Below are 144,179 nucleotides of genomic sequence, written 5' to 3' on the forward strand. Positions count from 1 at the left end.
TGGGCATCCCTGTCGTACACTTCTGTTGATACTAAATATTTTGGAAGTATTAAGGTTTAGTAGCACAGAACTATTTATATCTTTGTAAAACATGCAAATTACTTTAATAAAATGTTCACCAAATCCAAAAAGTTTAAGAGACCTAAAGAGAAATTCATGTTCAATTGTGTCAAAGGCTTTACAGAAGTCCAGAAATAGGACAACCGCATCTGAGTCAATTGCATCTGAATAATCTATAAGGTCCAAGACTAAACGAATGTTAGAGCTCGTGACGGCCCTTCATAAATCCTGTTTGAGTCTCATTTATAATGGTATCTATTCCCTTCTTTAAGCTTTTGGCATAAAGCAGAGCAATCAATTTGTAATCAGTATTTAATAAAGTAATTGGTCTCCAATTGTCAATGAGAGAAGGGTCTTTATCAGGCTTCGGAATCAGTGAAATAAGGCCCTGTTTCATAGTGGAGACCATTTCCCCTTTTTTAATGCAATCTTGAAACATATTGAAAATCGGGTCTTCTAGTAACTCCCAAAACTGTCTATAGAATTCAACTGACAACAGGCCATCAGGGCCAGGTGATTTCCCTTTTTTTCATTGAATTCAGAGCCTCTCTAATTTCTCCAATTGACACAGGTGAATCGCAAACTGAGTGGAAATCATCCTCAATTACAGGGACACAATTCTGAATGTGGCAAATGTAACTTTCACAACCATCTTCCTGAAATTGAGAGTTGTAAAGGTGTTCATAAAAGGAATTGACAAATGATATTGTAATGGGATCTTTGCATAAAACATTGTTAATTTTGAGTGCAGTTATAGATTTTCTTTTGTAGTTTCTCTTCTCAAGTGCAAAAAAGTAACTAGTGTTTTTTTCCCCCTCTTCAATCCATTTGGCTCTTGACTTTACAAAGGCGCCCTTTGCCAGATCAGTGTAAGTCTGTTCTAATTCTAGTTGTAAAGACCTGAACACAGACTCCTCTTCTTCAGATAGATTCTTTCTTTAGAAAACTGTCAAGCTTGCTCATCATCTCATTTTCTCTATTGTTCTTTAATTGCATCAGCTCTTTGGCGCGTTTAATGGCTACCACTCTGACTTTATGTTTGAAAAATTCCCATCGATTTCCATGACCCAAGTCTTTTCTAGCAAAAATATCTTTAGCTAATGATTATGTTTTCAATGAGATCAGTATCTTTAAGAAGTGTATTGTTTAATTTCCAATATCCTCGAGTACCTTTTGATTTCTTAGTAGCTTGTAAATTCAGGGAAATCAAGTGATGATCAGAAAAGGGAGCCAACTGATGATCTACATCTATAACAAATTGTAACAAAAAGGGGAAATTAGGAATAAATCTATTCTAGATTTACGTGATATAGTTTTGTTGGTCCAGGTATAACCCTTAGCATCCGGATTGAAATAACACCAGGCATCCTCAACACAGAGATCCTTGCATAATGTAATGATAATGTAACGGTTCTCTTGTGGTGAAGGAGAGTCGGACCAAAATGCAGCGTGTAGATTGCGATCCATGTTTAATAAACAAACGTAAACACGAATCAATACAAACACTACAAAAACAAAGAACGTAATGAAAACCGAAACAGCCTATACTAGTGTAAACTAACACAGCGACAGGAACAAGGACACTAAGGACAATCACCCACAAAACCCAACACAAAACAGGCTACCTAAATATGGTTCCCAATCAGAGACAATGACTAACACCTGCCTCTGATTGAGAACCATATCAGGCCAAACATAGAAATAGACAAACCAGACACACAACATAGAATGCCCACCCAGCTCACGTCCTGACCAACACTAAAACAAGGAAAACACATACGAACAATGGTCAGACCGTGACAGATAATGTTACTATTTTGATTGTTTTGACTCGTTCTAGGAGGAAAACGATCAGCAGATGCATCAGGTGTTTCATTAAAATCCCCTGAAATAATTAGAAAAGCCTCTGAGTATTTGTTGTTTAAATCCTGTACTTTCCTGGTAAATTGGGTAAAAAGGGTCGTATTAGGAGCATGTGAGTTATGTCCGTATACATTACAGATGATGAAAATAGCATTGTCAAGTTTAACAGTTACTATGACCCATCTGCCGTCTTGTGAAGATGTGGATTCTAGAATGTCACATTTAAACTTGTGAATAAGTGTCAAAACACCAGCAAAATGATTTGATCCATGACTGAAATAGGCCAAATAGGCCCTATCTTCCCAAAATTTCAAATCACTTTCACCCGAATGAGTTTCCTGAAGAAGGACAAAATCTGCATTACTGCGTTTACAGTATAAAAATAAAGCTTTCCTTTTTTGTAGGATTTCTCAAACCCCTAGCATTCAGACTAACGATATTGAGTGAATTGAAAACGAACTCCTGCATTAAAAAATAAAGAACACAAATTAGATAACAAGTATTAATGTGAACAATAAAACAAACAGTGAATAAAACAAACAGTGAAAACTACGCTCAGATGAGGTAGCGGTGGTTAACAGAATAACAAATCTATTTACTTCGTTTTCTTTGGCAAGTGTTCATCAGTTGTAGTTCGAACGGTACATGTATAATTGGCAGTACATTAACTGTACTCATGGCTTAATTAGCTTAATGTCAACAGAGTTACCCAGTAATCATTCTTCCTTCGATAAACGCGTGTGGACCCTTGAACCCCGCCTTCTTTCCTTCTTGTCGAGCCTTCTGTATAAGCAGACACAGTTTCTCTCTGGCAGCCTGATCCTGCTGTAGAGCTTTTTTGATGCAGAGTTTCTTCTAGTCCAGAAACTTGTTCCCCTTGGCCATTTTCCATATGATGTCCCTGTAATGGCGCATAGTTAAGCGCAAGATGATATTGCGAGGGGGTCCATCAGATCTTTGTTTCCCAAGTCGATGTACCACATCAATCACGTCTCTTAGCCTGTCTTTGATGCATGGTGCCACTTTTCCCAGGATATTAATGACTACTTCTCTAATATTCTCTCCCTCTACCTCTTTTACACCTTGGATTTTCAGATTCCACCTGTGAGGTTCAGCTACATTCTCACACAGCTCATTATTTTTGGATTGCATTTTCTTCAGCTCATTCTCTAGGAACGTTATCTTTTCTTTGTTCTCGCTCTCAATTTTGTGTAGTTGATTGACAGTTTCTGACAGATTATCGATCTTCTTTGATGTTTCTTCTGTAGCCGGTTCTATGATGGACACTTTGGAGAGCGTGGCGTCTTGTTTAGTAGACAGGGACTGGATTGCAGAGAAAAGTTCTGACATGTCTTCTTTTACCGGTGGATTTTACTTGGGGTCTGAGGTAAGAAGGTTGCAAGGATTTCATCCTGGTCAGTTTTGTTCTTTCTCTTGCTTGAGATCGCGGCTTCTGGTGTATCCATGCTGCTCTGGTCCTCGTTGTGGCTAGCTAGCATGTCAGCCGTCTTCTGTGAGACTTGGATATTTAGTCTACTTTTGTCTTTCTGTCGTGTTCTTCCCATTCAACTTGACAAAAACTAACTAAACTTATCCCATGTCCATAAAAAAGTTATAGTTAGTTTCTTTCAATATTAATAGCCAATATTTGACTGTTAACCACCTAACTCTCAATATTGCTTTGAAGAGCGGAAAACACTCCCTCTCACAGCGACGCCATCTTGGAGTCCTCCTTAACCAACCATGTTGTTCCACCTCCTACATATGCGATGACATCACCTGGTTTAAACATCTCTAGAGACTATATCTCTCTCTTCATTACTCAATGCCTAGGTTTACCTCCAATGTACTCACATCCTACCTTACCTTTGTCTGTACACTACGCCTTGAATCTATGCTATCGTGCCCAGAAACCTGCTCCTTTTACTCTCTGTTCTGAACGTGCTAGACGGCCAGTTCGTATAGTCTTTAGCCGTACCCTTATCCTACTTCTCCTCTGTTCCTCTGGTGATGTGGAGGTTAATCCAGGTCCTGCAGTGCCTCGCTCCACTCCCACCCCCCAGGTGCTCTCATTTGTTGACTTCTGTAAACGTAAAAGCCTTGGTTTCATGCATGTTAACATTAGAAGCCTACTGCCTAAATTTGTTTTACTCACTGCTTTAGCACACTCTGACAACCCAGATGTCTTAGCCGTGTCTGAATCCTGGCTTAGGAAAACCACCAAAAACCCTGAAATCTCCATTGCTTACTATAACGTTTTCCGCCAAGATAGAACTGCCAAAGGGGGCGGTGTTGCAACCTACTGCAAAGATCGCCTGCAGAGTTCTGTATTACTATCTTAGTCTGTACCCAAACAATTTGAGCTTCTACTTCTAAAAATTCACCTTTCCAGAAACAAGTCTCTCACTGTTGCCGCTTGCTATAGACCCCCCTCTGCCCCCAGCTGTGCCCTAGATACCATATGTGAATTGATTGCCCCCCATCTATCTTCTGAGCTCGTGCTACAAGGTGACCTAAACTGGGACATGCTTAACAAACTAAGCTTGATTCCCTCAATCTCACACAAATGATCAATTAACCTACCAGGTACAACCCCAAATCAGTAAACACGGGTACCCTCATAGATGTCATCCTAACTAATTCGCCCTCCAAATACACCTCTGCTGTTTTCAATCAAGATCTCAGCGATCACGGCCTCATTGCCTGTATCCGTAATGGGTCTGCGACCAAACGACCACCCCCCATCACTGTCAAATGCTCCCTGAAACGCTTCTGTGAGCAGGCCTTTCTAATCGACCTGGCCGGGGTATCCTGGAATGATATTGACCTCATCCCATCAGTAGATGATGCCTGGCTATTCTTTAAAAGTGCCTTCCTCACCATCTTAAATAAGCATGCCCCTCTCAAAAAATGTAGTACTAGGAATAGATATAGTCCTTGGTTCACTCCAGACCTGTCTGCCCTTGACCAGCACAAAAACATCCTGTGGCGTTCTGCATTAGCATCGAATAGCCCCTGTGATATGCAACTTTTCAGGGAAGTTAGGAACAAATATACACAGGCAGTTAGATAAGCTAAGGCAAGCTTTTTCAAACAGAAATTAGCCTCCTGTAGTACTAACTCAAAAAAGTTCTGGGACACCGTAAAATCCATGGAGAATAAGAGCACCTCCTCCCAGCTGCCCACTGCTCTGAGGCTAGAAAACACTGTCACCACCGATAAATCTACTATAATTGAGAATTTCAATAAGCATTTCTCTACGGCTGGCCATGCTACCCCTACCCCGGTCAACTGCCCGGCACCCTCCACAGCAACCCGCCAAAGCCCCCACCATTTCTCCTTTACCCAAATCCAGATAGCTGATGTTCTGAAAGAGCTGCAACATCTGGACCCCTACAAATCAGCCGGGCTAGACAATCTGGACCCTCTCTCTCTAAAATTATCTGCCGAAATTGTTGCAACCCCTATTACTAGCCTGTTCAACCTCTTTCGTATCGTCTGAGATTCCCAAAGATTGGAAAGCTGCCGCGGTCATCCCCCTCTTCAAAGGTGGTGACACTCTAGACCCAAACTGCTACAGACCTATATCTATCCTACTCTGTCTTTCTAAGGTCTTCGAAAGCCAAGTTAACAAACAGATTACTGACCATTTCGAATCCCACCATACCTTCTCCACAATGCAATCTGGTTTCAGAGCTGGTCATGGGTGCACCTCAGCCACGCTCAAGGTTCTAAACGACATCATAACCGCCATTGATAAGAGACATTACTGTGCAGCCGACCTGGCCAAGGCTTTCGACTCTGTCAATCACAACATTCTTATTGGCAGACTCGACAGCCTTGGTTTCTCAAATTATTGCCTCGCCTGGTTTACCAACTACTTCTCTGAGTTCAGTGTGTCAAATCGGAGGGCCTGTTGTCCGGACCTTTGACAGTCTCTATTGGTGTGCCACAGGGTTAAATTCTCGGGCCGACTCTCTTTTCTGTATACATCAATGATGTTGCTCTTGCTGCTGGTGATTCTCTGATCCACCTCTACGCAGACGACACCATTCGGTATACTTCTGGCCCCTCCTTGGACGCTGTGTTATCTAACCTCCAGACGAGCTTCAATGCCATACAACTCTCCTTCCGTGGCCTCCAACTGCTCTTAAACGCAAGTAAAACTAAATGCATGCTATTCAATCGATCACTGCCCGCACCTGCTCGCCCGCCCAACATCACTACTCTGGACGGCTCTGACTTAGAATACGTGGACAACTACAAATACCTGGGTGTCTGGTTAGACTGTAAACTCTCCTTCCAGACTCGCATTAAGCATCTCCAATCCAAAATGAAATCTAGAATTGGCTTCCTATATCGCAACAAAGCATCCTTCACTCATGCTGCCAAAACTCATAAAACTGACCATCCTCCCGATCCTCGACTTCGGTGATGTCATCTATAAAATAGCCTCCAACACTCTACTCAACAAACTTGATGCAGTCGATCACAATGCCATCCGTCTTGTCACCAAAGCCCTATAAACTACCCACCATTGCGACCTGTACGCTCTCGTTGGTTGACCCTCGCTTCATACTCGTCACCAAACCCACTGGCTACAGGTTATCTACAAGTCTCTACTAGGTAAAGCCCTGCCTTATCTCAGCTCACTGGTCACCATAGCAGCACCCACTCGTAGCACGTTATCTCACTGGTCACCCCCAAAGCCAATTCCTCCTTTGGTCGTCTTTCCTTCCAGTTCTCTGCTGCCCATGACTGGAACGAATTGCAAAAATCTCTGAAGCTGGAGACTCACATCTCCCTCACTAGCTTTAAGCACCAGCTGTCAGAGCAGCTTACAGATCTGCACCTGTACCTGTTCATAGCCCATCTGTAAACAGCCCATCTATCTACCTACCTCATCCCCATACTGGTATCTATTTATTTATTTTGCTCCTTTGCACCCCAGTATCTCTACCTGCACATGCATCTTCTGCCAATCTACCATTCCAGTGTTTAATTGCTATATTGTAATTACTTCGCCACCATGGCCTATTTATTTCCTTAACTTACCTCATTTGCACTCACTGTATATAGACTTTTTGTTTTCTTTTGTTCCACTGTATTATTAACTGTATGTTTTGTTTATTCCATGTGTAACTCTGTGTTATTGTATGTGTCGAATTGCTACGCTTTATCTTGGCCAGGTCACAGTTGCAAATGAGAACTTGTTCTCAACTAGCCTACCTAGTTAAATAAAAGTGAAATAAATCAAATAAAAAGTTGTCATTCTTTTTATTCTTTTTTTTAACCTTTATTTAACTAGGCAAGTCAGTTAAAAACAAATTCTTATTTACAATGACGGCCTACCAAAAGGCCTCCTGCAGGGACGGGTCCGGGATTAAAAATAGAAAGAGAATAAAAAATAATATAGGACAAAACGCACATCACGACAAGAGAGACAACACAACACTACATAAAGAGAGACCTAAAACAACAACATAGCATGGTAGCAACATGGCAGCAGCACAACATAGTAGCAGCGCAAAACACGGTACAAGCCTTATTGGGCACAGACAACAGCACGAAGGGAAAGAAGGCAGAGACAACAATACATAACGCAATGCAGCCTCAACTGTCAGTAAGACTGTCCATGATTGAGTTTTGAATAAAGAGATTGAGATAAAACTGTCCAGTTTGAGTGTTTGTTGCAGCTCATTCCAGTCGCTAGCTGCAGCGAACTGAAAAGACCAGCGACCCAGGGATGTGTGTGCTTTGGGGACCTTTAACAGATATGCTGAGGCAGTGAAGAAAATAGAGGAAGATGGGTCTAGGGGGAGGGCACCTGAGAGGAGTGGTGTGAGTAGTAGATCTTTACCAGTAGAGGGATTTTTTTGTATTTACCTTTATTTAACCAGGTAGGCCAATTGAGAACAAGTTCTCATTTACAACTGCGACCTGGCCAAGATAAAGCAAAGCAGTGCGACAAAAACAACACAGAGTTACACATAAACAAATGTACAGTCAATAACAGAATATAAAAAAATCTATGTACAGTGTGTGCAAATGTGAAGAGTAGGGAGGTAAGGCAATAAATAGGCCATAGAAGCGAAATAATTACAATTTAGCATTAACACTGGAGTGATAGGTATGCAGATGATGATGTGCAAATAGAGATACTGGGGTGCAAAAGAGCAATAAGATAAGTAGCAATATGGGGATGAGGCAGTTGGGTGTGTTATTTACAAATTGGCTGTGTACAGATACGGTGATCGGTAAGCTGCTCTGACAGCTGATGCTTAAAGTTAGAGAGGGAGATATAAGATTACAGCTAAGGTGATTTTTGCAATTCGTTCCAGTCATTGGCAGCAGAGAACTGGAAGGAAAGGCAGCCAAAGTAAGTGTTGGCTCTGGGGATGACCAGTGAAATATACCTGCTGGAGCGTGTGCTACGGGTGGGTGTTGCTATGGTGACCAGTGAGCTAAGGCGGGGCTTTACCTAGGAAAGACTTATAGATAACCTGGAGCCAGTGGGTTTGGCGTCTAATATGTAGTGAGGGCCAGCCAACAAGAGCATACAGGTCGCAGTGGTGGGTGGTATATGGGGCTTTGGTGACAAAACAGATGGCACTGTGACATCCAGTGTGCTGAGTAGAGTGTTGGAGGCTATTTTGTAAATGACATCACCGAAGTCAAGGATCGGTAGGATAGTCAGTTTTACGAGGGTATGTTTGGCAGCATGAGTGAAGGAGGCTTTGTTTGCGATATAGGAAGCCAAATCAAGATTTAATTTTGGATTGGAGATGCTTAATGTGAGTCTGGAAGGAGAGTTTACAGTCTAACCAGACACCTAAGTATTTGTAGTTGTCCACATATTCTAAGTCAGAACCGTCCAGAGTAGTGATGCTAGTCAGGCAGGCAGGTTGCGGGCAGCAATTGGTTGAAGAGCATGCGCTTAGTTTTACTGGCAAGTATAAGCAGTTGGAGGCCACGGAATGAGTATTGTATTGAAGCTTGTTTGAAGGTTTGTTAGCACAGTGTCCAAAAGAAGGGCCAGATGTATACAGAATGGTGTCGTCTGCGTAGAGGTGGATCAGAGAATCACCAGCAGCAAGGGCGACATCATTGATATACAGTGGGGCAAAAAAGTATTTAGTCAGCCACCAATTGTGCAAGTTCTCCCACTTAAAAAGATGAGAGGGCTCACATTTTTTATGAATTTATTTGCAAATTATGGTGGGAGAACTTGCACAATTGGTGGCTGACTAAATACTTTTTTGCCCCACTGTAGGTCTATAACAGTTTAGGTCTAGAGTGTCTCCCCCTTTGAAAAGGGGGATGACCATGGCAGCATTCCAATCTTTGGGGATCTCAGACGATGCGAAAGAGAGGTTGAATAGGCTAGTAATAGGAATTGCAACAATTTTGGCAGATCATTTTAGAAAGAGAGGGTCCAGATTGTCTAGTCCAGCTGATTTGTAGGGATCCAGATTTTGCAGCTCTTTCAGAACATCAGCTGTCTGGATATGGGTGAAGGAGAAGTGGGGAGGGGGGGCTTGGGCAAGTTGCTGCAGGGGGTGCAGAGATGTTGGCCAGGGTAGCCGGGTGGAAAGCATGGCCAGCCGTAGAAAAATGCTTATTGAAATCATCGATTGTCGTAGATTTATTGGTGGTGACAGTGTTTCCTACCCTCAGTGCAGTGGGCAGCTGGGAGGAGGTGCTCTTATTCTCCATGAACTTTTTGGAATTAGTGCTACAGAATGCACATTTCTGTTTGAAAAAGACAGCCTTAGCTTTCCTAACTGACTGAGTATATTGGTTCCTGACTTCCCTGAAAAGGTGCATATCGCGGGGGCTATTCGATGCTAATGCAGTACGCCACCGGATGTTTTTGTGCTGGTCAAGGGCAGTCAAGTCTGGGGTGAACCAAGGGCTATATCTGTTCTTAGTTCTATATTTTCTGAATGGGGCATGCTTACTTAAGATGGTGAGGAAAGCACTTTTAAAGAGCAACCAGGCATCCTCTACTGACGGGATGAGGTCAATATCCTTCCAGGATACTCAGACCAGGTCGATTAGAAAGGCCTGCCCGCTGAAGTGTTTTAGGGAGCGTTTGACAGTGTTGAGGGGTGGTCGTTTGACCACGGACCCATTACGCACGCAGGCAATGAGGCAGTGATCGCTGAGATCCTGGTTGAAGACAGCAGAGGTATATTTACAGGGCAAGTTGGTCAGGATGATATCTAAGAGGGTACCCATGGTTACGTATTTAGGGTTGTACCTGTTAGGTTCCTTGATAATTTCTGTGAGATTGAGAGTTTAGATTGTAGGACGGCCGGGGTGTTAAGCATGTTCCAGTTTAGGTCAACTAACAGTACAAACTCTGAAGATAGATGTGGGGCAATTAATTAACACATGGTGTCCGGGTCACAGCTGGGGGCTGAATGGGGTCTATAACAAGCGGCAACGGTGAGAGACTTGTTTCTGGAAAGGTGGATTTTTTTAAGTAGAAGCTCAAATGGTTTGGGCACAAACCTGGCTAGTATGACAGAACTCTGCAGGCACTCTCTGCAGTAGATTGCAACTACGCCCCATTTGGCAGTTCTATCTTGTCAGAAAATGTAATAGTTAGGGATGGACATTTTTTGGTGGCTTTCCTAAGCCAGGATTCAGGCACGGCTAGGACATTCGGGTTGGTAGAGTGTGCTAAAGTAGTGAATGCATGAAACCAAGGCTTTTATGGTTACAGAAGTCAACAAATGAGAGCGCCTGGGGAATAGGAGTAGTGCTTGGGGCTGCAGGGACTGAGCAGGGCTGGAGGCTCTACAGTGAAATAAGACAATAATCACTAACCAAAACAGCAATAGAGATGAGCCAACAAGTGATATATGTTTCAGTAAGATTGGATTTATAGCAATGGCATTTATAGCAATGGTTATCAACTGTACTAAAGGGATGGAACGTAAGTCATAGACAATGTAGGTTGTGGTGGCAGCTGCAGAGAGGTATTTGGGTGTGCGAGACTAGACATCAGAAGAGTGACAGGGTGTGTTAAGTGGTGGTGTCCCATCATTTCAGGTTGTTGGCCTGAGGTAGGACTAAATAGATTTAAATAGTGGAGTAGGGTGAGTGTAGTGTTAGATGGTATGGTATTTGTTAAAAGAATGTTTCAAGTAAAGTATAAGTGAGTTGTACTTCAGTCTACTAGGTAGCGGTAAGACAACATTTAAAGGATGCCAACCTCCGTTAAACCTCATCGAAGAAGCCTTCTAACCACAGCTTTCAGCCATTAGCTTTGCCCACGGCTGGCTCATGTGAACTACAATCCCGATACTGTGTTTTAACATTTAGAAGCATCAATGACTGCTTGCGATACGGCTTTCAAAAGATATGTCCCTCATTTTTCATTCGTTATGAAGAATCGTTCAAATTAAATATATACTTACTGTAGCAGTTTTTCATAGATCCACACAGCTATGGATGCCTCCATCCGATGGAACTACACTTCTGCTACACTTCCCGAGTTACACACACAGGTGTTCGGCGCATGCTAAATAGCACAGGTGGTCGCCTCTGATCTTCCGTCTGTTTCCATAAACAAGAGCTGTAATACGAAGAAATTACCTTGTGGGAAACCTAACCTTATCAAGTGGTGTATAAATGTAACCTTTTTTCTCACTGATATGAAAGAAGGTCAATTTGCTTCCAAAACTGTACCGCAAGCGATGCGTGTTAATGTAAAAATTGAAAGTAGGGGTTCTTAAGAAAACTCACCCATGGAGAAGACACCTTCGTCCTTATGTGTAATGTAATGTAATGTAACTGATCAAGGGCTAGTGAAAGGGCTGGAAAGATAGCTAGATGGTCAAGTTTAATGTTCTCCTTTGACAGCCAACACATACACTCATACAATGCAGTAACTTGCAATATTAGTTCATTCTAGTGAATAGGACACTCTAGCTCTGGCAGAAACGGAATATTACGTTGTCCATGTCATAAGCCGTGAGTCGTCTATTAACTACCCAACACTGGGTGCATGCCCACTTTATAACATTCCCAAACTAACTGGGCAATGAGAACCACACATTAATAACATGCGCGCAGAATCGCATTAGCGGAAACGAAGACTGTTCTCAGGGCAGACCTGGTTATAGCTAGATATGTTCGAGTCCCGTCAGGGACAATTTTGGCTAACTCTTTTCCTAACCTGTTACGAAAAGTCACTTCTGATAGTCAAAACTGGCAGACCTGTGCTAAGAGCAGTGTGAGTATCCACTAATGCAATAGCCAATCACTACAATACATAGATTTCAATGGTCTGATTTATTTGACAAAATACACTCAAATACACACTCCTAGCAAGAAATGCAGCACAATGTGTCACCGTGTTATAACATAGTTATAAGAACTGTGAATTTACAGTTAAATTAATCAAACAATCCAACTGTATTCGTGCAATGCTTAGCCAAAGCATGTCAAAATAGTGTGCATAGAGGCTGCTTTCAGTCAACCACTAGTCACATTGTAATGTGGGTGGTGCAGGACATAGGATTGAAAAAAAATGAAACAGTGATGATTGCAGTCTTTCTATATCGGTGTACCCTCAAAGCTCAGAGCTATGTCCAGCAGTTGGGAGCCCATGTTTTGCTGCTCTCCCCCAGACATGAACTCAGCAGACAGCTCCCTGTAGGTACTGCACACCCTGCGCTCATGGATGTCATGTCTATGGATGGCATGTTTCCATCTGTGACGTGCTTCGCTGTATACCACCACAAGGGATCTGCAGGGAAGGTGCACAGACACTCGGACCCCCCCCGGTCCTAGTTCTGTCAGGCCCTCTTCCAGGGACATTGTGAGAGTGGTGTCTGAGAGCAGGTTGACGGTGACCAGACGCTCCCCCCACAGCCAGCTGTCATCCAGGTGGGGATCAATAGCAGACCCACGCTGGGGGTGGTAATCCAGGTTGCACTGCTCCACTGGTTGAAACCCGGCTAGGACCGGCTCCTGGGACATCCGTAGCACCAGTTTACGGCTGATTGGAGGCAGGCCGCAGAAGCCACCAAGACGCACTTTGTGTTTTTTGAAGTTCACTTTAGGCCCAAAGTCCTGTAAAGACATTTTAAAAGGTGGGTTATTCTTTCTCGTTAGGAGTGAATGGTTGCTATCATGGGTACCTCCCATGATAGAAGAATGAACCACTGGCCATTGTCAGAGGTGATTCTGCAACTCATGCTGCCAGCCCCTATTCACTTGCCAAAATTGCGTCATCTTGCAGCAAAGGTTAGAAGATGACAACAAACCTGTTTCCGTCGACCAGACTGTGACTCTCTCCAGGCGTTGAGGTCCATATCGGTTATCATCTCATTCTCCTCCTCTTCTGATATGAAGTTATTCCATAAAAAGATTCCAGGGAAGGGAAAAGACAGCTGCTGCCCACCATAATTGCGCACAGCTCGTCTCAGCAATGGGTCGTACATAAAATCGTGTCGTATCTAAAGAAAGTCAACAAATCTGTTTAACTTAAAAAATCTCATGAAGTCAGTGCTGTAATAAGTGCTTTCCAGACACATCGTACAGCTAAACAGTAATACGTAATATTACTGTAGTTTAGCTATAATATGATGTATTTGTTGACAGTGCTCAGACAGGGGGGCTGGCTAACGGCGTTTGCTTCAGAGCGCTGTGTCTAGCAACCGAACAGGATCTTATTTATATGATCTATTTTTCAGTTAACACAGACTTACCGGTTGACCATTCTCCGATAATAGTCCATTTCCATTCACGCTCTCACACAATAAACAAGTTCGAATCCCCTTACAACCACAATTAGCATGGTGAATTTCCGTCGCCATGAGTAGATTACGTGTCCCACCATAACAGGACGTAGCAAAAACATCAAATGAATTAAGTTCCGCATTGAACAAGGCAAAATGCATCAAATACAGTAGAATCATTCAAAACCAACAGTAGAATAAATCAAATGTTTATTTGCTCTTTTCACATTAGTGTCTCATGTTGTAGTCACTGATGCTTGCAATAGAGGCTTTTTAAGAATGTAAAAGGTATGAAGAAATATTACAATAATTATTTATTTAAAAACAAAAACAAACCTTACAGTACATAACAAACCATTACTCTCAGACAATTTAGGGCCAAATATGGAGCATGTTGGGCATTGCAAAACTAAAACATTTAACAGCAATGAATATGATGCAAAATATTTCCATTAAATAAAGTTTTAAACCATGCTTGCCAACTTTCAGCTGGTTAGAACTACAGTACAGAATTGGATTCGAATGAGTTTAACAACATGTGCTTCTGTTTTGAATATACCAAACCACCGTATGAGCTCAGAATTTCAGTTTTAAATCACACGTTTCCTTATAATGTTTCTGTGTTAGAAAAATACAATTATTTGACCGATACAATTACATCCATTCCTGCATATATGTTATCATGGTCTAGAATGAAAACTCCATTCAGTACTTAGATAAAGGGACCATGCTGTACCTTGTCTAAAATACAGTCATTTTAAAGAATCCTAGTCAAATGAAAAGTGGAACAGTTCATGATATTGAGAACTCTTCAAAATGACATCCTCTTTCCCAACATTATGCACCAATCCTCATTCAATTCCTTCTTGCTTGTCCTTATCCTAAAACAACCTGAAACCTGAAACAAAGTTTAAAGAGATATCATGAATTTATTTGTTACACATTCAGCTAATCTATATGTGTCTATTGTCATATAGTCATTTAACTTGTGTTTTTATATTATATCTCTTGGTTAAAAAAATTGTATTGAAGATGAGTGTTTCAGGTATATTGCTAGTTATTGCAAGTGAAGATTGATGTAACGTAGATGGTGCTTACATACATTTTTGTCAAAAAATTATCATTTTCCACAACCCATTCTAGTATAGAGAACGATAAATATAATGTTATTAAACATTGACAGTCAGCTACACTAGAACTGTTCCACAAAATACACAGACAAACCCTTGTCAATCCAATATTGAGAGATATTATGAAATGTGTTGACGGTATCTCATGTCCTCACCCTAAATCTCTCCTCCAACAAGGACAGCTCACTGATGAGGTCAGTGATGGCATTAGTGAAAGCCTCCTGAGGACTGTAGTCTGAACACGGATCACAATCTTGTGCTCCAGAGGATGAGGGACCTTATAGCCAGCAAAGAGCACCTGGGGGTCCTTCAGAGGTTGTTTTCAAAAACAAGAAAATTAAGTTATGAAGAGTTTTACCATGATATTTTAATGCACTAAAAATCTAAATGAAATTAATTAGTTGAACTCACTATCTGTGTCACGCCCTGACCTTAGAGATCCTTTAAATTCTCTATTTGGTAGGTCAGATACTTGTTAAAATGTCCATTCTTTAATGCGTGTCCTGTACAGTGCGTTCAGAAAGTATGCATACACCTTGATTCCACATTTTGTGTTACAGCCTGAATTCGAAATTGATTAAATGTATATTTTTTCTGACCCATCTATACAATATCCCATAATGAGAGTTAAAAAATATTTTGCGAATTTGTAGCAGATTTATTGAAAATGAAATACAGATATTGCCATGCATGGAGGCAAAAAGGACAATGTCATAAGAGAAAAGCTAAGAAATGGAGAGTTTAAAATAAAGAGAAGGGAGGGCCAGAAAAGTACATTTTGGGAAGGATTTGGTGAAGTGGTAAAATACTATGATAGCAATGCCAGCTATGTTGTCAAATCAAATGTATTTATTAAGCCCTTCTTACATCAGCTGATGTCACAAAGTGCTGTACAGAAACCCAGCCTAAAACCACAAACAGCAAGCAATGCAGGTGTAGAAGCATGTTGTGTGATGATTGTGAGGGCTATACAAATTTCACAGTCACAAGAGGGTACTTCAAATAATCACTGTAGCCTACTGTTCAGATGGGTTAAATGGAAACTGAAATCTGAACACTGACTGTAGGTCTATAAACTCACACAAAGCCTTGATATGAATTACTGCAGAATTAAGCATTTCTTGCAGTAAAAGGATTTGCAATTGTCTGAGTGGACTAATCCATTGTGGAGGCCATGGGGATGGCACAGTCCATCACTCTAAAACATGTGCTACTTAAATAGTGTATGGTTACATTACATAAAAACAATGGTGCAACACTAATAAAAAATACAACACCGGCTCCGACACTCATCGGATGTGGCAGGGCTTGCAAACTATTACAGACTACAAAGGGAAGCACAGCCGCGAGCTGCCCAGTGACACGAGCCTACCAGATGCGCTAAATCACTGCTATGCTCGCTTCGAGGCAAGCAACACTGAGGCATGCATGAGAGCATCAGCTGTTCCGGACGACTGTGTGATCACGCTCTACGTAGCCGACGTGAGTAAGACCTTTAAACAGGTCAACATTCACAAGGCTGCGGGGCCAGATGGATTAGGACGTGTGCTCCGAGCATGTGCTGACCAACTGGCAGGTGTCTTCACTGACATTTTCAACATGTCCCTGATTGAGTCTGTAATACCAACATGCTTCAAGCGACCACCATAGTCCCTGTGCCCAAGAACACAAAGGCAACCTACCTAATTGACTACCGACCCGTGGCACTCAAGTCCGTAGCCATGAAGTGCTTTGAAAGGCTGGTAATGGCTCACATTAACACCATTATCCCAGAAACCCTAGACCCACTCCAATTTGCATACCGCACCAACAGATCCACAGATGATGCAATCTCTATTGCACTCCACACTGCCCTTTCCCACCTGGACAAAAGGAACACCTATGTGAGAATGCTATTCATTGACTACAGCTCAGGGTTCAACATCATAGTACCCTCAAAGCTCATCACTAAGCTAAGGAACCTGGGACTAAACACCTCCCTCTGCAACTGGATCCTGGACTTCCTGACGTGCCGCCCCCAGGTGGTGAGGGTAGGTAGCAACACATCTGTCACGCTGATCCTCAACACTGGAGCTCCCCAGGGGTGTGTGCTCAGTCCCCTCCTGCACTCCCTGGTCATCCACGACTGCATGGCCAGGCACGACTCCAACACCATCATTAAGTTTGCTGATGACACAACAGTGTCTGATCACGACAATGACGAGACAGCCTATAGGGAGTTCAGAGACCTGGCCGGGTGTTGCCAGAATAACAACCTATCCCTCAACGTAACCAAGACTAAGGAGATGATTGTGGACGACAGGAAAAGGAGCACCGAGCACGTCCCCATTCTCATCGGCTGTAGTGGAGCAGTTTGAGAGCTTCAAATTCCTTGGTGTCCACATCAACAACAAACTAGAATGGTCCAAACACACCAAGACAGTCATAAAGAGGGCACGACAAAGCCTATTCCCCCTCAGGAATCTAAAAAGATTTGGCATGGGTCCTGAGATCCTCAAAAGGTTCGACAGCTGCAACGTCGAGAGCATCCTGACCGGTTGCATCACTGCCTGGTACGGCAATTTCTCGGCCTCTGACCGCAAGGCACTTCAGAGGGTAGTGCGTACGGCCCAGTACATCACTGGGGCAAAGCTGCCTGCCATCCAGGACCTCTATACCAGGCGGTTTCGAGAAAGGCCCTGAAATTTGTCAAAGACCCCAGCCACCCCAGTCATAGACTGTTCTCTCTACTACCACATGGCAATCGGTACCGGAGTGCCAAGTCTAGGACAAAAAGGCTTCTCAACAGTTTTTACCCCCAAGCCATAAGACTCCTGAATAGGTAACCAAATGGTTAAATGTGTGCCTCCCCCCCAACCCCTCTTTTACGCTGCTGCCACTCTCTGTTTATCTTATATGCATAGTCACTTTAACTATACATTCATGTACATACTAGCTCAATTGGCCCGCACATTGGCTAACCGGGCTATCTGCATTGTGTCCCACCACCCGCCAACCCCTCTTTTTACGCTACTGCTACTCTCTGTTTATCATATATGCATAGTCACTTTAACCATATCCACATGTACATACTACCTCAATAAGCCTGACTAACCGGTGTCTGTATATAGCCTTGCTACTTTTATTTTCAAATGTCTTTTTACTGTTGTTTCATTTCTTTACTTACCTACACACACACACTTTTTTTTCCCGCCGCACTATTGGTTAGAGCCTGTAAGTAAGCATTTCACCTGTTGTATTTGGCGCACATGACAAATAAACTTTGATTTGATTTGAAGATATAATAGTTGTGATGACTGGTTGAGTAGTTATAAATATCACTGAAAACCCCTTTAGTAATAGTGGCTTTCATTTGCATGGTGGTATTGTGAAAGTGGGGTGTAATTTAACTTCATCACCCAATGAGGCACTACTCTTAATATGTATTCTTCAAGGAAGCAGATGTTTTTCTAAGGGACACCTCTAGAGGCAACAAGGTGGTGCAAACTCCAAACATTTTAAAGGCACTGTTTCCTTCCCCAGTGTAGTTGGGAGGGACGGGGAAGACCGCATTACAACCCTTAAACTATGGTTGTATGATGGCCTGGATAAAGAAGACAATATTCTCCTCATGGAACCATTCAGAGAGATAGAGAGATTAGGAGACGTGGAGGTAGTTGATGACAAGAAAATAACTGTCTTTGCCTCTTTTGAGGAGCAGGAATGAAGCCATGTTTGAGTGGTCAAACCTAGTTTTTTTTCAGCTTTGTCAATTGTTAAATGTGTTATGTTTTTTAGTAAAGATGATGTAGTAGTCACCCGAGTCTTTGATCTCTTTGCCGGCGCTGGTATGACTTAATGTACAAAGCACATTCAGCTTGTCAGTATGTCTATATGGAATAGTCTGTCTCCATTCTCATTAGAAAAGTAAATAGCATTATTAATCAGGATGGGTAGTAACTGTGTGTATATATGCTCAATTAAATAATATAATTAAACACTTATCAACACAATTTTAACAGGACCCAAGTCTGCTCACTGCGACAATATTAGTAGCTTATCTCCAATATAGCATGAAGCTAAAAGTGTTACAACACATCTGCAGGTACCACATTATATAATATTTCTTACGATCTTCAAAAATGCCTTTGTATTCAATGTGTGCCTTGCGCACACGTGTTTGTTGTATTCAGTGTGTGACTGTCAAACCTCAAATGGACAACGGGTGGGCGGGGTCAAACGTGTGACTCCGCCCACATTGAGCCCGGCCCCGATTTGCACGCTGCAGTCAGGGGTACTTGGAGAGAGGGGCTAAATAGCTGGTGGGACCAACTTCCTGTAGTGTTTTTTTAATGAATGGATTTCAAAATAAAGGGATTTTTCAAGATCTGAGTCTTAAGTGAAATCGTAGAAACGAAAGAATTATCAAATGTGTTTATCGGTTTATATACGCCGAATATAGTGCTCACTCGGGAGTTTAAGATTTGTAAATGAGGAACTGCACTGGGATTAAATTATAACTAGAAACTATTTTGCCTAATTGCTTTACTGGCTTGTGCCTGAAGAGTCCAGTTGGATTGACAAGGAGTGGTTTATTTCATATGCATGTCCCGTGGGCTATCAACATATCTAGTGTTCACTATCACAACCTTCAACGGTCTACGATACGACCATTACTCAGTAGACCTATGCACGGCATTGTTTCGTTGTTATTCAAATATGTTAGGTGCTTGAACCAACTACAAATCGGGTTCCATGAGCCTTTCTTGGTAGTTGAGACGTATTATGTGCGCAGCCAAACTGACGTATGATGTAACATGCAAGTATTAGTTTACTAGATAAACTGCTTTGATAAAAATCGGTACATATGCTTTCTTTACTCAGGTTGTTTCGGGTCAAGTTTATGGTGCATAGCCTACCCTACCTGACGCGGTGCAGAGACTATTGGAAAAGGTTGGATAGATGTTTGAGCACTGTGCAAGGTGAGTTGGTGTTTTAGAATGTAGCCTGGTAGGCTATTACGTTATTTGTGTGTCACTGGTGGCACATTAAATGGTGAGGACAGGCTCATGGTAATGGCTGGAACAGAATACATGGAACGGTATTAAACACTTCAAACATATGGTTTCCATTAGAGGTCGACCGATTATGACTTTTCAACGCCATACCGATTATTGGAGGACCAAAAAAAGCCAATACCGATTAATCGGACGATTTTTATATATATATATATATATATATATATATATATATATATATATAATAATGACAATTACAACAATACTGAATCAACAATGAACACTTATTTTAACTTAATATAATACATCAATACAATCAATTTAGTCTCAAATTTGGTTTAAATAATGCAAAAACAATGTGCTGGAGAAGAAAGTCAAAGTGCAATATGTGACCATGTATAAAAAAGCTAATATTTAAGTTCCTTGCTCAGAACATGAGGACATATGAAAGCTGGTGGTTCCTTTTAACACGAGTCTTCAATATTCCCAGGTAAGAAGTTTTAGGTTGTAGTTATTATAGGACTATTTCTCTCTATACCATTTGTATTTCATATACCTTTGACTATTGGATGTTCTAATAGGTACTTTAGTATTGCCAGCCTAATCTCGGGTGTTGATAGGCTTGAAGTCATAAACAGCGCAATGCTTGAAGAGCGGCTGGCAAACGCAGTAAAGTGCTGTTTGAATGAATGCTTACGAACCTGCTGCTGCCTACCACCACTCGGTCAGACTGCTCTATCAAATCATAGACTTAATTATAATATAATAACACACATAAATACGAGCCATAGTTCATTAATATGGTCAAATCTGGAAACTATCATTTCGAAAACAAAACGTTTATTCTTTCAGTGAAATACGGAACCGTTCCGTATTTTATCTAATGGGTGGCATCCATAAGTCTAAATATTGCTGTTACATTGCACAACCTTCAATGTTATGTCATAATTACATACAAATTCTGTCAAATTAGTTCGCAACGAGCCAGGCGGCCCAAACTGTTGAATATATATCCTGACTCTGCATGCAATGAAAAATGACATAATTTCCCTAGTTTAATATTGCCTGCTAACATTAATTTATTTTAGCTTAATATGCAGGTTTAAAAATATATACTTCTGTGTATTGATTTTAAGAAAGGCATTGATGTTTATGGTTAGGTACATTCGTTCAAAGATTGTGCTTTTTTCGCAAATGCGCTTTTTGAAATCATCCCCCGTTTGGCGAAGTTGGCTGTCTTTGTTAGGAAGAAATAGTCTTCACACAGTTCGCAACGAGCCAGGCGGCCCAAACTGCTGCATATACCCTGACTCTGTTGCACAGAACGCAAGAGAAGTGGCATAATTTCCCTAGTTAAAAGAAATTCATGTTAGCAGACAATATTAACTAAATATGCAGGTTTAAAAATATATACTTGTGTATTGATTTTAAGAAAGGTGTTGATGTTTATGGTTAGGTACATATTGGTGCAGCGACAGTGTTTCTTTTGCGAATGCGCTTGTTAAATCACCCGTTTGGCGAAGTAGGCTGCGATTCAATGATAAATTAACAGGCACCGCATCGATTATATGCAACGCAGGACAAGCTAGATAAACTAGTAATATCATCAACCATGTGTAGTTAACTAGTGATTATGTTAAGATTTATTGTTTTTTATAAGATACGTTTAATGCTAGCTAGCACCTTACCTTGGCTCCTTGCTGCACTCTCAAAACAGGTAGTCAGCCTGCCACGCAGTCTCCTCGTGGAGTGCAATGTAATCGGACATGATCGGTGTCCAAAAATACAGATTTTTATGAAAACTTAAAACTTCCCACAATAAGTTTGATCCAAGTTAAACAATTTAAAGGCAAAGCTACCAAATACTTATTGAGTGTATGTAAACTTCTGACCCACTGGGAATGTGATGAAAGAAATAAAAGCTGAAATAAATATATCTCTCTACTATTATTCTGACATTTCACATTCTTAAAGTAAAGTGGTGATCCCAACTGACCTGAGACAGGGAATTGTTACTTGTATTAAATGTTAGGAATTGTGAAAAACAGAGTTGAAATGTATTTGGCTGAGGTGTATGTAAACTTCCGACTTCAACTGTATTTGTATTATTGCTCTTTATGTTTTCCCCGATACTGTATTGCTTCAATTTATATGTGGGGAGGTTGATCCTATAGTGGAAGTTTCTCTTCATTGGGTTTGTCACAGCGGTAGCTCATACATTGCAAACCCCTTGTCCCCATGCCGTTTGCTGTCTCTGACATGGTTTTTCACTGGATGGAGATGTGGTGCTCGTTCCTCTTAGGGCTTGTATGTTAGTGAACATCAGATATCCCATTTTGGGCTATTGCCCCTTGTGCCCAAATTGGAGATAGGCTGAGGGTAATTTTCCCTCTCTATGTCCACCAGGTTATACTGTGGATTTGAAATGGTCTTCCGGCAGGTCATGTCGTCCTCAGCACTTAAGTGGATCCACTGCATGCTCCAGTAGTGCAGGAGTGCACCACTTGAGGGTACTGTCTATTTGAACACACTGCCTCGACTGATAGGCGAGTACTGGTCATGTGCAAGTTGCCAATTGTTAACACCTGCAGGAGGAATTGTCCAATATGTTGGTCTTCTAGCAGGTCATTGTCTCCTCAACATAAACGCATCCACTACATACTTGTTAAGGTTGTTACCGAGTGTAGCACTCCAGCTGGCTTTTGGCCCTCCCAGATGAGAGCTTCCCAGAAGCCTCAGCAGGACCCTTCCCTGTTAACCTCACTAATGGAGGACGAGTCGTCCTGGGTGGTCCAGGTACTACTGGGCATGTGCAAGAAAATCGCCGCACCCTCAGCATGTGACTGATAACCTTTGACCCAGACTTCCTTGGCAGCTACAAGAGCACTGAGTGACTGCCCAAGAGGGTAGACTTTTGATGCCCACAGGTGAGATGCGATAAGCTCCAGTACAGTAATGGAGGAGTGTACCTTGAGGGTTCCCGGCTCTTTGAACGCACTGTCTCGTCTGGTAGGCTTTTTGTGCATATCCATTTTTAGTTCTTCACCAATGTGTTGGTGTGCCGCTCCTTGTTCAATGGAATGTAAGTTATTGTAATGGCGGCCTAGTCAAAATGCTGGATGAGAACATTACTTTGGAGGGCAGCTGTACCTCCTCCATCTGTACACTACGAACCTTACTGGTCAGCAAAAGATGAGACCTCTTTCTTTAGCCAGGCTGAGAGCAGGACATACTCTCTCTGAGGGTAGATGTGGACTAGAGCCAGCACACACTGCTGGCTTGACTGTCAGAGCCTGTTGTCAACTTGTTTTGCTCTTGAATGCTTTATGCAGAACACCGTCCTCTACAGTTCCTACATACATTGTAACACATATGTCTATGAGCCTATGGGAGTCACTCTTGGCTTTGAGGCAGAATAGAATAATATATTGCACTGCAGCACTTGGAATCCTAAAAAGTAGGTTAGGTGACCCAACAGCTGCCAACACAGACATAGTGCTGTCGTAGTCCTCCTTTGTTAGTGATTTTGTAACATGTAAAATATGTGGAACATACATCTTCTTCCTTTTTTACAAGGCACATAACTACAGCACATCCAAACCAACAATTATGACTGACAACATATCTTTGTTGAATTACTGAACTCAGTATATATAAAAATTTATTTCTCATTATAAACTGGGTGGTTTGAGGCCTGAATGCTGATTGGCTGACAGCCGTGGTATATCAGACTGTATACCATGGGTGTGATGAAACATTTATTTGTACTGCATCAATTATGTTGGTAACCAGTTTATAATCGCAATAAGGCACCTCGGGGGTTTGTGGTATATGGCCAATATACCATGGCTAAGGGCTGTATCCAGGCACTCCATGTTGTGCGGAGCCCTTAGCCATGGTATATTGGCCATATACCACACCACCTAGGACCTTATTGCTTAAATAAAGCATGAAGAATGTGCCTACGTTTTTGTCATTTGGTATTTGTTACATTTTTTTCTTGTTTTGATTGCATTGTAATGTTTGTATTCATTAAAAACGTAATTGTCAGAAGTGCATTATTTCATGGGTTTCAAAATGACTTTTATTTTGACATTTGAAGATCATTCCAAGCCGGAAGTTAGCCAATTCACTCTACAGGCAAAACAAAAAGCTGAAACATAGGAAGAAAACAGACAAAATAGTAGTTACTTTCCTATTTAGCTGAATGTCTGAAGATGTACGCCTTTGTATTTACCTGTCTCCAAAGATAACAGACGGGTCAGAAATAAAATAAAAAACAGGCAGGAGGTTGAGTTATGCAAACCCCTGTCTTTTTCTGCGAAATGAGAAGGCGGATGAGGACTTTAAATTAGCTAGTTAGCAAGCTCACGATTTTCTTCGTCTAGCAAGGTTTGTGTGATTATTACTCTTTTTATCAGATAACAATAGAGACAGTAATCACGGCAGTTGTCTGTAAATACGTGCCCAGAATTGTCATTCATTGACCGCCTCGGGGTTCTCCCCCGGCCGGCGACAGAAGCATGGCAGGAAATCCGAGGAGGGGCGCAGGTCTCATCGGCTTGATGAAGGACGCATTTCAGCCCCATCACCAGCTTCTCCAGCCTCACCAACCTGCAGTGGTAGACAAGAAAATGGTGGAGAAATGCTGGAAACTTATGGATAAGGTAGGTAACAAGCCATCTAATTTCATCTCTGGTCTTATGGGAAGTGCATTTAAATTGCAAGAATACTTAACATATGAAATGCCAGGTTTACTGTAATGTCCATAGTGTAGCAATAGCAAAACAATAGGTCACAGAATATAGGAGAGATACAGTTTGACAGTCTTTTTTCTAAATGAGGGGAACAATTACCCCGACTAATCATGTAAATACTATTTATTCTGCAAAATGAAGCAAATGTTTTCAGACATTAGTTATTTTTCTTCATAAAATGGTATCCAATACGTTGTTCCCCCAAATGGCCCGAATTTCACAAATTATGCTAATTGAGCAATGTTTAGTATTTTGATTTCAACAGTGTACAAGTTGTCTTTGGCAGGAAGACACTTGGCTATTGAGTTTCACAACTAAGTCTATTTTCAAATGTGTGATTGAACTATCACGTGTTTTTTTTTCAATATTTATTTTTTTGCTCACTGACTCAGCTTGAATTAACACAATTGTACCTGATCCCTGTGTCAAATGGCCTATTCAACCAGAACAACAATACCAAATTATTTTGTCATGTTTTATATATTTGTCATACAATCGTGTAGGCCTATCATTTGAGGTTGTATGTTCCCTTTCCTACTACTGGTGTGGTAAAAATATCAACACTTACATTTTTTGAATTGTATTTTCTTAAAAACAAAGATGAGGACTACTTGGTGTACTGTCATTAGACAATTGAGACCATAACAAGGGACTGGCTAGGCCTGGTTGAATGAACCAGTTGAATTACAAACATCATCCAGACTGTAAATAATTGGTTTAACCACAAGCAGGAGCCACAATGTAAATGTTGAATTCTCCACTTGAATGTAAATATCCAGGTCACTCATACCCCAAATTTACTCTCACACTGTGTATCATGATATGTTTATTCTGTCTCTACATTCAAATATCCATCTTCCCCATTCATGCAGTTGGCCCACACAAGCAATAGAACATATCATAAATCATAAAGGCAGAACAAAACAAGTGCATCTGTATCCTGTGTCGTTGTTTTAATTCCATCCCAGTGTACGCATTATATTACTAGTGACACTTTCAGTTCTTGTAATTTCTAGGGCCAGACTTGCTCTCCTAACCACTTACCTTGAGCAATTATTATGACCCAAGACAGTTTGTTTTTGTCTTGACAAAGATCAAGTGTTGACACAGCCCATGCATAGACAGATGTAGAGCAGAGAATGTAAGCTTTTAAAAAAGCAATAAAGGGGTGGGGAAAAATAAACATCTGAGAACCCATTGTTATATGACCAGTCATTCTGGTATGCGGGACTGCTTTCTCCAGGTTCCTCCGACCTCGTCTCACCCTCCCTTTCCCACACAGGTGGTGCGTCTGTGCCAGAACCCTAAGGTGGCCCTGAAGAACAGCCCCCCATACATCCTGGACCTACTGCCAGACACCTACCAGCACCTCCGCACCATACTGTCACGCTACGAGGGCAAGATAGAGACGCTTGGGGAGAATGAGTACTTCCGGGTGGTGATGGAGAACCTGACCAATAAGATCAAGCAGACCATGAGCTTGTTCAAGGAGGCCAAGGAGCGCATGTATGAGGAGAACTCTCAACCCAGGTAAAATGGAGGGGTATATTGCGCCTGCTGGTAGCCAGTCTGTTTCTGCTATAGCCAACATGTTGTTGCTTCAAGGCAATAGTTTATAAACCAAACAAAAATATAAATGCAACATTTAAAGTATTGGTCCCATGTTTCATGAGCTGAAATAAAAGATCCCAGAAATGTTCCATATACACAAAAAGGTTATTTCTCTCAAATTGTGCACAAATTTGTTTACATCCCTGTTAGTGAGAATTTCTCCTTTGCCAAGATAATCTATCCACCTGACAGGTGTGGCATATCAAGAAGCTGATTAAAACAGCATGAACATTACACAGGTGCACCTTGTGCTAGGAACAATAAAAGTGCAGTTTTGTCACACAACACAATGCCACAAATGTCTCAAGTTTGAGGGAGCGTGCAATTGGAATGCTGACTGCTAGAATGTCCACCACAGCTGTTGCCAGAGAATCTAATGTTCTTCTATCTACCATAAGCTTCCTCCGTCATTTTTGAGAATTTGGCTGTACGTCCAACCGGCCTCACAACCACAGTCGATGTGTATGGTGTTGGGTGGGTGAGTGGTTTGCTCATGTGAACAGAGTGCCCCATGGTGGCGATAGGGTTATGGTATGGGCAGGCATAAACTATGCACAACGAACACAATTGCATTTTATTGATGGTAATTTGAATGCACAGAGACACCGTGGCGATATCCTGAGGCCCAGTGACGTGCCATTCATCCGCCGCCATCACATTTTTCAGCATGAACGGCCCCATGTCGCAATGATCTGTACACAATTCCTGAAAATGTCCCAGTTCTTCCATGGCCTGCATACTCACCAGACATGTCACACATTGAGCATGTTTGTGATGCTCTGGATCAACATTTACGACAGCGTGTCCCAGTTCCTGCCAATATCTAGCAACTTTGTACAGCCATTGAAGAGTGGGACAACATTCCACATGCCACAATTAACACCCTGATGAACTGTATGCGAAGGAGATGTGTCACGCTGCATGAGGCAAATGGTGGTCACACCAGATACTGACTAGTTTTCTGATCCACGCCCCTACCTTTTTAAGGTATCTGTGACCAGCAGATATATATATTCCCAGTTGTGAAATCCACAGATTAGGCCCAAATTAATTTATTTCAATTGACTGATTTTCTTACAGTGCATTCGGAAACTATTCAGACCCTTCACTTTTCCCACATTTTATTACATTAGCCTTAATCTAAAATGGATTAAATATATTTTTTCTACATATAATACCCCATAATGACAAAACGAAAACAAGTTTTTAGAAAGCTAGAAAAAGCATACCTGATTTACATAAGTATTCAGACCCTTTTGCTATGAGACTTGAAACTGAGCTCGGGTACATCCTGATTCCATTGATCGTCCTTGAGATGTTTCTACAACTTTGAGTCCACCTGTGGTAAATTCAGTAGACTGGACATGATTTGCAAAGGCACACACCTGTCTATACAAGGTCCCACAGTTGACAGTGCATAGCACAGTAAAAACCAAGCCATGATGTCGAAGGAATTGTCCGTAGAGCTCCAAGACAGGATTGTGTTGGCACAGATCTGGTGAAGGGTACCAAATAATTTCTGCACCATTGAAGGTCTCAAAGAACACAGTGGCCTCCATTATTTTTAAATTGAAGAAGTTTGGAACCACCAAGACTCTTCCTAGAGTTAACTGAGCAATCGAGGGATAAGGGCCTTGGTCAGGGAGGTGACCAAGAACCCGATGGTCACTGACAGAGTTCCTCTGTGGAAATGGGAGAACCTTCCAGAAGGACAACTGTCTCTGCAGCACTCTACCAATCAGGCGTTTATGGTAGAGTGGCCAGACGGAAGCCATTCCTCAGTAAAAGGCACATGACAGCCCGCTTGGAGTTTGCCAAAAGGCACCTAAAGGACTCTCAGATCATGATAAACAAGATTCTCTGTTCTGATGAAACCAAGATTGAACTCTTTGGCCTGAATGCCAAGCGTCACATCTGGAAGAAATCTGGCACCATTCCTCCGGTAAAGCATGGTGGTGGCAGCATCATGCTGTGGGGATGCTTTTCAGCGGCAGGGACTGGAAGACTAGTCAGGCTCGAGGGAAAGATGAACACCGCAAAGTACAGAGAGATCCTTGATGAAAACCGGCAAGGGACCTCAGACTGGGATGAAGGTTCACCTTCCAACGGGACAACGACCCTAAGCACACAGCAAAGACAACGCAAGAGTGGCTTCGGGACAAGTCTCTGAATGTCCTTGATTGGCCCGGACTTGAACCCGATCGAACATCTCAGCAATGCTCCCCATCCAACCTGACAGAACTTGAGGATCTGCAGAGAAGAATGGGAGAAACTCTCCAAATACAGGTGTGCCAAGCTTGTAGCGTTATACCCAAGAAGAGTCAAGGCTGTAATCGCTGCCAAAGGTGCTTCAACAAAGTACTGAGTAAAGGGTCAGAATACTTATGTAAATGTAATATCTTATATATATATATATATTTCTAGAAACCTGTTTTTGCTCTGTCATTATGGGTTATTTTGTGTAGATTGAGGAGCAAAAAATAATTAATGCTAATGTAACAATGTGGAAAAAGTGAAGGGGTGTGAATACTTTCCGAATGTACTGTATATGAACTAACTCAGTAAAATCTTTTAAATTGTGACGTTTCATTTTTGTTCAGTATAGTTGTTGATTGTATAACCAGGTGAGGTTAAAATTAGCGCAACGGCTAGAACCCAACTTGAAAAGTAGGCCTAGGTGATCCTATCAAATGTTTCCTTTCTTGTTGTCAAGATTACTGGTATGTCTTATTTTCGGTGGGGTTTCTCATATGATGTCTTGTTTTTTTTAGTTAATGTGGGTCGCTAAAAATTTCTACCACTTGCGGGGAAGTGTAAGCGCAGTTAAGCTTCAAAACAGGAACCCCCCCCCCCATGACCCTGGTGGGAGATGCTTTGTTATCAGTGTTTTGAATCTCCATGGTGGTTTGTGACAGGCAGAGTGCTGCATGCTGACTACGATTTCCAAGAAACTACCTCACACCTCAAACCAATGTTCCATTAATTAGGCACGTGTTATTTGAAAATATTTTTTGCCATTTTAGCCACAACAAAAAATACTAGAAAACAGGAATTGGCCATTTATTATTTAGTTGCAGGTCATGTTGCATAAAGGAAAGTGGGGATGTAAGAACCGCCTTAAGCTAAACAAACAGCTCTTTTTAGGGTATATTTCCTCTACTCAGAAATACATTGCTAAAACCCATCCTGTTTACTTTAGTTTCAGTTTAGCAATCATAAATATCTCATTCTAGTTCTGTGGAAGCAATGATGCTATCAGGGATTCTTCTAACTCACAAGTAGCACAAATGCATGTGCCATTATAAGAAACTGACATGCTAGTACTCATATACCACATGCAATAGTTTGGTCATAAATAAGGTTAACATACACTGATTAGTAGTTTGGTGTTGTGTGCCTTTGCAATGGGTTCTCAGGAGATGACACTTCTAAGAAGCTCATCACACATTCTTACAACTGGATGATTGTATACCAACCCCAACTCAAAGCCATCCAGTCCTGAAAAACTAGGCTTATACTACCTAGCCTTAAATGTTTGACCTGGGGGTACCAAAGTCAAGAAAATACATTACCATTGGTCAACTTCAGGGATGAGGTTTGTCTGAGGACGCTAAGATGACATATACCTTTTCTTCATAGGCGGAACTTGACCAAGCTGTCGCTGATATTCAGCCACATGCTGGCTGAGCTAAAAGCCATATTTCCCAATGGCCTATTCCAAGGAGACAACTTCCGCATCACCAAAGCAGACGCCGCCGAGTTCTGGAGGAGGTCTTTTGGTGACAAGTGAGTTTTTTTGGGGGGGGCTCCGTTATCTTATAAAATTTCCTTAGTTGGGATGCCATATTAAAAAGGGGTTAAAATGAAACAAACGCTCAACTAAAAACATGCCTGGGGATAATTACTACTTTTGTATCACTAAACCCTCTCCTCTCTGTAGGACCATTGTTCCATGGAGGATGTTCCGCCAGGCTCTTCATGAGTTCCACCCCATCAGCTCAGGCCTGGAGGCCATGGCTCTGAAGTCCACCATCGACCTCACATGCAACGACTACATCTCCGTCTTCGAGTTTGACATCTTCACCAGGCTCTTCCAGGTAATGTTTTCTCAAACGCAAATAATGATGGATGGGTTTTAATTACTTTTCCAGGTGCCAAAAGCACTTTAGATTGAATGGTGGAAACTCAACTCCTCCACTACCAAAATAGTTGTACACCCCTTCCACCACCAATATGTAGGGAATCTGCTTTCACTGCTCCCAATTCCCATTGCTGACCCACTCACTATCATAATACTTTGGATAAGAGCATCTCCTAAATTAATACAAAGTGACTTACATTAAGTCAATTCAGGACCACTTACTCTAGCAGTTATCGTATTCATAAGTAATGAACTACCTTTCATGCAGTCAAAGTTCTCTGAGGAGCCAAATGTTTAGAGAGCTCAACTGCTGTGTAGATAGTTAATTGTAGAAGCTAACAAAACATGGGTACCTTTTATTCCATCAGAGGCAATAAAGACGTTTGAGTACAAAGCTAGAGATAGCTGCTCTATCATCATTTAGGGTGGGGTGGTTAAAGTACAGTCAGTACGTCCTCTATTGGATGTCTCTCAACTGGGGGGGGCCTTTACAGTAGTTCCTTCGACTTTGTGTGCACAGAGGCTACAAGTGTTGGCACAGTCTGTCTGGGCAGACACAAACCAAAATGACTTCCTGAAATTAGCCTTGAGAATTGAGCTGGAGCAGAGTTGCCTGTATGTTTAGTTTGTAGTGCAGCAGTGGTTACCGGCCAGTGGACAAAAGGAACACCTATGTGAGAAATGCTATTCATTGACTACAACTCAGCGTTCAACACCGTAGGGCCCTCAAAGCTCATCAATAAGTTAAGGAACCTGGGACTAAACACCTCCCTCTGTAACTGGATCCTGGACTTCCTGACAGGTGGTGAGGGTAGGTAACAACACATCCGCCACGCAGATCAACAACACTGGAGCCCCTCAGGGGTGCGTGCTCAGTCCCCTCCTGTACTCCCTGTTCACCCATGACTGCGTGGCCAGGCACGACTCAAGCACCATCATTAAGTTTGCAGACGACACAACAGTGGTAGACCTGATCATGGGCAACGATGAGACAGCCTATAGAGAGGTCAGTGACCTGGCCTGGTGGTGCCAAAATAACAACCTTATCCCTCAACGTAATCAAGACAGAGGAGATGATTGTGGACTACAGGAAAAAAAGGCCCGAGCACGCCCCCATTCTAATTGACGGGGCTGTAGTGGAGCAGGTTGAGAGCTTCAAGTTCCTTGGTGTCCACATCACCAACAAACTATCATGGTCCAAACACACCAAAACAGTCGTGAAGAGTGCACGACAAAGCCTTTCCCCCTCAGGAAACTAAAAAGATTTGGCATGGGTCCTGAGATCCTCAAAAGGTTCTACAGCTGCAACATCGAGAGCATGGTATGGCAACTGCTCAGCCTCCGACCACAAAGCACTACAGAGGGTAGTGCGTATGGCCCAGTACGTCACCGGGGTCAAGCTACTTGCCATCTAGGACCTCTATACTAGGCGGTGTCAGAGGAAGGCCCTGAAAATTGTCAAAGACCCCAGCCACCCCAGTCATAGACTGTTCTCTCTATTGCCGCATGGCAAGCGGAACCGGAGCGCCAAGTCTAGGACCAAAAGGCTTCTCAATAACTTCTACCCCCAAACCATAAGACTCCTGAACCGCTTATCAAATGGCTACCCGGACTATTTGCATTGTGTGTGTGTGTCCCCAACCCCTATTTTACGCTGCTGCTACTCTCTGTTTATCTTATATGCATAGTCATTAACTATACACACATGTAAACTACCGTTCAAAAGTTAGGGTTCACTTAGGAATGTCCTTGTTTTTCTTTCAAAAACATTTCTTTGTCCATTTTAAACTAAATTTTATGTTATCAGAAATACAGTGTAGACATTGTTAATGTTGTAAATGACTATTGTAGCTGGAAATGGTAGATTTTTTATTTTTTTGGGGGGGGCATACAGAGGCTCATTACATGGGCGTACAGAGGCTCATTACATGGGCGTACAGAGGCTCATTACATGGGCGTACAGAGGCTCATTACATGGGCGTACAGAGGCTCATTACATGGGCGTACAGAGGCTCATTACATGGGCGTACAGAGGCTCATTACATGGGCGTACAGAGGCTCATTACATGGGCGTACAGAGGCTCATTACATGGGCGTACAGAGGCTCATTACATGGGCGTACAGAGGCTCATTACATGGGCGTACAGAGGCTCATTACATGGGCGTACAGAGGCTCATTACATGGGCGTACAGAGGCTCATTACATGGGCGTACAGAGGCTCATTACATGGGCGTACAGAGGCTCATTACATGGGCGTACAGAGGCTCATTACATGGGCGTACAGAGGCCCATTATCAGCAACCATCACTCCTGTGTTCCAATGGCACGTTGTGTTAGCTAATACAAATTTAGCATTTTAAATGCTAATGGTCATTAGAAAACCCTTTTGCAATTATGTTAGCACAGCTGAAAACTGTTGTCCTGATTTAAAGAAGCAATAAAACCGGCCTTCTTTAGACTATTTGAGTATCTGGAGCATCAGTATTTGTGGGTTCGATTACAGTCTCAAAATGGCCAGAAACAAATAACTTTCTTCTGAAACTCGTCAGTTTATTTGTGTTCTGAGAAAACAACGCTGTGCACTACCAGAATGGAAAGAGTGGGAGGCCCCGGTGCACAACTGAGCAAGAGGACAAGTACAGTCGTGGCCAACATTTTTGAGAATGACACAAATATTAATTTCCACAAAGTTTGCTGCTTCAGTGTCTTTAGATATTTTTGTCAGATGTTACTATGAAATCCTGAATTATAATTAGAAGCATTTCACAAGTGTCAAAGGCTTTTATTGACAATTACATGAAGTTGATACAAAGAGTCAATATTTGCAGTGTTGACCCTTCTTTTTCAAGACCTCTGCAATCCACCCTGGCATATTGTCAATTAACTTCTGGGCAACATCCTGACTGATGGCAGCCCATTCTTGCATAATCAATGTTTGGAGTTTGTCAGAATTTGTGGGGTTTTGTTTGTCTACCTGCCTCTTGAGGATTGACCACAAATTCAATGGAATTAAGGTCTGTGGAGTTTCCTGGCCATGGACCCAAAATGTCGATGTTTTGTTCCACAAGCCACTTAGTTATCACTTTTTCCTTATGGCAAGGTGCTTCATCATGCTGGAAAAAGGCATTGTTCGTCACCAAACTGTTCCTAGATGGTTGGTAGAAGTTGCTCTCGGAGGATGTGTTGGTACCATTCTTTATTCATGGCTGTGTTCTTAGGCAAAATTGTGAATGAGCCCACTCCCTTGGCTGAGAAGTCACCCCACACATGAATGGTCTCAGGATGCTTTACTGTTGGCATGACACAGGACTCACCTTGTCTTCTCCGGACAAGCTTTTTCCCGGATGCCACAAACAATCAAAGGGGAAAATGACTTTACCCCAGTCCTCAGCAGTCCAATCCTTGTACCCTTTTCAGAATATCAGTCTGTCCCCGATGTTTTTCCTGGAGAGAAGTGGCATCTTTGCTGCCCTTCTTGACACCAGGTCACCCTCAAAGTCTTTGCCTCACTGTGCATGCAGACGCACTCACACCTGCCTGCTGCCATTCCTGAGCAAGCTCTGTACTGGTGGTGCCCAGATCCCGCAGCTGAATCAACTTTAGGAGATGGTCTTGGCGCTTGCTGCGCTTTCTTGGGTGCCCTGAAGCCTTCTTCACAACAATTGAACCGCTCTCCTTGAAGTTCTTGATGATCCGATAAATGGTTGATTTAGGTGCAATCTTACTGGCAGCAATATCCTTGCCCGTGAAGCCCTTTTTGTGCAAAGCAATGTTGACGGCATGTGTTTCCTTGCAGGTAACCATGTTTGACAGAGGAAGAACAGTAATTCCAAGCACCACCCTCCTTTTGAAGCTTCCAGTCTGTTATTCAAACTCAATCAGCATGACAGAGTGATCTCCAGCCTTGTCCTCGTCAACACTCACACCTGTGTTGAGAGAATCACTGACATGTCAGCTGGTCCTTTTGTGGTAGGGCTGAAATGCAGTGGAAATGTTTTTGGGGGATTCAGTTCATTTGCATGGCAAAGAGGCAATTAATTATTGGCCAGTCTGAGATGGCTTTTTATTTGCAACTCTGCCTAGAAGGCCAGCATTCCCGAGTTGCCTTTTCACCATTGACGTTGAGACTGGTGTTTTGCAGGTACAATTTAATGAAGCTGCACAGCTTTTTGTGCATGTGGAAAATGCCTGTGATCTTTTTTTCAGCTCATGAGACATGGGACCAACACATTGCATGTTGCATTTATATTTTTGTTCAGTGTTATAACCAGATGCAATCATTTTCTGTTAGTGAGAAGAGCAAAAACCTAATTTGATCTATTTCCTGTTTTTTTTTTTTCAACGATCATTGCAGAATAAGTTCTTCAACTCTTCTGATGGTTTCATACTCGCAAAATAGCCAATAGGCCTACAACAATTTAAGATGGGCTACCATTCGTCCCATCTCTCATTTAATTGAACCCACTTCACATTAGGAAATAAATCATCTATTTTAAAGTATTTTGGTCTATGCTGTCCAATCCAAAGCGCAGTAGAACAGACTGTTTTTTTTCTACGTAGAGAATGTTTCAGAATTTGTGGGCAGTGCAGCTTATTTAGGTTCTGGAAAAAGTAAATGCAAAACATAATTGAATTTGAATGATCTGTTTACAGGTGCACAACAATTTAATTGTTTTTGTCTTTCAGAAACTGTCATGCTACAGCAAATGTAACTGCAAAAGAAAACATTCTGCCAACACCTCCAAAGGCATTTAATCAAGTTTGCCATTGCTATTCCCTTTAGATACTACCAAAGTATACAAAAAATAAGGACCTTCTTGTCAACATAAAAACTGAAGGGTGTTTTTCAGGCAGAGTTGTTATGCTTGTTCACGGATACAGTTTGACGACAGGTCTGATTTTATAAACAGAAAACATGCATGTTCATGGCATGTGCCAAATGTATAAATCTCAATATTTAGTGTAAAATGTACACAACGGTTCTAAATGAGACCGGGTGTGAAGGCGTTTTGTTCTCAACCATCACTAATAGAGGTCTACCGACTAATCGGAATGGCCGATTAATTAGGGCCGATTTCAAGTTTTCATAACAATAGGAAATCGGTGTTTTTGGGCGCCGATTTCCGATTATATATATATATATATTTTTTATACCCTTTATTTAACTAGGCAGTTAAGAACACATTCTTATTTTCAATGACTGCCTAGGAACTGTGGGTTAACTGACTTGTTCAGGGGCAGAACGACAGATTGTCAGCTCAGAGGTTCCAATCTTGCAACCGCACAGTTAACTAGTCCAACACTCTAACCAGTGCACTCCACGAGTTACGCGAATGTAGTAGAAGCCAAGGTAAATTGCTAGCTAGCATTAAACTTATCTTATAAAAAACAATCACTCATAATCTCTAGTTATAACTACTAATCCAGTTTAGCAGGCAATATTAACCAGGTGGAATTGTGTCATTTCTCTTGCGTTCACTGCATGTAGAGTCAGGGTATATGCAACAGTTTGGGCTGCCTGGCTCATTGCGAACTATTTTGCCAGAATTTTATGTAATTATGACATACATTGAAGGTTGTGCAATGTAACAAGAATATTTAGACTTAGGGATGCCACCCGTTAGATAAAATACCGAACAGTTCCGTTATTTCACTGAAATAATAAACATTTTTTTTCTCGAAATGATAGTTTCCGGATTCGATCATATTAATGACCAAAGTCTCGTATTTTTGTGTGTTATTATGTTATAATTAAGTCTGATTTGATAGAGCAGTCTGACTGAGCAGCAGCAGGCCCGTAATCATTCATTCAAACAGCACTTTTGTGCGTTTTGCCAGCAGCTCTTCACAAGCACAGCACTGTTTATGACTTCAAGCCTATCAGCCTAATGGCTGGTGTAACTAATGTGAAATGGCTAGCTAGTTAGCTGGGTGTGCGCTAATACTGTTTCAAACGTCACTCACTTTTAGATTTGGAGTAGTTATTCCCCTTGCGCTGCAAGGGCCGCGGCTTTTGTGGAGTGATGGGTAACGATGCTTCGAGTGTGGCTGTTGTCTGTGTTCCTGGTTCGAGCCCGGGTAGGGGCAAGGAGGGGGACGGAAGCTATACTGTTACACTGGCAATACTCAAGTGCCTATAAGAACATCCAATAGTCAAAGGTATATGAAATACAAATGGTATAGAGAGAAATAGTCCTATAAATACTGTATTAACTACAACCTAAAACCTCTTACCTTGGAATATTGAAGTCTCATGTTAAAAGGAAAAAAAAAAAAAAAGGAACCACCAACTTTAATATGTTCTGAGCAAGGAACTTAAACGTTAGCTTTTTTACATGGCACATATTACTTTCTTCTCCAACACTTTGTTTTTGCATTATTTAAACCAAATTGAACATGTTTCATTATTTATTTGAGGCTAAATTGATTTTATTGATGTTTTATATTAAGTTAAAATAAGTGTTAATTCAGTATTGTTGTAATTGTCATTATTACAAATAAAAAAAAATGTCCGATTTTAATCGGTATCGCTTTTTTGGTCCTCCAATAATCGGTATCGGCGTTGAAAAACATAATCGGTTAGCCTCTAATCACTACACATCAGCTTCAACTAGAAATCAATTGATCATTAAGGCATTGAGGAGATTTTAGTGCTGTGCTGAAACAAAATTATGCACACCCTGTAGTTCTCCAGAACATCATTGGTGACCACTGTTGCCGTGAATATCAGGTGAAGAACACAAGTTATTCTTTGTTAACTAGGATAAAGATTTGTTGTCAATACAAAGACCAGCTGTTCTTGCTTAAGGGTTCTGACTGTGGTGTGTGTGTATTGTGCAGCCGTGGTCATCTCTCCTGAGGAATTGGAACAGCCTGGCTGTCACACACCCGGGGTATATGGCCTTCCTCACCTACGACGAGGTTAAGGCCCGACTGCAAAGGTTCATCCACAAGCCTGGCAGGTGAGACACACACACACACACACAATGACACATACACTTGATGCTGAAGTAAATATTTTGACATGTACACTTGCATTCAAAAAAACATCACAGACCATCCAAGTACATCAACATGTACACAACTTCTCTCACACCACACATCTTTGGTCTGCCTCCTCTGTCAGTTATATCTTCAGACTGAGTTGCACTCGGCTGGGCCAGTGGGCCATTGGCTACGTCACTGCAGATGGGAACATTCTGCAGACCATCCCCCACAACAAGCCCCTCTTTCAGGCCCTCATTGATGGATTCAGGGAGGGATTGTGAGTATGACATATGTAACGGATGTGAAACGCTAGCTTAGTTAGCGGTGGTGCGCGCTAAATAGCGTTTCAATCGGTGATGTCACTTGCTCTGAGACCATGAAGTAGTGGTTCCCCTTGCTCTGCAAGGGCCGCGGCTTTTGTGGAGCGATGGGTAACGATGCTTCGTGGGTGACTGTTGTTCATGTGTGCAGAGGGTCCCTGGTTCGCGCCCGGGTATGGGAAAGGGGATGGTATAAAGTTATACTGTTACACATAGTTAAGATGAAAGAATGACCAAATACTAGCTTTTCTGGTTCAGTCAAGGCATTTGTAAAATCTGTTGTGTGACATTTCCTTTGTAGTTTGTAGTCAAACCGATTTCAACCTCTTTCAATCATCACATAATTGCTCATTTAATTAGCTTCTGGCTTCAACTGGCCATTGAAATGTTTAGACTTTTTGCTCGCTCTCCAGCTACCTGTTCCCAGACGGCCGGGCCCAGAACCCAGACCTCACAGGGCTGTGTGAGCCCTCCCCACAGGACCACATTAAAGTCACACAGGTCAGACACATTCTCACATCCATTAAGTTCATAACATTCACTACAGGTTGTAATTCAGACTTCAGATGCACTTGTGACTCAAACTTTTGCCTAATGTAATTTTCAATTGCTTACAATGCCCTAAACATACATTTGTATACTTGTCAGAATACTGTCTGTTTAGATGGATGTTTCCTAAAATCAGAATTGGGCCAGAAAAATATTTGTCCTATTGAAGTATCTCATACATCAGAATTGTCATCTCAGTGTATCATTTACTTGTGTGATACTCATCCTTTCTCTTCTCTGTGCTACAGGAGCAGTATGAGCTCTACTGTGAGATGGGCTCCACATTCCAGCTATGTAAGATCTGTGCCGAGAATGACAAGGATGTGAAGATAGAGCCCTGCAGCCACCTCATGTGCACCTCCTGTCTCACTGCCTGGCAGGTATTTCCCAGAATTATGTCATCTTGCAAGAGTGTCTATTGTTTCACATTCATTTTGTACATTTTATTGGTCGTAAGTGCTGAGAATAGACATTTTGCTCCTACTCTGGGTAAAATGAGAAAAAGAAACCCGCACTCTGCTCTTTAATAAGCTTTATGTATCGGTTCCATGGCCTTCGTCAGAGCTTTTGAGTTTTTTAAAATTGGCACCCTCATGTAGACCTAGCCCCACCCACATCCGTTCCACCCATAAAATTGGGTTTGAGTTGAGGGAAAACAAATAAGTGCTACCAAATATAACAAAATGCATTTCATAAATATTTCAATAAAGTGTGTACATAAAACGTATTAAAGACGTCTGTAAAACCACAATGAGGACATCGACCTACCAAGCAAGTTTTCATGAATCGCTGCGTAACAGCGCAAGAAAAACATCAGAGTAATCTGAAATAGGGGAATAATTAATGTTCACATTTACAACATAACATACATAGGCATTTCATAATTAAGTCCTTCAGGAAATAATGTCTGGAGAGTGAAAATCCCAAAACATTCTCCTTTACATTATTTTGATCACCTCCCCTGCCTCATATCTTAACTTTGTCTATGCCACAAAATCTAAAGGTAGAAATGTAATGTTTTAGGTCATTAAAATGTACTGCGACTGGATAATCCCTGTCGTTTCTCCTGATTGAACTTATGTTCACAGATTCTCTATGAGAGAACGAGAGGTTATACCTACATAGCACATCCTACTCTTATGGGTAAAACTAAAAGCAATGCATGAAGCTTCTTTAGTCATAGGCTCAAAAAAATAAAGAGAACACTTAAACAACACAATGTAACTCCAAGTCAATCACACTTCTGTGAAATCAAACTGTCCACTTAGGAAGCAACACTGATTGACAATAAATTTCACATGCTGTTGTGCAAATGCAATAGACAACAGGTGGAAATTATAGGCAATTAGCAAGACACCCCCAATAAAGGAGTGGTTCTGCAGGTGGTGACCACAGACCACTTCTCAGTTCCTATGCTTCCTGGCTGATGTTTTGGTCACTTTTGAATGCTGGTGGTGCTTTCACTCTAGTGGTAGCATGAGACGGAGTCTACAACCCACACAAGTGGCTCAGGTAGTGCAGCTCATCCAGGATGGCACATCAATGCGAGCTGTGGCAAGAAGGTTTGCTGTGTCTGTCAGCGTAGTGTCCAGAGCATGGAGGCGCTACCAGGAGACAGGCCAGTACATCAGGAGACGTGGAGGAGGCCGTAGGAGGGCAACAACCCAGCAGCAGGACTGCTATCTCTGTGCAAGTAGGAGCACTGCCAATAGCCCTGCAAAATGACCTCCATCAGGCCACAAATGTGCATGTGTCTGCTCAAACGGTCAGAAACAGACTCCATGAGGGTGGTATGAGGGCCCGACGTCCACAGGTGGGGGTTGTGCTTACAGCCCAACACCGTGCAGGGTGTTTGGCATTTGCCAGAGAACACCAAGATTGGAAAATTCACCACTGGCGCCCTGTGCTCTTCACAGATGAAAGCACTGAGCATATGTGACAGACGTGACAGAGTCTGGAGACGCCGTGGAGAACGTTCTGCTGCCTGCAACATCCTCCAGCATGACCAGTTTGGCGGTGGGTCAGTCATGGTGTGGGGTGGCACAGCCCTCCATGTGCTCGCCAGAGGTAGCCTGACTGCCATTAGGTACCGAGATTAGATCCTCAAACCCCTTGTGAGACCATATGCTGGTGCGGTTGGCCCTGGGTTCCTCCTACTCCAAGACAATGCTAGACCTCATGTGGCTGGAGTGTGTCAGCAGTTCCTGCAAGAGGAAGGCATTGATGCTATGGACTGGCCCGCCCGTTCCCCAGACCTGAATCCAATTGAGCACATCTGGGACATCATGTCTCGCTCCATCCATCAACGCCACGTTGCACCACAGACTGTCCAGGAGTTGGTGGATGCTTTAGTCCAGGTCTGGGAGGAGATCCCTCAGGAGACCATCCGCCACCTCATCAGGAGCATGCCCAGGCGTTGTAGGGAGGTCATACAGACACGTGGAGGCCACACACACTACTGAGCCTCATTTTGACTTGTTTTAAGGACATTACATCAAAGTTGGATCAGCCTGTAGTGTGGTTTTTCACTTTAATTTTGAGTGTGACTCCAAATCCAGACTTCCATGGGTTGATAAATTTGATTTCAATTGATCATTTTTGTGTGATTTTGTTGTCAGCACATTCAACTAGGTAAAGAAAAAAGTATTTAATAAGAATATTTCATTCATTCAGATCTAGGATGTGTTATTAAAGTGTTCCCTTTATTTTTTTGAGCAGGTTATTTAGGATGCATCATAAGCTGCCCTGACCAGTTAAGAGTTCAACAGGTGTCTTGATAATAGAAAGATTCAGTGAGTCAGTGTTTCCTGTGTCACATGCAATTGCTTTTGAGTTGTTCATAATGTTTTGATATTTCATCAATCCATAAATAATCTAGACCTACATGTAAAAGTATCGCTTGCACTTTTGACAATTTCACAAGACATGTTTTATATGATGTGCCTAAATACTTAACCACTTGATTATTTAATTACCTACATGTTATTTAAAATTATCCGTTTGGAACGCAACATGTTGTAAAAAAAAATCTCTAAATTGGGCATGCCTAAAGGTAGTGCTTGTGTTAACTTTGATAGTGTTGTATGCAACATTATCGCCAAGTGACTTGATGCCTACTGTGCCAAAGTGATTTAGAATTGTTCAATGGGAGTGACAATGAGTGTGTTGATAACAATAACATTGTGAAAATTCCACTTTTAACCATATTAATTTGATCAAAATAAATGTTGTGCATGTTAACATTAGGCGATAATTAAGAGTAGGCAAAGTGATTGTCAGGCAAAAATGATAAAACATTTTACCATTACATTTGATGTACAGTCACATTCACTGTGGTCTGAAGCTATATAGAATTCATGCTGGCGATGCCGCATGTCTAAGCAGTGTCTTAACATCATCCTAAAACTTACTCTTGAGCTGGGAGGTTTTTTCCTTCTTAAAACAGGTTCACAGGATTCCTTGGACCTTTTCTGAGATGCTTTGTGGATATCAGCCCTTTGCCCGATTTTATTTTAAACTGCAGTATTGCTCTCTCCCAGGAATCGGAGGGGCAGGGCTGTCCGTTCTGCCGCTGTGAGATTAAAGGCACAGAGCCCATCGTGGTAGACCCCTTCCACCCCAAGAACAGCAGCAGCGGGGCCTCCTTTGCCAGCTTCCAGGGGCCCTACGGGGTGGAAGGAGGGGGCTCCCTGTCAGTCTCCCCCAGCAACGACGAGGACGATGACGAGCGCCTGGAGGATCCCCACCTCATTATGAGCAGGCTGGCCTGCACGAAGGCAAGACCACCAGCCACCATCTATGAGCAGCTAGGCTTTGTCATGTTCTCTCTATTTCTCCTACACACACCATCTCCCATCATCATTGTGTCCTTGTGGTAAAAGTGAAAAGACGATCTATAAAAGACTTGGTAGTTTTCAGAATTCGCCAATTAGATACACCACCCAGTAAATCAACAACTAAAAACCATCTCCCTCCATCTACATGTTGTGGAAACAAGCTCACGTATTACTTGTTTTGATGTCTCCCCTGTGTTTTCAGGTGGAGCGCCCGCCCTCCCCTGTGACGCCCCTGCCCCCCGTGCCCCCCAGGCTGGACCTGCTGCAGCAGAGGCCCCCCAGCTCCCCAGGGGCCCCGGGCCAAGGAGCAACAACCAAGGCAAGTGGAAGACCTAATCAAATTCAAGCTTTCTTTATGTATATAATGGTGTGCCCATGCATGTCATGTGATTTTTACATTTGACTATTTTAGCAGACACTCTAATCCAGAGAGATAGTATTGCATACAGTCATTAATATCTGCTCTCCCCAGATTGCAGCCCTCCACAGAGACAAACCTTTGCCCCTCCCTCCTGCTCTGCGAGAGTTACCCCCACCTCCCCCACCCGAACGCCCTTCTCCCCTTGGACCCCCAGAGGGCCGGCTTCAAAGGAGACCTCTGCCAAGCACCCCTCCAGAGCCCAACTGGGCCTCCAACTACATGGTTCCCCGGCACGTAGCCAAGGCCCCCCCACAGACCAACGGACCCAGTGACAGTGACTGCATCCACAGAGCAAAGCCGCTAGCAGCGACCAACGCTATCTACTCCCTGGCAGTCGGGTATGGTATTTGTATAGAAATTGATAAAATGTGGTATGGATGTAATGTCGATGTTCAATAGAGAGAAGTCACTCTTGCCCTGAAGAGTTATGGGAAATGCTGATTTTTATTCTAGTCCAGCACTTAAACAATAGATTTAAAAAAAATATAAAAAGTATTTGACCTTTTTATTTAACTAAGCAAGTCAGTTAAGAACAAATTCTTATTTTCAATGATGGCCTAGGAACAGTGGGTTAACCGCCCTGTTCAGGGGCAGAACGACAGATTTTTACCTTGTTAGCTCGGGGATTCGATCTTGCAACCTTCCGGTTACTTGTCCAACGCGCTAACCACTAGGTTTCCTGCCACCCCAAACGTAATGGTGGACTTCCATTCCTGACCTGATTGGTTTAATCAGAGGCTCTCTGGGACTTAGATTGTCTATATACCCTGTAGTAACTCATAGAGTGACTGATTGGTAATTCAATGTGTTGTATGTATTACCTGGCTCAGTGTGTCTTTTTCTCTGTTGTTAGACCTCAACAGGAGTCTACTGGTGAGAAGTCATCTGGGAGTGATGAGGAGAATGAGTACATGAGCCCCACCTCTCTCCCTGCAGCAGGACCCTCCTGGGCCATGGCAGGTGCTGTCGTGCCCTCACCACCACCGGTCCAACCCACTAACCGCGACTCACGGTGAGTGCTCAACACTGTCACTATGAGGTAACCAGGTTGATTATGATCAGTACAGGGTCCTGACTAAGGTTTTTCTGATGACCCTCCCTCTGCCCTTTATCTTCCTCCATCCCTACCTCTCTCTCCCCTCCCCCTTCTCTCCTAGGACTGTGGACTGTGAGGACCCTCAGGTGTATGAGTCCATGTGTAACATCCAGGCTAGTGCTATGGAGCCCCTCCCTCTGCCCTCCCTGCCCCAGCAGCCACCAGAGTCAGGTGCATAGAGATGGATGAAGGATCTCTATTCTCACTTTTCTGATTGCACATGAAGTTACATAAGTCATCCCCTTTGTACAATCAGAAAACCATCATGAAACATGAATCACACTGGCATCTTTTGCATGTTTACACCTGCCTAGAAACATACTATCTCAATGAATGTGGCCACAATCCGATTACAGTTATGTATCTCAGCAAGTGGAAAATGCACACTACTGTTCAAAAGTTTGGGGTCACTTAGAAATGTCCTTGGAAGAAAATCACATTTTTTTGGGCCATCATAATAACATCAAATTGATCAAAAATACAGTGTAGACATAGTTGTAAATGACTATTGTAGATGGAAACAGCTGATTTTTAATGGGATATTTACATGAGGGGGTACAGAGGCACATTATCAGCAACCATCACTCATATGTTCCAAAGGCACGATGTGTTAGCTAATCCAAGGTTATCATTTTAAAAGGCTAATTGAGCATTAGAAAACACTTTTGCAATTATATTAGCACAGCTGAAAACTTGTTCTGATTAAATAAGCAATAAAATGGGCCTTCTTTAGACTAGTTGCGTGTCTGGTGCATCAACATTTGTGGGTTCGATTACAGTCTCAAAATGGCCAGAAACAAAGAACTTTCTTCTGAAACTCGTCAGTTTATTCTTGTTCTGAGAAATCAAAGCTATTCCATGCAAGAAATTGCCAAGAAACTGAAGATCTTGTACAACGCTATGTACTACTCTCTTCACAGAAGAGCGCAAACTGGCACTAACCAGAATAGAAAGAGGAGTGGGAGGCCCCGGTGCACAACTGAGCAAGATGACAAGTCCTCAACTGGCAGCTTCATTAAATAGTACCCGCAAAACACCAGTCTCAACGTCAACAGTGAAGAGGCGACCCCGGGATGCTGGCCTTCTAGGCAGTTGCAAAGAAAAAGCCCTCTCTGACTGGCCAATGAAAAGGTAAAGATGGGCAAAAGAACACAGACACGGGACAGAGGAAGATTGAAAAAAAGTGTTATGGACAAGTTTCTAAGTTTGAGGTGTTCGGATCACAAAGAAGAACATTTGTGAGACGCAGAAAAAATGAAGATGCTGGAGGAGTGCTTGACACCATCGGTCAGGCATGGTGGAGGCAATGTGATGGTCTGGGGTTACTTTGGCGGTGGTAAAGTGGGAGATTTGTACAGGGTAAAAGGGATCTTAAAGAAGGAAGGCTATCACTCAATTTTGCAACACCATGCCATACCCTGTGGATGGCTCTTAATTGGAGCCAATTTCCTCCTACAACAGGACAATGACCCAAAGCACACCTCCAAACTATGCAAGAACTATTTAGGGAAGAAGCAGTCAGCTGGTATTCTAACGGAGTGGCCAGCACAGTCACCGTATCTCAACCCTATTGAGCTGTTGTGGGAGCAGCTTGACCGTATGGTATGTAAGAAGTGCCCATCAAGCCGATCCAAGCATGGGGTGAAATCTCTTCAGATTACCTCAGCAAATTGACAACAAGAATGCCAAAGGGCTGTAATTGCTGCAAATGGAGGATTCTTTGACAAAAGCTAAGTTTGAAGGACACTTATTATTACAATGGAAAATCATTATTTATAACCTTGTCAACGTCTTGACTATATTTCCTATTCATTTTGCAACTCATTTCATGTATGTTTTCATGGAAAACAAGGACATTTCTAAGTGACCCAAAACTTTTGAACGGTAGTGTATATCCTGTGTTCAGGGTATTCAAATCACTCTTTATCCCTTTAATCCTCTTGTTCACCCTCCAGACTACCTCATCCCTCCCCCTGCGGTTCCCCTGCACCATATGGTAGAGGAGATGGAGGATGAGTATGACTACCCCCGACCCCAGGCTCCCCCAGCACCCGCCAGGCGCACCCTCTCTGACGTCACCGGCACCTTGGCCGCCTTCAGCTGCCTATCAATGGACAGCCCTACCATAGATGCCTGTATGTAACTCAGCATTAGAGTTTTCAGTCCTTTTCCTCTCTTGCTTTGTCATGTTAAGAGTTATATTTATCAAACACCATGAACATGTTCTTTCCTCTCTCCCAGCTACGTTTTCATCAGGTCAGGACCCCGAGTGCCCCCCTAAGCCCCTCCCACGCCGGGTCAACTCAGACCACCGGCCCCGCCCCCTTACCCCAGAAGCCCTGCTCCCTGCCGCCAGTCCATCAGCTGGCTACCGAGGGGGGCCCGTTCCCGGTGTGGCGCTATCCATCAACGGGGAGATAGAGCATCTGATGAGCCAGGGCTACTCGTTCCAGGACATTCAGAAGGCCCTGATGATCGCCCAGAACAACCTGGAGACGGCTAAGAACATCCTGCGCGAGTTTGTGTCCATCCCCTCCACGGCCCACATCCTCACGTAGCAGCCTCAACACCACACCCTATATCCTTTACCCACTGTGCCATAATGGATAGCATTTCTACTGTGCTGGTTGTGACCGGTCTGGAAGCACTGTAAATTGTAAGGGGAAGAGGACTCGGTCCCATGCACAGGCATCTAAGTGAGAGAATCTAAGGGGAGAGGAAGGATGCTTGACGTGGCCTCTGTATGGCCAAGCCTTTGACCCTTGTATGGTCGTTTGTGCTTGCCTCCAGTATTATTGTGTGGCTCTAAGCATTTCCTTGTTTCTGAGTGCAAGGTAGAGTAAGCCGAAATTCACACGGTGTGCTTAGGCTACAGTAAGGAATAGTTATGGACTTATTGTGCAGCAGCAGTAACTATTGTTGGGGCATACCTGACTCATGATTCCCACTCCCTCTTCACCCTAATGGTGACCATGTTAGTTTTGATTGTGTCATAGTCGTACATACAGTTTGTAGCTAGACACGCCAGGTGGAGACTAAACCATTTGATTCTGTGGTTTGTGCTAAAGCCAATGAATGTGAATATTTGAGTTGGATTGCAGTATTACAGGGCTCCATGTCATGCATTATACTGTAATTGCAGTAGGTGAAGTAACTATTTTTTTAAAAGTAAGCATAACTCCAAATTGCTTTAGTTCCTGGTTTACTTATAATATATAAGCCTGAATGACGTGTACGTAATCTCAGAATGTATTCAGTGTAGTGCTAACATTGACTGGTGAACTAATGTAACATTTCTGATGTCATCATTCACTGTTAGGCCTTATTGTTAATTCTGTGAATAGCTTATATTTTAAAGTGAGTGTCCTTTTTTTAATGTCATACTTAAAAATAAAGGGAGTATATCTGCTCTATCTGAATTTTGCTCTCTGCTAATCAGTGTGCAATTGGACTTCTGCTTGTAAGGGTTGTTTTTTCGGATCCATACTATTCATTTTCCAGACAATAATATATTGATTGGGCAGAGAAGACAAAGTGATCCAAGTCATGTATATACCATGATATTTAGTGAAATGAAGTACTTAATTGGCACTACCTCAGACTTGCTTTGCTGCCTCCTCTGGGAAAGAACACTTTGTACAACGTTCTTGTTTATACGTTACAAACAGAATATGGCCCTATCTTAAGGTGGCTCAGTATGCGTTTTGAACTAATGTATTTTCTTTACCTACCTTGATTTAGGATTGTTTTTTTTCTCACAATGATGTGGCTTCGACACATTTGAGAAATCTGTTAATATATGAATCATTTAAATTTAAATGAATTTGAAACCCCGTTGAACATGGAGTTTTTGTCATTGTCCTCTGGACTCGGGTACAACAGACTGAACAATGTGCAGTAATATGCCAAGGTTATTTGGGGACTCACACCAGAAATGTTAGGTGTTTGATTCAAAGCCAAAAGTATTTAAATACAGGTTTAAATCACATTATTAGTTGTACATACTTCTAGTTGTAAAGAATGGCCATGATATTTCTGCATCTGTTTGTTTCGCTTGAGTTCAATACTGTTTTAACTTTCAAATTGTGATGTACTTTGACTGCAATTCCTTGATCATCAACTTAAGTGCCACTCCTTGTAAAATCATTTGAGAATTGACTTCAGGCCTCTGCTTTCCACTGTGTCGCTCATATGTGGACTCACCACAAGAGGACACTCTGTCATAAGAGATTGCTGTGGTCTCATACGCCACACTAGTAATTGCTCAATAGTTGCAGAATTTACTGGTGTACGGAAGCACAGTTGGTGCTTTGTCGTTCGATCGAAGATAAATGTGAAATTGTATGTTAGAATTCATTGTGCGCCTCACCTGTACATACAGAGAGGACTAACAAAAACTTTTTTCATTGCCTTGTTGCATGTGTAGTTAAAGTTTTATTTATTCATTTTAATGTACTCAGCATTCATTATGTTGCCATGTCTTCATTCCTCAGCCATTAAAGATGTTCAAATAAACAATATTTTCTTTAACATTTGATTGGTATATTTTATAGAAAATGTTATAATACTGGAAGATATGGTCCATGTAGCTCTTGTTACAAACCTAATAACTAGCCTACTATTGTTTTGTACTTTGTCTAGGGGTCCCAGGCCTAGTTACATGGTCTGTCACCTGAATGAATGTGCACATTTGTGATTAATCAGCAATTTGAGGACCGTGTTGGTCCTCGCTGCCCCCCCCCCTCCCCCCCAATGTGCCCAGGAGACAGCGACTTACTGAGTTCAGGGCCAGCTCTGTCTTCTTGTTTTGCCTGTAAAAGCAGATTATTATTAGTTCAGATGGTGACAAAACATATGTACAAAAAGGAAAAATTTGAAAGGCATGGCCAAACGAAACCAACAACCTCACGGCTTGCAGGCTGGGACAGACTGACGATCACCTTAATTGCCAGTACCTGATGTGCTTATCAACCAGGCTCAGCACTAGGACAAGGTTGCTGCTGCCTCCTGGGGGAATGTAGTGTGGAAGTGTATCCCTCTATGTCCTAACACTAACCTCTCACCCAATATCATAATACTAGAAGAGCACAGTTTCCAGTCTGGTAACTGGAAGAGCATGCTGTTCCAACATGTCTAGACTATTGTGTTGAACATCCTCTTCTTCCCACCAAGCCTGCACTCTGGAAATCTGAAGCTACTCACTCCAGGAGACAGCATAACAGTGGTTAGATGGGAGAACTCACCCCTTTCCCCTGTCGATCACATTCTGAGTCTCTGTTATAGACCATAGTGAGGTATAGTGTGTGTAATGATCCATTTTGGCTGTTGTGATTTAAATCTATCAGTGGAAATATGTATTTTCAGTTGTGCCTTAGCCATTGAAATGCACTTGTAAGTTTTCATTTCTCTGCTATGAACTTTAAATATTTAGTGTAAAGATAATGAAAAATATCAAATGTTGCTTTTTTATTTGGCATTTTCTTGCAAAAAATAATTATAAAAAGGCAAGCATCAAATCACAAGAACTGTACTTAATTTACACAAGTTTGCAAGATCAGACCATTATAAACCAATAATGAACTGTGCAGGTCCAAACATTCCTGTTCAACGGTAGCTGTTTCATATAGTCAACAAAAACACATCACTCAAAGAAAGCGGTTGGGGTGGGAGGAAGCCGGTTTAACTGTCCCCTCAAGAAAAGTTTCTGTTTTCTGAGCCAACTGCACAACAAGCTGTTTTTACTGTTGGTGGTGGCCAACAGTGAACCTTTTTCACATCATGATGGCCAGTCATCCACATACAGGCATCAAAAAGCGTTTCCCGTGTTGGGATCTGTCTTTGGGCAACATGAATGTAATTCAAACAGTGTTATTAAATCCAGACCTCTTCCTTCCATAAGCATCAGAACACTACAACACAACTAAACCAGACTGAACATAAAAGACACACAGTTGAGAGCAGTGTCTTTACTGGAGTCATACTACCAAAAGTCCACTATCTGCAGTCCTATGGCCGGATGTAAGCAGGCTGAACAAAATGGGTCATTTCAACTAAACACAATGACCACTAAAATATTACCTTAAAGGCAATATTTGGATCACAACATACAGTATTTGTACCAATTGAACTCTCCCCTTTGTGTACAATATCAAAAATCATAATACCTTTAACATATCATTCTGTAAATGATGCACGTCAGGCAGTCTTTGCGCTAGCAACAGCTTCTTCCATGCACATAACTTACAGTAAGCATCCAAAATGTATCACACACAAAATGAGCTTCAGGTCTCCTTGGCCCTCACCCAAATATAAAGAAATAAACAGCAAATCATAAAATAAGGAAACATTTCAGTGTATCTTACATCAAAGTGAGACAAATTTCCACAGGCACTGCAGATAACACAATAGGCCATTTCAAAAAAGACAATCGAAGGCCACAGCTACAAACGGTTCTTATGCCACGATTATTTACAAACAGTACAAGAGCTTGACAGTAATTCACAAGAGAATTACTCTGAAATTATGAGTTTTGCTGAGAAAATGTTGACGTGGCGTTTCTCCACGAACATATTGGTGGTCATTTATGGCCAGATTACCTCCATAAAATTATGTAGAATCGCCAAATCAAGGACCATGGATGAATAGCTAAAGTAAGTGACACCATAAACAGATAATACCATACCAAGTCTGAATTTGTAAGGTCTGTGTCAAAATATCTTAAATAATGAAATATATATATAATATATACAGTTTATAAAGTTTATAACGCACAGTTAATGAACGTCATCATCGTACACTTGAAACCGGCAAACGAGAGAGTAAAAAGGCTTTGGGGAAACAGTGTAAAATTACAACGGGTAAAATGGAGCAATCAAAACATCCTCCAAACACCTTAAAATCCGTTGTGTGTGTTCCTGTGTGGTTTTGGCCAGATATGGTGAATACTGCTGAACACAAATGTGGAGAAAATGATTGATTGGTTGACTCCTAATTAGAGTCCTAACTAATTTTCCCCAAGGCTTCCAGTAGTCTAGCCTTGGCTTGTGGGTGGATTTGGTGGGGTGGCGAAGAGCTTCGGCTGGCTACGTCAGAGCTCAGCCCTCTGCATATATCACTTCCTCAGGTCCATGTACTTTACTCCAGGGAAAAGCACACAGGGAAAGAGGAAAGGGAGAAAAAACACCAACAAATGTCAATACAGTGGGCAATGCAAGATTCAAGAAAGACAGACAGTAAGCTACTTCTGTTTAGCGTATAGCTTTCATATTCATAGTTACCTGGTCGTTGGGGCCATTCTTGTCACCGTTAACGCCCTTCAGAAGAACAGCCTCCTCGGCCTTGGTGTCAGTCTTCATCTCTACCACAATGCCATCTTTGTTAGGGTTCTCCTTAGTGCTGTGGATAGAGAGCACAAACTCAGTTTCCTCTCAATACTCCTCTCCAGTGAGGACAGTATCACATTCTTGGAGGCAGAAAGACTCAATTATGGATGTACATATGGAATACATTTACATAACACTTGCTCAGAGTGCTTTACATTGTAATTTACCCTAATCCACTACCTATGTGTAGCACCTACCTTATAGAACTAGACACAAAACCTGGTCCTAGACCAGTTGTTGAAGTTGAAAACTCACATTTCCTGCTTGCCAGAGCGGCCACAGGGGATCTTGCCCTTCTTGTGGAGGAAGTAGAGCACACTGCCCAGGACGGCCAGCAGGAGGACACAGATGATGACGACCACGATGATCACACCATTTCCTTCAGCTATACACAGACAGACAGACAGGGAGAGAGGAGGGAAAACTCAGGTTAATGCTTATACCTGATCATGGAGAATCATCCGGACATGATATGTGTAAACATTTCCTGGTTACCTGTGCTGCCTATACATGTGTGACCAGTGACCCATAACCCCATGTGAGAGTGCCCCTAGCATACAAAACAAGTGAAAACATCCCTTGACAGACAAAATAAGGCCAAAATGACTTGTCAAAGCAGTTGTGACAACTTTTTACATCAGCAATTGTCAAAGTATTTGCAGTAAATAACCCGGCCAAGACCCCAAAGAGCTAGTAGAAGCAAAATCAGAAGCATAGAGGCCAGGAAAAAAAACTAGAAGGAAGAAACACAGAGAGGAACCCAGCTCAGATGGGAAGCCCATCCTCTTCTAGTAGTACTACAAAACATAGGAAGATGTGGAGGATAACCACTAGCCAGGACAGTCCACTCAGTAACATATTACATTTTTTCCAGGGAGTCCTGGGATCCAGGTTGTAGAACAGTGTTAGAGTATGATGATATTGGTCATGATTTATGGGTCAAGTCATAAGAAGCAGATGGGAAACAGATCAAGGGCTCTATTCAAGCCACATCGCGGAACTTCAGCTTTACAGGGTGATTGAAATTTAAAGACAATGTTCCTGCTTTAGCAGTGTCTGCATTCACGGTAAACGCTGCATATGTCAGCACAATCGGAAATGACCTTTACATTTATATGCAGAATCAAAAATATTAGTTAAATGTTGATATTTGGTTGGGTTGTCAACAAAACAATTCAATATAACTTTTGTATTACAGTAAATAGCATAAAGTTAAGGCTATCTTACAAACGAATGTAACGTTCAACCTTAAAATGTGTAACACATCCATGGCCACATTTTTAAGTTACTATAACTATACATTTCTTATTAAGTAATCAGTAAAGTGTGCATGTTCGAGACAGCATACATCGCAGGGTTGTAGAGATCGTCACAATTACTGTAATAATCTGCACAGAATCTTGAACTTGCACCATGTACATTTAATGTAATCTCAACGATATCACAATCTGTTGTATAAATAAACAAATGATCTGACATTGTATTCCCATTTGAACTTTCCTGTGCTTTTAAAATGGTTGAAAGCGCAGTGATAGACATTTGGGTGACAATTAAACCAAAAATGAGACCTTGTTTTTCCATTGGAATTTGGTTGTGCTTTTAGATTGTTGTATTTCCAATGTTCAACTAACTTTTGGCTATATTTTTGAGTGGGTGAATATAGGTTGTAATCTCATAATGTCTCAACCCAATATTACCCAATAATCTATGTTGAAATGCGCCCAGTGAGCAGCTTCAACTCTCATGCTTGTGAGTGAGTGCTCCAGACACAGGGCAGAGAGCGATGTGAAACAACCCTGGCCTGCCCCTCTGACAGAGCCATCAACACTTCAGTGCAATCCCCCCAGGAGGAAATTAGTTAGTGCTCCTCCCTACCAGAACTACTAACTCCCCTCTTTAAACATGGAGTAAGCCCTTGTTAAAAGGAACAATATGGGTTTATGAGAACTTCTATTGCAGCAGCTCAATAAAAGCAGTGAGACAGCGCATTAACTTCCCCAAAATTGAACTCAATATATGTGCTTTTGGCACTCAACCACTTCAAAACATTTCTCGAAATGCTAGACAAACGGTAAAAAACATTAGGTGTTGGACATCCTTATATTTTCCTAAGTGTTGTCCTTTTTTCCTATTTTTCTGTCACACATCATTTTCAATGTACCCACAGGCGATGAGCAGAGCCAATTCTCCCGCCTTTTCCTGCAAACACTATGGCCGTATGAAAATCATGAATTATTTAGTTGCCTTGTTGGCTAATCCTTCATGGTCTGGATTGGTGTGGATTCAGAAAGAATTTTTAAAAAGTTGAGAAAAAGTAAAGAAACAATCTAAAAGCGCTTCTCAACTGGATCAGAGTGATTCAAAGGTCAAGAAGAAGAGAAACAGTGCTGGAGCGTTATCCATAGTGGCATGGGTACGAATCCCACCACACAAGTTCATGCTGTTTCCTTTCTATGCTCTGTACTCCGTCTAACTTCCAACTGTCTAGGGTTAGGGTTAGGGTTATCCTCCTTTCGTGATCAAACACGCTCCTGTTCTAATCAGCAAGAATACAATAATAGCAAGATCTCTGTCTTACCAGGTGAGTAGGGTGCAGTTGCAGTGACCATGGGAACTGTGGACAAGCAAAACAACACTTAAAATGTAAGAGGTTCCCATCATCAAATATATTTCCACATAATATGCCCATATACAGTATTCCATACATTCTAAATACAAAACATTAGGAACACCTGCTCTCTCCATGACATCAGGTGAATCCAGGGGAAAGCTATGATCCCTTATTGATGTCACTTGTTAAATCCACTTCAATCAGTGTAGATGAAGAGGAGGAGACATGTTAAATAATGGGTTTTAAGCCTTGAGACAACTGAGACATGGATTGTGTATGTGTGCCATTCAGAGGGTGAATGGGCAACACAAAATATATAAATGCCTTTGAATGGGGTATGGTAGTAGGTGCCAGGTACACCGGTTTGAGTGTGTCAAGAAGTGCAACGCTGCTGGATTTTTCACACTCAACAGTTTCCTGTGTGTATCAAGAACGGTCCACCACCCAAAGGACATCCAGCCAATTTGACACAACTGTGGGAAGCAATGGAGTCAACATGGGCCAGCAACCCTGTGGAATGCTTTCGACACCTTGTAGAGTCCATGAGGCTGTTCTGAGGGCAAAAGGGGGTGTAACTCAATATTAGGTGTTCCTTATGTTTTGTACACTCAGTGTGTATGCCTATATATTCCTATGTAGTGTACAGTATATGGCAGGGTGGCTTACTGGCACTGATGCTGAAAGTCTTTGCCTCTGTGCCCATCTCGTTGGTGGCGTTGCAGAAGGCTGTGATGTCAGAGGTCACTTTGATGGACACCAGGCTGATTGTGCTGTGCTCCGTGGCGCTGGTCAGCACCTCGCGCCAGCTCTGTCAACACACAAGCATACACACCAATGTCATGTCACCAGTCACACCAATATGCATTGGAACAGACACACCAAGAAAATTAGATGTTAATGTTTTAAAATCATACATTCATGCCATGTACAGTTGAAGTCAGAAGTTTACATAAACTTTAGTCAAATACATTTAAATTCAGTTTTTCACAATTCCTGACATTTAATCCTAGTAAAAGTGCCCTGTCTTAGGTCAGTTAGGATCACCACTTTATTTTAAGAACGTGAAATGTCAGAATAATAATAGGGAGAATTATTTATTTCAGCTTTTATTTCTTTCATTACATTCACAGTGGGTCAGAAGTTTACATCCACTCAATTATTATTTGGTAGCATTGCCTTTATATTGTTTAACTTGGGTCAAACGTTACGGGTAGCCTTTCACAAGCTTCACACAAACAGTTCTATTTTTGTTTCATCAGACCAGAGGACCTTTCTCCAAAAAGTACGATCTTTGTCCCCATGTGCAGTTGCAAACCGTAGTCTGGATTTTTTATGGCGGTTTTGGAGCAGTGGCTTCTTCCTTGCTGAGCGGCCTTTAAGGGTTATGTTGATATAGGACTCGTTTTACTGTGGATATAGATACTTTTGTACCTGTTTCCTCCAGCATCTTTACAAGGTCCTTTGCTGTTGTTCTGGGATTGAGTTGCACTTTTCGCACCAAAGTACGTTCATCTCTAGGAGACAGAACGCGTCTCCTTCCTGAGTGGTATGACGGCAGCGTGGTCCCATGGTGTTCATACTTGCATACTATCGTTTGTACAGATGAACGTGGTACCTTCAGGTGTTTGGAAATTGCTCCCAAGGATGAACCAGACTTGTGGAGGTCTACAATTTTTTCCCGGATGTCTTGGCTGATTTTCCCATGATGTCAAGCAAAAAGGCACTGAGTTTGATGGTAGGCCTTGAAATCCATCCACAGGTACACCTCCAATTGACTCAAATGATGTCAATGAGCCTATCAGAAGCTTCTAAAGCCATTACATAATTTTCTGGAATTTTCCAAGCTGTTTAAAGGCACAGTCAACTTAGTGTATGTAAACTTCTGACCCACTGGAATTGTGATACAGTGAATTATATGTGAAATAATCTGTCTTTAAACAATTGTTGGAAAAATGACTTATGTAATGCACAAATTATATGTCCTAACCGACTTGCCTAAAACTATAGTTTGTTAACAAGAAATCTGTGGAGTGGTTGAAAAATTAGTTTTAATGACTCCAACCTAAGTGTATGTAAACTTCAGACTTCAACTGTAAATATGCCCACATAATCTATTAAATACAAAAGTATGTGGACACCACTTCAAATAGTGGATTTAACTATTTCAGTCACACCTGTTGGTGACAGGGGTATAAAATAGACAAAAATTGGCAGTATAATGGCCTTAATGAACAGCTCAGTGACATTCAACGTGGCACCGTCATAGAATGCAACCTTTCCAACAAGTACATTTCTGTCCTGCTAGAGCAGGTCAACTGTAACTGCTGTTATTGTGAAGTGGAAACATCTAGGAGCAAGAACACTTCAGCCCCGAAGTAGTCAGCCACACAAGCTCACAGAACTGGACCGCTGAAGTGTGTACACATCGTCTGTCATCGGTTGCAACACTCACCACCAAGTTCCCAACTTCCTCTGGAAACAATGTCAGCATAAGAACTGCTCGTCGGGAGCTTCATGAAATGGCTTTCCATGGCCAAGCAGCGGCACACAAGTCTAAGATCACCATGCTCAATGCCAAGCTTTGGCTGGCAAACTTATTGTTATTTTATTGTGTTACTTTTTATTACTTTTTCCTTATTATTTCGTAAATATTTTCTTAACTCTTTCTTGAACTGCACAGTTGGTTAAGGGCTTTTAAGTAAGCATTTAACGGTAACCTGTTGTATTCGACACATGTGACAAATAAAGTTTGATTTGATTTGAACACCATCGAACACCTTTGGGATGAATTGGAACGCCGACATCGAGCCAGGCCTAATCGCCCAACATCAGTGCACGACCTCACTAATGCTCTTGTGACTGAATGGAAGCAAGTCCCCGCAGCAATGTTCAAACATCCAGTGGAAAGCCTTCCTAAAAGAGTGGAGGCTGTTATAGCAGCAAAGGGGAACCAACTCCATATTAATGCCCATGATTTTGAAATGAGATGTTCGATAAGCAGGTGTCCACATACATTTGGTCATGTAGTGTATGTTAACTGCCCAGTGCTCTGCCAAGCCCTGTTTTACCTGGCTGCCAGTGACAGTCCAAGAGATGGTGGGCAGGGGGTGTGCATGTGCCTCACAGCTCAGGTTCATCCACTTCCCAGCTCCCTCCTCCATCTCCACCTCCCTGTCAGCATCCTTCATCTGGGGAGCACCTGGGGGACATATTATAGACCCTGCTAAAGACCGCTTGTTAGGTATGAAAACATCTGATCTGACAAACTCAGTGTTTCTCAATCTATTCCTGGTGGGAACCCCAGGGTGGAAGCACATTTTTGTTGTATGCCTTTACTAATCACACCTGATACAACTAATCACCAAGGAGTGATAGTGTTGGGCTAAAGCAAAGATGTGTACAAAGAAGCGAATTCCTCAGAAATGATGGTTTGGTGACTAACCCTGGACGATGATGTGGACAGAACCAGAGGTGTGCAGTCCAGGCAGAGAAGGAACAGTCACCTCACACACGTACTCTCCTGCTGTGTCATAGGTGGCATCCTGCAGAAACAGCATGTGGCCTGTGCCAACCTGCAGCCCATTCTTCACACAGGAAGAAAAATAGACTAAGTCCACAACTGAATAACAACACATGATTAGCTACATTTGGCAAGCGACATGTCAATGTCGGTCTTATAATTGTGTTGCATTTAAAGCACTAAGTTGGTGCTTATTACAGGGTGCATTGTACCTTGAACCAGACAGTGAAGGTTTCCAGAGAAGACAGAGCGTTGCAGGTAGCAGTCAGACTCTCTCCTTTGAACATGATCTCTGAGTCTTTGGGCACCACCAGGGCTGGGTCCAGATCTGGAGAGAGAAACATGATGTGAAAAAGAAACATAGCTAAGTGACATGCTGGTGTGTGGTCCATGCAACCTTATTTCAATCAAATGTTTTCTTGATTTGAGTTACACCACTGCAAATCATAATATTTATCGACTGTGAAAATGTTGACATCAATTAAATTATCATAGCCCTTTCTTGCAATCAAATTACCTAGTGCACTCTTGGGTGGAATGTTATTCATATTTTTCATAATTAATAAACATTTGTATTTTTTTTACGCTGAAAATCCGGTGTTTCTATGTCCAACAGTTTTGTTATATTTCTGTGTTCAGTGATGTACAGTGCCAGTCAAAAGTTTGGACACACCCACTCATTCAAGAGTTTTTTTAATTTAAATTTTTACTATTTTATACATTGTAAAATAATAGTGAAGACATTAAAACTATGAAATGACACATGGAATCATGAAGTAATCCAAAAAAAAGTGTTAAACAAATCAAAATATATTTTAGATTCTTTAAAGTAGCCACCCTTTGACTTGATGACAGCTTTGAGCACGCTTGGCATTCTCTCAACCAGCTTCACCTGGAATGCTTTTCCAACAGTCTTGAAGGAGTTCCCACATATGCTGAGCAATTGTTGGCTGCTTTTCCTTCACTTTGCGGTACAACTCATCCCAAACCATCTCAACTGGGTTGAGGTCGGGTGATTGTGGAGGCCAGGTCATCTGATGCAGCACTCCATCACTCTCCTTCTTGGTAAAATACCCCTTACACAGGCTGGAGGTGTGTTGGGTCATTGTCCTGTTGAAAAACAAATCATAGTCCCACTAAGCCCAAACCAGAAGGGATGGCGTACCGCTGAAGAATGCTGTGGTAGCCATGCTGGTTAAGTGTGCCTTGAATTCTATATAAATCATTGACAGTGTCACCAGCAAAGCACCCCCACACCATCACACCTCCTCCTCCATGCTTCACGGTGGGAACCACACATGCGGAGATCATCCGTTCACTTAGAACCAAAAATCTCAAATTTGGACTCATCAGACCAAAGGACAGATTTCCACCAGTCTAATGTCCATTGCTTGTCTTTCTTAGCCCAAGCAAGTCTCTTCTTCTTATTGGTGTCCTTTATTAGTGGTTTATTTGCAGCAATTGAACCATGAAGGCCTGATGTGTCTGTTACTTGAACTCTGGGAAGCATTTATTTGGGCTGCAATTTCTGAGGCTGGTAACTGTAATTAACTATTCCTCTGCAGCAGAGGTAACTCTGGGTCTTCCTTTCCTGTGGCGGTCCTCATGAGAGCCAGTTTCATCATAGCGCTTAATGAATTTTTACTTCTGCGCTTGAAGAAACTTTCAAAGTTCTTGAAATGTTCCGTATTGACTGACTTTCATGTCTTAAAGTAATGATGGACTGTTGTTTCTCTTTGCTCTGTTCTTGCCATAATATGGACTTGGTATTTTACCAAATAGGGCTATCTTCTTAATACCACCCCTACCGTGTCACAACACAACTGATTGGCTCAAACGCATAAAGGATTAAAGAAATTCCACAAATTAACTTTTAACAAGGCACAACTGTTAATTCAAATCAAATTTTTCAAATCAAATCAAATTGTATTTGTCACATACACATGGTTAGCAGATGTTAATGCGAGTGTAGCGAAATGCTTGTGCTTCTAGTTCCGACAATGCAGTAATAACGAACAAGTAATCTAACTAACAATTCCAAAAAACTACTGTCTTATACACAGTGTAAGGGGATAAAGAATATGTACATAAGGATATATGAATGAGTGATGGTACAGAGCAGCATAGGCAAGATACAGTAGATGATATCGAGTACAGTATAACATATGAGATGAGTATGTAAACAAAGTGGCATAGTTAAAGTGGCTAGTGATACATGTATTACATAAGGATGCAGTCGATGATATAGAGTACAGTATATACGTATGCATATGAGATGAATAATGTAGGGTAAGTAACATTATATAAGATAGCATTGTTTAAAGTGGCTAGTGATATATTTACATCATTTCCCATCAATTCCCATTATTAAAGTGGCTGGAGTTGAGTCAGTGTCATTGACAGTGTGTTGGCAGCAGCCACTCAATGTTAGTGGTGGCTGTTTAACAGTCCGATGGCCTTGAGATAGAAGCTGTTTTTCAGTCTCTCGGTCCCAGCTTTGATGCACCTGTATTGACCTCGCCTTCTGGATGACAGCGGGGTGAACAGGCAGTGGCTCGGGTGGTTGATGTCCTTGATGATCTTTATGGCCTTCCTGTAGCATCGGGTGGTGTAGGTGTCCTGGAGGGCAGGTAGTTTGCCCCCGGTGATGCGTTGTGCAGACCTCACTACCCTCTGGAGAGCCTTACGGTTGAGGGCGGTGCAGTTGCCATACCAGGCGGTGATACAGCCCGCCAGGATGCTCTCGATTGTGCATCTGTAGAAGTTTGTGAGTGCTTTTGGTGACAAGCCGAATTTCTTCAGCCTCCTGAGGTTGAAGAGGCGCTGCTGCGCCTTCTTCACGATGCTGTCTGTGTGAGTGGACCAATTCAGTTTGTCTGTGATGTGTATGCCGAGGAACTTAAAACTTGCTACCCTCTCCACTACTGTTCCATCGATGTGGATAGGGGGGTGTTCCCTCTGCTGTTTCCTGAAGTCCACAATCATCTCCTTAGTTTTGTTGACGTTGAGTGTGAGGTTATTTTCCTGACACCACACTCCGAGGGCCCTCACCTCCTCCCTGTAGGCCGTCTCGTCGTTGTTGGTAATCAAGCCTACCACTGTTGTGTCGTCCGCAAACTTGATGATTGAGTTGGAGGCGTGCGTGGCCACGCAGTCGTGGGTGAACAGGGAGTACAGGAGAGGGCTCAGAAAGCACCCTTGTGGGGCCCCAGTGTTGAGGATCAGCGGGGAGGAGATGTTGTTGCCTACCCTCACCACCTGGGGGCGGCCCGTCAGGAAGTCCAGTACCCAGTTGCACAGGGCGGGGTCGAGACCCAGGGTCTCGAGCTTGATGACGAGCTTGGAGGGTACTATGGTGTTGAATGCCGAGCTGTAGTCGATGAACAGCATTCTCACATAGGTATTCCTCTTGTCCAGATGGGTTAGGGCAGTGTGCAGTGTGGTTGAGATTGCATCGTCTGTGGACCTATTTGGGCGGTAAGCAAATTGGAGTGGGTCTAGGGTGTCAGGTAGGGTGGAGGTGATATGGTCCTTGACTAGTCTCTCAAAGCACTTCATGATGACGGATGTGAGTGCTACGGGGCGGTAGTCGTTTAGCTCAGTTACCTTAGCTTTCTTGGGAACAGGAACAATGGTGGCCCTCTTGAAGCATGTGGGAACAGCAGACTGGTATAGGGATTGATTGAATATGTCCGTAAACACACCGGCCAGCTGGTCTGCGCATGCTCTGAGGGCGCGGCTGGGGATGCCGTCTGGGCCTGCAGCCTTGCGAGGGTTAACACGTTTAAATGTCTTACTCACCTCGGCTGCAGTGAAGGAGAGACCGCATGTTTTCGTTGCAGGCCGTGTCAGTGGCACTGTATTGTCCTCAAAGCGGGCAAAAAAAGTTATTTAGTCTGCCTGGGAGCAAGACATCCTGGTCCGTGACTGGGCTGGATTTCTTCCTGTAGTCCGTGATTGACTGTAGACCCTGCCACATACCTCTTGTGTCTGAGCCGTTGAATTGAGATTCTACTTTGTCTCTGTACTGGCGCTTAGCTTGTTTGATAGCCTTGCGGAGGGAATAGCTGCACTGTTTGTATTCGGTCATGTTACCAGACACCTTGCCCTGATTAAAAGCAGTGGTTCGCGCTTTCAGTTTCACACGAATGCTGCCATCAATCCACGGTTTCTGGTTAGGGAATGTTTTAATCGTTGCTATGGGAACGACATCTTCAATGCACGTTCTAATGAACTCGCACACCGAATCAGTGTATTCGTCAATGTTGTTATCTGACGCAATACGAAACATCTCCCAGTCCACGTGATGGAAGCAGTCTTGGAGTGTGGAGTCAGCTTGGTCGGACCAGCGTTGGACAGACCTCAGCGTGGGAGCCTCTTGTTTTAGTTTCTGTCTGTAGGCAGGGATCAACAAAATGGAGTCATGGTCAGCTTTTCCGAAAGGGGGGCGGGGCAGGGCCTTATATGCGTCGCGGAAGTTAGAGTAACAATGATCCAAGGTCTTTCCACCCCTGGTTGCGCAATCGATATGCTGATAAAATTTAGGGAGTCTTGTTTTCAGATTAGCCTTGTTAAAATCCCCAGCTACAATGAATGCAGCCTCCGGATAAATCGTTTCCAGTTTGCAGAGAGTTAAATAAAGTTAGTTCAGAGCCATCGATGTGTCTGCTTGGGGGGGGATATATACGGCTGTGATTATAATCGAAGAGAATTCTCTTGGTAGATAATGCGGTCTACATTTGATTGTGAGGAATTCTAAATCAGGTGAACAGAAGGATTTGAGTTCCTGTATGTTTCTTTCATCACACCATGTCACGTTGGCCATAAGGCATACGCCCCCGCCCCTCTTCTTACCAGAAAGATGTTTGTTTCTGTCCGTGCGATGCGTGGAGAAACCCGTTGGCTGCACCGCTTCGGATAGCGTCTCTCCGGTGAGCCATGTTTCCGTGAAGCAGAGAACGTTACAGTCTCTGATGTCCCTCTGGAATGCTACCCTTGCTCGGATTTCATCAACCTTGTTGTCAAGAGACTGGACATTGGCAAGAAGAATGCTAGGGAGTGGTGCACGGTGTGCCCATCTCCGGTGTGCCCATCTCCGGAGTCTGACCAGAAGACTCCGCCTCGTTTTTTTGGGTCACTGCATGGAATGCACTCCGTTGTCCTGTTTGTAAGGCAGAACACAGGATCCGCGTCGCGAAAAACATATTCTTGGTCGTACTGATGGTGAGTTGACGCTGATCTTATATTCAGTAGTTCTTCTCGACTGTATGTAATGAAACCTAAGATGACCTGGGGTACTAATGTAAGAAATAACACGTAAAAAAAAAAAAACTGCATGGTTTCCTAGGAACGCGAAGCGAGGCGGCCATCTCTGTCGGCGCCGGAAGTATGAAATGATTGAATTGCATTCCAGGTGACTACCTCATGAAGCTGGCTGAGAGCTGGCTGAGAGAATGCCAAGAGTGTGCAAAGCTGTCATCAAGGTAAAGGGTGGCTACTTTAAAGAATATCAAATGTATAATATATTTTGATTTGTTTAACACTTTTTTTGGTTACTACATGATTCCATGTGTTATTTCATATTTTTGATGTCTTCACTATTATTCTACAATGCAGAAAATACTAAAAAGAAAGAAAAACCTTTGAATGAGTAGGTGTGTCTAAACTTTTGACTGGTACTGTATATAAAGTGTAATATTGGGACGCACACTCTAAATTAAATACATTTCAGCTCTATAGCTGACATGGTACAGTTGTCTTCTTTTTTTGTAAGCCCCTAAGGTGTATACTTTTGTTTCAAAGTAGATTTGTTTAAAACTACCAAGAAACACTCTGTCACCCTGATTTATCCCACTGCAATAAAAGGTTAATGAGTAGTTAAGTGATGCAGTGACAGTGAGTGAGTGAAAGACAACAGCAGAGCTGTCTATCTTGGTAATCAAATTATCGATGGTGTGAAACTCAGTCAAGCAGCTGACGGACATTAATACTCTTAGTATCAATCTCAGAGAAATTCAACCACTTCCAGTTCAAACCAAAAGAGCATAAATAAATGTGTGTGCATGCACATGTTTCAGTGTGTGCGTGTGTTAGCTAACTCACAGTGGACAATGAGCTGCACGTCTCCCATGACCTCCTCGTAAGTGTCCAGATCCAGTGAGCGGCATTGGTAGACCCCACTGTCCCCACGCGTCACCTCCCTCAGCACCAATGTGTCATCGCTGGCCTCCAACGCTGTCTCCTGCTCCTGAGAGGGGACGACATCAGGTTTACACTATCATATTACAGGATCTACATTTAGGCTAATAAATCTTTGATTTTGGGATGAACTATCCCTTTAAGTCACACCCAAACAACAGCTGAATTAGTCTGGTTACTGTGAGCTACATAAACCTTTTAACATGTTCCTGTGACCCTCTAAATGATCAAACCATGCCTCTATCCACATCCCAGTCTTGAGACCCAACAGGGGAACCCCCCAAATGTGTTGTTGTGGTCAAGTGAACACACAGGAATGAGAAATGTTGATCTCCAGTCAGTCACAGACCTTGAAAGGGTCTAAAGATGTATCCCAGAGCCACATGGTCAGACATGATGAGCTCCTGTTCACAAGGCCTACCCTTCTACTCCAAGGCTTGAGTCTGCATATAAAAAAACATTCACAGAAAGGAGGGCCCTTTTACTTGTTGTCGGTTGAACGTGAAGGGCGGTGGGGGGTTGCCATCGCCTTGGCAACGGATCTCCACAGTGTCCCCCTCTTTGACCAGGCCCTGGGGGGATTCCTTCCACAGCTCGACAACAGTTGTGGGGTCTGCGGGACAAAACCCATAAATCAACGTGGCTATGCAATGCCTGGTAGTCACTAGGCTAATCAGCTTTACAAGCCAGTCATTTACTCAGCATTGACAACAGCAGAGTTTGTGTTTTGTCTTTGCTGTCATGGTATGCAAAATTGGTTCAAACAACACTAGATATATTGAGAAAATATTGTGGGCTAAAATTGAAGAGCGCCAAAGATGGGTGGGTTTGGGTTACATTAGTTGGCCTACTACTTTGACAGCCCAGAAGCTGTTGACTTGTTTGAGGTAGGCTGATATCATTTCATAGGCTTTAACTTGGGTGTTGTAGAGAGAAACATCAGTGACCATCCTACTAGTTTCATGGTAGGGACAGTCATAAAAACAATTGGAGAGCACCATTAACACACTGAAGTAGTATTAGCTCTAGTTAGCATTACAGTCAATTGATTATTTTTTATTGAACCTTTATTTAACTAGGCAAGTCAGTTAAGAACAAATTCTTATTTACAATGATGGCCTAGGAACAGTGCCTTGTTCAGGGGCAGAACGACAGATGTTTTACCTTGTCAGCTCGGGGATTTAATCGAGCAACCTTTCGGTTACTGGCCCAACGCTCTAACCACTTGGTTACCTGCTGCCCGAAAGCATGCTGAGTCAGCATAAGTTGTGTGGTTAGAAATAGCATGTCTGGGGCATAAGATATGGAGTTAGTTGGGTCCTTACAGTGCACAGTGATGTTGATGCCCTTGGACTCAGCCGTCCTCACAGCTCCTGGGACGTAGTAGCTGACCTCACAGGAGAACAGGACATCCTTGTCCTCTTTGGCAACTTTATATTGCAGCTCACTCTGGACCGTGTAGAAGCCACTGGACTCACGGGTCACCAGAATTACCACGTTGATCTCTGGGAGGGGTGAGAAAACACTGATTTAGCTACCATTACAGGCTGGTAGATAGATGATATCCGGAAACAATTCTTCATGTAACGACAACATGTAGTATTTCAGTGACAGTTGTGAGTATCACCACATGGAGTCAAAACAAGATAATTGCTTGACTAGTTTTTCTCCAATTGTCCATTAGTGAGAGTGGCAGTGAAGATGTTAAAACTGCTCTAAGATCGGTTCTTTTGTATTGGTATTCCTGCTACTCACGGCCATGCGTGGGGGTCAGTGGGCTGATGCCACGGTACCAGGTGATGTTGGGTCTGGGGAAGCCATTCCTTGCCTCACACGATGCAATCTGTACACACACAGAGAATAAGATTGCTTGTTCAATGGTGCTTTCATGGACTGAGAGCTAAATTGAGATGTACTCAAGTGGACTGCCTAATGCCTACCCTTGATGGCAGTTCGTTGGTCACAGAGATTCCAGCATGGACACCTTCAATTACTGGGGCCATTGGAGGATCTGGAATAAAATATAAAATGGCATTATCAATGCAAACAAGCATTCTATCAATAACCACTGAAACACATGGTAATGGGCAGAGCATGTACTCATACTGTATGTGCTGTAACCAAATCCTCTATCATTGGGATAACAAGAAATGAACACACAGAGATGAGTTGGGGCTCCTGTGTGGCTTTCAACGCCAGGGTTGAGGGTTAAATTCCCAAAGGGGACAAGTAGGAGAAAGAAGTATGAAAATGTATACACTCACTACTGTAAGTCTCTCTGGATAAGAGCTTATGCTAAATGACTCAAATGTCAAATGGTCAGTAGAGAGATGAATTGGATCAAGCACAAACAGATCTGGACCCCCCCCCCCAGGCTTGGAAGAGATTGATGCTCCAATGTCTTACCGAACACCCTGAGGTGGGTCTTGCCTTCTCCGTTGCCTGCAGCCATGCCGTTGACCTGGCAGAAGAACTCCCTCTCGTCAGTCAGCTGGACATCCTGGATGGTTAGCAGCACACCCTCCTTGTCCCCGATGTTGGACACCGTGATGCGGCCTGTGAAGTCTGTACCATCGTCCACTATCTGCTGTGCATTGTCACCGTAGTAGATCCGCTCCCGGCTACTGCTACTGGGATTCCTCTGTAGGGAAGGAGATAAAAAATATTTTTTATAATAATAATAATTTGGGCGGTGCTGATATTTGTTCTGTTATAAACTTGTACAAGCGAAAGGGCCACCAGGCATAGGTTGAGTTCATTTAATTCAATTTAGAAGATGAAACTAGGTTGAATGGCAAAAACACCTTGCACCGTACATTGAAACAAATTGGTGTGTGTGATAATGGTCCAGAAGTACTCACCACAAACCACTGGATCATGAACGCTCTGGGCTGCTCACTGAAGACGTACTGGCAGGGGATGCCTGCTGAGTCACCCAGGTACACCTCCACACTCTCCTCCATGGTCATGTCCACCTTGGCCCAGGCTGCAAAGAGCAAACACAACACCCCAGTCAGTATCTTGTCTCATCAAGGACCACAACATGTCTGGCAGGCAAAAAGCAGGCTTTGAAAATTCATGTTTTGGCATTCAGTTCAATGTTTTATCTCCAAAAAAGTGATTTCAAAATACTATTATTTATTGCCACTTTTGTGCCATACTATAATGACACACAGGCAGTGTGGGAGCCAGAATGTTTACTCTATTGCAAACTGATGGATCATCTATGGATCAGTGGGACCAGTGTTTTAACCGCTCTAACCGTGTGAGAACTAGACTATGTGGCTGGCTAGCAGAGGGGAGAGATGTTACAATGTGTGGAATGTGTGAAGCAGGGTCCACCCTGGTCCCTCCAGCAGCACTGGGCAGTGTCCAGCACTTAAGCGAGTCAGCCGCCAGCACATAGAAAAGGCTTGATTTACACAGAGATTGAAGAATTACTGCAATGTTCCATGTTAACCTGCAACAGAGCCAACAAACTAGCATAAAACTGTCCCATCAGAATCGTCATGGGAACCACCAGACACAAGACAGAGTTTGACCTATAACAATGTTATAAAGACAACTGTTTTTATAGGATATGGAATCTAGCACTATTCTTACCAGATCTGGGAAGTTGTGTAGGGTCACAGAGCTACCCAAAGAAAAGTTCTATGGGTTGCTATTGCAGGGTTTTGTCATTTGAAGTAACAATGAAATACACAATAGTAATTGAATTGTGTTATAATCATGTTTCACACTCATGTCTGGTTTGAAGGTCACTTAAACAATTTGCTGGTAATGTTGCTCTCAAGCTTCTTCCCACGACATTGGAGATGAGCCACACAAACACTCTCTGAGACAGGATTAAAATACGTGTTGTTTTTGTTTACCACATTGTTATTGTGTTCTCCAGTAGGTAGCCTCCTCCACCCAGATCTCTATCTACAGTGATACCCTGTCTGAGCCAGACAGATGGAGACATGCCCCAAATGAAGCCTCCCATTCATGGTGGAGAGATATCCTTGGTGCAACAGCAATCCAACAGACTGACTTGTCAGATATGACCACTACTCTGTCCTCTCCCTCTCTACCCCTTACATCCCCCTCTTTCTGGCTCAAAGACATATATCTAGCCTGATCCTAGTCCACTGGGGCCCCCATGCCCCTCTACACCCCCTCTTCTTCTAATTCTTCTCTCTCTCCATCTCAACCCCCCTCTCTTTCTCCCTCTCTCCATCTCAACCCTACCTCCCCTCCCCCAACCCTCTCTTGCCTTCATCTTCACTTCAGCATGGAGAGAGGTGTAGAGACTTGAGAGAGGCTTCCTGTTAATTGGTAACGTGGGAGATGGGGGCTGGTGATGGCGGGGTGCCGTGAAGAGCAGACATTGGCAGGGGTTAGGGGGTGAAGTTGGTACAGTGAATAGTCTAAGAGTAGGAATGCCAATGTCAAAGACTAGGGGGGCCATGGGGGTCCTGGGTGAGCAAGAGGGAATGGAATTGGAATCGGCCCTGTTCATTGTTTGTATGGTGTGTGGGCAGGGGGTGTGTTGCGGGGGCGTATGTGTCTGAGTATGTCTGTCTGTGTCCAGGCCCATAAGCCACAGAATGTTGAAGATTTGCACTTTCTGGAAGTATTTTCAAACTTGTTTTGTATATTCAGATCTGTCATTATAGATCACGCAAACACACACGCGCGCAAGCGCACACAGACGCGCAAGTTCACACGCACACACCCCTTATTAAACTCACAGTCACATACCGGTGATCCTATTGAGCTCTCCCACCAGCATTGTCAGCCTGCTTTTCCCTGACTACCCCTTCTTTATCCCATCCACAGCGCAATGCAACCAGTCTGCTCTTTGTGGCCCTGCTTGGTGGGGCTTTGCACTGTGTCCATTCTCTGTCTCTCCTCTGGTCTCTCTCTCTCTCTCTGTCCTTTGCTATGAGCTGTGAGGCTCAAGGCTGTGTTCAGCCAGCCGTGACCCTAAGACGCACATGCCATTGTGCTCTTCAGAATGCATTTTTCCATCTCAGAGGTTAGAGGGAGTTTGTCATGTACGGCAGCAGGGTAGCCTAGTGGTTAGAGCGTTGGACTAGTAACCGAAAGGTTGCAAGTTCGAATCCTTGAGCTGACAAGGTACAAATCTGTCACTCTGCCCCTGAACAAGGCAGTTAACCCACTGTTCCTAGGCCGTCATTGAAAATAAGAATTTGTTCTTAACTGACTTGCCTAGTTAAATAAAGGGAGAAAAAAAATGTACCACCAAGGTTGTTTGCTGTTTATCTTCTGAACTGTGGTGGTTTAGCTCATGATGGAACAGGAGAGGAGGTGAAGTTGATGTAAAAGATTGTGTCTCTTGGGACTAATCCGGTTAACATGGGGACAGAATATCTACTCATCTGGAGATTTGACTCCAAAGCCAACACGAGCTGCCTTATCTACAGACACACCAGCAGAATACCTGACCTATAGACATGGGGCATCACAGCTCCCCAGCCAGAGTGTTATCCCTGTTAACACAGAGTCTGCTGGCTGACGAACACTCCACCAGTCTGGAAACAGCCACAGGATATTCGGACGTGTTGACAGGGCCCGTAATGAAGGCCAAAACTGCTAGGCTGTCACAGAGGCGGAGGGGGTGTTTGTGTGCATGTGTGTGTATCGAGGAGAATTACAGTTTGTCCTGTTCTTAGAGAATGTTGCCCATTGAGTCCAACCTGCATTGTTAACGGATGGGGCCTTGAAGACTTTAGCACTGAGACAATGGGAAGTGCTGCCTGGATTGTTTGAGGGGAGTCTTGCATACAGTCGGTCATTATGCAGACAATAGCATCAGACGCTAATCACAGTAGTCACAACATTAGCTTATGTGCACCGCCCCTCTCTCGCTGACAAAGCAGATCAGCTTGGGTTGAAGGCCCAGCTGAGCTCCACTAAAGCTCCAGCTGTTCCTTGTCATCCTCTTTATCCACGGCAACAGACCAACCCTGCCTCTGCCAACCGCTGACAACAACACACATAATCATCTGTAACAAGAGAAATTAAAGTTATTTAAATGGGAGATATAGCATAATCCCTACATGTCTAGGCAGGCATGAAATGGTGCCATATGTATGTTGTGGCTGATAAACAGTGCCCTATGTATGTTGTGGCTGATAAACAGTGCCATATTATGTTGTGGCTGATAAACAGTGCCATATTATGTGGAATCTTGCTAACATGGGGAAAGGAATGTATGTGGGGGTAGGCCTATAACGTTTATGTGCCTAGGGTCTCATGTTGGTTTTCCTTGGACCTGACTCCCTGAGCCTGTTTCTGCTTAGAGGCCTTGCCTGCATCAACTCCTCATATAGATCATGGACACACCTTCCAAAGAGGAGTTGTTGTGCTCAGGCTTTCTATTGATTCCTATTGACCTAGTGATCCACTTAATTCCAAAACATTGTTCTAACACTCACATCTTTAGAGTCACCAAGCTTATCCAGGCAATGGTGATTCCTTCTGTCGTTCTTCAAACACCAGGTGTTCTCTGTGGTGTGGTTTGAAAATGGCAGCCCTGGTAGTTCTAAACCATCTCAGGGAGTCAAAGGGGTCAGTCGGTGGGGTTGGTATGTAACCTGGGCTGACAGTTAGGCAGTGCTAACCCTCTCAGAACTATGAACAGCACCCCCTGGTTCCTCTGAAACACCTGGGGGAGTCCACATAGTACCCACCTGAGATCAAAGAGAGCCTGAGCTCTGCTCTGCAATCTGAGTGCTGTGTGATGCACACACACATTGTGAAAGCACATATCCCTAGACTGGAGTAATAAGACCCCTTGACCTACTGAGCTCCCCTGGCTTTGTGAACTACACTCTGGCACAAATCTCCCCAGGAGGGGCATTCATTCAGATGGCAGCAAAGAGAGGGTTAACATCAACTCTTTCCAAGAGAAAATACTGGAAGTGGTGGTCTACATCAAACATGTAAATCCCTCAAAGCGGGCAGGCCGCCGTGTGTGCACATGAACTTGACACACAGAATCCCCTTGCACAGACAGGCAAGCACATTTGCAGCCCCCATGCCAGAGCCAAGCGAACACACACTCCAACACAGCACAAACATACACTCTCTGTCACACACACCAAACATCCTTCTCAGTCACACCCCTTACAGAAAAACCACATGATTTTACATAGAAAATCACATTTTCACATTACATTTTCACGTGATATCATGTGAAAATCTGTTTTTGGAACATTCACATGTGTAGTTTCATGTTATCACGTTGCTTAACACATTAACGTCACATAAGATCATGTGATCACATGAAAATGTGTTTTTGGAACACTTCACATGTGTTTATGCAAGGGACACCACAAACAGACTCTTTTTCACAACTTAAATGTAAACATCAACCTCGACGTGCACATAAGCCCTTGTCACGAACCTGGGTGTCAGTAAAGGGTTTATGCAATGACGGTTGAACCGTGGAATACCATGCAATGATGGTTCAACAGTGGAATACCATGCAATGATGGTTCAACAGTGGAATACCATGCAATGACGGTTGAACCGTAGAATACCATGCAATGATGGTTCAACAGTGGAATACCATGCAATGACGGTTGAACCGTGGAATACCATGCAATGACGGTTGAACCGTGGAATACCATGCAATGACGGTTGAACAGTGGAATACCATGCAATGATGGTTGAACCATAGAATACCATGCAATGACGGTTGAACCGTGGAATACCATGCAATGACGGTTGAACCGTAGAATACCATGCAATGACGGTTGAACCGTAGAATACCATGCAATGACGGTTGAACCGTAGAATACCATGCAATGACGGTTGAACCGTAGAATACCATACAATGACAGTTGAACTGTAGAATACCATGCAATGACGGTTGAACCGTAGAATACCATGCAATGACGGTTGAACCGTGAATACCAAAACACAATGGCGTGCCAATGCGTTTTGCTACTTGTTACGCATATTCAAATGTGTTCCTGCCTTCAACAAATATTGCGGATCCTAATTATTCCCGGTGGGTTAGTAACGTCTTAAGCCTCAACATTGCTTCTTGCCCGTGGCGAAGCCCTCCTCCTTGAAGGAGTAAAATAATGTTTTATTTACACTTCTAACTAACATGCTCCACTGTGAACGATGGGTTCCAGGCCTCATCAATATCAAACCCCCAGTGTTTCTGAAGTCAGACATGCATGTTGGTTAACTATCAGCAGGTGCTTATAATTAGAGGTCATGGATGTCCATAATATGTTTGAGTAAAATTTTTAAGGTTGTTTAAGTGTAAATTGGTTGACATCTTTGATAGTCTTACATCATTCATCTTTAAACCTTGACTCTGAATGGACTTTCTTCTCCAGCTTCTTGGTCCTTTTGGCTTTTCTCAACATTTTGCAAAGCATAGTCTCCCCAGAGATCATAAATATAGCCACAGGTCATATGATCCAAAAAGGGGCTGGAAAATGTACGGCAGTCAAGAGTGACATTCACATGCGTTTCCAGGTAGACGACCCGAAGCTGATTAAGGTGATTCTGATTCTATCTTGAATTAAAATCACAAGGAATGACAGACAAGCTTGACTGACATTAAAGCAGAAAGGTCAGGTGTCCCATTGCAAAGATACAACATATCAGACGTTGGCTTGTGATGTTATTACAACCCTAAAAATAGAATCCCTGCTTCACGTCAGCTCTCTTGACAGCAGCCTCACAGAAACCTGACAAAAGAGATCCTTGTGTCTGCCCTCAGGCCAGTGGTTAGCAACATAATAGCTACTCTCAGAGAGGTCCAGGAGGAGAAAGTAAAGGGTGGTCCAGAAGGAGAAAGCAAAGGGTAGAGGTGGGGAATAAATCCCACTGGCCTTAGGTGGCTTTATCTTTACTTTGGAATAAGTATTCTATGTATTTTTGGCAGGAAATACACTGAAAACCATCAAATGGACCAGATATAAAGAGCACAATGATTTTCAATACAACCTTGCCAATAATCTGACTCCAACCCCTCTAGCACTTCTCCACCATTCCCAACACACACACACACACACACACACACACACACACACACACACACACACACACACACACACACACACACACACACACACACACACACACACACACACACACACACACACACACACACACACACACACACACACACACACAGCTGTCTGCCTGTGTGTGATGCTACATCAACCAACTAAACCCTCTTGTCCTGACAGAACTCTCAGCCCACTTCTACAAGTCACACAACAAAGGCCAGTCTGCATTTACCCGTTCTTTTATCCCATCGATCAGACGTCAAGATGCTGTCAGCCAGGAAGAGCCACACCCGAGACGAGGATCAACCAGCAGCATTTCTGCAGTCCTCTGAACCCCCCGCAACGAGGGCTTAATGCCCTCAAAGAGAATAGCAGAGTGATCACACATGCACTACAACGTTAATAAGGGTACCCCCAACCCCCCCATTCTCAAACTCCCGGCTGTCAGCTAATGAGAGCCTTGGCTAGTCTGAATTCTAATCTTTTATTTTAAAGGGATTCTTTAAATGGGACTTGAGATAAACCTGGTTTTGTGGATTATGGATTTTGCACTACCTCATCACATGCGCTGCTGTTACTGTTTGTCTATCCTGTTGCCTAGTCACTTTATCCCTACCTACACTGAGTGTACAAAACATTAGGAATTACTTCCTAATATTGAGTTGTACCCCCTTTTGCCATCAGAATAACCTCAATTTGTCGGGCCATGGACTCTACAAGGTGTCGAAAGCGTTCCGCAGGGATGCTGGCCCATGTTAACTCCAATGCTTCCCACAGTTGTGTCAAGTTGACTGGATGTCCTTTGGGTGGTGGACCTTGCCCATTTTTTATATTTTTTACTTTATTTTACTAGGCAAGTCAGTTAAGAACATTCTTATTTTCAATGGCGGCCTAGGAACAGTGGGTTAACTGCCTTGTTCAGGGGTAGAACGACATACTTTTTACCTTGTCAGCTCGGGGATTCGATCTTGCAAACCTTTCAGTTACTAGTCTAACGCTCTAACCACTAGGATACCTGCCACCCCATTCACCCTCTGCATGCCACACATACACAATCCATGTCTCAATTGTCTCAAGGCTTAAAATTCCTTCTTTAACCTGTCTCCTCCCCTTCAACTACACTGATTGAAGTGGATTTAACAATTGACATCAATAAGGGAACATAGCTTTCACCTGGATTCACCTGATCAGTCTATGTCATGGAAAGAGCAGGTGTCCTTAATGTTTTGTACACTCAGTGTATATGTACATATCTACCTCAATTACCTCGTACCCCTGCACATCGACATGGTACTGGTACCCTGTGTATATAGCCAAGTGGGGCTGGGAGATATGGTCAAAATATCATATCACGGTATTTTAAAAAAATATGACGGTATTTTATGTTTTTGAATAATACAAGTTTGACATTTGCTTTATGAGTAGTACGTGACCCTTGGGTGGCAACACATACATTCTAAGTGATCGTTTTATACCGTTCAATTCAACCCAAACAAATGTTCAGCATTTTCATCAATTTCTACATTTCCTGCACTCTGAGATCATTTCCACATTGCCACGTAGGACTGCACGATATGGGCAAACAATCTAGGTCTTGTTTTAAACAAATGTTGCAATTGCGATTTGACTTGCAATGTAGAGCAAAACACCGTGGTGAACTGTTGGAATCATAGAAATAGAATGATTATTCTCATTCTAAAGTTAGAATATAATAGTGGGCACTTTGAATACAGTGTTGTTTGACATGACAACAAATGAAAATGCCAGGGAAGAGTTATTGTGAAAGGGTAGGAACTAAAGTGTTGATAAGTGTTTCCTAGGAGACCCTATAATCTTTGGCTACATTGAAGTTTTTTTCTCTTAGCTACTTCATGTAGCTAACATATTCATGCTTTGCGTATTCCTCTTTGATTTAGAAGATACAGTTGCATAAACAGCGTGCTAATTTAGGTCTACACCATCAATGGTATTATCAGGCTGTATAGCTAATTACTTTTGCGCTGACACATTTAGGCTAGCGATTAGCGTTAGTGGCTAACACGATTTAGGCCCAACTTGCTAAGAAAAGACTAGCTGTTTGCAGATGTAAGAAACACAAACAAATAGTGTAATTATAGAACGCTAGTGGATTTATACTAAGAAGCAAAGTGAAAACAGCATCGTTGTCATCAAAATTGTTCTATGTACTGCATTGACCATGCAGACTGAATGCAAGTGTCTCGTGGTCAAGAAACAACAAATGCGCTGCATTTTTGGGAAAGGCCCGTAAGTAAGCATTTCACTGCTAGTCTACACCTGTTGTTTACAAAGCACGAGACAAATCAAATGTGATTTGTTTTGAGTAGATTAGTTATTTTCGTGTTTAAATTAAGATGTGCAGTTTTAGAGGTACACAGCCCCAAAACAAACTGTGCTTTGGAAGACAGGGCCTGATTAGGCTTCGAATGGCTCGATTTGGACTGAAATAGTAGCTCAAGCTCGACAGGAGAATTCAGTGTTGTAAATGTTCTGAGGTTTGGCACGGGAAAGGTTTGTGTGTGAAATCCTACTGCCTGGAGCAGTTTCAGCTGCCTACCAATCCCAAGGCTCTCTCTCCACCAGCACCAGCAAGTGAAAAAACAACTGTTGGTTTCCTCCTCACACCCCTCAGTGTATTATACTCTTCGTCCCCAGTTCGCACTGTCATCTCTCTAAAGCACTGTTTACAGCAGCCACAAACAGCCTAGCACTAAACGACAGGACTAGAAGTCCTACAACGACTTCTGTTTTCACAACCAAGTACCAACTGCCCATGTTTCCCATTGAAACAGATTCTCAACTCCAGGAACAAAAAACACAGCCTCCTTTACCTTGACTAAATCCACTACCAGTCAGACAAAGTCAAGCTCAATGACATATCAACTGTTTTCATAACTCCAAGCCACGGACTTTCATATCAGAATGTTGAGTGCTTTCCCTTTCCTATCTACTGTACATCTAGATTTGTGATTGGGACTAAATCCTCTGTGGAGGGAATAATAATAACAGCTCTTTATTGACTGAGTGCCGTGCCAAGACCTTGAGAGGTCTGCTGGGTGTCCGCTGGGTGACCCGTGTCACGCTGTGCCGGGAAAGAGGACAGAGTAGTCCTGGGTTAGATAGAGAGGTGGAGTTCACGCTGACATGGGCAGCTGCAACAAAGGGAACATCTGTCAGATTCACATGCTAAAGATAGGCACAGCTGGGGACAGGGAACTCTCTTATTGACACCTGCCGCCTGGCCATTTGTCAAGTGATTTAGTGGGAAACGGTAGAGGGGGGATTGGGGGTGGTCAGAGGGGGAACAAAGGTGAGAAAGTAGAGGAGAGGCAGTAGACCACACACAATGACACACTGTTCTTTATCAATTTTTTTATTTATCTCTCCCAAGCCTGCCCCACCTGTGCCCATAACAAATCTTGCATTTCCTTTCCCCCTCATTCAGAGGGCTCAGTTCTGAAGTTTCTCTGCAGAAGTCTGGGTCATGGAAACTGTCTCTGGGTAATGTCCCTGCTGGGATGTCAACAGCAGGTGCTCTGGTGCCTTTAACTGGATATGCCTTTTGCACCTTAGGCCATAACTTTGATTTAAGAGTAGCCTTCTGTTTTGTAGCATTTGCATACATAATGCATAGCTGCTGTTCTGTTTGAATATGTCCTTACGCAGTCATAGGATAAGGGCTAGTCATTATATATCCTTTTCAATACTACTGAACTCATGAACAAATTCAGTCTATCAGTCTCTGAACTTGTTGAGTTAATTCAGCCTGGTTTGAGTTACGCCAGTGAGTGCACCTGTTCCTATTATTCTTTAGTTTCACACTCGCAAAGTACTGTACGCCTCCCATAGTCTGTTCTGGACAGTGGAGAGACCTCTGGTGACATGACTTGTGGGGTATGCATTAGAGGTCGACCGATTATGATTTTTCAACGCCGATACCGATTATTGGAGGACCCAAAAAGCCGATACTGATTAATCGGACTATTTTTTTATTTGTAATAATGACAATTACAACAATACTGAATTAACACTTATTTTAACTTAATATAAAACATCAATAAAATCAATTTAGCCTCAAATAAATAATGAAACATGTTCAATTTGGTTTCAATAATGCAAAAACAAAGTGTTGGAGAAGAAAGTAATATGTGCCATGTAAAAATGTGTGCCATGTAAAAAAGCTAACGTTTAAGTTCCTTGCTCAAACCATGAGAACATATGAAAGTTGGAGGTTCCTTTTAACATGAGACTTCAATATTCCAAGGTAAGAGGTTTTAGGTTGTAGTTGATATAGTATTTATAGGACTATTCCTCTCTATACCATTTGTATTTCATATACCTTTGACTATTGGATGTTTTATAGGCACTATAGTATTGCCAGTGTAAGGCTGTTCTGAGCCAACTGCAATTTTCCTAAGTCCCTCTTTGTGGCACCTGACCACACTACTGAACAGTAGTCTCGGGGAGACAAAACTAGGGCCTGTAGGACCTTCCTTGTTGATAGTGGTGTTAAGAAGGCAGAGTAGCAATTTATTATGGACAGACTTCTCCCCATCTTAGCTACTGTTGTATCAATATGTTTTGACCATGACAGTTAACAAGCCAGGGTTACTCCAAGCAGTTTATTCACTTCAACTTGCTCAATTTCCACATTATTCATTACGAGATGTAGTTGAGGTTTAGGGTTTAGTGAATTTTTTGTCCCAAATACAATCCTTTTAGTTTTGGAAATATTTAGGACTAACTAACTGCAGCTCTTTGTGTTGCAGTCATTTCAATTGGTGTAGTAGCTGATATAGTGTTGAGTAGTGTATAGTGTTGAGTCATCCGCATTAATAGACACACTGGCTTTACTCAAAGCTAGTGGCATGTTGTTTGTAAAGAACAAAGTAAGGGGTCTAAACAGCTACCCTGGGGAATTCCTGATTCTACCTGGATTATGTTGGAGATGCTTCCATTAAACAACAAAATCTGTGTTCTGTTAGACAAGTTACTCTTTATCCACATTATAGCAGGGGGTGTAAAGCCATAACACATACGTTTTTCCAGCAGCAGACTATGATCGTAAAGGGGGCTTTACTATTCTTGGGTAGTGGAATGACTTTATCTTCCCTCCAGGCCTGAGGGCACACACTTTCTAGTAGGCTTAAATTGAAGATGTGGCAAATAGGAATGGCAATATCATCCGCTATTATCCTCAGTAATTTTCCATCCAGATTGTCAGACCCTGGTGGCTTGTCATTATTGATAGACAACAAACATTTTTTTCACCTCTTCCACACTGACTTTACGGAATTCAAAAGTACAATTCATGTCTTCCATAATTTGGTCAAATATACTGTACTTGGAAGTGTAGTGTTTGTTGCTGGCATGTCATACCTAAGTTTGCTTATCGTGCCAATGAAAAAGTCATTAAAGTAGTTGGCAATATCAGTGGGTTTTGTGATGAATGAGCCATCAATGAATGATGAGCTGAGTTTGCCTTTCCCCCCAAAATTTCAATTAATGTGCTCCAAAGCTTTTTACTATCATTCTTTATACAATTTATTTTTGTTTCGCAATATAGTTTATTTTTCTTTAGTATAGTCACATGATTTATTCTTTTGCAGTATGTTTGCCAATCAGTTGGGCTGCCAGACTTATTTGCTATACCTTTTGCCTCATCCCTCTCAACCATACAATTTTTTAAATTCCTCATCAATCCAAGGGGATGTAACAGTTTTTACAGTCATTTTCTTAATGGGTGCGTGCTTATTAGTAACTGGAATAAGCAATTTCATAAATGTGTCAAGTGCAGCATCTGGTTGCTCCTCATTACACACCACAGACCAGCAAATATTCTTTACATCATCAACATATGAATCATTACAAAACCTATTTGTATGAAGTTTGTGGGGTCACCTGATATGATAATGGGATAATGGGAGAATTTCCAAAATCCTGGTAAAAATAAATAATAATACTTTTTATCATTAAAATCATTAAAATAAAAAAGTAAAAATTCAATCAGAGATCGTGGATCGTGGAAAAGGCCGCACTTGACCTTTGCACTTGAATCATTCACACTCTGTCTGAACAACTCAAAAAGAGCTCATTTGGAGAGCTCTCTCTCTCCAAATGGACGTTAGCTGTGAGGAACGAGGTGCCCATGCATTTACTTTTGTTCGCTCCATGTCGGGGGATGCTCTTTACGAGGACATATTGTTCAGTCTCATGATTCCCGAGCATGAAACGGCTCAGGTGATGTTCATTGCACTGCGTGGCTATATTGACGAAAAACAGATTCCATGGGATCGAATGGTGGGCTATTGCACAGATGGGGCTCTATCACAGGACTGCGGGCAGGCCTCTGCACAATCTAGTTATGAATGTGTCTCCGTCTGCTATATGGACAGATTGTATGACACACTGAGCTATAATGGATACATAACTGGCGGCAATAGAGCTGAGCGCAGAACTCTGAGATATGCAGCAGGTAACTTTGATTGTAAACTTATAAGGGCACAGGGTGAGACCCAGATGCAGACACGGGAGGCAGACGGTTCGAGTCTCTGATATTTATTAGTATCCAAGGGGCAGGCAAGAGAATGGTCGTGGACAGGCAAAAGATCATAACAAGGTCAGAGTCAAGGAGGTACAGAGTGGCAGGCACACTCGAGGTCAGTGCATGCAGTATGGTCAGGCAGGCGGGTTCAGGCAGGCAAGGGTCAAAACCGGGAGGACTAGCAAAAGAGAGATAAGAAAAAGAAGGCGCACAGAAAAAACACGCTGGTTGACTTGACAAGACAAGACGAACTGGCACAGAGAGACAGGAAACACAGGGATAAATTCACCTGGGAAAATAAGCGACATCTGGATGGGGTGGAGACAATCACAAGGACAGGTGAAACAGATCAGGGCGTGACAAAACTACATCGTGCACGCCTGTTTGCAAAACTATGTGGAGATATGGGATCAGAGCATGACAAAGATCTATTTCACATCGAGGTTTGGCGGTTATCAAGGGGGAGTGTTGGAAAGATTTTTTTAATTGAGAGACAAACTGTTGTCATTCGCAATGGATGTAAAAAAAACAACAACTGTTGACTTTCTATGTAATGAAAAGAAAATATGACTCCTTGCCTATGTAACAGACATATTTGGGAAACTGAATGAACTGAACGCAAACATGCAGGGGAAATACAAAAAATATATACAGATGAGTGACCGAATCTACGAAATCCATTTGACTGTGATCCTGCCTCAGTTGACATGCCGGTAAGTGAAATCGAACAGTTGTCATGTGACCGAATGCTGCAGACAACGCATTCACGGGTCACTATGGAGGAGCTTTGGTTCCTGACTCAAAGCAAATACTGGGCGGTCTCGCTCCGAGCATTAAAACTCATAGTATGTCAAGTTGGTGCAGGAGGAGATGGCCGCCGTTTTAAGGTCTCCGGCGAGTAGGAAGGCTGCAGTTACCGTCAATCATTGGACAATAAACTAGACGAGGTACGATCACGAATATCCTACCATCGGGACATCAAAAACTGTAATATCCTATATTTCACCGAATTGTGGCTAAATGACAACATGGATATTCAGCTAGCGGGATAAACACTGCACCGGCAGTATAGAACAGCACACTCCGGTAAGACGAGGGGGGGGGGGGGGGGGGGGCGTTCTGTGCATATTTGTAAACAACAGCTGGTGCACGAAATCTAAGGAAGTCTCTAGATTTTGCTCGTCTGAAGTAAATATTGTGATAAATTGAAGGCCACACTACTTGCCTAGAGTTCTCAGCTATACTTTTCGTGGCTGTTTATTTAACACCACAAAAACATTTTTATTTTTTTTTACCTTTATTTAACCAGGCAAGTCAGTTAAGAACAAATTCTTATTTTCAATGACGGCCTAGGAACAGTGTGTTAACTGCCTGTTCAGGGGCTGAACGTCAGATTTGTACCTTGTCAGCACGGGGGTTTGAACTTGCAACCTTCCGGTTACTAGTCCAACGCTCTAACCACTAGGCTACCCTGCCGCCCAGATGCTGGCACTAAGACCGCACTCAGTCAGCTGTATAAGGAAATAAGCAAACAGGAAACCACTCACCCAGAGGCGGCGCTCCTAGTGGCCGGAGACTTTAATGCAGGGAAACTTAAATCAGTTCTACCAAATCTCTATCAACACGCTAAATGTTCAACCAGAGGGAAAGAATTCTAGATCACCTGTACTCCACACACAGAGATGCGTACAAAGCTCTCCCTCGCCCTCCATTTGGTAAATCCGACCACAACTCTGTCCTCCTGATTCCTGCTTACAAGCAAAAATTTAAGCAGGAAGCACCAGTGACTCAGTCTATTAAAAAAAATGGTCAGATGAAGCAGATGCTAAACTCCAGGACTGTTTTGCAATCACAGACTGGAACATGTTCCGGGATTCTTCCAATGACATTGAGGAATACACCACATCAGTCACTGGCTTTATCAATAAGTGCATCGAGGAAGTCATCCCCACAGTGACTGTACGTACGTACCCCAACCAGAAGCCATGGATTACAGACAACATTCGCACTGAGCTAAAGGGTAGAGCTGCCGCTTTCAAGGAAGCTTATAATAAATCCCGCTATGCACTCCGACGAAGCATCAAACAGGCAAAGTGTCAATACAGGGCTAAGATTGAATCATACTACACCGGCTCCGACGCTCGTCGCATGTGGCAGGGCTTGCAAACTATTACAGACTACAAAGGGAAGCACAGCCGAGAGCTGACGGGTGACACGAGCCTACCAGACGAGCTAAATCACTTCTATGCTCGCTTCGAGGCAAGTAACACTGAAACATGCATGAGAGCATCAGCTGTTCTGGATGACTGTGTGATCACGCTCTCCATAGCCGATGTGAGCAAGACCTTTAAACAGGTCAACATTCACAAGGCCGCTGGGCCAGGACATGTACTCCGAGCATGACCAACTGGCAAGTCTTCACTGACATTCTCAACCTCTCCCTGTCTGAGACTGTAATACCAACATGTTTCAAGCAGACCACCATAGTTCCTGTGCCCAAGAACACTAAGGCAACCTGCCTAAAAGACTACCGACCCGTAGCACTCACGTCTGTAGCCATGAAATGCTTTGAAAGGCTAGTTATGGCTCACATCAACACCATTATCCCAGAAACCCTAGACCCATTCCAATTTGCATACTGCCCAAACAGATCCACAGATGATGCAATCTCTATTGCACCCCAAACTGCCCTTTCCCACCTGGACAAAATTAACACCTATGTGAGAATGCTATTCATTGACTACAGCTCAGTGTTCAACACCATAGTGCCCTCAAAGCCCATCACTAAGCTAAGGAACCTGGGAATAAACAGCTCCCTATGCAATTGGATCCTAGACTTCCTGACGGGCCGGCCCCAGGTGGTAAGGGTAGGTAACAACACATCCGCCGTGCTGATCCTCAACACACGGCCCCCTCAGGGGTGCGTGCTCAGTCCCCTCCTGTACTCCCTGTTCACTCATGACTGCACGGCCAGGCACAACTCCAACACAATCATTAAGTATGCTGATGACACAACAGTGGTAGGCCTGATCACTGACAACGATGAGACAGCCTATAGGGAGAAGGTCAGAGACCTGCCCATGTGGTGCAAGGACAACAACCTCTCCCTCAACGTGATCAAGACAAAGGAGATGATTGCGGACTACAGGAAAGAGATGATTGTGGACTACAGCAAAGAGAGGACCGAGCACGCCCCCATTCTCATCGTTGGGGCTGTAGTGGAGCAGGTTGATAGCTTCAAGTTCCTTGGCGTCCACATCAACAACAAACTAACATGGTCCAAGCACACCAAGACAGTTGCGAAGAGGGAACGACAAAACCTATTTCCCCTCAGGAGACTGAAAAGATTTGACATAGGTCCTCAGATCCTTAAAATATTTTACAGCTGTACCATCGAGAGCATCCAGGCGGGTTGCATCACTACCTGGTATGGCAACTGCTCGGCCTCCAACCACAAGGCACTACAGAGGGTAGTGCGTACGGCCCAGTACATCACCGGGGCCAAGCTTCCTGCCATCCAGGACCTCTATATCCGGGGGTGTCAGACCCTAAAAATCGTCAGACTCCAGCCACCCTAGTCATTGACTGTTCTATCTGCTACCGCACAGCAAGCGGTACCGGAGCGCCAAGTCTAGTTCCAAGAGGCTTCTAAACAGCTTCTACCCCCAAGCCATAAGACTACTGAACAGCTAATTAAATGGCTACCCAGAATATTTGCACCTCCCCTGGCTGCTACAATTCTCTGTTATTATCTATGCATAGCCACTTTAACAACCCTACCTGCATGTGCATAATTATCTCAATTACCTCCATACCGGTGCCTTCACACATTGACTCTGTACCGGTACCCCCTGTACATAACCCCGCTATTGTTATTCACTGCTGCTCTTTAATTATTTGTTTTTCTTATCTTACTTTTTTCTTTATTTTAATTTTTTTAGGTATTCTCTTAAAACGGCATCGTAAGTTTCACTGTAAGGTCTACACCTGTTGTGGGATTGGCATTGTTTAAAAACAACTATACTGAGTCTGCATTATCATTTTAAATGTTTTGAAACATTACTACAAGATGTTTTAACTGATAACCTTATTATACTAACAAATACATATGAGACTTGTGTGACTAAGCCTAAAACATACATGTAGGACATATAGTACTAATACGTCGTCCACATTTAGACGGACTGCAACAGCGTCAGACATTAATCACGTCACACAGTGATAAGTAGACATGCCAACATCTTACTGAATGTAGGCTATATGTATATGCATCTCCTAAGACCTGGGCTTGATTTGTATGTGTATTCTGATATGTGTACTTAAGAGACGTGTGAAGCCCTTCATAAGTTTGACAAGGCAGGCTTGAGTGTGTGATTAAGTGCCACACTCCCTCAGTGTGCCCTGACCCGCCACAGCAAAACAAGACCTCCTTTTAAGTCCTGTTGTCAGGAAAGACAAGCCAGATATGAAATCTGGGAGACCGCTGGGAGGAAACTCAAGATCAGTTACATGGAGCTGCTCTCTCTAAGTCCCAAAAAATTGTAAACCAAAAGTACCAATGAGAAGTGCCTCAGGTAGACAGGTCCATAAGCAACTTAAGTATATTTGAGAATAAGCCAAGTATATACATCGCCTTTGGAAAGTATTCAGACTCCTTGACTTTTTCCACATTTTTCTCTCATCAATCTACACACAATATCCCATCATGACAAAGCAAAAACAGGTTATTCCATTTTTTTTGCAAAAACAATAAATAAAAAAAACGAAATATCACATTTACCTAAGTATTCAGACCCTTTACTCAGTACATTGTTGTAGCACCTTTGGCAGTGATGACAGCCTCTAGTCTTGGGTATGATGCTATAAGCTTGGCACACCTGTATTTGGGGAGTTTCTCCCATTCTTCTCTGCAGATCCTCTCAAGCTCTGTCAAGTTGGATGGGGAGCGTCGCTGCACAGCTATTTTCAGGTCTCTCCAGAGATTCTTGATCAAGTTCATGTCCTGGCTCTGGCTGGGCCACTCAAGGCCACTACCAGTTTGAGATCCTGAGTGCTCTGGAGGAGGTTTTCATCAAGGATCTTTGCTCCGTTCATCTTTCCCTTGATCCTGACTAGTCTCCCAGTCCCTGTTGCTGAAAAACATCCCCACAGCATGATGCTCCCATCACCATGCTTCACCGTAGGGATTGTGCCAGGTTTCCTCCAGACGTGACACTTGGCATTTAGGCCTAAGAGTTCAATCTTGGTTTCATCAGACCAGAGAATCTGGCTTCTTATGGTCTGAGAGTCCTTTAGGTGTCTTTTGGCAAACTCATAGCGGGCTGTCATAGCGGGCTGCCTTTTACTGATGAATGGCTTCCGTCTGGCCACCCTACCATAAAGGCCTAATTGGTGGAGTACTGCAGAGTTGGTTGTCCTTCTGGAAGGTTCTCCCATCTCCACAGAGGTACTGTGGAGCTCTGTCAGAGTGACCATCAGGTTCTTGGTCACCTCCCTGACCAAGGCCCTTCTCCCCCGATTGCTCAGTTTGGCCGGGCGGCCAGTTCTAGGAAGAGTTTTGGTAGTTCCAAACTTCTTCCATTTAAGAATAATGGAGGCCACTGTGTTCTTGGGGACCTTCACTGCTGCAGAAATGTTTTGGTCGCCTTACCCAGATCGGTGCCTCGACACAATCCTGTCTAGGAGCTCTACGGACAATTCCTTCGACCTCATGGCTTGGTTTTTTGCTCTGACATGCACTGTAAACTGTGGGAACTTATATAGACAGGTGTACTGTGTTGTTATGTGTTAATAACATTTAGACTATGTTACCCAGCAGGCTATGCGGGCGGGGCAGGTGGTTGAAGAATGCCTTGCATAGCTAAACAAGGAGTTTTCTAGCTGAAGTATATGTTCATTAAAAGTAGTTAAACCTACACCCTGGTTTGTCATTATATAAGGAACAAACATAACATGTGCCTTTCCAAATCATGTCCAATCAATTAAATGTACTCCAATCAAATTGTAGAAACGTCAAGGAGGATCAATGGAAACAGGATGCACCGGAGCTCAATTTTGAGTCTCAAAACAAATTGTCTGAATACTTATGTAATTAAGGTATGTTTTTTTTCTATATAAATTAGCCCCCCATCCAAAAAAATACTGTCTTCACTTTGTCATTATGGAGTAGTGTGTGTAGATTGATGAGGATTTTCTTTTTTTAAATACATTTTAGAATAAGGCTGTAACGTAACAAAATGTGGAAAAAGGGGTCTGAATACTTTACGAATGCACTAAGTTCCATCTGCTTAACAAAACCCATGTGTCACTTCCTGGCTGCTCCTCTGTGTCTAGGCCTAATCTGTTAACACCACCTGCCTCAGTTTATTATAACATTTCCTGAACACTTCAAAAAACTTTCAACTTAAATGGAACTCTGAAGAAAAACAGACACACTTGGAGAGCAAATGTCCCCTCAAGTTTACTCCAAACTGGCTGAGTTGAGAGTAGTTTTGTGCACAGAACCTCTGAAGAACCCCTGAACAGTTGTCTACATAAACTCCATTAGTAACGCCATACTATACAACACAGTACCAAGTCTGTCATAACCTAAAGTGGTTACTAATATGGTTACATAAAGTCTTCTCTAAAAGCTAAGTTTTAGTGACTCCACCTCACACTTAGTGACATGGACACCATAATGTAATTGGAAATACACTAGGATACATTATCAGTAAAGGGTCATGGATGAGCTCTGAACTGACTAACTCAGGGAAACCTTCACGAAGGCAGGTGGCTGCCGTATCTGTGTATTGACTTTCAATAAATAATTTGCATCTGAGAGACAGTGTGCGGCTAAATTCTGAAAATAATCAATTATTTTCTTCATCCTATTTCATTCTTTCCTTTCCTTCAATTTTGTCACTATAAGTCTGTTTAGGTCCAAATAGTGTGGTATTTCTGCTGGTATTTTATCAATTACTTCCCTAGGATGAGTGGGATGAATGAATGCATATTTTGATTATAAGATGTAAGATTCCGGTTCCCCTTGGAAAATCAGCTGCACTGGATGGATAAGAGGGTGCATTGTCCCATATTCATCAACGCGTCACATGCTAAATGTCACCAAATGCTGAATGGAATACCTACAGGAAAGGTCTAAAAAGAACCACACAAAACACGTCAGCAAACATTGTGGAACTGGAAGCCTGTCTAGAATTAATGTATTTACATACTCATACAGATTTTAGGGACACACTTCAATATACACTACCGGTCAAAAGTTTTAGAACACCTACTCATTCAAGGGATTTTCTTTATTTGTACTATTTTCTACATTGTAGAATAAGACATCAAAACTATGAAATGGCACATATGGAATCATGTAGTAACCAAAAAAGTATTAAACAAATCAATATATTTTATATTTTGAGATTCTTCAAATAGCCACCCTTTTCCTTGATGACAGCTGTAACGGTATTCATTGTTTGAAGAAGAGGAATCGTCGGACCAAAGCGCAGCGTGGTAAGTGTTCATACTTGTTTTATTAAAACTGAACACTATAACAAAAATAAACAAGAGAATAACCAAAACAGTCCTGTAAGGTGAAAACACTAAACAGAAATTAACTACCCACAAAAACCATGTGGGGAAAAGCTACCTAAGTATGGTTCACAATCAGAGACAACGATAGACAGCTGTCCCTGATTGAGAACCATACCCAGCCAAAAACAAAGAAATACAAAAACATAGAAAAAGGAACATAGAATGCCCACCCAAATCACACCCTGACCAAACCAAAATAGAGACATAAAAGCTCTAAGGTCAGGGCGTGACAACAGCTTGGCATTCTCTCAACCAGCTTCATGAGGTAGTCACCTGGAATGCATTTCAATTAACAGGTGTGCCTTGTTAAAAGTTAATTTGCGGAATTTATTTCCTTCTTAAAGCGCTTGGGCCAATCAGTTGTGTTGTGACAAGGAAGGGTGTTTCCAGAAAATAGCCCTATTTGGTAAAAGACCAAGTCCATATTATGGCAAGATCAGCTCAAATACCCAATGAGAAACGACAGTCCATCATTACCTTAAGACAAGAAAGGTCAGTCAATACAGAACATTTCAAGAACGTTGAAAGTTTCTTCAAGTGCAGTCGCAAAAACCATCAAGCGCTATGATGAAATTGGCTCTCATGAGGACCGCCAAAGGAATGGAAGACCCAGAGTTACCTCTGCTGCAGAGGATAAGTTCATTCTAGTTAACTGCACCTCAGAAATTGCAGCCCAAATGTTTCACAGAGTTCAAGTAACAGACAAATCAACATCAGCTGTTCAGAGGAGACTGTGTGAATCAGGCTTTCATGGTTGAATTGCTGCAAAGAAACCACTTATAAAGGACACCAATAAGAAAAAGAGACTTGCTGGGCCAAGAAACACGAGCAATGGACATTAGACCAGTGGAAATATGTCCTTTGGTCTAGAGTCCAAATTAGAGATGTTTGGTTCCAACCGCCGTATGTGTATTTCCCACCGTAAAGCATGGATGAGGAGATGTTATGGTGTGGGGGGGGGGCTTTGCTGGTGACACTGTCTGTGATTTATTTAGAATTCAAGGCACACTTAACCAGCATGGCTTCCACAGCATTCTGCAGTGACACACCATCCCATCTGGTTTGGGCTCAGTGGGACTATCATTTGTTTTACAACAGGACAACCTAACAAATCAAATCTTATTTTTCACATGCGCAGAATACAACAGGTGAAATGCTTACTTACAAGCCCTTAACCAACAATGCAGTTAAAAAAACAAGTGTTAAGTAAAAAAATAACAGTAACAAATAATTAAAGAGCAGCAGTAAAATAACAATAGCGAGGCTATATACAGGGGGTACCGGTACAGAGTCAATGTGTTGGGGAACCGGATAGTCAAGGTAATTGAGGTAATATGTACATGTAGGTAGAGTTAAAGTGACTATGCATAGATAATAAACAGAGAGTAGCAGCAGTGTAAAAGGGGGGGGGGGGTACAATTCAATTCAGAAATGCTGGGTAGCCATTTGATTAGCTGTTCAGGAGTCTTATAGCTTGGGAGTAGAAGCTGTTAAGAAGTTTCTTGGACCTAGACTTGGCAGTCTGGTACCCCTTGCCATGCGGTAGCAGAGAGAACAGTCTGACTAAGGTGGCTGGAGTTGTTGACAATTTTTAGGGTTTTCTTGACACTGCTTGGTATAGAGGTCCTGGATGGCAGGAAGCTTGGCCCCAGTGATGTACTGGGCCGTACGCAGTGTAGTGTAGTGTCTTGCGGTTGGAGGCCGAGCAGCCATACCAGGCAGTGATGTAACCCGTTAGGATTAGAGGTCGACCGAATATGATTTTTCAACGCCGATACCGATACCGATTATTGGAGGACCAAAAGGGCCGATACCGATTATTGGAGGACCAAAAGGGCCGATACCGATTAAATCGGACTATTTTTTTTTTGAAATGTATTTGTAATCATGACAATTACAACAATACTGAATGAACACTTCTTTTAACTTAATATAATACATCAATAAAAATAAATTTAGCCTAAAATAAATAATGAAACATGTTCAATTTGGTTTAAATAATGCAAAAACAAAGTGTTGGAGAAGAAAGTAAAAGTGCAATATGTGCCATGTAAGAACGCTAAAGTTTAAGTTCCTTGCTCAGAACATGAGAACATATGAAAGCTGGTGGTTCATTTTAACATGAGACTTCAATATTCCAAGGTAAGACGTTTTAGGTTGTAGTTATTATAGGAATTATAGGACTATTTGTCTCTATACCATTTGTATTTCATATACCTTTGACTATTGGATGTTCTTATAGGCACTTTAGTATTGCCAGTGTAACAGTATAGATTCCGTCCCTCTCCTTGCCCCTACCTGGGCTCGAACCAGGAACACAATCGACAACAGCCACCCTCGAAGCAGCGTTACCCATGCAGAGCAAGGGGAACAACTACTCCAAGTCTCAGAGCGAGTGACGTTTGAAATGCTATTAACTAGCTAGCCATTTCACATCGGTTACACCAGCCTAATCTCGGGAGTTGATAGGCTTGAAGTCATAAACAGCTTAATGCTTGAAGTATTGCGAAGAGCTGCTGGCAAAACGCACGAAAGTGCTGTTTGAATGAATGCTTACGAGCCTGCTGGTGCCTACCATCGCTCAGTCAGACTGCTCTATCAAATCATAGTCTTAATTATAACATAATAACACACAAATACGAGCCTTAGGTTATTAATATGGTCGAATCCGGAAACTATCATCTCGAAAACAAAACGTTTATTCTTTCAGTGAAATACGGAACCGTTTCCGTATTTTATCTAATGGGTGGCATCCATAAGTCTAAATATTCCTGTTACATTGCACAACCTTCAATGTTATGTCATAATTACGTAAAATTCGGGCAAATTAGGCGGCCTGAACTGTTGCATATACCCTGACTCTGCATGCAATGAACGCAAGAGAAGTGACACAATTTCACCAGGTGTCACGGCTGGCTGAAGGACTGGACCAAGGTGCAGCATGGTAAGCGTACATTTTCTCTTTTTTTTAAATGATGCCGACAAAACAAAGAACAAAACCAGACTGTGAAGCTTTGGTCTATGTGCCCTGAACAAAGTCAAAGTTAACTTCCCACAAAACAGGTGGGGGAAAAGGGTACCTAAGTATGGTTCTCAATCAGAGACAACGATAGACAGCTGCCGCTGACAACCACACCCGGCCAAACACATAGAAATAGAAAACCATAGAACATAGACTGCCCACCCAAATCACACCCTGACCAAACCAAAATAAAGACATAAAACGCTTTCTACGGTCAGGGCGTGACACCTGGTTAATATTGCCTGATAACCTGGATTTCTTTTAGCTAAATATGCAGGTTAAAAAATATATACTTCTGTGTATTGATTTTAAGAAAGGCATTGATGTTTATGGTTAGGTACACATTGGAGCAACGACATTCCTTTGTCGCAAATACGCACCGCATCGATTATATGCAACGCAGGACACGCTAGATGAACTAGTAATATCATCAACCATGTGTAATTAACAAATGATTATGATTGATTGATTGATTGTTTTTTATAAGATAAGTTTAATGCTAGCTAGCAATTTACCTTGGCTTACTGCATTCGCGTAACAGGCAGGCAGTTAGAGCGTTGGACTAGTTAACTGTAAGGTTGCAAGATTGAATCCCCGAGCTGACAAGGTAAAAATCTGTCGTTCTGCCCTTGAACGAAGCAGTTAACCCACCGTTCCTAGGCCGTCATTGAAAATAAGAATGTGTACTTAACTGACTTTCCTAGTTAAATAAAGATTAAATAATGGTGTAAAAAAAAAATATATATATATATATATATATATAAAAAACGGACAAATCGGTGTCCAAGAAGATTTCCGATTGTTATGAAAACTTGAAATCGGCCCTAATTAATCGGCCATGATAGTTTGTTGGTGATGTGGACACCAAGGAACTTGAAGCTCTCAACTTGCTCCACTACAGCCCCGTCGATGAGAATGGGGGCATACTTGGTCATCCTTTTCTTGTAGTCCACAATCATCTCCTTTGTTTTGATCACGTTGAGGGAGAGGTTGTTGTCCTGGCACCATACGACCAGGTCTCTGACCTCCTCCCTATAGGCTGTCTCATCGTTGTTGGTGATCAGGCCTACCACTGTTGTGTCATTGGCAAACTTAATGATTTTGTTGGGAAGGGTGCCTGGCCGTGCAGTCATGAGTGAACAGGGAGTACAGGAGGGGACTGAGCACGTACCCGAGGGCCTCCGTGTTGAGGATCAGCATGGCGTATGTGTTGTTACCTACCCTTACCACCTGGGGGCGGCCCATCAGGAAGTCCAGGATCCAGTTGCAGAGGGAGGTGTTTAGTCCCAGGATCCTTAGCTTAGTGATGAGCTTTGAGGGCACTATGGTGTTGAATGCTGAGCTGTAGTCAATTAATAGCATTCTCACATAGGTGTTCATTTTGTCCAGGTGAGAAAGGGCAGTGTGGAGTACAATAGAGATTGCATCATCTGTGGATCTGTTGGGGCAGTATGCAAATTGGAGTGGGTCTAGGGTTTCTGGGATAACCTCCAGGCTATGTAAGAGCTATTTTACCAAGAAGGAGAGTTATTTTACCAAGAAGGAGAGGTGTTCGCTGCATCATATGACCTGACCTCCACAATCCCCCAACCTCAACCAAATTGAGTTGGTTTGAGATGGGTTGGACAGCAGAGTGAAGGAAAAGCAGCCAACAGGTGCTCAGCATGTGGGAACATGTGGGAATGCCAAGAGTGTGCAAAGCTGTCATCAAGGCAAAGGGTGTCTATTTGAATAATCTCAAATCTAAAATGTATTTAGATTTGTTAAAACACTTTTTTGGTTACTACATGATTCCATATGTGTTATTTCATAGTTTGTCTTCACTATTATGTAGAAAATAGTGAAAATAAATAAAAACTGAGTAGCTGAGTGCAGTAATATTTTGAATTAATGATATTACTTAATCATCAACACCCCCCCTCTTATTCCATCCTACCCCATCTCTGTCCTCTTTCTCATGATCCCCTTGTGACACACTTAAACAAAGAGGTCTTTCCCATGGGTGCCTGGGCCAATGACATGGTGGATGAATAAATGCCCTGAAACTCATAGAATGTCCACCCAGCCAGTCCTTGAATAATTATCTCATGAGCCTCCTGAAGGGTAAAGGCACACACAAAACAAAAAGCTGTTCAGCCTAATTTTGCCCTTTTTCACTGCATGTGTGCTAGTCAAGAAACCATAGGGCAACCTTAGAGTTAGCAATAACATCTAACCACCACGGTGCTGCTGTTTTTTACTTTCTGCTCATGATTGCATGGCATGCAAGTGCAATCCAGGCTGCAATTACCTTTGAATCAGGGTGGGTGGTTCCTCTACAAGAGTCTACACAACCCTCTTTGAACTTGTCCTGCTGTAATTTGCTCTATTACATACATAACATTTGGAATATATTATGGTCTACCAGGATACAAGTTATGTTGAACAAGCAAATCTATTGGAGACACTGAATGATTGAACTATTTTGACCATTTGTGTCAGATCATGGTGGATGTCCAATTTTTTACTTCTGGAAAACTTCTGTCACAAATAGTCACTTTGAGGCAACCCCATTCCACAGATGACTGTAATGAATGTACTATAAGCAGCATTTGCTAATAACAGACCAATCCCATCTCTGAAAACAAAGGAACCGATGGAGCATCTCATAAATTGACACCCTATCCCCAAACATTCCGTCACTAAGATACAGTATGTCCGATTCTAGGTGTCCTGCAGTCTCATTCCAATGAATAAGGTCACTTCATATCATAATTCCTAAGGGGCCACCCACCAAACACCATAACCCAAATCATCTTGTCAATGGTAAGGACAGTAGGCCTTCTTCAAAGAGCCAGTGTAAACATGAATATTTATGTGCATATGCACAGCCTTTATGCCTATCTTTAATTTTGCTGCCAAAGCTGCCATTATATACTCACTAGGGACTCATTTTAATTAGATGGGACGCATGTGAATGTATGGGATGAGAGCTGCTAGTGGCAGGAGGTTGGCATGGCACCAGAAAAAGCATAATATGTTTCACCAATTGGCTTCTCCTCTTCACTTGTCTCTGCTCAGGCTCTGCACTGACAGCCAATCTACCAAGGGCTTAAGACGGAGCCAGCTAGCATCTAAGAAGCAGGTTAGCATGGTTATTGTTATTCTAGCCTTTACAAAACTCTTCCCTCTGGGGTTCTTGACAACTCACCGTACCCTTGCTGAATAGAGTTCTAAGTTTGGTTTGGCTGGCGATATCAAAAAGTGGGCAATTTCTGTGAGTTCTGTGGCTTATTTGTTGTGTGTATGTACTGATGTATGTGTAACTGATAAATACACACACACTACATGTATGTCAATTGTAAAGTCTTTTGTCTGTCATTTCTTCGTCGTTATGTGTCGGACCCCAGTAAGACTAGCTGTCGCCATTGGCGTTGGCTAATGGGAATCCTAATAAATCAAATCAAAGTTCTGCAGATTTCCTAATGTTTATTTGAAAAACTGCCTCGAGTGCAGAACTGAGGAAAACCACTGCCAGGGCTATGTTCAGATATAGAATATTCATGAAGTACAAATCTGCAATGAACCGGGGAGAGAAAATTCAGCATTTTGAGCCGAGCAACTTCTGGTAAAAATACTCAAACAAATACTGTTCTAAAATTGGAATTGGAGACTATTTGCGAATCTGATAGCACATTCAAAGGTGAAAGAAAGTGAGTCATTGGTTAACAAAAGGAACAAAAGGAGTTAGCAAAGGCACATTCCTCAAGTCATTGATAAGGTTTGAGGGTATGTTCAGAGAGAGCATTCAGAGAAGAAGGTTGGCAGTTGCATTGTTCTATGACGAAACATTACCATATCTGTTACAATATAGAGTCCAGACCAAAGATGAAAGTAGAACTTCGATCTTATGACATATTGCCTTGTTAGAATTTCACCATTCCTCAAGTGTGTCCCGTGAGCATTAAAAGGTAGGAAGCATGAGTTTTTACTAACCAAAGTAACAACATAGTGTGGTCAGAGACTTAGTAACTTAGTTGTAGTCACGATCTGGTTACTAACAACATAATTATGTTTCAGTGTTTTTACATATTTATTCATTACTTATTTCTGGGGGTTTTTAACTACCCACAATGCACTATTTCTCAATGTCATATGAAAAAACAGTGTTTCCTAGCTAGTTCCAGCTGGCTAATATTGGCTACTAGCCATGCTAGCATGTAATTACATTCCAAACCAAGTGGTGGCACTGGTGAGCTACTATGTACATCCATGAAGAAGAAACCATATAAATGAATGTGAAAAACTGCAACTATTTTTTCTCCTGTGTGTTTTGTAGTGGTAGTCGAGGGAGCAAGTAAGTCTTGTAATAGTTTTCCATAATTTGTAGCTAGTGCAGCAATACCCACATAGTGCAGTCATACTCACAACGACGGGGTTATGAATAATTTGTGGTCCATAAACGAGAAGCAAACTTTGAAGTCGGAAAGGTTTGTCCAGTTGAAGCAAGCAGATTGGAGTATTGATGGCTTAGTATAACCAGTGGAAGGCAGGATTCAGAATGAGACTGACTGAAACCAGGTGCAGTGCCGAGCGTGAATGTGAAGCCTGCAACCTCTATTTCCTAACGACCTTCCTGGACATCACTAGTGTCAGCAGTGATGGAGATAAACTGGGTAAATTCAATGTTGAATTACTCTATATCTGCTGGATTTATTTGTTTTGTTCCGTGGGTTCCTGCATGTGCTAGACTAATTGTTCCAAATATATTTATACAGTGCCTTGCGAAAGTATTCGGCCCCCTTGAACTTTGCGACCTTTTGCCACATTTTAGGCTTCAAACATAAAGATATAAAACTGTAATTTTTTGTGAAGAATCAACAACAAGTGGGACACAATCATGAAGTGGAACGACATTTATTGGATATTTCAAACTTTTTTAACAAATCAAAAACTGAAAAAAAAAATATTCAGCCCCTTTACTTTCAGTGAAGCAAACTCTCTCCAGAAGTTCAGTGAGGATCTCTGAATGATCCAATGTTGACCTAAATGACTACTGATGATAAATACAATCCACCTGTGTGTAATCAAGTCTCCGTATAAATGCACCTGCACTGTGATAGTCTTAGAGGTCCGTTAAAAGCGCAGAGAGCATCATGAAGAACAAGGAACACACCAGGCAGGTCCGAGATACTGTTGTGAAGAAGTTTAAAGCCGGATTTGGATACAAAAAGATTTCCCAAGCTTTAAACATCCCAAGGAGCACTGTGCAAGCGATAATATTGAAATGGAAGGAGTATCAGACCACTGCAAATCTACCAAGACCTGGTCGTCCCTCTAAACTTTCAGCTCATACAAGGAGAAGACTGATCAGAGATGCAGCCAAGAGGCCCATGATCACTCTGGATGAACTGCAGAGATCTACAGCTGAGGTGGGAGACTCTGTCCATAGGACAACAATCAGTCGTATATTGCACAAATCTGGCCTTTATGGAAGAGTGGCAAGAAGAAAGCCATTTCTTAAAGATATCCATAAAAAGTGTCGTTTAAAGTTTGCCACAAGCCACCTGGGAGACACACCAAACATGTGGAAGAAGGTGCTCTGGTCAGATGAAACCAAAATGGAACTTTTTGGCAACAATGCAAAACGTTATGTTTGGCGTAAAAGCAACACAGCTCATCACCCTGAACACACCATCCCCACTGTCAAACATGGTGGTGGCAGCATCATGGTTTGGGCCTGCTTTTCTTCAGCAGGGACAGGGAAGATGGTTCAAATTGATGGGAAGATGGATGGAGCCAAATACAGGACCATTCTGGAAGAAAACCTGATGGAGTCTGCAAAAGACCTGAGACTGGGACGGAGATTTGTCTTCCAACAAGACAATGATCCAAAACATAAAGCAAAATCTACAATGGAATGGTTCAAAAATAAACATATCCAGGTGTTAGAATGGCCAAGTCAAAGTCCAGACCTGAATCCAATCGAGAATCTGTGGAAAGAACTGAAAACTGCTGTTCACAAATGCTCTCCATCCAACCTCACTGAGCTCGAGCTGTTTTGCAAGGAGGAATGGGAAAATGTTTCAGTCTCTCGATGTGCAAAACTGATAGAGACATACCCCAAGCGACTTACAGCTGTAATCGCAGCAAAAGGTGGCGCTACAAAGTATTAACTTAAGGGGGCTGAATAATTTTGCACGCCCAATTTTTCCGTTTTTGATTTGTTAAAAAAGTTTGAAATATCCAATAAATGTCGTTCCACTTCATAATTGTGTCCCACTTGTTGTTGATTCTTCACAAAAAAATGAAAGTTCAAGGGGGCCGAATACTTTCGCAAGGCACTGTAACTAACCCCATTTGTGGTTGTTCTCTTGCTTACTACTTAGCTATGTCGATCGTGGTGGTTGGCTAGCTAGGTTAGTTAGCTGGATAGGCTAACAAGCAGGCTGAAGTAACTAACTTTAGCTGGCTGGCTTGCTGGCTAAGATAACTGAATATACTGGTAACATTATTTGATAACTGGTTAGATGGCGTCATGCATTTCCAAAACGTTTACTTTAATTTAACTGTAAGCTAGTGTTGATCGCAACTGGCTGACTCAAGCAGTGCTAACGTAACATTAGCAGGCTAGTAGCGCTAACGTTGCAAGCTGATTTGTAACAATAAATTAAGAAAGTATTTGCATGTAAATTGTCTGACAATTAAATTGAAACTAGTAGTCAAGAGTGCAAACGATTTGGTTTAAGTTGAAGTTGTACATTTGAAGTTATTTATGTTGGAGTTTACATAATAGGGAATAGGCTGGTTTGACAGGTCCTCCATATTACATCACACCCCGCAAATGTTTTGTCCAGCATGACTTAGGTATTCTTCTGTATTCTGAACAGTTTTATGTAAAAACTCAAAAAATCTAAAAGTGAGGTAACTTTGCACTGGGACTTTTGATGCATATTCTAATGACTATCCATATGTTACATGTGGTTACGTTTATGCTACCTACCCTTTAAGGACAATAGGTGAAGCTATGTGCGTGCATAAGTCAAATCAAGCTCACATTACAGCCCCTTCACCGACCGCAAGGCGCGACTTTATTCCTAGTTATACAGTGCATTCGGAAAGTATTCAGACCCATTGACTTTTTACAGATTTTGTTACATTACAGCCTTATTCTAAAATGGATTCAATAGTTTTTCCCCCCTCAATCTACAAACAATACCCCATAATGACAATGCAAAAACTGGTTGAGAATGTTTTTGCAAATGTATTAAAAATATATATTTTTAACTTAAATATCACATTTACCTAAGTATTCAGAACCTTTACTCAGTACTTTGTTGAAGCACCTTTTGCAGCGATTACAGCATCGAGTTTTCTTGGGTATGATGCTACAAGCTTGGCACACCTGTATTTGGGGAGTTTCTCCCACTCTTCTCTGCAGATCCTCTCAAGCTCTGTCAGGTTGGATGGGGAGCGTCGCTGCACAGCTATTTTTAGGTCTCTCCAGAGATGTTTGATCGGGTTTAAGTCCGGGCTCTGGCTATGACATTCAACGACTGTCCCGAAGCCACTCCTGCGATGTCTTGGCTGTGTGCTTAGGGTCGTTGTCCTTTTGGAAGGTGAACCTCCGCACCAGTCCGGAGTCCTGAGCACTCCGGAGCAGGTTTTCATCAAGGATCTCTCTGTACTTTGCTCCGTTCATCTTTCCCTCCATCCTGACTAATCTCCCAGTCCCTGACGCTGAAAAACATTCCCCACCACCATAGGGATGGTGCCAGGTTTCCTGCAGACGTGACGCTTGGTATTCAGGTCAAAGAGTTCAATCTTGGTTTCATCAGACAAGATAATCTTGTTTCTCATGGTCTGAGAGTCTTTGAGGTGCCTTTTGGCAAACTCCAAGTGGCTGTCATGTGCCTTTTACGGAGGAGGGGCTTCTGTATGGCCACTCTACCATAAAGGCCTGATTGGTGGATTGTTGCGGAGTTGGTTGTCCTTCTGGAAGGTTCTCCCATCTCCACAGAGGAAAACAGGAGCTCTGTCAGTGTGACCATCGGGTTCTTGGTCACCTCCCTGAAAAATGTCCCCCACCGATTGCTCAGTTTGGCCCGGACAGCAAGCTCTAGGAAGTCTTGGTGGTTCTAAACTATTTCAATTTAAGAATGATGGAGGCCACTGTGTTCTTGGGGGACTTTCAATGCTGCAGACATTTTTTGGTACCCTTCCCCAGATCTGCATCGACACAATCCTGTCTCAGAGGGCTATGGACAAGTCCTTCAACCTCATGGCTTGGTTTTTGCTCTGACATGCACTGTCAACTGTGGGACCTTATATAGACAGGTGTGTGCCTTTCCAAATCATGTCCAGTCAATTGAATTAACACAGGTGGACTCCAATCAAGTTGTAAAAACATCTCAAGGATGATCAATGGAAACAGGATGCACCTGAGCTCAATTTTGAGTCTCATAGCAAAGGGTCTGAATACTTAAGTAAATACTGACTTTTACAAACATTTCTAAAAACATTTTTTTTGATTTGTCATGATAGGGTATTTTGTGTAGATTGATGAGGACATGTTTTTATTTCATCCATTTTAGAATAAGGCTGTAACGTAACAAAATGTGGAAAAAGTCAAGGGGTCTGAATACTTTTCGAATGCACTGTATGTATATGTCTACCTCAATTACCCCTTACCCCTGCACATCAACTCGGTATTCCTATATAATTGCTACTCATTGTGTATCTATTGTTACTTTTATTATTACGTGTTTTACTTTTCTATTTAACTTTTCTTTCTCTCTGCATTGTTGGGAAGGGCCCATACGTAAGCATTTCAATGTTAGTCCACACCTGTTGTTTACGAAGCATGTGACAAATCAAATATTAGATCTTTCCGTTTTAAACCGACAGTAAGACAATCTATTCAAGGTGTTTGCCTATGCCTGTCACACAGACTATGTTCTGAATTTCTGATGAATCGCAAGATCAGGACATGATACCAGTCTTCTCTATTGTGTCCATTCACAGTACAAAGGGATGGAGTAATAATCCCGGGCCAAAACAACCTGAAAGTGCCATGTAGAAAATAAATGGCCTTGAATAGACTGAATAAATGAAAGTATTTAAAATTACAATTCATATCAATAATTAATCTTTCTTTGACAGGACTGCACATTGCCCCACACTTCCACCCTGTCTCTCCCTGTATCTAAAAACCACTGGTGTTTTATTCTGCTATTGGTATTTCTATGTTAATAAAATACAGTTTCCTACAGAAACAGAAATACATAGAGGCCTGGCAGTCTCAGGCTCAATCCACCAGTCATACAAATACAAGGGGGGGTCAACAGTGGCCACAAGAGAGGGGGGAGGCATGAGAGAGGTGTGGGAGGACACATTTTCAACTGAGAAGAATGGCGGTGGCTAGGATTGGGGGGGGGGGGCATTGTAGTATAAGATTTCTGTGTAACCTGAGCAGCGTAGCACCACAACCTCTGCCCATTCCCCCACAAAAATCTGCCTTGTCTGTGAATTGGGTGCCAGGTGTGTGCAGCTGCTGTTTGTTGAACTGTTTTTGCGGAGGAATAGAGAGGTTTGGGGCAAAGGAAGAAGAACGGGGGGAAAGTTTCAGCAAAGACAACATCAGAGAGGTTCTTAGAGTCCCTTTGGAATCGTCATTACAAAGATACTGTCACCTTTTAAGGTAAACCTGCTTACTGATATATAACTTTTAAAGGGTCGAAGACAGGGGTGACACTTGGCACGTAAGCAGCATTACTGGCAGCAGTTTTTGATCTCCCCACATCTTCTTTTGGTTATCCCGGATCCTGGCCCAAGAGAGTGTCATATGTCCCACAGACGGACACTCCCAATATGAGGGGACATACAGTACAGACAGGCAGGATGGCTAATATCAAATCAAATCTTAAATCAAATCGAACTTTATTTGTCACATGTGCAGAATACTACAACAAGTGTAGACCTCACCGTGAAATACTTACTTACAAGCCCTTAACTAACAGTGCAGTTCAAGAAAGAGTAAAGTAAAAAATAAAGTAACACATCAAATAACAATAACGAGGCTATATACGAGGGGTACCGGTCCTGAGTCAATATGCGGGGGTACAGGTTAGTCGAGGTCATTTGTACATGTAGGTAGGAGTGAAGTGACTATGCATAGATAAAACAGCAAGTAGCAGCAGTGTAAAAACAAATGGGGGGGGGGTCAATATAAATAGTCCGGTGGCGATTAGAATAATTATTCAGCAGTCTTATGGCTTGGGGGTAAAAGCTGTTAAAGAAGCCGTCTGGTCCTATACTTGGCGCTACGGTACCGCTTGCCGTGCGGTAGCAGAGAAAACAGTCTATGACTTGGGTGACTGGAGTCTGACAACTTTTGGGGCTTTCCTCTGACACCCACTAGTATATAGGTCCTGGATGGCAGGAAGCTTGGCCCCAGTGATGTACTGGACCGTACGCACTACCCTCTGTAGCACCTTACGTCAGATGCCGAGCAGTTGCCATACCAGGCAGTGATGCAACCGGTCAGGATGCTCTCGATGGTGCAGATGTAGAACCTTTTGAGGATCTGATTGTCGGTCTGCCTCCTTCACCACCAGCATCTTCGAAGGGACCTGGGACTTCGTCAGTGGACAAGGGGTACTCAGATTCGTGGTTCTCAATGACTACAAGGTTGAGGGGCAGCTCCTCACTGTCACTTTCAGAATCTGATTCCAGACTTTCATTCTCAGACTCATTGTCAGAATTGTACAAAATCTCCAGAATTTCCGCATTGTCTCGTTTTGAAAGACATTGCTAATGCTACAGCTTAGCTCACTAGCTACATACATAAACAACAACACTGAATGGCTCAGAGTGGAGTGAGTGATTACAGTTGAAGTCAGAAGTTTACATACACTTAGCTTGGAGTCATTAAAACTCATTTTTCAACCACTCCACAAATTTCTTGTTAACAAACTATAGTTTTGGCAAGTCGGTTAGGACATCTACTTTGTGCATGACACAAGTATATATTTTTTCAACAATTGTTTACAGACAGATTATTTCACTGTATCACAATTCCAGTGGGTCAGAAGTTTACATACACTAAGTTGACTGTGCCTTTAAACAGCTTGGAAAATTCCAGAAAATGATGTCATGGCTTTAGAAGCTTCTGAAAGGCTCATTGACATCATTTGAGTCAATTGGAGGTGTACCTGTGGATGTATTTCAAGGCCTACCTTCAAACTCAGTGCCTCTTTGCTTGATATCATGGGAAAATCAAAAGAAATCAGCCAAGACCTCAGAAAAAAGATTGTAGACCTCCACAAGTCAGGTTCATCCTTGGGAGCAATTTCCAAACGCCTGAAGGTACCACGTTCATCTGTTCAAACAATAGTATGCCAGTATAAAAACCATGGGACCACGCAGCCATCATACCACTCAGGAAGGAGATGCATTCTGTCTCCTAGAGATGAACGTACTTTGGTGTGAAAAGTGCAAATCAATCCCAGAACAACAGCAAAGGACCATGTGAAGATGCTGGAGGAAACAGGTACAAAAGTATCTATATCCACAGTAAGAGTCCTATATCGACATAACCTGAAAGGCCGCTGAGCAAAACAGAAGCCAGACTGTTTCCAACTGCACATGGGGACAAAGATAACACTTTTTGGAGAAATGTCCTGTTTGGCCATAATGACCATCGTTATGTTTGGAGGAAAAGGGGGATGCTTGCAAGCCGAAGAACACCATCCAAACCGTGAAGCACAGGGGTGGCAGCATCATGTTGTGGGGGTGCTTTGCTGCAGGAGGGTCTGGTGCACTTCACAAAATAGATGGCATCACAAGGTAGGAAAATTATGTGGATATATTGAAGCAACATCTCAAGACATCAGTCAGGAATTTAAAGCTTGGTCGCAAATGGGTCTTCCAAATGGACAATGATCCCAAGCATACTTCCAAAGTTGTGGCAAAATGGCTTAAGGACAACAAGGTCAAGGTATTGGAGTGGCCATCACAAAGCCCTGACCTCAACCCTATAGAAAATTTGTGGGCAGAACTGCAAAAGCGTATGCGAGGAGGCCAACAAACCTGACTCAGTTACACCAACTCTGTCAGGAGGAATGGGCCAAAATTCACCAACTTATTGTGGGAAGCTTGTGGAAGGCTACCCAAAACGTTTGACCCAAGTTAAACAATTTAAAGGCAATGCTACCAAATACTAATTGAGTGTATGTAAACTTCTGACACACTGGGAATGTGATGAAAGAAATAAAAGCTGGAATAAATAATTCTCTCTACTATTATTCTGACATTTCACATTCTTAAAATAAACTGGTGATCCTAACTGACCTAAAACAGGGCATTTTTTTAAAGGATTAAATGTCAGGAATTGTGAAAAATTGAATTTAAATGTATTTGGCTGAGGTGTATGTAAACTTTCGACTTCAACTGTACAAGCATTTCGCTACACTCGCATTAACATCTGCTAACCATATGTATGTGACCAATAAAATTTGATTTGATTTTGATTGACTGCCAGCAAGCGCCACTTGTATCAATAAATCACTATCAGTAAATATTTTGTGTGGGAATTATTTATATATTTACTGTTTTATTCACATGTTTTCAAGTACCGGTGACAAATCATGCATTCCGATTCTTGCATAGATTGTAATGGGCACATATTATGTGTGTAAAATACTTTTTTGAAGGTTGTACTGATGTATGATGGCCTAAGCTAATTCCAGCTGTGTGTGGAGCCATGTTTGTTGACATACAATGCATTCTGGGTTTCACGTAATCGTCTGTTGGACCAAAGATGTAATAACAAAATGAGGTGAGGAAGGGTTCACTCATTTTTTGCGAACTTCCGGAAGTGAATGGTGGGATGTCAACGATGGTAGACGACACACCCCCTTCAACATGCATACTATAAACAGACCAAACTCCTCGTCTTCTCTTATTATCTTTGGTTTCTGTGAGAGAGAAAAAGCATGGCAGCGGCGCAAAAACTGCCCATCGTCGGATTACTTTCGATTTCTAGAGAGTGTTTTATTCAATTATTTCGATCAATGGTGAGCTCACCCGTGATGTGATTAATTATAAATAGTAATTGCTCATTCATATTGTAGTTTATGTCAGCCAAGAGTTCTAAAAATATGACCGCTTGTGTTACGTCAATCTTTCCTCAGATAGCACTAGGACAAATGTAGCCTACATTTTTCTGTGTTATGCTGTAGATACTTCTGTGAATGTCTGAACATTGCATCAAAAAATGAACAGCTTACATTCTGGACATAACTTTGTAAGGACTGTGTTTGTGCAAAATGTTTCTGAAAAAACTGTGTAGCCAGCTCAAAAGCTGATTGTTGCTCATTTGAAACTGGCAGTTCTAAATAAGCATTCTAATCACACCAGTTTGATCGTACCCTACAGGGACCACTGTAGAATGATCACTCACACCAGTGTGTTGGAACGTGTGAAAAGGTTCATGTCCCGCTGGTAGGATAATCCTGATCGTAGGTCATCGATTTTATTTGTCCAATTATTGCACGTTGGCCTATAGAACCGACGGCAGCGGCCGGTTGTGATACAGCCCGGGATCAAACCAAAGGGAAAGGGGGATACATAGTCAGTTGTCCAACTGAATGTATTCAACTGAAATGTGCCTTCTGATTTTAACCCAACCCCTCTGAATCAGAGCCAGGGTCTGTAGTGACGCATCTAGCAATGTGATTCAGTGCCTTAGACCGCTGTGCCACTTGGGAGCTCAAATGAAGTCTATTAATATGAAGACTCATGCAGACATAATATGCGCATTTTGAGCTACTCCAGGAAGTGATGTTGCAGGCTAGCTCAGTGCTGCCACCTCTCATTGAGTAACTCCAGTTGAAGGCCGACCGCGGTATTGCAGGCTGCCATTAGCAACTAAATTATTAGAAACTAAACTCAAATGTATTCTGTGTGTGATTATAAAATAATTGGTTCAAGGACATATATCTGGTGTATTAAAAGCAATTATTGGTACCATAATTCACTTTTAATTCATTTATCTTTTTACAAGAGGATTGCCAACCAAGATCCCATTCCCTATAATGGGGGATGCTGTTTTCTGCAAACAATGACTGCAGTACAACGGTCGGCATTGAACTTCCGCGCTTCAATGAGAGGGAGCAGTCGTTCTCCCCTGGGTCTAACTCATTCCATTCTGATGAAAGAGATGCCCTGAATAAAACTGTTCATCTCAATAGGTTTTTTTTCTGTTTTCTGGCAAAGTCAATGCTGAGGAATTCCCTCCAAGAGGGCAGGAATAATTCTAATCACTATATATAGACCAACTGTTCAATATGAAAACCCACACTAAAATTAATAATCCATAGTCAGGAGATACTGTATGTATGACAAAGCCCTCAGCTCAGGCCCGGGGTGTATACCTGCTCATGCACTGGTTGCTGGATGCCTCTTTTATATACTGTCTGTGCCTGGTTTATTTTTTAACAACGTGGCAAAGACGTCCAACCAAAATCTAAAGCCATGGGTATGTAACCATAATCAATGAAAGAGCTCCACTAAAGAAACTGAATCAAAACAAACCGAGACTTTCTTCAGATCAGCACACAGCCTCTAGACCCCCTATATACAGGTCTAGATACACTTCGGATTCGGAAGACCCCCCTCCTCTAATCAAAGCCTGATGGAGCAACCTGGGGCCCATAGAAGCCCCTACTCATTGTTTTGGTCCACTCTTCAGTGAACAACTTCAAATGGTGCAGGGGGGTGGACTGTTTTGGCACTTCCCTCGGGCCCCGTGGTCCTGTCTCACCTCATCATTGCTCAAGGGGGCTTAGCACAGCAAGGCTCAGGACCTAACTCCATGGCTCTTTGGCCTTGATCAATGAGCCTCCAGAATGAGAGGTGTCATGTTCGTCTGAGCTCCCGAATGCAGCTGTCAGGGCTGTGGACATTTAAGGTCAATCAGAATAAATGATCCAGAAGTTTAAAGGTTCAATTAATGTTTTGGTAAAGTTGGGAGTCCCAGTACCAAGCAAAAAGTATTTGGGAATGTAAACTGCATGGCTTGGCCAAAAAGGTCTACTGAGACACGGTGCAAACAGATTATACTTTTTAAGTTCTACTCTAAATCGAATATCAGTTCAAGAGCATATTTGCAACCAATACCTTTTAGTCAGTATTTCCATCAGTAATTGTATGTACACACACCCCACACAATATTATTCTTAAGCTGTATTGTTTATTTTGTGTTTCTCTTTAGTTGTAATATACAGTACCAGTCAAAAGTTTGGACACACCGGCTCATTCAAGGGATTTTCTTTATTTTTACTATTTTCTACATTGTCAAATGATAGTGAAGACATCAAAACTATGAAATAACACATATGGAATCATGTAGTAACCAGAAAAGTGTTATATATATATATATACAAATACAGTGGCACTAAAATATATTTGAACCCTTTGGAAATACCTGGATTCCTGCATAAAGTGGTCATCAAATTTGATCTCATCTTCATCTAAGTTACAACAATAGACACACATAGTGTGCTTCAACTAATAACACAGAAATTATTGTATTTTTCTTGTCTATATTGAATACATAATTTAAACATTCAATGTAGGTTGGAATAAGTATGTGATCCTCTAGGCTAATGACTTCTCCAAAAGCTAATTGGAGTCAGGAGTCAGCTAACCTGGAGTCCAATCAATGAGACAAGATTGGAGACGTTGGTTAGAGCTGCTTTGCCCGATAGAAAACACTCACAAAATGTGAGTTTGCTATTCACAAGAAACATTGTCTGATGTGAACCTTACCTTGAACAAAAGAGATCTTAGACCTAAGATTAAGAATCATTGACTTGCATAAAGCTGGAAAGGGTTACAAAAGTATCTCTAAAAAGCCTTGGTTCATCAGTTCACAGTAAGACAAATTGTCTATAAATTGAGAAAGTTCAGCACTGTTGCTACTTTCCCTAGAAGTGGCCATCCCGTAAAGATGACTGCAAGAGCACAGCATGCTAAATGACATTAAGAAGAATCCTAGAGTGTCAGCTAAAGACTTATAGATATCTCTGGAACACGCTAATGTCTTAGTTGACGAGTCTACGATACATAAAACACTAAACAAGAATGGTGTTTATGGGAGGACACCGCGGAAGAAGCAACTGCTGTCCAAATAAAACATTGCTGCAGGTCTGAAGTTTGCAAAAGTGCACCTGAATGTTCCACAGCGCTACTGGCAAAATATTCTATGGACAAATGAAACTAAAGTTGAGTTGTTTGGAAGGAACACACAAGACTATGTGTGGAGGGAAAAAGTCACAGCACACCAACATCAAAACCTCACCCCAACTAAAGTATGGTTGAGGGAGCATCATGGTTTTGGGCTGCTTTGCTGCCTCAGGGCCTGGACAGCTTGCTATCATCGACGGAAAAATGAATTCCCAAGTTTATCAAGACATTTTGCAGGAGAAAGTTAAGCTATCTGTCTGCCAATTGAAGCTCAACAGACGTTGGGTGATGCAACAGGACAACGACCCAAAACACAGAAGAAAATCAACAACAGAATGGCTTCAACAGAAGACAATACGCCTTCTGGAGTGGCCAGTCAGAGTCCTAACCTTCGATTGAGATGCTGTGGCATGACCTCAAGAGAGCAGTTCACAACAGACATCCCAAGAATATTGCTGAATATTGTAAAGAGGAACAGTCCAAAATTCCTCCTGACCGTTGTGCAGGTCTGATCCGCAACTACAGAAAACATTTGGTTGAGGTTATTGCTGCCAAAGGAGGGTCAACCAGTTACTGAATCCAAGGGTTTACATACATTTTCAACCTTGCACTGTGAATGTTTACACAGTGTGTTCAATAAAGACATGAAAACATATAATTGTTTGTGTGTTATTGGTTCAAGCAGATCTCAACAAACCATTTCTGTACTGAACTCGCTTTGTGCACAGGGGCATTGTCATGCTGAAACAGGAAAAAGCCTTCCCCAAACTGTTGCCACAAAGTTGGAAGCATAGAATCGTTTAGAATGTCATTGTATCCTGTAGCGTTAAGAATTCCCTTCATTGAAAGTAAGGGCTTAGCCCAAACCATGAAAAACAGCCCCGGACCATTATTCCTCCTCCACCAAACTTTACAGATGGTACTATGCATTGGAGCAGGTTGCGTTCTCCTGGCATCCGAAAAACCCAGATTCCTCCGTCGGTCTGCCAGATGGTGAAGCATGATTCATCACACCAATTTTGATATCCGCACCCTCATACTACTCCTCCTCTGTTCCGCGTGTGATGTGGAGGTAAACCCAGGCCCTGCATGTCCCCAGGCACCCTCATTTGTTGACTTCTGTGATCGAAAAAGCCTTGGTTTCATGCATGTCAACATCAGAAGCCTCCTCCCTAAGTTTGTTTTACTCACTGCTTTAGCACACTCTGCTAACCCTGATGTCCTTGCCGTGTCTGAATCCTGGCTCAGGATGGCCACCAAAAATTCTGAGATTTCCATACCCAACTATAACATTTTCCGTCAAGATAGAACTGCCAAAGGGGGAGGAGTTGCAGTCTACTGCAGAGATAGCCTGCAAAGCAATGTCATACTTTCCAGGTTCATACCCAAACAGTTCGAACTACTAATTTTAAAAATTACTCTCTCCAGAAATAAGTCTCTCACTGTTGCCGCCTGCTACTGACCCCCCTCAGCTCCCAGCTGTGCCCTGGACACTATTTGTGAATTGATCGCCCCCCATCTAGCTTCAGAGTTTGTTCTGTTAGGTGACCTAAACTGGGATATGCTTAACACCCCGGCAGTCCTACAATCTAAGCTAGATGCCCTCAATCTCACACAAATCATCAAGGAACCCACCAGGTACAACCCTAAATCTGTAAACAAGGGCACCCTCATAGAGGTCATCCTGACCAACTGGCCCTCCAAATACACCTCCGCTGTCTTCAACCAGGATCTCAGCGATCACTGCCTCATTGCCTGTATCCGCTACGGATCCGCAGTCAAACGACCACCCCTCATCACTGTCAAACGCTCCCTAAAACACTTCTGTGAGCAGACCTTTCTAATCGACCTGGCCCTGGTATCCTGGAAGGATATTGACCTCATCCCGTCAGTTGAGGATGCCTGGTCATTCTTTAAAAGTAACTTCCTCACCATTTTAGATAAGCATGCTCCGTTCAAAAAATGCAGAACTAAGAACAGATATAGCCCTTGGTTCACTCCAGACCTGACTGCCCTCGACCAGCACAAAAACATCCTGTGGCGGACTGCAATAGCATTGAATAGTCCCCGCGATATGCAACTGTTCAGGGAAGTCAGGAACCAATACACGCAGTCAGTCAGGAAAGCAAAGGCCAGCTTCTTCAGGCAGAAATTTGCATCCTGTAGCTCTAACTCCAAAAAGTTCTGGGATACTGTAAAGTCCATGGAGAACAAGAGCACCTCCTCCCAGCTGCCCACTACACTGAGGCTAGTTAACACGGCACCACCGATAAATCCATGATTATCGAAAACTTCAACAAGCATTTCTCAACGGCTGGCCATGCCTTCCTCCTGGATACTCCAACCTCGGCCAACAGCTCCGTTTTTCAACGACTCCACAAATTTCTTGTTAACAAACTATAGTTTTGGCAACTCGGTTAGGACATATACTTTGTGCATGACACAAGTCATTTTTCCAACAATTGTTTACAGACAGATTATTTCACTTATGATTCACTGTATCACAATTCCAGTAGGTCAGAAGTTTACATGCACTAAGTTGACTGTGCTTTTAAACAGCTTGGAAAATTTCAGAAGCTTTAGAAGTACCTTAGTACCTGTGGATGTATTTCAAGGCCTACCTTCAAACTCAGTGCCTCTTTGCTTGACATCATGGGAAAATAAAAAGAAATCCGCCAAGACCTCAGAAAAAAAATTGTAGACTTCCACAAGTCAGGTTCATCCTTGGGAGCAATTTCCAAACGCCTGAAGGTACCACGTTCATCTGTTCAAACAATAGTATGCAAGTATAAACACCATGGGACCACGCAGCCGTCACACCGCTCAGGAAGGAGACACGTTCTGTCTCCTAGAGATGAATGTAATTTGGTGTGAAAAGGGCAAATCAATACCAGAACAACAGCAAAGGACCTTGTGAAGATGCTGGAGGAAACGGGTACAAAAGTATCTATATCCACAGTAAAATGAGTCTTATATCGACATAACCGAAAGCCCGCTCAGCAAGGAAGAAGCCACTGCTCCAAAACTGCCATAAATAAGCCAGACTACGGTTTGCAACTGCACAAATATCGTACTTTTTGGAGAAATGTCCTCTGGTCTGAAAAAGGGGGATGCTTGCAAGCCGAAGAACACTATCCCAACCGTGAAGCACGGGGGTGGCAACATCATGTTGTGGGGGTGCTTTGCTGCAGGAGGGACTGGTGCACTTCACAAAATAGATGGCTTCATGAGGTAGGAAAATTATGTGGATATATTGAAGCAACATCTCAAGACATCAGTCAGGAAGTTATAGCTTGGTCGCAAATAGGTCTTCCAAATGGACATTGACCCCAAGCATACTTCCAAAGTTGTGGCAAAATGGACAACAAGGTCAAGGTATTGGAGTGGCCATCACAAAGCCCTGACCTCAATCCTATAGAAGATTTGTGGGAAGAACTGAAAAAGCACGTGCGAGCAAGAAGGCCTACAAACCTGACTTTCCACTCAGTTAAGCTTGTGGAAAGCTACCCAAAACGTTTGACCCAAGTTAAACAATTTAAAGGCAATGCTACCAAATACTAATTGAGTGAATGTAAACTTCTGACCCACTGGGAATGTGATGAAATAAATAAAAGCTGAAATAAATCCATCTCTCTACTATTATTCTGACATTTCACATTCTTAAAATAAAGTGGTGATCCTAACTGACCTAAGACAGGGAATATTTACAAGGATTAAATGTCAGGAATTGTGAAAAACTGAGTTTAAATGTATTTAGATAAGGTGTATGTAAACATCCGACTTCAACTGTATATACATCTATAATGTCTATGTTAATGTTTTAAATGTATGCAAATTATAAAGTATTTTTGGTCTCTTTCGTTATGTGTCGGTCCCCAGGAAAACTAGCTGTCGCCATTGGTGTCGGCTAATGGGGATTCAAATAAAAATCATCAGCACTATTTCAAGGCCCTATTTTAAGCCTCTGGGCTCAGCTATCACCCTCTCTCTAAAGAACACAAAGAGTCAGTATGTTTGAGTATGTGCCGTGGCTAGCTGTCACTCATGCACTAACAGTATGGACGAGGCCCGCAGCTGCACACATCCCAGCTGCCTCTGGACCGTCACACAGCAAATCCACCTCATTTCCACAGCTGCTCACTTCTGTAACGGAGGAGTTGTGAAGAAAAGAGGGGGAAAGTCACAAAAGGTATGAGCTTATGGGTACAGTATGTTCTCATGGTATTGAGAAGTGTCTGGCTGCTGGAGCTAGAATACCACTGTTCAGCCAGACTTCTGTTCTTTCAGTCTTGGCCTCAAAAAAAAGATACAATTTTATAGAATATGTTTTTCCTCTGCGAGCATGGCTTGAATATAATAATTAATCTGAAGCTTTGCTGGGAGCCTGAGAGTTTGCTTTAGGATTAAGCATATTTATCAATTTAATAGACCATCCATAATAATTTACCCTCTTGCTGCCCCCTGTTGGATGTCTATGACATTACATCATCATATACAAGTGATGATTAACATTCAATTGCATTATACTCTCATGAGCATGCAGAGTTCCCCCATCAGTAAGTGACAGGTTGATATCTCAGCCAGGGGCTCTGGTTAATGGCATTACATCTTATCTAGATGTACATGTCAGAGAACCACTAGCAACTGTGTATTATTATGCCATGAATGTTTCCATTCGTGATGAATAGTGTGTAATCTGGGGAGCTCTTCAAATAGATATTTAGGAAGGGCTGAGTGCTCCTTTCCTCAGTAAAATAATGACTGCCAAAACGAACGTTATATTCAGTCTTGAAAAACTCTCTCTCTCGTTCCTTACCCCCTCTTTCTAGAAGAGGAAATCATTGAAGATGTGAAGAGAACATCTTCCTCTACCAAAGATGCTTAAAATATGTCCATAGAATTGCCTTCAGTCGTTTTAAAAGCTTCCTTTCAGATGCCTTCTTTAATTTAATATTTTGGGTCATCTGAATTCAGTCCCGAATACATACTTAAAGAACTGTAATACTTCTGAATATTAAGCTGCAGGAAAAGCAGGGCTCCATTGTTGATGAACCTAGCAGTGTGCAAAGACTGGTCTCTGAGAGGGAACAGCATCCCATTGTGCTTCCATCAGCAGAGGTCAGGGGATGCTCCATCAAGCAGGAAGTGGGCTGCTCACTGAGTGGGCATAGGCCTACTGAGGCTCCTATGATAGACGGGGCCAGTAATGTACTTCCATATTCGAATGAAGGCTTAATTTGAAGTCTATTATTTCCTTAATCTGAATTAATATAAAAATGTATGCGGGAATGGGCCAATGCGTCAAGAAATATGGAGAGATATAATGCAACCTCAAATAATGGTTTGTTTGTGTCATTCAAAGAAAGCCAGGCCTGATTTCTCTGCTCAGGGAGCAGCACTACTTTCATTTTTTGGGATGATTTGGTTCTCTAAAACTTGATTAGAGAATCTCCAACCTCAGGAGCCTGATTATAGATGGTTAGTAGTGAAATGCCTTCATGTTTTGGAGTTACAGTAAAAGGCAGGAATAGATTAGGCATGCATGCTCAATATAATTTCAAGTATTTTGTTGAATTCCTCATATGGAAATGCTGTTATCTACTTTTAAGAATTTAAGATACAAGTGCCTTCAAAATGCCTATATGAGGAGGGGCATCATACTCACAACATTCTCTGTTTAGAGGCTAACAGATGGGCCAAGGGTCTCTATCTCTAGTCAATAATCCCAAAACAGACAGCTTTACCCCATCTCCCAGGGGGACGAGGAGGAGTTGAGGATTAAGTGGAGGTGACCCAATTAAGACAAGGTTAAGAGGAAAAAACAGGGATTGGAGGCAAAATGAGGGATAAGGCCAGGGCAGAGTGAGTGTTGTCCTGTTGTGAAGTGGTGGAGGGAGAGGGAGAGAAGGACATGGGGAGGAGGAGAGGGAATGCCACACCATACTAAGAGATAGTTAAATGAACAGGGAGTGTCCGCTGAACTATGAGTGGAGGATTTAGTGGGTGGAGAGGAAACGTTGTGCCTTGTGACCAGCAGGGTCAGACGATGAAAACGACACTCACACACACTGTTAATGGGAGCTGCACTTAGTAAAAGCAACACTCAACCTCCACCCATCCTAGTTTAGAGTGCACAAACATGCACACACAATAATGTAGATACACACAAGTAGACCTACTCATGCAAAGTATTTACAACACAGTGTCAGATGACCATATCCTAACTTTACATTCATATGACCACAGTAACCCAAACCTATGCATTTTCAGTCACAACTGTGGGAAAAGAATAGAGTCAACATGTGACTAATACCTGACTTATGCCTGATATTTTATCTGCAGAACTCTGTCCTGGTTTTATGGTCCTGGTCTTATGATTTTTATCAAAGCAGGCACAGTGAACACCTCACATAGTTTATACTTAAAAGAATTGACAGCAGTCAGCTCTTGATTAAACAATGTAAACCTCTTGGTCATTGGAGAGGGGTGTCTAACAGTTAGCACCATGGACTTTGGCGGTCCAACACATATCATATGATAATATTGGTAAGCAAATTATGTTTATAATGCAAAAACACATCAAGGTTTACCCAGAATTCCAGAATTAAAACGTGCATGGATATTTGCTGTGATAATTGGCAACGTGATTTCATGGTCACACTGTCACGGTACCAATTTAGCAACGGTAATTCAAATCTTAGCCTATACCTAATGAATAGGCCACTTAAATTACCACTTTAAAATTGAGACGTCAATAAAATGTTCAGTTAACTCTGTCTATGGCAGGTTTTTACTCGTTTGGAAATATGGACGAGTTTTAATTTCCCCAAAACAACTTCCAAATAATGAGTTGCACTCCCGTTTGCCCTTATAACATCCTCAATTAATTGGGCCATGGACTCTACAAGGTGTCGAAAGCGTTCCACATGGATGCTGGCCCATGCTGACTCCAATGCTTCCCACAGTTGTGTCAAGTTGGCTGGATGTCCTTTAGGTGGTGGACCATTCTTGATACACACGGGAAACTGTTGAGCGTGAAAAACCCAACAGCGTTGCAGTTCTTGACACACTCAAACCAGTGCGCATGGCACCTAGTACCATACCCCGTTCAAAGGCACTTACATCTTTTGTCTTGCCCATTCACCCTCCGAATGGCACACAACCCATGTCTCAATTGTCTCAAGGCTTAAAAAACATTATTTAACTCATCTTCGTCTACACTGATTGAAGTGGATTTAACAAGTGACATCAATAAGGGATCATAGCTTTCCCCTGGATTCACCTGGTCAGTCTATGTCATAGAAAGAGCAGGTGTTCATATTACGTTGTTCACTCAGGGTATGCTCCAACCGTTCACGTTTCAATATTTGCACACTGGCACTTGCTTCTCCGAATCTGGAAATACGCTACAAAATCTTGCCTCAAAGTGTGTATTATGGCCAAGGCTTCGCAAAAAGTCTAAAATCTATTTGGTTTTAATGTGACTGTGTTGAAATAAATGAAACTTTACATTCAAAACAGCCTAATATTGGGCTGCTACAGCATCCATCCCTCACTCATTCGGGATGCATGCCGAAGTGCATTCAAACTCTCCCCTTTGTAAACATTTGTCAACCCCTCGAGAAAAGTTTCCCAATATCAAAAACAAAGCAAAATGGTTGTATTTGTCTTACTTACCATTCAAACTGAGGGAACAAATAAGAACAAACAACAATATGAACGAGTTCTTTGGGAAAGCCATGCTGTTCTTCTCGTCTTATCCAGTCTTTAGAATGAAACGAGTTGGTTTGCCGCGCAAGGAGAGCGCAAGCCAGTCTGGACTGTAGGGAAGGAAAGCGAGCAAGGGAGGGAGGGGTGAGGGCGTGGAGTTGCAGAAAAAGGTCTGTCGTTTACTCTATTGTACTGTCTGTATGAGAACATTTTGGATTTCCAAATTCCTTCCCCCTTCCCTTTTGTATTTAGTGAGAAACATTAGTTTTCTTCTTGGGAGAAAGAAACTGTATCTATTATGGATGGTAAGTTTACATCATGCCTGGAATAACACCTATTGGCCAACACGGTATCTCATTTGGCTATCTTTATGTATAGCATAGCTTTCGTCCCTCTCCTCGCCCCTACCTGGGCTTGAACAAGAGACCCTCTGCACACATAGACGACAGCTACCCTCGAAGCATCTTTACCCACCCCGCTAGCTACCTAGCCATTTCACATTGGTTACATTCACAATAGGGTGGCTGAATCACGAACTAGGACTGATAAATGAAATGAGAAAATATGATTTATATGATTATGATTTATTTAGCATGAATATCATCAGCTCATGTAATATTCCAATAAGGTAATGCCATGACATAAAAGGATTTGAACAAGGAATTAACATTCTATCATATTAACATGACCCTTTGTTCTCTATAGGTAAAGAAATAGCCTACTGTAAATTGGAAGAATATTGGAAGAGATGCAATGTCCACCAATCCAGGCTGTATCACATCCGGCCGTGATTAGGAGTCCCATAGGGTAGCACACAATTGGCCCAACATCGTCGGGGTTTGGCCAGAATAGGCCGTCATTGTAAATATTTTTTTTTTTTTATGTGCCCTTGTAAACACAGTAGTGGCCCCAACTCTCAACCCTAGAAAAAGGGATTCTCTCTTAGCTTGCAGGTCGTTAATGACCTGGCTGTTTTCATCACTTGACTGTCACCTCCGCTAACAGCTGCAGCAGAGAGGGGCTCCAGAGCAAGGCTGCTGGGCCTGGGACAGAGTGCAGGGAGATATAGGGTTACAAATGGATGTAAGATCAACCCATAGGGCAGACATGAAGACCTGTACGCTCTCGTTGGTTGGCCCTTGCTACATAATTGTCGCCAAACCCACTGGCTACAGGTTATCTACAAGTCTCTGCTAGGTAAAGCCCCACCTTATCTCAGCTCACTGGTCACCATAGCAGCACCCACTCGTAGCACACGCTCCAGCAGGTATATCTCACTGGTTACCCCCAAAGCCAATTCCTCTTTTGGTCGTCTTTCCTTCCAGTTCTCTGCTGCCAATGACTGGAACTAACTGCAAAAATCTCTGAAGCTGGAGACTCATATCTCCCTCACTAGCTTTAAGCACCAGCTGTCAGAGCAGCTCACAGATCACTGCACCGGTACATAGCCCATCTGTAAACAGCCCATCTATCTACCTACCTCATCCCCATACTGTATTTATTTATTTATCTTTTTCCTTTGCACCCCAGTATCTCTACTTGCACATTCATCTTCTGCACATCTACCATTCCAGTGTTTTAATTGCTATATTGTAATTACTTCGCCACCATGGCCTATTTATTGCCTTAACTCCCTTATTTGCACTCACTGTATATAGACTTTTTCCCCCTACTGTATTATTGACTATGTTTTGTTTATTCCATGTGTAACGCTGTGTTGTTGTATGTGTCGAATTGCTATGCTTTATCTTGGCCAGGTCGCAGTTGCAAATGAGAACTTGTTCTCAACTAGCCTACCTGGTTAAATAAAGGTGAAATTAAAAAACAGTGGCAATTATAGAGCTATGTTGAGCTATGATGAACAATAGATGTAACAGGACACATATGTTCTGTTTTTACATTATTTTAGGTTGTGCAGGATATCTGGTTCAGCAATATGTTTTCTTTTTGGTGAATTAAACATTCAATCTCCTCAATGGTGGTATATTTAGACTTCTAAATCTAACAAGGACCACACCAGAAACAATGGTGAACAATTAGTGTTAATATCTTACTCAAGAATTTCTGCTTACAAAATGGTCTCTACAGGTACCACACTGTCAGTGTAGTTAAGGTCACCTACATCCATCACACACTCCGCATGCATTACCCCATGTGGGTGTGTTTGTTCACCTGCGGGTACAAACAGTCATCACTGTACACAGTAGGAATTGACATTGCTACCACCCCTGCAAGTGCGCTAAATCTGGTCCAGTGGATTTAGAAAGAAGGTCACAAAGGCAGCATGTAGCACAGTCCCTTGAGGCCGGGGTACAGTAAAGTCCAGACTATAGAGCAGAGAAGGCAAGTCTGAAGCAAATGAGAAAATGCCATTGATGTGTACCCAGAGCCCAAAATACTTTATTTTCTATGTGATAGAGAGAAGGCAGAAAAAGACGATTCCATGCTTACATTTCATTTTCTCTATCTCAAATTGATTGTACCTTTCGCTCTTGCTCTGTCTCTCTTTCTCTCTCCCTGTTATAAGTAATTAAGCATTTCACTGTTAGTCTACACCTGTTGTTTACAAAGCATGTGACAAATAACATTTGATTTGTATCAGTTTCCCATCTGTCTCTCACACTTTTGTGTCACCGGAGAGCAAACAGGGTGGGGAGAGATGGGGGTGACAGTAAGGATTTAATGGTCAAACACCATTAACACACACACAAATTACTTTACCAAGAGACAGGTGCCAGTTCAGATGATCTGCACAGTCTCATTAAGTCTCCATGTTGACTTTTCCAGAATGATTGTGGTCTGGAAAGACAAGCAGGACTTTTGTCGACTCAACTACAAGTGTCTTGTGAACAAGTCAAGATCACTGTGACAAAGCAGGTTGTCACTTCATTAAAATGGGGTTCAAAGTACAGCTGGGAGGATACCTCATATCAATGAATTATTTCGTCTGAAACAGACAAGTTAACAAGAGGTTGAACCTCAGTCAAAAACATACTGTATTTGTGCTTTCCTGTTTCTTGGACATATTTTTGTAGAATGGTTGACAAAAAGTCATTATCTTGCTAGATTAATGTAATGCATATTCTGCAAATACCAGAATGATGACCGTTATGACTAATCATCACATTCACAAAACACATGATATCTCTATTCCTCACCCTAGTATCATATGACGAATCCACTCCCGTTGGGCTTACTGGGGTGAGGTCAGGTGCTGATGATGTGGAGGACATGAGGGAGAGATGAACCAACAGAGGATTAGGAGTAGCCCTGAGGCCCCTATATGCCGCTGCTAAATCGTGGCTGCCACTGCAACAATTATTCTTTTTTTTTTTGGGGGGGGGGGGGTCATTTTCAGGATGGTAAAACTTTTTCAGTGTAATCTTAAATGACTAAAACCAGATGTAAAGTATGTAAAAAAGATCATGGAGAAATACATGATTTAATAAGATCATCTTTCAGAACTAACAATGACCAAAATAAAAACTAGACAGTCAGAGATCTGAAATTCCAAAATTTTGTTATGTTTGAGTCACTCCGATAGCATAAGAACAAGGCATAAGCCATGACAAAATGTGTATAATTGCAGGAAATAAGCTTTAAAAGGGAAAATTCTCTCAACCCATGGCAAAATGCGTCGAATTGCTGGTGATTAGCTTTGAAACTGCAATTTTTCTCACTGCCCCATGACAAATGTGTAGAATTGCAGGTAACAAGCTTTAAAACCGTAGTTAAAGTTAAGTTAAAAGTTTTAATATCACGTGCACAAGCACAGTGTAGTGCCTTCATTGCAAGCTCTAAAATAGCCAAGGCAAAATTTATAGAAGTGCAGGAAATTTTCTTTAAAACAGCAACATTTTGACTCTGCGGCCAAGAGGAAGGCCTCTAAAACTGTGCACTTGGCCACGCCCACGCCCACTACCAAAGCCCTTGCCCTGTAACTTTGCCACAACTGCTGAAAATAAATCCACTGCCTGAGGTGTGACTGGTTTCCATAGCTGCCTGCACCGAACTCCCTATCATTAAGATCACAGAATACAATGCTCCCCCCCCCCCATCTCACTCGCTTTGATTACTTACTGGTTGCAGTCAGTCACCATGAAAATCCCTAACAAAGTTATTTGTTTCACACACCATCCAAAACAATCATGAGAAATAGTGAATGGAGAATTACGGGAGAAGAGCTGCGGGGATCAAAGTCAAGTTAAAGGTGCTTCTCTCCTGACAAAACCTGCAATCAGTACAGGGATCTTCTCTCCTACAATGTTTGATTTTGGCGGTTGGTGTCTGTCTGGTTGAATAAGACCCCCCACTGTATGGGCTTACTCATGGTAACGATGCAGCATCAGGAATGTGTATTCTTCTCCTGACAAAAACCACCTCCATTGCCACAGGCACCTGCAGATCCCACCTGGATAGTAATCTTATACCAAAACTGGAGGCGTTCTGTCGCTAGGGAATGCTGGTGTGATGATATCTATGACTGTGTGAGTGTGAGTTTTAAAAAACTGTATTGTTGGATTTTCACTTTCTACTGGGTTGATTGATTTGATGGCAAATATCATTAATTAGTGATGGGCTGTGGCTGCATTTGGTGTACATTTAAATTAAAATATTATAGTAGCATACATCTTTTACACCTCCAATCTTTTTCTCATTACTCTTTGGTTCCCTCATTGCCTTGCTGTTAAATTTGGCACCACTGTAAAGCAATTTCCAAACCACAGCACTCAAGATGTAGACTGTAGATAGTTCCAGATCAGTTCTTACAACAAATTCACCACCATACCAGTTAGGGCGGAGCACCTAACCCAATATGGCACAGGTTTTTGTTTGAAGACATTCAATGTGAGGCGGCTGGTATAAGCTAGTGATACAGAGCTAACGTGATTAGCCTGAGCATTCTCCTCCTTATTGCCGGGAGTGGTAGCTTGCACTGGCAGGTCTGGTTACACAGATTGGGAACCGAGTGTGTGTCCACGGGGGTGTCAGACTCGCCAGAGCCAAAAGGGAAGATGACATGCAAGAGCTGAGGACAATATCAAGGTCCTTTTTCCTCCCTGTTCAGATAGTCTAAGGTTATTTCTGAAGGTCTTACTGAAGGTTTTGGGTTCCTAATACCTTCATTATAGGTCATAGGGTACAAAAAGTGACCTCAACCTCTCGTTGTTCTGCCTTTAAAGGAATATTAACAAAGTCAGTCATGTACAGTGCCTTGCGAAAGTATTCGGCCCCCTTGAACTTTGCGACCTTTTGCCACATTTCAGGCTTCAAACATAAAGATATATAACTGTATTTTTTTGTGAAGAATCAACAAGTGGGACACAATCATGAAGTGGGCGGCAGCATAGCCTAGTGGTTAGAGCGTTGGACTAGTAACCGGAAGGTTGCGAGTTCAAACCCCCGAGCTGACAAGGTACAAATCTGTCGTTCTGCCCCTGAACAGGCAGTTGACCCACTGTTCCTAGGCCGTCATTGAAAATAAGAATATGTTCTTAACTGACTTGCCTGGTTAAATAAAGGTAACAAAAAAAAAAAAAAAAAAAGTGGAACGACATTTATTGGATATTTCAAACTTTTTTAACAAATCAAAAACTGAAAAATTGGGCGTGCAAAATTATTCAGCCCCTTTACTTTCAGTGCAGCAAACTCTCTCCAGAAGTTCAGTGAGGATCTCTGAATGATCCAATGTTGACCTAAATGACTACTGATGATAAATACAATCCACCTGTGTGTAATCAAGTCTCCGTATAAATGCACCTGCACTGTGATAGTCTCAGAGGTCCGTTAAAAGCGCAGAGAGCATCATGAAGAACAAGGAACACACCAGGCAGGTCCGAGATACTGTTGTAAAGAAGTTTAAAGCCGGATTTGGATACAAAAAGATTTCCCAAGCTTTAAACATCCCAAGGAGCACTGTGCAAGCGGTAATATTGAAATTTGAAGGAGTATCAGACCACTGCAAATCTACCAAGACCTGGCCGTCCCTCTAAACTTTCAGCTCATACAAGGAGAAGACTGATCAGAGATGCAGCCAAGAGGCCCATGATCACTCTGGATGAACTGCAGAGATCTACAGCTGAGGTGGGAGACTCTGTCCATAGGACAACAATCAGTCGTATATTGCACAAATCTGGCCTTTATGGAAGAGTGGCAAGAAGAAAGACATTTCTTAAAGATATCCATAAAAAGTGTTGTTTAAAGTTTGCCACAAGCCACCTGGGAGACACACCAAACATGTGGAAGAAGGTGCTCTGGTCAGATGAAACCAAAATGGAACTTTTTGGCAACAATGCAAAACGTTATGTTTGGCGTAAAAGCAACACAGCTCATCACCCTGAACACACCATCCCCACTGTCAAACATGGTGGTGGCAGCATCATGGTTTGGGCCTGCTTTTCTTCAGCAGGGACAGGGAAGATGGTTCAAATTGATGGGAAGATGGATGGAGCCAAATACAGGACCATTCTGGAAGAAAACCTGATGGAGTCTGCAAAAGACCTGAGACTGGGACGGAGATTTGTCTTCCAACAAGACAATGATCCAAAACATAAAGCAAAATCTACAATGGAATGGTTCAAAAATAAACATATCCAGGTGTTAGAATGGCCAAGTCAAAGTCCAGACCTGAATCCAATCGAGAATCTGTGGAAAGAACTGAAAACTGCTGTTCACAAATGCTCTCCATCCAACCTCACTGAGCTCGAGCTGTTTTGCAAGGAGGAATGGGAAAAAATGTCAGTATCTCGATGTGCAAAACTGATAGAGACATACCCCAAGCGACTTACAGCTGTAATCGCAGTAAAAGGTGGTGCTACAAAGTATTAACTTAAGGGGGCTGAATAGTTTTGCACGCCCAATTTTTCAGTTTTTGATTTGTTAAAAAAGTTTGAAATATCCAATAAATGTCGTTCCACTTCATGATTGTGTCCCACTTGTTGTTGATTCTTCACAAAAAAATACAGTTTTATATCTTTATGTTTGAAGCCTGAAATGTGGCAAAATGTCGCAAAGTTCAAGGGGGTTGAATACTTTCGCAAGGCACTGTATGTCATTAGCTGGATCTGTATGGTCCTGGTCCCCATGTAAGTGTCTATGTTGGGACAGAAATTCACCTCAGGGTATCACACATTTCACTCATCTCAGTTGTGGCATTTCACTAATGTGTAAGACTCAGGTTATGTTTGATCTCAATGGTAACAAACATTATGTATGCCCTCTTGAGGATACTCAATTATTTCTGGCTAGTTTTCCTGTAGCTTATTCAACCAAAATCTGAATTCATCCAGTGAAAATCATGTTAAATGTCTAAGTGAGTTAAGCAGCTAAATATTCATGCCACAGTATGACATTTCAAGGATCGTGATTAGGGGTTAATTAAAGTAAATTACAAATCAGTACTTATTTAATAGTTAATTCACATGACTAGTCATCAAAAGTCCTGCTTTAAGACACCATTATTCAAGTACATGAGGCATAGTGCACATTAAAAGATCAAAGTGAATCCACATTGTCAGAAGATGCTTTTTAGCTAGTGGAGTATTCTCTCCAGACGGAAGCTTTGACACTACTGCTTATCGTTAATGGAGGGGAATTCAGAAACATGTGCAAGATTGTGCCAGGGGCTAAACAGCTCTAATCTAGAAGTTGGCTCATTGCAATTGAGTTTGAGTCCATGACATGTTTGTAATGATCAATGCCAGGTCTAGCTGAGGAGGCCTTTTGAATCATTGAGAAATTGTCTGATCTGCACTTGGTGTGTGTGTAAGTAGAAAGGGGTTCTCTGAGGGGTTTGGGGGAGGGGTGCCAGGGGACTGGTGCTAGTCTCTACATTGCTCAGTTACAATGACATGTCTTGTGCTGAAGGGGACTCTAACATCTACGCTGACTCCTTATAGCAGCCGTTGCCATGGTGACCCCACAATATGCCATAATTAACTAATGAATCACCATGGAGTACCTCAGCTCAGACACATCCAGTTCTGGTTGGTCGGGTGAACAGAGGGGGTGGGACCTAGGCTGAATCCTAGGCACAATACTGGGCTGGGTAAAGGGAAAGGGTGGGGCCAAAGAGGTACCCAGGTGGCCACTTGGAGCCAAATATAGTGCATTCTTTTAAAATGGGATCAGGGCACCTCTTAATCATCGCTAGAAGGCGAGACACTTTACATTCATTTCTCTATGATCATATTATACCACTTCCTAGAACTGTCTCTTGTCATTTTTCTGTTCCCATTATATTGAGGGTAAGAGTCTAATAGCTAATAGAAATTCAGCTCCGGACGGAATGATAAGTCGGAATATGCTTTTTTAAGCTGTGATTCTACATTTTCCACAACCACGTAGGTTCCCTATCAAAAGCTTCCTTGAATGGCCATACTAATATAAACCAGGGGCTACTCTTGGATTTAAAAAAACGTATCCTACTTTTGATTTAGATATACATTATTTATCCCTTCCTCTTGATAAAGCTGGTAAAGATTAACACTTTGTTCTAAGTTGTGCACGTGTTGTGTTCAATTGTCCTTGTAATATTTTCGGTTCAGAACTAGGGTGTAAATGTAATGGTTGTAGCCTATGCTTCAGGTCAGCCTCTAGGCTTCTTTGACAGACCTGTGACAAGGTCCCTATCCTCACACACAGACCCAGACAAGGGCAGCCAATTCAGCAGATTTCACCCCCAAGCATGGCCTATGAGCATCAGCTGTTCTTGTAAAGGGGACTTTCACAGGTCGAAAACCTCAACCTTTGAAATTGTGAGAGTGCCAGAAAATGTGAATGCTATTCATTAGTTCAGTTACATACTGTCTTGTTCTATTTAGGTGATCAGGATTTCATATAGCCTGAATAAACTATAGGCAATGTTGTTCGGTGTGTCCTTGGCTATATGGGAAAAAACACTTGTCATCTCAACAATAAGTTGATTGTGCTATTTCATTTCCCCATTCTATAACGTCTGTCCCATTGTCATTAATCTCCTGACCAATCTATGAATGTCAATTATCTGTCCTCTTTGGTAAATTGAAAGAGCGTTGGACTAGTAACCAAAAGGTTGCAAGTTCATATCCCCGAGCTGACAAGGTACAAATCAGTCGTTCTGCCCCTGAACAGGCAGTTAACCCACTGTTCCTAGGCCGTCATTGAAAATAAGAATTTGTTCTTAACTGACTTGCCTAGTTAAATAAAGGTAAAATAAAAATACAAAAATAAATATTGTAACGACCTTAACCCAATACCTAGCGACCTCGTCAAGGGCTAACAGTTAAGGTGTTGGCTTGAAAAATCACTGGACCTCGAATTCACTACATTGGTGGCAGAAGCGGGATGGCGCCCTTGAGGGACTTGGTATAGAGAAGCATGGGGATCCAAAAAAAGGGTGTAAAGTAGTGATCTTAAACTAGTGACATCGTCAAGAGGTTCAGACCTAAGGCACAGATAGAATAAGGAGACAAATGTTTAACCAGATATTTAAATCTGAAGCATCCGGTTTAAATTTCCATTCAACACCAAATGGTGAAGAGAGGAAGCCCAGTGGTTGGCAGTGGGAGAGTATGAAGCGAGATGGAACTGGGCCGACATTCTGCAAATTTTCTCATCAGTGAAACATTTAATCTCAATACGGTTTTCTGTCCCAAAACAAGAATCTGCTACGAACAGAGTGGACTAAGTTTAGTAGACTTTACTGTTTAAAAAAAAAGAAGCATTGTTTAGAAAGAGTGCAAGGGCGAATTGAGTTATTGCACACACGTACTTCACATACTTTACTGACTTTATTGTCCCCATGGGGAAATGTTGTTGCAATGTCATGTACACGTTTAAAGTGGCGTTTAAATACAAAACAAATTGACAATACAACTTTCATAACAGTTTACATACCAATAAAAAGAGACTGGCCTGCTGGCCTTACTGGGTCGATAGGACCATTAGCCCAAGCTATTTAGGAGGGATATCACACCTGGCACAAATTATTGTCTAGTTCTGTTTTTCCTGCCGAGAGGTGCCCTATACCTGCGCCCAGAGGGGAGTAGTTCATAGTCTAGATACAGGGGGTGGCATGGGTCTAAAATGATTTTGTGACCCTTGCGGAGGGCCCTGACCTTAAAGATCTCATCCAGGCCTGTCTGTTTGACTCCAAGTACCTTGCTTGCTGTGGTGATAATCCTTCTCAATATATTTATCTGGCTGACAGTGGCAATGCCAAACCAACAAACAATACAAAAAGTTTAAATACTTTCAATGAAAGATTTGTAAAACAGAGTCAGTATAGTACAATTAACATTAAAAGATGCCAGGTTTTTGAAAAAGTATAGTCTCTGTTGACTCTTTTTGTAGATCAGGTCTGTACATTTACTCCACTGAAGCTTATTGTCCAAGAGGACACCCAGATACTTATATTCCTCTACAATCTCTATGTTCTGACCTCATCCGCACTTCTGCCCACTATGCTTAATTTGCTCCCAACGGAAACGACAGCCTGCGGTGTATCTTGGGTTAGTTATAAAATATTTGGTTGGGTTTGAGTCCCAGTCGGGGCTACTCCCCGAATTTGCTACAATATCAAACATCAGGATACCGACAGTGCACTTCCACCAGCAGAGTCTTCCAAAGCCTTCCTGTTCCTAGCACATCTTAAACATGAACAACTATTTTAGGGTGAGACAGTGAAGGCATCCAATTGTGCTATTAGTGAAGACAAGTGTTGAATGCTCTGAAGGCCTGGTGTGGGTGGATAGGGGTGGGTATATGAGGAGTGTTTAGTGATGAGAACAGGGGTGAAGGTCCTAGTTGGCAGGAGAAGGGGGCTTATTCGGTGGATGTCTTTTGCCATTTTTCCACAGTGGGCTTGAAGGAGAGCAGCAGCTGTGATAAGATGGGCAAGAACAAGAAAAGAGGAGAGGAGTGAGAACGTAAGAGAGTGAGCTAGTGCAGCTGTCTGAAAAAGGTCTGGAAAATAACAAAAGACTATTAACGGGAAGAGTTCTGCTTGACAGAAGAACCCTGTTAAATGTCTTACCCGCCAAGGTTTAAATATAAGCTTGTTTGAGCTTTTGGGTTTACTTTATCAGACACTGCTATCACCAGTAATCTGGTTTTAAAAAAGAGTTGTCTTTCATTATGTGAATATCTTATGCCAGAGGGCTAGAACATATTGATGTTAATGTGGTTCTTAATTGATAAAAATGTGCAAATCGTAAAGGCCAAATATTGATAACATTGTTGCAGAGTAATTATGGTCATAAGAGAAGCATAACAGAAACTCAGTGCAGATATTGAGAAACAGATTCTTTAACTATGGATATTGTTACCTATATGTTAACCTGGAGGCTCATCCATGGAATACCATGATGTCACTTAAAGAGCAAGAGGGCTTGATGTATGGTTGAAGTCATTTGAAGAGGGTAACACCATATCCTGTACTCCAAATGGAGGCATTTGGTTGACTGGCTTGCTTGAGTCTGTACACTACCACATATTTTTGGAAAGCCAAGTAGAAGGATACAAATGGTGGGGAAAACACAGTGGTGGGCGCAAAATAGCTCTCTCTTCCAAGACACCATTACGCACACACAGCTGGGATGAAGGAACATGACTGATGTTTTTCACACCTCCACAGAAGCCATATATTCAGGCTGTGTGATGATTTGATAAGGGCCACGGTTGACTGCTGTTCCAGAGCAGACAGGATGGGGGTGGAGAGGAGCATTAAGCAGTCTAATAGGGGATTTTTTTTGGCACTACCATATGACCGTCCTCAGGGCATGGGACTCACAATGAGACTCACAGGGACTCACAATGAGATACAAGACGTCCATTAGCAAAAGCATGCCGTAGTCTCTCTCAACATGGACTAGGATAATAGATATGTGTTAATGAATAACTGCCATACATATAATTTCCATGCACATACATACTCTGTTTTTAATGGCAGTCATGAGTTCTGTATTTGTCTACAATTTTAGCGAGCTATCATTAAGTAATACTTTGATAACATCATTGAATTCCCCTTGGTGATAAAAATAATTCCTTGACAATCTGTCATGCACTATACACCAGCTCTGATGTATGGGAGGCATCAGAAGGAAATAATACCATACAGTGAGCTCCAAAAGTATTGGGACAGAGAAACATTTTTTGTTGTTTTGGCTTTGTACTCCAGCCCTTTGAAATTATACAATGACTACGAGGTTGAAGTGCAGACTGTCAGCTTTAATTTTAGGGTATTTTCATCCATATCAAGTGAACCGTTTAGAAATTCCGGCACATAATCCCCCCATTTTAGGGGACAAAAAGTATTGGGACAAATTAATGTGGATGCTACCATGATTACGGATAATCCTGAATGAATTGTAAAGAATGATGAGTGAGAAAGTTACAACTTTTTACTACTTTAATAAACATAAGTGAATTTGTCCCAATACTTTTGGTCCTCTAAAATGGGGGGACTACGTGCAAAAAGTGCTGTAATTTTTAAACGGTTCACCCGAGATAGATAAACAAACCCTCAAATTAAAGCTGACTCCGTTTTAACCTCAGTCATTGTAACATAATGAACAACACATTCTAGCATCTAGGCTATAGCCCATAGCACTACCATTTTATAACTCCGTAAAGAGAAATATAGTATTGTTTCTAACAAAGATATCTACATATATTTTAGTATTTTGTGTATCCCTGGAATTAAATCAGAATCCATGCAACCATTACAGTTTGTAAAGCACAGCTTGTCCAAAAAAAGTGGTCTCTTTTTCTGCACTGAATTAAATATTACCACAAACTTTTTAAAACCACGTTTACCTTTATTTCGAATAAACAATTCAACACAATCGCTTTTTTGTCTTTTAATAATACTCAGACATAGTTTACAAATGAAGCATTTGTGTTTAGTGAATCAGCCAGATCAGAGGCAGTAGGGAGGACCAGGGATGTTCTCTTGATAAGTGTGGGAATTGGACAATTTTCCTGTCAAAAGGTAATGAGAACGTTTGGGTATCAAGGAAAATGTATGGAGTAAAAAGTACATTATTTTCTTTGGGAATGTGGTGAAGTAAAAGTAAAAGTTGGCAAAAATACAAATATTAAAGTAAAGTACAGATGCCCCAAAATGCATTTCCTTACATTATGCCTGGGATGAAAACAACTTGCCATTGGCTCAACTTACCCCAAGGCAAACATTTTGACTATATAAGACCACACAGCTAGGTTTAGGACGCCGTATTGACGCTTATAGAGACCCCAACTGATGTATAGAACAATCTTAAAAATCCGTGTTTTAGGTCTGACTTGCTTACCACTTCTTTTATGTGGTTTCTTCCCTCACATACTCCATGAAATGATGGCCTCTTCCTAGATATTTTGTAAAATTATACATTTTTGTGTATGGTTTCCAAGAAACAAGAGTGGCTCACCTTAGCTTACCCCTTGGGTTCAACTTACCCCACTCTACCCTACAGGTAACAACTCTCTAAAAACAATGGGAACTGTCTTGTCTTTGGCATCATTAAACTGAAGACTTATAGTTTTTATCAAAGATTTTCTGTAATTAGTATTACGCGATTAAACTGATTAATCATGTAACTGTAATTAACTAGGAAGTCGGGGCACCAAGGAAAATATTCTTCGAATTAATGAATTATTTACTTTACCTCACCTTAGTCTCATTCCAAACGTTGTAAATTGTTGGAAATCTGCACAAACCCAGTCTTCACTATGAGTCATCCATACATCAATTGTCTTAAATCATTTATTTACTAACTAAGCAATTCATATAAATGCATAAACAAACAAACAAAGTAAATATGGTTACAAGAAATGATAGGAGAATGTGCCCTAGTGGGCTAAACCGGCATGGCGCCTTGTTAAACAAAAGGAGGAGTGGGGTTCACCTGAGAAGTCACTACAGAGTTGATAATTATAACATTTGAAATACTAATCCTTTGCACATGAATGCTCACTCATTCGGGAACAATTGCAATCAATGTTGAAATGTCGCTGTTGAAAAGTGTGTTTCTTTTGTAGAATTGTCCATCTCTCTCTCTGTCGTGATTATAGTGAATAGTTCAGAGTGACATTCAGTCATGTTGTTGTAGAATGGATGTTTCGGCGGTTGTCGTTCTTCTCGTTCAATGATACCGAATTCCTAGCTGCAGACTAGTAATTAATATCAAAGACTTGTTCTTATTCTGTCGGTATCGAAAGTCTAAGAGTTTAACCACGTGGTATGGTTAAAAGATTCAGCAATGGTCTGCAACGTTTGTCCCCTCTTAATGAAGAAAAACATGGTCTGGTTGAGGAATTCTCAAGATTGGGGTTTTATTCGGAATTGCAGAAAAGGGCCTGTCCCGGGATACCCGTCCCTAACTGGGCTCCTCTGATTTAGTTAAACTCAAAAGAGAATTGGAGTTTCCTACATTAAACAGTCCAAAATCACATAACACAATTTTACAAACAGTATCATCCTCACTCATTCATCTTATACATCAATTAGATGTAAACCTCATATCTGAGGCTATTATATAAACAGCGTTATGGTAATGTGGCCACACCGTCTCCCATGAGCTTCACCAAAATGTAACAAACGGACCAGTTCGTAGCTGGATTCTTCACCGATCTTTTATACCTTCTCCGGAACATAAATGTTGTTCGGACCTCAAGTTTTGCAAGGTGGAAGAAATTCCTTTATTCTCTATGAAAATTCACTCTGTCTCTATACTGTGTCCATGAGGAGATAATCTCTTTGAGGAATTTAAGACCTCTCTGACCACAGCAGCCTAGTTGTAGGAGGAAGGGAGAGGCAGGGAGAGGGGGATGGGGCTTACTGTGCCCATTGAGGGCAACGTCATGACAGAACCTAACACCAATTTAATTAAACATTCTGCCCAAGATACATTTTCTCATTCTATTATCATTAGTGTATTGATGAGTGAGTTTATGGCTTGACATTTGGGATATCCTGCAGTACAATTGCTAATGGTGTTACCACTTGAATGGTGTTGCTGGGTAAGTAAGTGAATACATTACACATATCAAATTACTTATTGTCTCTTAAAGCACAGAATGCTAGAGGGTGACATAAGTGTGCAATATCTCACAGTTTTGCTTAAAGAGAATGTTGGCCAATGTCTAGCCAGGTAACACCAGGAGGAGACCATTTAAATAAATGCTAAAAGGAAATGTAACAGCCCTCAATATGCAAAAACAGGATAATATGGACATGACAGTATGAGGGAAAAAATTATATGATTAAGAGTATGAGATAACTATGATTGGTGATAAACCAACTTCTGTTAAAATGTAACTATTAGTTAGTCAATTTTGAGAAGCCTGTCTGGTTGGTCATGTTAACTGTATATTGCTGGCTAAAATGACGTCTTTGAGATGGGAGTGTTACAGATGAGGAATTGCCTGTAAAGGTCATATGGCCAGAAAACACTGGACGTTGGGGAAGATGGCGGAAGTGGACGCTGAGCTCGAATTAAGCAGCGTGTCGAGTTAAGTGTCGAGTTAAGACGAATGTTCTGAATGGACAACAGTAATATCGAAAACTGGAACAAAAAGGAAATTGGAGTGGCGGATACATGTGTAAATGATAGTGAATCGCTTCTTGTTGGGATGCGTTTGTTGAGTAAATCAAATCAAATCAAATGTTATTTGTCATATACACGTGTTTAGCAGATGTTATTGCGGGTGTAGCGAAATGCTTGTGTTTCTATCTCCAACAGTGCAGTAATATCTAACAAGTAATATCTAACAATACACACAATGTCACGACTTCCACCGAGGGTGGCTCCTCTCCCTGTTCGGGAAGTGCTCGGTGGTCGTCGTCGCCGGCCTACTAGCTACCACCGATCCAGTTTTCTTTTTAGTTTTGTGGTCTAATGAGTTCATTTCTGTGGGTTTAGTAACCTCGTTGCCTGCTGGTATTTTGTGCGGGATTATTTCTGTGTTTGTTTGGTGCGTGTGCTAGATTGCGCCACGGGCTATTCTCAAGGACGTTTGAGCCGTTGTGATTTATTTAGGAGTAGATTATTTTTTCCTCCTGTTGTCACTTCGAATTCCTGTTTTGTTTGGGGGCCTTCGTTGGGTTTTTTTCCCGACCAGTTTTGTTGTGTTTTGGGACTTCAAAATAAATATTTTCTATTTGGACGTCAGTGCTGTCCTGCTCCTGACTCTTGCACCCACCTCGTCCTAGTGAGGCATCGTACACACAATCTACAGTAAATGAATGGAATTAAGAATCTATAAATATGTAGAAGAGCAATGTCAGAGCGGCATAGACTAAGATACAGTAGAATAGGATAGAATACAGTATATACATTTGAGATGAGTAATGCAAAATATGTAAACATTATTAAATCAAATCAAATGTATTTATATAGCCCTTCGTACATCAGCTGATATCTCAAAGTGCTGTACAGAAACCCAGCCTAAAACCCCAAACAGCAAGCAATGCAGGTGTAGAAGCACGGTGGCTAGGAAAAACTCCCTAGAAAGGCCAAAACCTAGGAAGAAACCTAGAGAGGAACCAGGCTATGAGGGTTGGCCAGTCCTCTTCTGGCTGTGCCAGGTGGATATTATAACAGAACATGGCCAAGATGTTGAAATGTTCATAAATGACCAGTATGGTCAAATAATAATAATCACAGGCAGAACAGTTGAAACTGGAGCAGCAGCACGGCCAGGTGGACTGGAGACAGCAAGGAGTCATCATGCCAGGTAGTCCTGAGGCATGGTCCTAGGGCTCAGGTCCTCCGAGAGAAAGAAAGAGAGAATTAGAGAGAGCATACTTAAATTTACACAGGACACCGGATAAGACAGGAGAAGTAGTCCAGATATAACAAACTGACCCTCGCCCCCCGATACAAACTACTGCAGCATAAATATTGGCGGCTGAGACAGGAGGGGTCAGGAGACACTGTGGCCCCATCCGATGATACCCCCGGACAGGGCCAAACAGGAAGGATATAACCCCACCCACTTTGCCAAAGCACAACCTCCACACCACTAGAGGGATATCTTCAACCACCAACTTACCATCCTGAGACAAGGCCGAGTATAGCCCACAAAGATCTCCGCCACGGCACAACCCAAGGGGGAGTGCCAACCCAGACAGGAAGATCACATCAGTGACTCAACCCACTCAAGTGACGCACCCCTCCTAGGGACGGCATGAAAGAGCACCAGTAGGCCAGTGACTCAGCCCCTGTAATAGGGTTAGAGGCAGAGAATCCCAGTGGAAAGAGGGGAACCGGCCAGGCAGAGACAGCAAGGGCGGTTCGTTGCTCCAGAGCCTTTCCGTTCACCTTCACACTGCTGGGCCAGACTACACTCAATCATAAGACCCACTGAAGAGATGAGTCTTCAGTAAAGACTTAAAGGTTGAGACCGAGTTTGGGTCGGCAGACATGGGTCGGCAAACCATTCCATAAAAATTGAGCTCTATAGGAGAAAGCCCTGCCTCCAGCTATTTGCTTAGAAATTCTAGGGACAATTAGGAGGCCTGCGTCTTGTGACCGTAGCGTACGTGTTAGTATGTACGGCAGGACCAAATCAGAGAGATAGGTAGGAGCAAGCCCATGTAATGCTTTGTAAGTTAGCAGTAAAACCTTGAAATCAGCCCTTGCCTTGACAGGAAGCCAGTGTAGGGAGGCTAGCACTGGAGTAATATGATCAAATATTTTGGTTCTAGTCAGGATTCTAGCAGCCGTATTTAGCACTAACTGAAGTTTATTTTGTGCTTTATCCGGGTAGCCAGAAAGTAGAGCATTGCAGTAGTCTAACCTAGAAGTAACAAAAGCATGGATACATTTTTCTGCATCATTTTTGGACAGAAAGTTTCTGATTTTTGCAATGTTACGTAGATGGAAAAAAGCTGTCCTTGAAACAGTCTTGATATGTTCTTCAAAAGAGATCAGGGTCCAGAGTAACGCCGAGGTCCTTCACAGTTTTATTTGAGACGACTGTACAACCATTAAGATTAATTGTCAGATTCAACAGAAGATCTCTTTGTTTCCCAGGACCTAGAACAAGCATCTCTGTTTTGTCAGAGTGTAAAAGTAGAAAGTTTGCAGCCATCCACTTATTTGTATTGCTTTTAATCTTTTTAATGAATTTATCTTATTAACACTTTGTTCTAGCTAGCTATTTGTGTAGGTAGCTATCAAGTAAACACAATGGTATAGTTTCCTTATGTCTGAAACACAGGCTTCTAGCGAGGGCAATTTTGGGGCTTCACCATGTTTCATTGAAATGTACAGCTGTGTGTCATCCGCATAGCAGTGAAAGTTAACATTATGTTTTCGAATGACATCCCCAAGAGATAAAATATATAGTGAAAACAATAGTGGTCCTTAAACGGAACCTTGAAGAACACCGAAATTTACAGTTGATTTGTCAGAGGACAAACCATTCACATAGACAAACGGATATCTTTCCAACGGATAAGATCTAAACCAGGCCAGAACTTGTCCGTGTAGACCAATTTGGGTTTCCAATCTCTCCAAAAGAATGTGGTGATTGATGGTATCAAATGCAGCACTAAGGTCTAGGAGCACAAGGACAGATGCAGAGCCTCGGTCTGATGCCATTAAAAGGTCATTTACCACCTTCACAAGTGCAGTCTCAGTGCTATGATGGGGTCTAAAATCAGACTGAAGCATTTCGTGTACATTGTTTGTCTTCAGGAAGGCACAACAGCCTTTTCTAAAAATGTTGAGAGGATTTGAAGATTCGATATAGGCCGATAGTTTTTTATAATTTCTGTGTCAAGGTTTGGCTTTTTCAAGAGAGGCTTTATTATTGCCACTTTTAGTGAGTTTGGTATACATCCGGTGGATAGAGAGCCGTTTATTATGTTCAACATAGGAGGGCCAAGCACAGGAAGCAGCTCTTTCAGTAGTTTAGTTGGAATAGGGTCCAGTATGCAGCTTGAAGGTTTAGAGGCCATGATTATTTTCATCATTGTGTCAAGAGATATAGTCCTAAAACACTTGAGTGTCTCTGTTGATCCTAGGTCCTGGCAGAGTTGTGCAGACTCAGGACAACTGAGCTTTGAAGGAATACGCAGATTTAAAGAGGAGTCCGTATTTTGCTTTCTAATAATCATGATCTTTTCCTCAAAGAAGTTAATGAATCCTCTCTTGGAATGCTGCTTTTTAGTTAGCTTTTCGACAGTATCAAAAATAAATTTCGGATTGTTCTTATTTTCCTCAATTAAGTTGGAAAAATAGGATGAAAATAGGATGATCGAGCAGCAGTAAGGGCTCTTCGATACTGCACGGTACTGTCTTTCCAAGCTAGTCGGAAGACTTCCAGTTTGGTGTGGTGCCATTTCCGTTCCAATTTTCTGGAAGCTTGCTTCAGAGCTCGGGTATTTTCTGTATACCAGGGAGCTAGTTTCTTATGAGAAATGTTTATAGTTTTTAGGGGTGCAACTGCAAGGTTAAATTGAGTTCCTCAGTTAGGTGGTTAACTGATTTTTGTCCTCTGACTTCCTTGGGTAGACAGAGGGAGTCTGGAAGGGCATCACAGAATATTTGTGTTGTCTTTTGATGCTCCTTGGTTGGGGTCTGAGCAGATTATTTGTTGCGATTGCAAACATAATAAAATGGTGGTCCGATAGTCCAGGATTATGAGGAAAAACATTAAGATCCACAACATTTATTCCATGGGACAAAACTAGGTCCAGAGTATGACTGTGACAGTGAGTAGGTCCAGAGATATGTTGGACAAAACCCACTGAGTCGATGATGGCTCCGAAAGCCTTTTGGAGTGGGTCTGTGGACTTTTCCATGTGAATATTAAAGTCACCAAAAATGTGAATATTATCTGCTATGACTACAAGGTCCGATAGGAATTCCGGGAACTCAATGAGGAACGCTGTATATGGCCCAGGGGGCCTATAAAGCTATAAAACGTGATTGAGTAGGCTGCATAGATTTCATGACTAGAAGCTCAAAAGACGAAAACGTCATTTTTTTTTGTAAATTGAAATTTGCTATCGTAAATGTTCGCAATACCTCTGCCTTTGCGGGATGCTCGGGGGATATGGTCACTAGTGTAACCAGGAGGTGAGGCCTCATTTAACACAGTAAATTAATTAGGCTTAAGCCATGTTTCAGTCAGGCCAATCACATCAAGATTATGATCAGTGATTAGTTAATTGACTATATTTGCCTTTGAAGTAAGAGATCTAACATTAAGTAGCCCTATTTTGAGATGTGAGGTATCACGATCTCTTTCAATAATGACAGGAATGGAGGAGGTCTTTATCCTAGTGAGATTGCTAAGGCGAACACCGCCATGTTTAGTTTTGCCAAACCCAGGTTGAGGCACAGACACGGTCTCAATGGGGATAGATGAGCTGACTACACTGACTGGCTAACAGCCTGCTGCCTGGCCTGCGCCCTATTTCATTGTGGAGCTAGAGGAGTTAGAGCCCTGTCTATGTTGGTAGATAAGATGAGAGCACCCCTTCAGCTAGGATGGAGTCCGTCACTCCTCAGCACAAGTCTCGAAGAAGTCGAAGAAAGTGGACATTATTGTGACTGCAGCAGAAAAGTTTTTGCTACTCAAGGATTTTAAAATGGAAGACTTGCAAAGGGTACTGGCACCAGAAGACCCGCCCTCCCAGGTTCCCCTTGAGCCCGTGTAGGGATCAGATCTGTTTTATTTATTTTTAACAGAAAAGTTGTTTGATTTATACATTTTTTGGTCCTTATTTGGTAGTTCCGTTTTTTGGAGAATCCTGTTTCCATCTCGCATAGTAGGTGGCAGGATGCACATTAAATTATGTGATCACTAATATAATGAAGAAGAAGGGAGTGTTACAGGTTTTGTTTTTTCCATTTATGTAGCACTATATTGGATCACTCCAGTATGGGGAAAAGTGGAGGGTAAATGTTTCTGGTAGACAGTGCAGGACCCAAACTCACGGAGGGTAAAGGAAGCGAGACGGTGGATGGTGGTTGAAAGAGCACGCTTGTTTGAAATGGAAAAGCATTGCGGTTTGTTAAAGAAGAATGGTAGAAAGTGTAAGCGGAGTGAGCTGAAGACAGGAGGGGAAATGGAAGTGAATGTGAAGGCTTGTATTGGAGGTGGTAGGTGTGGTAAAGGCTTGCACTGAGGGTCAGGATAAAGATGAGTCTGTGAGACAGTAGGAGTGAAGTTTTCAGAAAAAGTGGACCCTTGCCTTTTGGCTGATCATTTGTGCCTTCAGGGTGGGTGAAAACAGAGTTGGGTGCTGTGGAATCAGTGAGGGTAATCAGAACGGGTCTTGTGATAATTGTTTGTGTTTCTGCTGGTCAGAGGGAGAAGGGGCTCCGTGTTAAACGAATGGGGACGGCAGGGTAGCCTAGTGGTTAGAGCGTTGGACTAGTAACCGAAAGGTTGCAAGTTTGAATCCCCGAGCTGACAAGGTACAAATCTGTCGTTCTGCCCCTGAACAGGCAATTAACCCACTGTTCCTAGGCTGTCATTGAAAATAAGAATTTGTTCTTAACTGATTTGCCTAGTTAAATAAAGGTTAAAAAAATGTGAATTGTTCTGCGTTTTTGTGCCAAATACATTACGTTGTTACAGGTGTCAAGCTTATGGGCATGTGGCAGCATTGTGTAGGAGGGAGGTTCCTATGTGTTAGACGTGTGCAGCAGGGCATGAGGCCAAGGAATGGGTAGCAATGGGGAAAGTAGTGGTATGTGTTAATTGTAGGGGTGCCCATGGGGCTGGGGATCAGAAATGTGCTAGCGAAGCAGGTTGAGGTTTCCAGGGTTAGAATAGTATGGAAGTTGTCATATGCTGAGACAGTGAAGAAAGTAGAGGAAGATGGGTCAAGGGGGAGGGATCCTGAAAGGAGTGGGGTGAGTAGTAGATCTGTACCAGTACAGAGGGATAAACCATCAAGTGATATATGTTTCAGTAAGATTAGATTTTTTGCATTTATAGCAATGGTTATCAACTGTACTGCAGGGATGGAACGTAAGTCCCAGAAAATTGAGGTTGTGGCGACAGCTGCAGAAAGGTATTTGGGTGTGCGAGATGTTAGAAGTGTTACAGGGTGTGTTAAGTGGTGGTTTTCCATCCTTTCAGGCTGTTCGTCTGAATTAGAACTTAACAGATTTAAATAGTGGAGTAGGGTTGTGTTATTTTTTATTATTATTCATTTATTTTTGTGAGTATAGTGTTAGATGGTAGGGTATTTGTTTATTTAGATAGGGCAGGATGTCTCGAGGGTGCTCCAACAATGTCTTGGCCCCCCTACTTCCCTGCTGAGACAGCAGGGGCAGGGAAATGGGAACCAGCGTTTTACACCCCGACAGCACAAGGACAGGCATCGTGACCACTCTTACAAGCAGCGGCACGTGGCTAAGAAGGATGGGCCCCGGCAGTCCTCCCGTCAGCATCGGCTGTCCTTCCCAAGCCCAAAGGGCAAACTGGGAGAGGCAGGTGGAGTCTCACTGGGTACTGGGCACAGTCCTGGGGGGATACAAACTCCAATTCCCACAAGAATGGGCTTTAGGTGAGGCAGATGAACCTGTAGCCATATTACTTCAATAGTATTTAATATTAGATCGTCTCTAAGCTTTACAGGAATGTGGTTCTGAATATAGACCGCAACATCGCCTCCGTTGCCATTTCTGTCTTTTCGGTAGATGTTGTAACCATGTATTGCTACTACTGTATCATCAAATGTATTATCTAAGTGAGTTTCAGAGATAGTCAGAATATGAATGTCATCTGTTACAAGCAAGTTATTGACTTCATGGACCTTGTTTCTTAGGCTACATATGTTGATATGGGCTATTTTTAGCACTTTTCTGGGTTGCTTGATTGTTTTGAATGCTTTACTGGGAAGCTTATCAGAGGTAGACTTACTCATGTTATTTACATTGGAGCTGATTATGCAGCTCATCCTGCACTAAGTGGTCTTCCTACTATTGCACACCGTGCCTCAGTGCTAACAGTGTAGCTCTGGTTTATAGATTACTGCCTACAATTGCTCTAGGATAAACAGATGTATTCGGTGCAATTTGGGGTACATAAATTAAATTATTTACATTGTGTTTGCCAATGCCCCTAAGATCATGTACATTTGATACAGCATTATGAGGACTCACTGTCACAATGGTAGGGATTAACTGAGCTGGTCTTGGATCATTTACCAGTCATTGTTTCAACGCAGCCTTGAAATGCGTGGACAGAGTCCAGGAGCCAAGATGTTTTGGATGGACTCCGTCATTCCTGTGGAGTATCTTCTGTTTCCAGAAGGTTTCAAAGTTATCAATAAAAGTGACTCCAGCAGAGCTACAGTAGTCTTTTAGCCAGATGTGTAATGCCAGCAGTCTGCTGAATCTTTCACACCCGCAGCCCAACGATGGTACTGGACCTGAAATTATTGGCCGTTTCTTTTTTGTCTTTTAATGCTAAAATCAGTTCTTTAAAATCAATTTTCAAATGTTCCGAGATAGCCCTCCTGATGTCGTTTGACTCCACATGGACTACAACAGTGTCAGCTCCCGGCATCTGTGGTAGAACAGTCGGAAGCAGCCTTGTTATGTTCTGTACTCGTGTTCCTGGGTAGCACAGGGTTTTTGCCTTGGGGACCGAGATTTCTCACCATAGTGCTGCCTATGATGACAGCTGGTGATGTTGAATGGGTCGGTCTCTCAGGCAGCCTCACGTTCTGCTGAGCACCGAGGATCTGAACCCGAGGTAGAAGCCACCGAAGAGGAAGACAGAGCCAAGAACGAAGATGCAGGTACCTCCGGATCCAATCTTGATTGGGAAGCCACCACGGACGAAGGCGCCGGAACCTCTGGATCCAGGGCAGCAAAGCTGTTTCTGGTGTGTCTCAGTTCCAGGCTCAACATCTCCATGGAGACCCCCGTTGCCAGAGGACGCCTTCTTCGACTTCCACGGCGAGTGACATACCTCCATGGTTGGTTAGTCGAGTCAAGATCCGCTCCGTTCTCCAGGGAAGGGGAGACCCCTTCAGGGATGGAAACCTACCTAGCACCGGCCAGTCGCTGTGGAGAGCCCACACGGCGGCAAAACTTCCACCAGACCATAGCGGTGTCCGGCTACTGGTGTGGAAGAAAAAGTAGGTGGGCGTGGGTTCCCCAGTAGCTTATGTAGGTTTGCTACTTGCTTACTAAGAGTAGATACTTCTCTCCTGTAGTCCTCCGCAAGCAAGGTGTTGCTGCATTGAAAGTCAACATGGTCCACATTGTCCCTGAACAAAGCAAAGTCAATGCAGCTCCTGCAACATTGTAAACTTTCAATAGCGGCCTCCATTTGAGACCGCCGAGCCAGCTAGTCTAGCTGGGTTTTCGTGTCTCTCCCCCTATACGGAATCTGGCAGGATCCCGGGACAGATAGCTGTGCTTAAAGCAATTTAGCCCAACAGAGCCGCAGGATTCAAAATAAAATGAAATTATATAAAAACACTGTCAGATTTTAAACCGAGGTCTTTAGTTCAGGTTCCAGCATTCGACAGGTTTCAGGTTCGGCGTTCAACAGCAACAATCATACGTCGTGCTCTCATGCGTGAGGAGTCTGGTGGAGGGAGTGATACTGAACAGAGTCCACGGCAGGGAGCTAGTGTGCACCAATGCCTCGCTAGCGGGTTGGGGGGGCAGTGTTCAGAGGCATGGCAGTGAGCGGATGCTGGAGCCCCCCATGGAGTGGCAAGCACATGAATGTGCTGGAGCTCAGGGCGGTTCCCCTAGCACTCCAACAGTTCCTGCCCTACTTGGAGGGGAAACATGTCTTGGTCAGATTCCTACAACACCACGGTAGTGTTATTTATCAATCACCAGGGGGGACTGAGATCACGGCACCTCCACAAAATGTCTCGGAAGCTCTTGCTGTGGGCTCAGATCCGCTTAGCTTCACTGCGGGCAGCGCACATCCCCGGGGTCTTGAACCAGGCAGCGGACATGCTTTTGAGAAATGGCCCGCCGGAGGGGGACTGGAGTCTACACCCACAGCTGTGGGAAAGGTTCGGGAGAGCGCAGGTGAACCTGTTTGCATCTCAGGAGTACACTCATTCTCCCAGTTAGTTATCGATGTTGGACCCTCCAGGCCCTCTGGGTTTGGGCGCCCTCGCTCACAATTGGCCGGCAACAACACTTGATCCATTCCCACCATTTCCCTTGATCAGAGCGACGCTAGACAGCGTCAGTTTCTGATAGCCCAATACTGGCCGAGACGACAATGGTTCAGCCTCCTGTTGTCCCTCCTCTCTGTGACCCCATGGCAGCTGCCGCTGAGACCCGACCTGCTCTCTCCGGTTCGGGGAACTCTGTGGCATCCGGCCGCATCCAGCTGTGGGCTTGGCCCCTGAGAGGTGTAAATGGGAAAGTATAGGCATTCAGGGCAATATGGTGAACAGGTTGCATAACGCCAGGGCTTCCTCCACCAATGCGTCATATCAAATGCGATAGGGCATATTCTGTACTTGGTGTGAGGGTCATGATGTTGCCCCCGAGTCGTGTGATGAACAAACTCCTCTTTCTTGCTGAATGTCCTGTTTGACAGACATGTGAACCGGCCCTTAAATTTGTGAGGATACGCACCTCCCATGACTGCGAGTGGGCTGGGATTTCCCCAAGTGTGCTGTGCCGGGTGAGGGCACTAGAGATTTACGTTACACGGACTAAGACAATACGACAGTCGGATCAGCTGTGTGTTATGGTCAGAGAGTTCTGGGGAAGAGCCTATCGAAACAGAGACGCTCACATTGGATTGTGGACAGTATTACTACAGTACATCAGCTGGCTGGCCGGTCTTTGCCGTCTGCTGTGGTGGCGCATTCTACTGGAGGAGTAGCTACTCATGGGCCCTGCTCAGAGGAGTTCCCCTAGATTAAATCTGCACCTCGGCCAGTTGAGAGTCATCTACGACTTTTGCATTGTAATATCGCGTTAATGTTGCTGCCACCAACCAGGTCGGAACAGCCGTGTTGGGTGCTGCCTCCACTCCCCTGGAGGGGTATGGAGGGACGCAGCAACCATGACTGCCCTGAGCTCAGTCCTATGGGATTTTGCGCTTGTCTGGCGATGCCTAGTTCCCCGATTAATCTGGTATTGTGATACCATATCGGAGTGATCCAATATAGTGCTACAAAACAAAGATTACACATGTAACCATGGTTATATGTGCTATTCGATCACTCCAATCCTCTTGTCGGGGATCTACAGCGCCTCGAAAAGGACACAAGGTGGGAGTAGTGGGAAGGCAGCTATTTAAGGGGGTCAGTCGCAGCACTAGCCGGTACACGGGACTAATCTGAAATTCTTACTCGGAATGTATTCTGCCGAGGGGAAGGATACCATATTGGAGTGATCCAATAGCTCACATAACCGTGGTTACATATGTAACATCTGTTATGTCTTGAGGTTGGACTCTAGCACGTATAGCTCTTTAGCACGTTGGGCACACCGATTGGTGCCAACTCGTTAGTCAGTCTGTGTTACACCTGGGCTGGTTGCCATCTCGTTAGTAGGAAGGTGTTTCACCTGTGCTGGCCCAGGGGATATTTAAGAGGGGCTGGCCCAGTTGTCTTGATAGATGCGGAGGGTGAACACCTTTAGTTTTTGCTCCCTATTTTGATATCTAGACAAACAATCCTTTATTATAACTTGCTAACTAGCTAGCAAATAGTGGGTTGGGTTGCCATTAAGAGTAGCAGACTAGCTACATAATGTTAGCTAACTAGAGATGTTTTTGTGCAATGTACTTTTTTCTAGTTTCTGTCCATTTCAGTTCATGTTAGGTAATTGGAAAGTAGTAATAACTGCTTTAGTTAGCCACTTGATGTAGCACAGCTTGAAAGATAGCTAGCTATGCTGCTTAGCATAACTGCTCGCGTGCTATCTAACTTGCTACTGTATGTTTTGTATGCTGCTCCTATATGGTCCACTGAAGTTGAATCTGCTAATTAGCTAGCTATCTTGCACAGGTGTATAACATTATAAACATGTTTTGAAATGTACATTTAGTTCAATGGCAAACTTTAACACATTTATTTTTGTTTTCTGTAGGGTACACTAATATGGATGTAGTGAACTTTGCTTCCTGTGCTATTGGAAAATGTCTGGATACTTTTTGCCTTCTACTTGAAGTGATCATCTGTTTTGTGAATTGGCTAGGCCGACTTTTCTCCCACATGGGTTCCTCTCTGCCAGTGGTGCTGAGTGGCTCCACCTTACTAGAATGCTATAACTGTGCCCTGAACTCCTTCCTCACTGTAACAGAGGTGGTCATAAGCACAGCACACTGAGCTTGTAATGTACTGGAAGGATGGATGCAGACCTTAGGAGGGGTGTTTGAGTTTCAAAATGGTGGGCCACCTCTCTTCTTATGTTGTTTGGAGCAGCAAGGAGCTGCTACACTGTGGACTAATGTCTTCACATACTGTGCTTGAACAGACTTGTGAAGGCTTCAGCATTTTGCTCAGCCTTGTTTTCTACTTTGTCAACATTCTCCTCATTGGCACTCAGAACTGCTTCTCTGCAATGGTAGGGGCCTGGGAGGCAGTATCAAGCCCCATGCATAAAGCCATGGAGCTGGCCCTCCCTTCTCGCCTTTCTATACAGCTGCCTGGTGGGCACCTCTGTACTGCTTTGGACACCCTGCAAGCTAGCCCTGAAGTTTCTGGGCTCTAGTGTGTCTGTTCAACATCTATTACTTGCTCCTAACACCGGTCATCATTGCTTTGACCTTGCTCTATCTCCACCCGGGCACTCCCTCGTGTGGCCAAGCAAAGTCTTGACTTTGTCAATGCCATACCAGGAATGGAAGAGGACCATCTGTAGACTTTACCTGCTGGCCATGGAGCGAGCTCAAGCTCTTCAAGATAATGCTGCCAGACCACAGGCCATGAGGCAGGTGGCACAAGCCAGACAGCCAAGAAGCAGAACATTATCATTGGCACTCAGAACTGCTTCTCTGCAATGGTAGGGGCCTGGGAGGCAGTATCAAGCCCCATGCATAAAGCCATGGAGCTGGCCCTCCCTTCTCGCCTTTCTATACAGCTGCCTGGTGGGCACCTCTGTACTGCTTTGGACACCCTGCAAGCTAGCCCTGAAGTTTCTGGGCTCTAGTGTGTCTGTTCAACATCTATTACTTGCTCCTAACACCGGTCATCATTGCTTTGACCTTGCTCTATCTCCACCCGGGCACTCCCTCGTGTGGCCAAGCAAAGTCTTGACTTTGTCAATGCCATACCAGGAATGGAAGAGGACCATCTGTAGACTTTACCTGCTGGCCATGGAGCGAGCTCAAGCTCTTCAAGATAATGCTGCCAGACCACAGGCCATGAGGCAGGTGGCACAAGCCAGACAGCCAAGAAGCAGAACATTATCATTAGAACGCAAATTACAGACTCCTCTTTAAATCTGCTTATTCCTCCAAAGCTCAGTTGTCCTGAGTCTGCACAACTCTGCCAGGACCTAGGATCAAGGGAGACATTCAAGTTTTTTAATACTATATCTCTTGACACATTGGTGAAAATTATCATGGCCTCTAAAACTTCAAGCTGCATACTGGACCCTATTCCAACTAAACTACTGAAAGAGCTGCTTCCTGTGCTTGGCCCTCCTATGTTGAACATAATAAACAGCTCTCTATCCGCCGGATGTATACCAAACTCACTAAAAGTGGTAATAATAAAGCCTCTCTTGAAAAAGCCAAACCTTGACACAGAAAATATAAAAAACTATCGGCCTACATCGAATCTTCCAATCCTCTCAACATTTTTAGAAAAGGCTGTTGTGCCTTCCTGAAGACAAACAATGTACACGAAATGCTTCAGTCTGGTTTTAGACCCCATCATAGCACTGAGACTGCACTTGTGAAGGTAGTAAATTACCTTTTAATGGCGTCAGACCAAGGCTCTGCATCTGTCCTCGTGCTCCTAGACCTTAGTGCTGCTTTTGATACCATCAATCACCACATTCTTTTGGAGAGATTGGAAACCCAAATTGGTCTACACGGACAAGTTCTGGCCTGGTTTAGATCTTATCCGTCGGAAAGATATCCATTTGCCTCTGTGGATGGTTTGTCCTCTGACAAATCAACTGTAAATTTCAGTGTTCCTCAAGGTTCCGTTTTAGTACCACTATTGTTTTCACTATATATTTTACCTCTTGGGGATATAATTTGGAAACACAATGTTAACTTTCACTGCTATGCGGATGACACACAGCTATACATTTCGATGAAACATGGTGAAGCCCCAAAATTGCCCTCCCTGGCAGCCTGTGTTTCAGACATAAGGAAGTGGATGGCAGCAAATGTTCTACTTTTAAACTCGGACAAAACAGAGATGCTAGTTCTAGGTCCCAAGAAACAAAGAGATCTTCTGTTGAATCTGACAATTAATCTTGGTTGTACAGTCGTCTCAAAGAAAACTGTGAAGGACCTTGACGTTACTCTGGACCCTGATCTCTCATTTGACGAACATATCAAGGACAGCTTTTTTCCATCTACGTAACATTGCAAAGATCTGAAACTTTGTCCAAAAATGATGCAGAAAAATGTATCCATGCTTTTGTTACTTCAAGGTTAGACTACTGCAATGCTCTACTTTCTGGCTACCCGGATAAAGCAATAAATACACTTCAGTTAGTGCTAAACACGGCTGCTAGAATCTTGACTAGAACCAAAAAATTTGATCATGTTACTCCAGTGCTAGCCTCTTTGCACTGGCTTCCTGTCGAGGCAAGGGCTGATTTCAAGGTTTTACTGCTAACCTACAAAGCATTACATGGGCTTGTGTTGGTTCTGTTTTTCTGTGCTCCGTTTTATTTACTTAACAAATAAGGAACAGTCAATGTGCACTTATAAATCATAACAATTTTAATCAAAATACAGCTGTAGACAGAAGTCAAAGATCAAACATCACACATACAACTGATGTCTCTCCTTCTGCCCCATAGGAAAAGTCCCAAGTTATTTTATTAAGCCTGAAGTCCAGCCCTAGTGATGTCACTGTTTACATCATTACCTTCTACTCATCAGACCAAGCCCATGCATACACAGCTCTACAAACTTGCAAGAGATACAATAGTTCCAGTGTTTTCTAAGGCCTCAGCAGTAAATGTCCACTCCCCCAAGTTGATTTATAGAGGTATTTCTGACTAGTCTCTTATCTCTTTTACTCCCCTGTAGTGTTCTATGTTTATCTTTGAAGTGCTTTCTCACAGACCCCATGCAATAATTCACACATTTCTCAACTATTTCTTTATAAGAGGCAGAGACAGAAAAGACTGTGGAACAATTTTAAAACCTTATAATGAATATATATATATATATTGTTAATCTGTAGTCTAGGACCCTATAAACCCCTGTCCCATAGCCCCTCCCCATCTATTAATACAACATAAGCATAAACATTTATTATAACACATCAAACATTTGGTGCAGCCCCTATCATGACCCCAATTTGACCCCATCACTTGCTCCTACCTATCTTTCTGATTTGGTCCTACCGTACATACCTACACGTACGCTACGGTCACAAGACGCAGGCCTCCTTAATGTCCCTAGTATTTCTAAGCAAACAGCTGGAGGCAGGGCTTTCTCCTATAGAGCTCCATTTTTATGGAATGGTCTACCTATCCATGTGAGAGACGTAGACTCCGTCTCAACCTTTAAGTCTTTATTGAAGACTCATCTCTTCAGTAGGTCCTATGATTGAGTGTAGTCTGGCCCAGGAAGGTGTGAAGGTGAACGGAAAGGCACTGGAGCAACGAACCGTCCTTGCTGTCTCTGCCTGGCCGGTTCTCCTCTCTTGT

The 144,179-nt window shown here is 42.6% G+C and overlaps 3 protein-coding genes across 4 annotated transcripts; 1 reads left to right on the forward strand and 2 right to left on the reverse strand.

Annotated features, from left to right (window-relative positions):
* Window positions 1-12,209: 12,209 nt before the first annotated feature.
* On the reverse strand, window positions 12,210-13,796 carry alkbh4 (alkB homolog 4, lysine demthylase). Its single transcript, XM_020465057.2, has 3 exons — window positions 13,650-13,796; window positions 13,206-13,397; window positions 12,210-13,011 (listed from the first exon to the last, which is right to left on the reverse strand). The coding sequence occupies exons 1-3, from the start codon at window positions 13,755-13,757 to the stop codon at window positions 12,493-12,495; spliced, it is 819 nt and encodes a 272-aa protein (XP_020320646.1). The 5' UTR covers window positions 13,758-13,796; the 3' UTR covers window positions 12,210-12,492.
* Window positions 13,797-19,345: 5,549 nt separating this feature from the next.
* On the forward strand, window positions 19,346-48,055 carry LOC109872641 (E3 ubiquitin-protein ligase CBL-like). The gene is made up of 16 exons (XM_020463949.2): window positions 19,346-19,770; window positions 24,326-24,473; window positions 25,846-26,093; window positions 29,814-29,960; window positions 30,115-30,271; window positions 37,157-37,278; window positions 37,443-37,580; window positions 38,037-38,124; window positions 38,421-38,552; window positions 41,712-41,948; window positions 42,211-42,327; window positions 42,481-42,767; window positions 43,283-43,441; window positions 43,587-43,696; window positions 45,481-45,660; window positions 45,767-48,055. Exons 1-16 carry the CDS (start codon window positions 19,751-19,753, stop codon window positions 46,081-46,083), a joined length of 2,607 nt encoding a protein of 868 aa, XP_020319538.1. The 5' UTR covers window positions 19,346-19,750; the 3' UTR covers window positions 46,084-48,055.
* A 921-nt stretch (window positions 48,056-48,976) lies between these two features.
* Window positions 48,977-113,500, reverse strand: LOC109873302 (cell surface glycoprotein MUC18). 2 transcript variants are annotated; one of them, XM_020464955.2, is made up of 16 exons: window positions 113,353-113,500; window positions 66,098-66,222; window positions 65,643-65,877; window positions 65,177-65,247; window positions 64,992-65,079; window positions 64,562-64,741; window positions 63,722-63,849; window positions 63,141-63,285; window positions 57,251-57,366; window positions 56,961-57,102; window positions 56,587-56,717; window positions 54,185-54,326; window positions 53,486-53,521; window positions 51,163-51,292; window positions 50,803-50,920; window positions 48,977-50,657 (listed from the first exon to the last, which is right to left on the reverse strand). In XM_020464955.2, exons 1-16 carry the CDS (start codon window positions 113,414-113,416, stop codon window positions 50,637-50,639), a joined length of 1,872 nt encoding a protein of 623 aa, XP_020320544.1. In that variant the 5' UTR covers window positions 113,417-113,500; the 3' UTR covers window positions 48,977-50,636. The 2 variants fall into 2 exon arrangements, with proteins under 2 accessions (XP_020320544.1, XP_020320545.1); XM_020464956.2 differs by having other exon boundaries at window positions 48,977-50,662.
* Between the last annotated feature and the right edge of the window lie 30,679 nt (window positions 113,501-144,179).

The sequence above is a fragment of the Oncorhynchus kisutch genome, linkage group LG28, assembly GCF_002021735.2.
Source record: "Oncorhynchus kisutch isolate 150728-3 linkage group LG28, Okis_V2, whole genome shotgun sequence".
Taxonomy (NCBI): Eukaryota; Metazoa; Chordata; class Actinopteri; order Salmoniformes; family Salmonidae; genus Oncorhynchus; species Oncorhynchus kisutch.

Bases quoted from the DNA above. Each gene is read 5' to 3' on its own strand.
- alkbh4 (XM_020465057.2), bottom strand. From the start codon at position 13,757: ATGGCGACGGAAATTCACCATGCTAATTGTGGTTGTAAGGGGATTCGA. The intron at 13,398-13,649 runs GTAAGTCTGTGT...GACTTTCTTTAG, and splicing joins TATCGGAGAATGGTCAACCG to ATACGACACGATTTTATGTA. The intron at 13,012-13,205 runs GTTTGTTGTCAT...ATGTCTTTACAG, and splicing joins AGTCTGGTCGACGGAAACAG to GACTTTGGGCCTAAAGTGAA.
- LOC109872641 (XM_020463949.2), top strand. From the start codon at position 19,751: ATGTTTGAGCACTGTGCAAG. The intron at 37,279-37,442 runs GTGAGACACACA...CTCCTCTGTCAG, and splicing joins TTCATCCACAAGCCTGGCAG to TTATATCTTCAGACTGAGTT. The intron at 43,697-45,480 runs GTGCATAGAGAT...TTCACCCTCCAG, and splicing joins CCAGCAGCCACCAGAGTCAG to ACTACCTCATCCCTCCCCCT.
- LOC109873302 (XM_020464955.2), bottom strand. From the start codon at position 113,416: ATGGCTTTCCCAAAGAACTCGTTCATATTGTTGTTTGTTCTTATTTGT. The intron at 64,742-64,991 runs GTGAGTAGCAGG...CACCCCTCCCAG, and splicing joins ACTGACCCCCACGCATGGCC to AGATCAACGTGGTAATTCTG. The intron at 56,718-56,960 runs GTTAGTCACCAA...TATGTCCCCCAG, and splicing joins TGTCCACATCATCGTCCAGG to GTGCTCCCCAGATGAAGGAT.